Source organism: Mustela putorius, unplaced genomic scaffold, assembly GCF_011764305.1.
Source record: "Mustela putorius furo isolate JIRA1106 unplaced genomic scaffold, ASM1176430v1.1 tig00000867_pilon_pilon_pilon, whole genome shotgun sequence".
Classification (NCBI taxonomy): Eukaryota; Metazoa; Chordata; class Mammalia; order Carnivora; family Mustelidae; genus Mustela; species Mustela putorius.
Window position 1 is genome coordinate 1843139 of NW_025421501.1, and position 141275 is coordinate 1984413.

General features: G+C 42.8%; 1 protein-coding gene and 1 non-coding gene across 3 annotated transcripts; both read right to left on the bottom strand.

Annotated features, from left to right (window-relative positions):
- Positions 1-34753: 34753 nt before the first annotated feature.
- TEKT3 (tektin 3) lies at positions 34754-72728 on the bottom strand. 2 transcript variants are annotated; one of them, XM_045085391.1, is made up of 8 exons: positions 72595-72728; positions 61928-62535; positions 59337-59420; positions 54163-54233; positions 49947-50090; positions 46969-47191; positions 43965-44119; positions 34754-36172 (listed from the first exon to the last, which is right to left on the bottom strand). In XM_045085391.1, exons 2-8 carry the CDS (start codon positions 62504-62506, stop codon positions 35956-35958), a joined length of 1473 nt encoding a protein of 490 aa, XP_044941326.1. In that variant the 5' UTR covers positions 62507-62535; positions 72595-72728; the 3' UTR covers positions 34754-35955. The 2 variants fall into 2 exon arrangements, with proteins under 2 accessions (XP_044941326.1, XP_044941327.1); XM_045085392.1 differs by lacking the exon at positions 72595-72728 and adding an exon at positions 64311-64440.
- On the bottom strand, positions 48022-48127 carry LOC123393476. The gene has a single exon (XR_006608258.1). It is a non-coding gene; the product is annotated as a U6 spliceosomal RNA (small nuclear RNA).
- Positions 72729-141275: the final 68547 nt, after the last annotated feature.

Below are 141275 nucleotides of genomic sequence, written 5' to 3' on the forward strand. Positions count from 1 at the left end.
ATCGGATCAGCCCTCCATCCTCCCAAGAGCTGCTTGTTCCAGGACCAGCTCTGTTGGCCCTCTGTCTTCTCCAATCCCCCTATCGCCTACAACTTAGCCCTGAAAACTTGCTGGCTTTGGCTGAGACCTGTTTGAGGAGTTCCTTGGGGCATCCAGGCACCAGAGCTGGTCCCTGATGTGTTCCGCCTTCGGGCACCAACACACTTGTCCCTACACACCTGGGCCAGGCTCTCTGTCTCCTCCTGGGCCTCTCCCTTCCCTGATCTGGAGGCCCTCCTTGCCCAAAAGAAAGCCCAGTCCTTCTGTGTTGAGCAGTGCATCCTTGGGGCCATGGAGAATATCCCCCAGGGTCACTTGTGATAAAAATGAATAGCATATTGATCAAGTCATATTTTACTTCTATTATTACTTCTGTTCATTTTATAAATAGGGATGATGAGAATCTCGCAGACTGGGAGCCCGATATGGGGCTCGATTCTAGGACCCCGGGATCACGACCTGAGCCAAAGCCAGACACTTAACCAACTGAGCCACTCAGGCATCCCTCTTTATAACAACCTTATGAATAGGCACTCTGATCATCCTTTTTCCATCTGAGGGGAAACTGAGGCACAGAACAAGACACTGAGTGGCTTTCTCAGGACACCCCACCCCACGAGAAAACAGCAAAGGCCAGATGCGAAGTAGGCATCCCGGCTACAGAGCCCATACTCTGTACCCCATGCTATCTTGTACCCTAACTTTGGCCTTCACAGAACATCTGTCCTTTGTCACATCATATAATCATATCATACACATCATACACACCAAATAATCCAATTTCCTTTTTCCACCAAAGTTCCGGGTATAGCCTATCTATTTCTACATCTGCATTTCTTTTTTCCATTAAAAAAAAAAAAAAAAAAACAGGAAAATATTCCAGCACCTCCATGGCTTGCACCAGTCCTATGAGCTCCCCTTGCAGATGTCCTGCCTACTTCTGTGGGCACAGCCTCTGTGTCTCACACACCTGTCGAGTCCCGCATTCTGCTGCTGACAGTTTGATTTGATAGGACCATCGCGGTCATCCTCACCGGAACTGGGACTTAAGCAGGCACTGGAAGTGTGACGCGGCCCCTTTTTCTCTGCATTTCGAGTTGTGGAAATGCTGCCACCCATAGTGGTTTACTCCGTGGGGGGTCGGGGGACAGGTTCTGACCATCTTCTATGTGAAGAAGGCAGGGCTTGGAGAATTTGCCATGTTTCTTCTAGCCACCAGCGAGTACGTGCCAGGGCTGGGCCCCAACGCAGTTCCTCTGATTTCCAAACCTGTGATTTTTCCATCATGTGGACTCCTCAAGGTGGTGGGGGGGGAAGGTGAGTCTTAATTGGGCAGTTGTCCCGTTGATGAAGTTGTCGTCAGAGCCTCGGTGTCTCCAGGCGCTGGGTCAGTATCTGGCGAGGTGTTTACACCATAAATGAAGCCTTTCCTGTCTCACTGCAGTCAGCAGCCTGTGTGGGCGTTCTTGGCGAGGCCTGCACACATCTGGTCTGGAAAGGTCCTCAAAAGTGAGGTTACTGCCTCATCTACACTCCTCTGACTCTTCTGAGCAGCTTAGTTTTAAAAGCTCAAGCACAGGGGGGATAAAAAGGCAGAGGGGAAGGAAAAAAGGAAGGAGGGAGAGAAAATGAGAGGACAAAGGAAAGAGGAGGAGAAGAGAATAGAGAAGGAATGGAAGGGGCCAGTTTGACTTCCCTGAGCAGATCCCTATAAATACACATCAGAACGATGGCAAATCCAAGCCTCCAGAAGATGTTCTCTGTGACCAACAGAAGCAGGTAGAAAACCGCCTGCAGACACACACACTCAAGTTGGCACAGGACCCGTTAACCTCAATTACTGTCTTTAAAATTCACAATTTTTTCTGGGGACAAATTTCATCTTTAAGCTCCTTCACCTGTGGAAGTGAGAGAGCACAGAACGATTATGCTGTGCCCTTGGAACGATACAAAGTACAAAGAATTCTTTGTTCCCGGAAGTTTGTTGCTTAGGAAAGCCAGATTCCATAGATGCAAGCGGGGGGGGAGGGTGAGAAAGTGGGCTTTTCTGACATCCCGTGAGCTAGTGGACGAGGGATCTGGGAGCGATTTAAGTAGAAGAGGGTCCGAAACTGACATGCCCTTGGGATGGAAAACTATGAAACCTTCCTAAGACTCTGAACTCCTCCGGGACATTTTCTGCTTCGGGCCAGGGTCAGGCTCATGGAGGTGAAGAAGGTGGTCAATCTGGCCACACGGATAGGGCTGGGATAGGTGGGAATGAACATATTTTCTGAGCCCCACAGACCAGGCAAAATAGTGCCAAGGAAGGCAGCCCAGGCTGCAAGCTGGAGGTTCTCCTTTCTCAGGGAGGTGGTTAGGAGAGTCCACTATAAGCCAAGGGAATGCTGGATTCGATAGACAAGGCTACACTGAGCTATGGGTGCATTAATCTCCTGCAAGAAAAACGAAGTGTGCACCAGCCATCCCCAAGACAATCTGAGTGAACAAGCCCCAGGATGCATCATTGTCCTTGCAATGCATCATCCAACAAGTGCCTCTGAGTTGGAGGGACAGCAGTAGCACTACAAATGAACTTGAACACAGATGTTTTCTTCATCTCTGAGTCCCTGAACCACTTATCAAGTGTGAAACCTCAGCTCAAGCCAGGGGAGTTCACAGACAAAGGCCAGATCCCTTTGAGAGGTTCAAGACAGAAGTGGGCAAAGCTTCAAACATGTTTACTCCTCCTTGTTAAAGACCGGGGAATATCGATCCAGGGGACTTCAGTGGTAAGCCTGGGTCTCCTGTGACAATTACGTTAGAATTCTGATCCAGAAATTAAAATTCTAAAAGTATATCTCACAGGAGTGATGGATAGGCAATGAGTTGGCCATTAGAACTCTTTTTACCACAAAGGAAAAATGGGAACGTCCTGAATCTCAAATCATGGGGAAATGACTGGGGGAATTTGCTGCAGTTGGAAGATGAGATATCATGTAACCATTAAAAATAACATTGAAGGGCACCTGGGTGGCTCAGTGGGTTAAGCCGCTGCCTTCGGCTCAGGTCATGATCTCAGGGTCCTGGGATCGAGTCCCGCGTCGGGCTCTCTGCTCCACGGGGAGCCTGCTTCCTCCTCTCTCTCTCTCTCTGCCTGCTTCTCTGCCTACTTGTGATCTCTCTCTGTCAAATAAATAAATAAAATCTTAAAAAATAATAATAATATTGAATAAGGCTATTTAATGAAATGAGGGAAGCTCAATGATGCGTACTTAGTGAGTAAAACGTTAGGAAATAATATATCTGTGATTTACGGGGTGCTTACCAGGCAGTCTGCTAGCCCTCCCATTTTACCTACAACAATCCCAGGAGGGCTGAATATCACTGACTTCTAGGACGCTACAAGGTTTAGTAGTGCCAAGGTCACACAGCTGGAAAAGTAGAGCCAAAATACAAATGTTGACAATCCGAAGGCAAGACCCTGCATTCCTAATCCCTAGACTCCAACAAATGGAGACACATCCCAAGTTCCACGGTGACAAAAAAATGAAAGCAAAATCTGAAAGCCCACCAAGTTTGAGAATGCAGAGCAACACTGTGCTTCCAAGTTCAACATCACATGGGAAAAATACATTTGCATGGAACTGAACTGATCCCAGAGCCAATCGTGAGTAATAACCACCCATCTGAGTCTTGTGCCTCCATCAGCTGAATCTGTGGATTTCTGGCTTAAGTGGAGGAAATGGGCACTGGGCCTACCCCAGGGAGGGGTCAGGAGAGGCACAGGCCAGACCTTGCTTCAACTCTTGTGCTGTCTCCAAATGCAGTGACACATCCAGACCCAGAGGTAGTATGACAGTATTGAATTCAACTGTGCATCTTACAATGCTGATGGTATAATGTAAGCATTTCCATGGACCATGAGTTTCATAACCTTATTTTGTACTTATTTAAATACATCAGGAGACTCAAAGAAAACAAAGGAAGTATCCTGAACCCTATGGATCTTGAGGGACCATGAATGAGCCAACAACAGTCCTTTGGTCTAGGTATGTGACTTTGAATCTGATAATCCCTATGACTCATGGCAAAAACATGGTCAGATGTAGTTCAGATGAGTAAAAGTGCACTGACCAGTTATAGTCCATCGACCAAGGGGGAAAGCCCTATGTGGTTGTCAATGCTCTATCTCCAACCACACTCTCTTCCCTCTCTCTCTCTCCTTCTCATGCCTCATCCATCCATTATGGTATGCAACCATAATGCAGTCAAAATATTATTACTACCTGAATTTCACTACCTTGTGACCTCCTCAACCATTGGGAGACCTCAACCATTGGGAGACCTCAACCACTGAGAGACCTTCCAAGTAAAGTATTTATATGAGCCTTCCCAATGGGTGGTCTACTGGATATGGTCTTGTGCCTCATTCCTATACAATCTTGGATCATTGAATATATAACTGAGCCTTGAGAACCCTTAGGCAGGAACTAGATTATGAAGCATTTTTTAAATTTATTGGACCATTGAACTTTTGTTACTAAATTCTCTCCAAGACATAGGTTCCATGGAACTCACCCTTGAGAACACTTTTATTGAAACACTGGACTTCATGACCTCTCCAGCTCTGATGTTCTAGTCTTTCCCAAAGAGAAAAAATGGCATTCCTTCAAACTGACTATGGACATTTCAAGAAATGAAGAGATAGATTTGAAGGCAGGAGGCTTCAGATAGGGACTCTAGGCCAGCTAACATTCCCCAAGCAGGTAAGAGAAAACATCCATGGAGGTCAGTCACCAAATTTGTCCCCATGATCCTGAGTGAGGAATTGAGTGGATGTCTTCTGAGGTCATGCCATGCCATGTCACTTCCAGTGGCCACTCAGCCCCTCCCTTGTCATGTGTTTTTTTTCTCCTTTTGGAGACACCACTGTGTTTCAGCGCAGGGGGTGGCCTCGTTGTGGTCTTTGGAAGAACACCGCAGAAACCAGTTATGGTGTTATATGGACTCATAACCCAAGAGTGGCCTCTGTGTATTGGTCCCTACGTTCGTTTTTCTCACTATAGACTGAGACCCATGAGCTCAAAAGTCTGCTGCTAAGTCAAATTTTTACACATCAAATTGTTTTAAAAATTGCCCAAATAAGCAGACTCCTATCCATTTCAAACCCTGTGAAACCTCACTGCATATCTTTAGGCCATTGATGACATAGAGGCCAAGTTCCACTCCAGAGGCTTCCCAGCACGTTGATGAGCAACATCGCCTACACATGTAAGCCCACTTTTAGAATCCTATATTCTAGGATTTCCTTCTCCCTCTTCCTTTTGGGTGGTAGCCTGTGTGCCCACCCACCAGAGCCTCTGGGTTGTCTCATGCTAGGAGGGATCTCGTCTCTCATGTAACCCTAGCCAAGCACCACCTAATAAAGTGTGTCACCTGTCACTCCCTCTACTGGTCATATCTTTTCCCTCTAGGTCCACCCCAGAGTCCCTCAGATTAACCTCCACATAAACATGGACAGATGTGAGATCCAGAAGAATCCTTGAGCCAGCACACAGAAACCCAGCAATGGCCCTAGGATTCACACACGCACAGAAGGGTAGAAAATCCTCCAGGGAAGCCAAAGCATCCCAGGGATAACATCACACTGGCCACTCCAGCTTCCTCAAATACCCAGCTTTGTGGGTTGGTTGGTTTGTTTCCAGAGAGCTCAGGGTGCAAGGAGTTGACATGGATTGCCAGTGGTGGGCTGCCAACGGGAAGACCCTTCTCAGTCTCAAGCTGGGGGAAAACACTTTCACGAAGCTGAAGGCATGAATTGTTCTGCTATGCAGCTGTGGAAAAAGAATAGACCTGTATGTCATCTGGTGGCAGCCCACGAGAGCCCTGCACCCAGACGGCACACCATTAGGTGGACTCCCACTCAGGTGACTGAGGGACCCATTATTTATCCAGCAATTTAGGCAGCCGGTCCTTTTCTACAAGGCTATGTATGATTACCTGGTAGGGCTGAAAACAGCTGGTGTGGTCTTAACAACCACACAACTAAGACATCAGCTCCCAGTCTACACCAGCAGTTGCTTCTATAAGGGAAACAAAAGCCGTACCTCTCTTCTCACTAAGGTCACTGGACTTTGCTGGCTTCTTCCATGATGAGAGAGTAAACAGATGATGACTCAGTGTTCTTGGCATCCAAGGCCATCCACAGGCAGAACCAGACTCTGGGCGATGTGTATTTTGAACATCCTAACCTCAGCTATGTGAGGGGAAGGGAAATGAAGACTCCTTGCAACTAAATTCATTCAACAGGGATTTACTGAGCAACTGCTTAGACCAGAAGCAAGTAACATTGCTTGGCCCCTTCTTTCTCCATTAGAAGGCAAAAGATTCCCATTCTCCTAGATGTGCTCCTTTGAAAGGAGCTTTTCTATTTTCTCCATCAAAAGGTGCAGCCTGCTCCTCCACTCTTTGCTTCTGAACCTGGCTGGGTGACCTGTTTGGGCCAATGGAACATTCTCAGCAGAAGCAGAAGCTTCAAGGGTGCTTTCTCATTGGGGCTTGCCCTTTTCCTGCTGGGGACATTCCTCCATCATCTGAACAAGCCCAGCCATCTCAGCCATCTCAGCTAAGGCCCTGGAAATGTGAGCCAGCCTGGGGTGGGATGTGGGGGTTTGGAAAGCAGCTGAGTCTGGCTGAGACCATGAGGGATGCCACACAAAACCGAGCCAGCACTCATTGCTGAAAACCAATGATTTGGTGTTTCGAGCCACTAAGTTTTGGGGTGCTTTGTTACACATAAAGAGCTTACTGCTACATTAACAATCCTAGAATTGGGGTTAAATGCCAAATACATGCTTTAGGAACAGGGCTCTGTGCCAGCAGGACAGAGGCAATGGACTTGGACTCCCTTGGGGTGCTCTGGGGCCTGGAAAACTGACCTTCACACTTGGCTCAACAGATTCTCTGAGGGAGGAAAGTGGCACAGTCAGGGAGATCGAACAGATTCCTGGGACTCTGTGGGAGTTGCTTGGCCTCTCTGGAAAGTCTCTGGCATTTTCCGAGGGTCTTCTGATTCTCTGAGGTGCTAAAGGTCTGTAAAGAGCCCTGTGGATTTGTATGGTGCTCCGAGACCCAGAGTCAAGCAGGACTGCTCAAACTAACAGCAGCAAAGCTTGTTTCTCCTTTATTCCTGAGCCATTGCTGTCAGCTGCATGACCCCACCAGATGGACGTGCAAGATGGGTGCACCCACTGGTTGTGTACTTGGATGTCATGCAACATAAAATTGCCACAAAAGTATCTAAATTCTTTTTCTCATTTTCTGTATTGACCTCACCACCATCCTGTAACATCAGTGAGCTGGGTCTGGTCCCATGTATGTACCACGCTTTAGTCGAATTTCCGCAAAGAGGACTGAGGCTGGCCCTACAGTGCACACAGCCCCTGGCCCAGAACCATGAACTTTCATTTGCAGCTGGAGCTTAACTATAAAGTTTTTCTCTGGACATGAAGCCAGGTGTCATTTCTTTAACCCCTGGTGCAAACGCTATTGAAAGTCAAATAACCAGACAAATTTTGTAAAGAACAGAATCTTTACTTGGGAGAGGCTCTGAATAATAAAATAATAACTCTCAACCTTTAACATCTCACTGACCAGAAGATACAGATGTCTTAAGGACATTGTTCTGTGACCATCGGTGAGTCATGGTCTTGACAGTGATGCCAGTCTGCATTGCCAGCCCTACCCTGAATGCCAGTGTGGGGTCTGCTGGGCACGGTCTGCCCCAGGAGCTGCAGGAATGGCACTCCAGCCAATGAGATGATGAACCCCGACTCTGAACAGCCATTCTCCTTGATGGAGCCCCTACTTTCTTCTTCTGCAGATAGGAGAAGCATAAGCAAATCCCAGGAAAAAATCTGGAGTGCTTTAAGGAGTATCCCTTGGAGCATCTTCCTGGGGGATGGTCTTGCAGCATTGGATAGGGGTGCCAGGAGCATGCAGAGGGAAGATTCTGAGGACACTTAGGGAGCACCAAAAGGTACCAGGCCTTAACTGGCTGATATATGATTTCTGTGTTCTTCACAGCACCCATACAGTCCCAAGATAACTGAGACCTGGAGAAATTAAATGAGATGCCCAGAGTCATGCAGTTAGCAACTGTTTGTAAAGAACTGCAATCACTACTTCTACATGAGCCCACAACAAAATAAGTCCTTTCCACTGATTGATGGTGCTGTTTTGGAACTTTTTTCCCCCAGAAATCTTTTTTATGCCTCAAGTGGATAAGGTTGGTGCTCCACCAAAATACTATCAAATTCTGTCTTCTCATTTCTAGGCACCTGCTCCTCAACCTTCCTCCATCATTGTGTTTCCCATGGCCAGTACCTTCAGGCTTTTCTTTGAAGGGCTGCCTTTGGCCTTTTGGAACTCTCGACCTGTAGGCATGGAGAGCTGGAGATGCATGGGAGCTCACGTGCCTGTCTCCCACCCCCATCTTGGCCATTAACAAGACTTCCAGATTAAGGAGAATGAAAGCACAGATCCCTTGCTTTGGGTTGGGGTGACTCTGAGGTTCATCTTACCCTCCAGTATTTATAGGGTAAGGCTAAAGCTGTTCTCCACAGGATGTTGCCCAAGATGGTGGTACCTGTTCTTGGCTTCTCTCAACTGCCCCATCCTTTACCAAGTCTGCTATGGTGGGGGAGGTGGAGATCTACTCAGTAAATCACATGCTCACCAGTCCCCATCCCGATGTCAGCTTCTGGAGAACCCAATCTAAGGCACCTTTTTCTGAAAGGTGGCAGGTAAGGAAAGGGCAGGAAAGACAGGGAGGTGTGGGACGAGAATGAGAAATCCTTTCACTTTGGATTATCCTCCATTGGGTAATCTTGTTCATTTTAGCTTGAAGTTTCTGAGACGTTTACAACCACGCCACTGTGCCACATAATTGTTGTCTGAAATTACAAATATAATAGGACACTAAGTTTGTAAAATACTCACATACACTAGACGAGACCTCTGAGATAGGAAAATAAGCAAATGATAGGCTGACGTCCGCCCAGGGATGTTTGGTCTACGCGCCATAAGGCCATGATGTTCTCAGATTGAACTCACTGCCCGCACTTCCAACCTGGAGTCCCGTGAAAATCTCTATTTCGGGCTGGCCTTGAAAAACTGGGACATTTGGCAACACCAAGCCCACATCACACATCACTGACCAGCAGCAGCCACTCGCAGTGAGTAGCGGCTCAAACGTAAATCGTGTATTAACGAAGATGGAACGGACTTTCATGAGATGGCAAATAAAATCCCAGATCTTAGTGGCTTAACCCAACAACGATCGTTTGTCATTTACTCAGAGTCCAGTCGGAGTCGGTGAGGGCCCTAGTCCCACCGATGACCCAAGGATCCAGGATTTCTGCTTCTTCTTATGAAACATCATGTAACTAAGAAGCACCCAAGATCACTGTGGGAAGGCAGGAGAGCTGAAAAGAGGCACGCTGGCGCAGAACCACCCAGCATCCGCTGGCCAAAACGAATCAATTGAACCCAGCTGCACCGTGAAGGAGACTCAGTGCAACAGAGTACTCAGTGTCTCGTTGGCACACAGGCAGAGCTCTCTGTTTTGCCAAATATTCGTAAACTCTATTACCTCCCGACACTGTCCTTAATCATCCTACACCTGTTGGCTCATCCGATTACCCTGGGTTAAAAGGAAATTTATCAAATTAGAAATCCTCCTCTGGGTCCACAAGGATACCCCAGCTCCTCCTTCAGGACTGTTGCTGCCAGATATAGCCAGGAGCCTTAGACAGGTGTCCCCAGGGTGGAAAATCCCCCAAGCCCTTAGAGAAACCGTCCATCCACTGACCAAGACACACGTGTTGCAGAGACAAAAGTGACGCTCAGCTGTTCCCAGAGGCCAAACCTTTCACCCACACCTCTCTGTTTCTATTTCAACAGACATCTGGCTGCTGGTAAAAGGACTTTTTGAACAAACATAGTGTCTTTTCTCAACCTGTCACCCAGCATCGCTCCCAGGCAACAATGTATACGATGGTGACTGTGTCTCCAAATGAGGCCGCACAACCAACTTAACACAGAATGTGACTGAAACCCCCTCCTGCTTGGGGCTGAGACAGTTGCCTGCGGGTTAGCTGGGAATGAAACTTCCAACCAATGCTATGGGAAAAGGCATTTCAAGGGCAAGCCACCAACTTAGGAATGTTTCTGGCTGTCACAGCTTTATAAACTAGAATTTACCTGTATGGGACAATCTGAAAGTGGTTCATTAAGGGTCCATTTTTCCCCCCTTGTGCTCTGTGTTAAAATGAGACCCTCAGACTAAAAGCCTTCAGGAGCTACTTAGTATCAATCAGAAGATGGAAAAGCCATTCAAGGTCTTCCAGAATTGCAAAAAAAAAAAAAAAAAAAAAATCCTCTAGATCAGTGCTGTCTAGATCAGCACTGCTTATTTCTATCAGTTCCAAATACTTTCTTTGTTAATTTCTTTCTGGGCCTATGGATCGTTTAGAGGTATGTCATTTCCTTCATAAATATGCAAGGACTTTTCCCGGATCTGATGACTGATTTTTTTTTTAATTCTTTTGTAGTAAGAGGACATACTCTGTCTGATTTTAATCATTTTAAATTCACTGAGACTTTTTAATGGTCAGCCTGTGGCTTATTGTGATTGACGTGCCATGTACACTTGAAAAGTTTACATATTTTGCTGCTTCTGGATGGAAAAATGTCAATTATAAATGTTAATTGGATTCTTTCATCGATAGTGTGCTAGTTCAAGTCTTCTGTATGCATCCTTCCTGATTTTCTATTTTTTTAAGATTTTATTTTTTTTAAATTTTTATTTCTTTTCAGCGTAACAGTATTCATTGTTTTTGCACCACACCCAGTGCTCCATGCAATCCGTGCCCTCCCTAATACCCACCACCTGTTTCCCCCAACCTCCCACCCCCCGCCCCTTCAAAACCCTCAGATTGTTTTTCAGAGTTCATAGTCTCTCATGATTCACCTCCCCTTCCAATTTCCCCCAACTCCCTTCTCCTCTCCATCTCCCCTTGTCCTCCATGCTATTCGTTATGCTCCACAAATAAGTGAAACCATATGATAATTGACTCTCTCTGCTTGACTTATTCACTCAAGATAATCTCTTCCAGTTCCATCCATGTTGCTACAAAAACTTGGTATTCATCCTTTCTGATGGAGGCATAATACTCCATACTGTATATGGACCACATCTTCTTTATCCATTCGTCCATTGAAGGGCCTCTTGGTTCTTTCCACAGTTTGGCAACCGTGGCCATTGCTGCTATAAACATTGGGGTACAGATGGCCCTTCTTTTCACTTATTTGAGAGACGGAGCGAGAGAGGGGGAAGCTGGCTCCCCACAATACAGGAAGCCCTATGTAGGGCTCAATTCCAGGACCCTGGGATCATGACCTGAGCCAAAGGCAGACGCTTAACTGACTGTCTATCTTTTTCTCCTGTCAAATTTTGAAAAAAGGTGTTATAACATCTAACTCTAGTGGTGACTGTGGCTATTTCTTTTTGCAGTTTCACAAGTTTTTGCTTAATTTATTTTGGAGTTCTATTATGTGCGTAAGCATTTAGGATTATTATGTCCTCTTAATGGATTGATCATTTTGTGATTATAAATTCTATCTCTTTGCTCTGAAGTCTCATAGGAACCGTCCAATATTAACTGAATCACTTCAGCTTTTTGAAAATTAGTCTTGGTATATCATGTCTTTTCCCTTTCTTTACCTTCTCATTATGTCTCTCTATATACAGGGGGTTTCTAGGATCAATGTTCTTTGCCGCCTGATGTCCAGTGTCCAGTTTCTGTGTATTTTTGTCTTTTTTTTTTTTTTTTGGTTGTTTCTAGTCAGAAGGTAATCCAGTCCCTATCACTCCTTCTTGGCCAGAAATTAAAATTCTTTTATTTGATTTTTTTATCAGTATTTTCTAAACAGGCATGGGTCCTTCTCATCCCTGGTGAGGATGTGACTTATCTACCAGGAATCTCCAAAATCAACTCCTTCATGAAGCTTCTCCTGACTTTTCCCTCTTACTGATGCACTTTTGTAGAGAATAGAACTTTTTAATTTACAAGAATACACTCCAACCTCCTCACAAGTTCTCGAGGTGGGGTTCACCAATGCAGACTACCTGTTTTCCCTGAATGCTTTTTTTCTAGATAAGAACAACTTAGAAATCTGAGAGGTCTACCCAAAGAAACGCTTAGATTAGATGAGAACTGCTTCCTTGGACATCTCTACTTCTTGTTTCCAACCTTGTCATCAACAGCTGGCTTTTGTCTCAAGATTATTTAGTACAACAGAACTGAGATAGGATTTTATTACACTGTGAAGATAATCATACCGGGGCCCTTCCCCCAACTCCCCATAGAGAACGAAACTTTTCTGGAATGTTGTGTGATGGGCGATCAGCTGGTCTCCTCACTAGTCTGGTGACTTGTTCCTGCCCGTACATTTCATGTTGCACCCTCAGCAAAATTAAAATCACTGCATAATCTGTGATACATCTAGACAATGGAATATTATTCAGCACAAGAAGAAATTGAGCTATCGAGCCATGAAATGACATGGATGAAACTTACCTGTATATCATGAAGTGAAAGAAGCCAGTCTGAAAAACTGCATACTGTATCATGCCAACCATAGGATGTTCTGGAAAAAGCAAAAGTAAGGAGATAATAAAAGGATCCATGGTCGCCTAGAGTTTGGGGAGATGTGAGCGATAACAAGGCAGGGAAAAAAATAAAGATTTTTTTAGAGTGGCGAAATTACTCTCTATGATACTAGAATGATGGATCCATGTCACGGTATATCTGTCCAAACCTGTAAAAGGATCAACACTGACTGAATGCTAAGGGCAAACTCCAGGCTTCAGGTGTAATGATATGTCAAGGTAGGTTCATTAATTTTCATAAATGTACCCTTCAGGTGGAAGATATTGGTGATGGGAGAGCTGGTGTATGTGTGCGGAGATTTCTGTACCTTCTCAATTTCTCTATAAACTAGAACTTCTCTAAAAAGAATTGAGTCTTATAAAAATCATTTCACAGGTCTGTGTGACCACCCATAGGGTGTTGACTCCAGGAATACCACATCTAGTTGCTAATATCTAATTACACTTTATGGCATTATTTGTGCATTTATTTCTTCAGTCTATAAGCGTTGAAAGGCTGGGACTTGTCTTACTGTTTTCTGATTCTTATGCCTAATTATAGTCCTGGGCATAAAATGAGCACTTTACTAATATTTGTTGAATGAAAGAATGAGAGTATAGTTAGAAAAGCATATGACTCTCCAGACTTCCATGTATTTCTAGAATGCCTGCCCTGTAGTGACCCCATGTTTATATGCACCACACCCATTGGCTGCTAAACATTGCATTGAGCTTTTACAACTTATTTATTTACATTACTTCAAACGTCTTCAATTTCCAACCTAATGGTTCACCTAGGATCCATCCTGTCATGTGGACTTGAAGACTGGTTTAAAAAAAAAAAAAAACAAGAGCATAGTACAGTAGAATCATAGGAATCTCAAGAATGCCTAGTGCTGGATGTCTGGGTGGCTCAGTTGGTTGAGTGACTGCCTTCAACTCAGGTCATGATCCTGGAGTCCTGGGATCAAGTCTGGCATCAGACTTCCTGCTCAGCATGCGGAATGGGGGGGTCTCCTTCTCCCTCTGGCCCTACCCCTCTTATGCTTGCTCTCTCTCATTCTCTCTCTCTCAAATAAATAAATAAAATCTTTAAAAAAAAATAAAAGAATGCCTAGTGTGGTGATAGACACAATGAAAGGGCCAGGTGATAGACACAATGAAAGAGCCAGTGGGACACTAATCTTCCACCATCTTTTTTTTTCCTACCATCTTCTGGGTTCCTTCCTGCACCCCTGTGATATGCATGAACTCTTTGAGGCTTCCTATGACAAAGTCAAGCCCTTTTTGTGTTTCAATCGGATTAAAAATGCAGGAGCTATGCATATGAAGTCATGCTATTTTTTTTTTATTTCTTCCACTTTATTTCTCTTCTTCTCAAAATTGTTTTAGTTATTCTAACTCATGTGCCTTTCCATATAAATTTTAGAATAGTCATGTTCATAGCCATAAAAAAAAAGAAAAGCTCACCTGGATTTTGGTAGGAATTATGTTAAACATGTATCTAATTTTTCAAATTAAATTCATTTAACCAACATATAGTACATCATTGGTTTTTGATGTAGGGTTCAATGATTCATTTGTCATGTAACACCCAATGCCCATCATATCACGTGCCCTCCTTAAGGCCCATCATCCAGTGACCCCGTCCCCATTCCCCCCTCGACCCAGCAACCCTCAGTTTGTTTCCTCAAAGTCAAGAGTCTCTCATGGTTTGTCTCCCTCTTTGATTTCTTCCCATTTGGTTTTCCCTCCCTTCCCCTCTGATCCTCTGTGCTATTTCCTATATTCCACATATGAGTGAAACCACATGATAATTTTCTTTCTCTGACACTGATTTCACTTAGCATAACACCCTCCAGTTCCATCCACGTCAATGTAAAGGACACACTATTGTTATCATTCCTGTTTTACACACAAGGAATATGAAGTTCAGAGCATAAAGACACTTGCCAAGTCCATTAGCAGAACCGGACCCTCCCGTGTGAGTATGATACCCTTGCCACTAGCTCACTCTAAAGCTTTCGCTTCCTCACCGGTTCGCGTTATCTCAAAAAAAAGATGAACACTTGACAGCACTGGGTCCCCAGAGCAGTGGATCTGATAACACTTGACCAAGCCACGGCTTGGACCAGGATCAGGATTTTATGTGAACTATTTGAAGACCTCTGATGAAAGGCTGTTCAGTGAGAACATTCAGTCATGCTCAAAACATCTGAGGGACTGAACTATGTTTATCCAGACCTGGCAATTCCTGTGTTCAAAACTATTTTCCTGGAGCACTCTACAGGGCTGAGCCTTTGCCAGGGAATGTTCCTATAATGTTTCTCTCGAGTCGGAGGGAATCACCACCCCAGCTCTATACGTGCGGGGACAGCAGCTGCCTGTTCCTCCTCCCTCCCAAGCAGGCTCTCAGCACTGTAGGAACATGCCGTTTTCATCAAAGTTTATAAATACCTCGTTCATGGTGCAGCCCTCCCAGTGGTTGCATGGGGACACCACGGCCATACCGATCCCCGGGATGTCCAGACTGGTTTGTGGACAAATCCGGAGGCTGGGATGCCAGATTCTATTGCTTTTTTCTTGGCCACACAGCCTAGCCACAGGCCACATGTGGTCTGAGGCTTAACCCCTCTTTCAACACATGTAAGCACAGGGCTCCATGACAAAATGATGGAGCTGTATTGTGAAGGCTCACCCTTGAATGCAAGAGGCAGCAATGGGATCCAAAAGCATCCATCCTTGGACGCATCCTTTTATGAATGGGATGGGTTGTTGGTGATATAGAAAGCCAGCCATTTCTCACAAGCTTAACTGCCTAGTTTTATCTTAGTTTGTGGGTTTGGTCCCCTTTGCTGCCTCCCAAACTTTACCAAAACCTACTTTAAATGTCTTCTCTCGGGGTGCCTGGGTGGCTCAGTGGGTTAAAGCTTCTGCTTTGGCTCAGGTCATGGTCCCAGGGTCCTGGGATCAAGCCCCGCATTGGGCTCTCTGCTCTGCCGGGAGCCTGCTTCCTCCTCTCTCTCTGCGGGCCTCTCTGTCTACTTGTGATCTCTATCTGTCAAATGAATAAATAAAATCTTAAAAAAAAATAGATGTCTTCTCTCAGCTGTCCTATAAAACATCAAGGGAAGTCACTTTCCGTATGCATTGGATGAGTTTGCTAGGGATGCCATAACAAAATACCTACAGTTGGTTGGCTTTAACAACAGAAGTTACTTTTCTGATGGTCCTGGAGGCTGGAAATCTGAAATCAAGGTGCCTCTTCTTGGACTTCTTTTTGGCTTGTGGATGACCATCTTCTTCCTCGATGTCAATATGGTCTTCCTTCTGTGCAAGTCTGCCATCTTAACCTCCTTTTATAAGGACACTGGTCATATTGAATGACGGCCCACACTCAAGACCACATCTTTTTTTTTTTTTTTTTTAAGATTTTATTTATTTATTTGACAAACGGAGATCACAAGTAGGCAGAGAGGCAGGCAGAGAGGGGAGGGGGAAGCAGGCTCCCTGCTGAGCAGAGAGCCTGATGTGGGGCTCGATCCCAGGACCCTGGGATCATGACCCAAGCCAAAGGCAGAGGCTTTAACCCACTGAGCTACCCAGGTGCCTCTCAAGGCCGCATTTTAACCTAATTTTCTCTTTTGGGACCCTTTTTCTGAGCACATCACATTCTGAGGTATTGGGGTTTAGGACTTGAACATATGAATTTTAGAAGGACACAGTTCAACCCATAACATATCCTGACACAGAACAGTGTGGTGGGCCCTTGGCAATTAATGAGGGATCTTGAAAGGGGAGAGAAGTTTGAGAGGAGAGAAGAGTGCTTCAAGTCCAGTCAACCCTTCTCCAAAAGAGATTCTCCTTCCAGAGCAATCTTGGAGTTTCTGGGTTTCTTTATTCCTTTCAATGGAAGTACAGAAAATATTTTCTAAAATTGAAAATGTATTTCTTTGCAGCCCATCTCTTAGGCAAACTCACTTTTGGCCAAACCTTATCCCATCCACACTAACTCTACCACTGTGCAAGCCTCCCTTCTTCCACAGACCCCACAACAAGAGCCAATGCATCTTCCCAAAGCATGGCTCAAACCCTAATGTCTCCTCATGGACAGATCATAAAGTTCAAATCAGTCTCCTGAAGGGCCCCAATATATCTTCCCAGGCATGTCCTCTACTACTCCCCTCACAAAACTGGAACTCCTCTCCAGTCAACTAGAAAGCATACCTTCATCCATACTATTCCATTGACACTTTGTCTGTCACAACTCATCCAATTAATCCACTTCCACCTTTAATTCCCACCTCCTGTATTCAGCTTTTTCTGATCCAAAAAGCAAGAGCTCCCCCACTTCCATCCTTACCTCCTAACACAATGTACTTTGTCTCTCTTGAATGGCACTTATCCTATTTCATAGGCTACCTCTGTAGGAAGTACCTCCCATGATCCCTTGAGGATAGGTCAGCCCCATTTCCTCTTCACATTACTATGAAGTGCCCAGGATAGGACCTAGCCCATAAAGATCCAATACAAGTTCAATTGCATAGAGTTGCTGCCCCTTCTACATGAGCCCTACCAACACATTCAAGTTCTTTACCACTACTGCTGTTATCGGAGACGATATCTTATGTAAAATATCACAGACTGGTGGCTAATGAACAACAGAAACTTAATTCTCAAGTTCTAGAGGTTGGAAGTCCAAGACCATGGCGCCAGCAGATTTGGTGTCTGGTAAGAACCTACTTTCTGGTTTGTAGATAGCCATCGTCTTGCTGTGTCTTCACATGCTGGAAGGGACAATGGAGCATTCTAGGGCCACTTTTAAGAAACACATTGATGCCACTTAGGAGAGTTCTACTTCCCAAAGGCCCCACCTCCTAATACCACCACTTGGGACATTAGGTTTCAGCATATGAATTTGGGAGAGAGACAAACATTCAAACCAGAGCAGACAATAAACACTAGTGCCTGACGGAACATTTTTCTCTATTTTTTCTTATTTTGGTTCATAGAAGATGGACCTTTCTTTCTCCTCCCTATGGAAGAATATTGAAAAAGAACACAGCTGACCTTTCTCTAACCCTTCGATGATCCTTAAGGGAAGAATGGTAATCATGGATTCATCGTGATTCATCATGTTATTATTTATAAAGTTAAAGGGGATCAATTAAAAAATTGGAGTGTCTCTTACAATAAAGGCTAAAAATACCCCAAAACCAGTTGGGGGTATTAAAAGGACATTGTTGAATAGAATGGAGAGGGGGAATCATATTCTCTGAGATCACAAGCTTTGAACTTCTCACATTGTTTTCCATTTTCTGAAAATCAAAGAGGTAGGATTTTCTACTTTTATCTGTCTCTGAGGATACACAGTTCTGCTTATATTGTTTTCACAAGTCACCCAAATACAGTCTCTCCAGGGCACATGAGTTACCCCTCATCTAAATACCTTACCCAGAAATACTCTAAACTTAATTTTCTGGAAAATTATCTTCTTGACCCACACACCCGATGGGAAAACATTTCCTGCTGAAGACTGCAAAAAATGAGAATTGTTTTAAAGTCAACTTGTACTAAATATATCCATCCCGTAAAATGAGGTCTACCTAATTCATGTAAGCACTTGATTTTATTTTCTTTGCACATTACCCTTTGGGGCTGTTTTTTTTTTTTTTTTTAAATCTTTTTGTTGTTGTTATTGTCTGCCTTCTGTTTTAAATCCCCAGTTCACAAAAAAGAATCAATGACTTAAAAGTAGCTTGTTAGTAAGAGTGTCATGAAAATAGTAATATAAATACTACAGCTCAAAATAAAATCATAAATATAAACAGGAAAGAGGATTCCAGCCTAACTTAAATATAGACTGTGAAGCTGCATGTGCTAGAACAAGGGATAGGCTAGCAGATCTCTCACAAATAACCCCCAACTAAAGACTTAAAGGGGAAACCTGACAATGAATTTTAAAATCGGATTTCACTGGAGGCGCCTGGCTGACTCAGTCGGTAGAGTATATGACTCTTCATATTCAGGTCATGAGTTTGAGCCTCACATTGGGTGTAGAGATTTCTTAGAAATATAAAACAATAAATTAAAGATTACACTTGACCAAGGAACTTACTTGTTTCTACTCTGCAACGATTTATCTGCTTAGGAATTCTGTTGAACAGGAAACTAAGATTTTGCATCATTTTCCAACAGTGGTCTTTTTCACAAACCTATTGAGAAATTTTTTTTTTCTAGAACAAGTGCAAGATATCACTTTCCAGTTGTAAACTGAATATTTTTTTATCTAAGAACTTAAAACTTCAAAGCTAACATTCAACGCCTTCTCCAAAGCATAAACAGGTTTGAGTCAAAATATTTTCCCGAAGTTTGGGAAACCAGTTTCATAGCTTTTGACACATTTAGGCTTGGCAAGGAAGTCAAATAAGCATGTGGAAGTCATTAGTACCGTTCACTACCTATTTCCAGGTCTTCGTCTTCTGTGTGCATGAAAGCACCACATCTCCCTGCTGCCTTTGAAGAGAGGCATGGCCATGTGACCTGCTTTAGTCAGAGAAACGAGAGTGGAAAAATAACTTTAAAAGCCAGTGTGCGATTTGCCATGTTCTCTCTCCCCCTACCACCATGAGGCATTGTCCATGTTCCAGGAGTGGTTGTCCCACCAGCCTGGATTGCAGAGTGAGGAAGACACGCAACACTGCCTTCAGTGGACACGCACCAGACCTGAACTTTGCTGGGTGAGATTTGGGGCTCATTTGTCCCTGCAGCATAGCTGAGCTCATTTGAAGTGATACATAGTGTTGGAAATCTTTAAGCAGTGGACATAGTTGAGGGAAGTCGAGTATTAACAGCATGTAGTATGGAAGAACAACGTCATGAAGGGTGGTAGGAAGGCCTGTGTTTGTTTTAGTTTGTGGATGGATTAAACCACCGACGTACCAACACTTGAACTCACTCTTGAAATATGAGTGACGTGGTCAGGGAAGCAGAGACTGGTGACGTTTCTCTGTTGGAAACTATGGTACAGGAGAAGAAGTGTTTAGCTGGTGACGTTCTTCTGTTGGAAACTATGGTACAGGGGAAGAGATGTTTATTTTAGTTAACAATTATTTTGTGAGTCATGGTGAGGATTGGAAAATGTGCGTACCAGGTACATGGAACACTGGCTAAGTAGGCATCAAGGAAGGGAGTTGCCACCAAAGTCAAAGAAGTTGTTCCTAAAGGTCAGTCTTCTCGGTATTGTGTTTACTAAACACCATGCAGTAAAACAGGAAATGCACTGTCCAATCACATTGGACACTGAAATTGAGCGGTGCCTATTTCAGCACATGGTCTGAAGGTGTTGGCAGGGAATATAAGATTTTTTTTTTAATTTTCTACACAGATTGTATTGGATTAAAGGGACTCAAATGAGTACTTGAAATGAGAACTAAGTTGTGTGGTTTTGGGTTTTGTTTTGTTTTGTTTTGTTTTTTTAAGCCTTATTTCATGACACTGCTAATGTCAGTTAAGGCCATTTCAGTGACGTCAAGTGATTTGCCTATGTGACATGTGGCATAACTTACCTATATACGCAGCCGTCTCGAGGATTCTTAAAGAGATGGACACTTGGTGCAAATAACTTAATTGGAAAGAATTTCACTTCTTCCTGATATTTGATGATTTTCTCCAATTACCAGAGGAAGAAATACATGATGTTATTGAGTAGATGATATTTTAAAACTGTAACCAAATGATGTCACAGAATTTGAAAAATTCCAATTTGAAAAATCCCAAGTTCACTAAAAAATGCCATAGGGACCACTCACTGCTACCTCCCAGCTTCCGAGTTTAATATACTCTTATACTTCTGGATATTTGAATAGGTTCAGAGAGAACGAAAGAGTTAGCTTTACCTCAGATCCTTTCTATCAGAACCACCTAGAATTTGCTTCTAGTTTCATTGGTCTAATAGCTGTGAGTTAGAATCTTATGCTTTTGATATGCTTAGATTACTATTAAATTTATGTACATTTTCTTTTAGTACTTTCATGATCTTTATTTTTTAAGATTTTATTTTTTAAAGATTTTATTTATTTATTTGAGAGAGAGAGTGCAAGCAGGTGGGTGCAGAAACAGAGGGAGAGGGACAAGCAGACTCTGTGCTGAGCACAGTGCCCAATGCAGGGCTCAATCTCACAACCCTGGGATTATGACCTGAGCAGAAATCAAGAGTCAGACACTTAAGCTGGGCCACCCAGGTTCCCCTGTGTTTTCATAGTTTTTAAAACTCCATAAACAGCTAGAACTTATGTCAGTATATCACATGAAATTACAACCTAAAAATTTTTTTTGCAGATAACCAGTTCTTGAATAATCCATTTTTTCTCCTACTATTACGAAGTATTGATTTTGTTAGATCCATATGTATATATGGCTATTTTGGACTTTCTATTTCATTGATCTGTCTGCTTATCCCACTTCCAATTACTATTGCTTAAAAATATTGCTTCAAGATGGGATACCTGGTGGCTTAGTAGGTTAAACATCTGACTCTTGATTTTGGCTCAGGTCATGATCTCAAGATCATGAGATAGAGCCCCACCATAGGCTCTACACTTAGGGTGGAATTTGCTGGAGATTCTCAAGATTCTCTCCCTTCCCCTGCACTCCACCCCATGCTCACTCACTCTCTCTCTCTTAAAATAAATAATTAAATATTGAAGAAAATACTGCTTCAGGAATAATAAACAAGTAAGAATGGCTGGAAGATTTTTTTTTTTTAAACATGTTGAGAGATCTACGTGCAGTATGACTCTTCCAATATCTTTTAATTTCTCATTCTCTCTGCTGGCTTCTTTCCCTTTGCTCCCAAATGTGAACATGCTTTTTTTCTATCTTGAAAAGACTTGCATTGAATTCCTTGTGTTTTTCCAGTTGTTGTTTTTCTGTCCTTCCTTTCACTGCCGGTCAACCCCTGCTACCCATAGAACATAGTCCTCTTTCCCTTAAATTCCTGTGTTATCTGGTCACACTGTGCTCCCCAAAGAGGACTATTAAAAGTTATCAGCGACCTCCCTCATGTCCTTCAGGTCTATTTCTGATCATCAACCTCTCACAACCCCTTACATAACGTTACACCCAATCAACACACAGCCTGGACTCCTTTCTCCTCTCTTGTCACTGCCACATTCTGGACCTCCTCTGTCTTTTCTGAGGTGACTTCCCTGTCTCTTTGTTCTTCTTGTAGTTCTCCTACACACTTCTCTTCCAAGACTGGCTGGCTGGCCTTGCTCAAGTTACTTAACTTTACTCTCCCTCGATTCCAAAGATCATGCTGCATGCTGTGGTTGGTTCTGTGTTCTTCAGGAACAGCCTGGACCTTTCTGCAGCTCAGTCCATGATCTTTCTGTCAACAATATCTGGACCTAAAAATGAGCTGCTGACCTTCCAGTGGACTTCCAGAACAACTCTGGTCCTTGACGTTCCCATGCTATCACTGTCCTCGGCACCTCTAAAACATCTGGATGTGAGAGATAGCAGCCCCTGAGACACAAAACCTTGACACATGGTTTTTCTTGAAGCCCTCCCATTTTTCCCCTCTAACACTGCTACTGGCTTGTTCTTCTTACTTCCTGCGTCTTCAGTAGCTTCCACTGAGAAGTTCATTAAAAGATTCTCTGGATGACTGCTGCCAATGGATCAAATCCGAATTTCTTAACCTGGCACTCAAGACCATCAGAATCAGTGAACAAACTGTGTTTGCAACATCGGTACCCTCGCTATCCTGACTAATACTGGGGTCAAAGGGATCTAGATTTCAATCCAGACTCAGCCTCTTGGTAGCTGTGTGGGTTTGAGTAAATTACTAAGCCTCACTGTCACCAAACCCAAAGACCTTGGAATGGCTTAGCAGATGAAATTGACCACCGGTATCTTGTGTGTGCCAAGCACTAAAGAACCTTCAGTGATCAAGAAACTTGTGTATCCAGCACAGAGACAGAACTCAACCCATCTTGTGCAATAGTCATGGCAACATCTCTGGACTCCTGAAGATGAACACAGGGCCTCTACCCCTTCTTCTTTGCTCTTAGAGGTCAACAAAGTGATTCTCTCTCCTTATTGCTAACCCCCTTTTGATGAATGGAGCTGTCTTATTTATTTGTGTCTTCCCAATACTTAACACACTCAACAGATGGTCTATAAAACTTTGCAAATAAGTGCTTGTTGAGACCACCCATCGTGGTATATAGAAAAGATATCCAAGAAACAGAAGACCCAGGTTTATATCTGGAGTTGCACTATTAAATAGCATTCCTGAGCTTTGGTGGCCTAAATTTTCATGTAGAACTCTAATCAGTGTTCAATAGCCATATGTGGCTGGTTGCTACCATTTTGGACAGAGAAGATATAGAATATTCACATCATTGTCAAAAATGTTATTGCACAGGGCTGATAGATAAAACATTACAAGAAAGTTGGTGTGGCTGTATTTATGGGAAATTCCTAGAACAGAAGCTTCACTGACAACAGAAACACAGCTGCATTAAGTGGAAGAGATAGCCAAGTGTCTCTGGGATGGACTCCCATGCATCTGAAGAATTAGATTAGTGGAGATTCAGATAAACAACTGAAAAACCTCATCATAATCCTCTGGGAGTTATCTGGACTCACTGGATGATAGGAAGGAAGAAGGGAAAGAAGCCCCACCTTCTATGGGAGTCTTTAGTATTAAGCTGAAGATACAAGACAATTCCAAAAGCTACTGTGAGGCCCCCAATAGGAAATGGTGATTATTCAGATCGTTAAGCTTCTTGACTAAGAAATTGAGCCTCGAGGTGAAGAGCCAAAAAAGTACTGGGTGGTGTTTAGCTCAGAGAAGATTGGGAGGAGCCATGAAGGAGATTATAACTTTTCCCCAAATAGAGACTTTATTAAATGACCTTCCTCCCAAGGAAATGACCTTCCCAGGATCTTCTTCAATATATTTCTATAACATATTACCTTTAATAATAACCCTTGGCCATATTTGGTTTCACCAGCCATACTATAAGTTCCTAGAGGGTGATGATAGTGTCCATTCTTCCATTCTTCATATCATAACCAGAGTGGTCTTTCAAAAATCAAGATGTGTCTCTTCTCACCTAAAACCCTCCATGGCTATATATGACAAGTGAAATCAAGATCAAACTCCCACAGCCAGCTACCTACATACTTTATGGGTCTTGGTGAAAAATGAAAATGCAGGGCTCCCCATTCAAAACTTTTTAAGAATTTCAGAATATTGACAGGAGAGCATAAACCAAGCATGAGTCCTTCCTGAGCCTAGGGCCCCGAGTGGCTGACAGGTATCTCGCCGATGAAGCCAGTCCTATTGGTATCTAACACCTCTATATAACCTCCTCAACTTTCCAGGTTTTTAAAAGGTGAGATGTAGTGAAAAGAAGGGCCATATGTACCCCAGTGTTCATAGCAGCAATGGCCACAATCACCAAACAGTGGAAAGAGCCAAGATGCCCTTCAACAGACAAATGGATAAAGAAGATATGGTCCATATATGCAATGGAGTATTATGCGTCCATCAGAAAGGATGAATACCCGACTTCTGTATCAACATGGACAGGACTGGAGGAGATTAGGCTGAGTGAAATAAGGCAAGCAGAAAGAGTCAATTATCATACGGTTTCACTTACTTGTGGAGCATAAGGAATAACACGGAGAAGGAAAGGAAAAGTGAATTGGGGTAAATCAGAGAGGGAGATGAAGCATGAGAGACTGTGGACTCTGAGAAACAAACTGAGAGTTTTAGTGGGGAGGGGGTGGAGGGATGGGTGGTCCCACTGGGTGTGGTCCATGCAATACGTGCCCTCCCCTTAATACAATGACTCTTGGAACACTGAAAAAAATAAAATTTAATTAAGATGTTAAAAATAAATAAATGGTGATTCTTTCTACCTAGAAAACGCCTGGGGGGGGGGCTCTTTCATCCCCACCACTTTGCATATTGATTTCTTACCTTCCAGATAGTTGGTTAAATGTCACAACTTCAAGAAACCCTACCAAGGTCCAAGTCCTCTCATAAATTCTCATAACTAACTTAGTTCTGGGTATGAGTATCTGATTGTCAGTCTAATCCTAAATTCAATTAATTAATATATAGTGTATTATTAGTTTCAGAGGGAGAATTAATTAGCATATTTCTTAAGGTCCTATGGGGTTTTAAAAAAGAGTCCTAATGTGTTTTAACCTCTGCACCGAAGGAACATAGTAATGGTTTCCAAAGAGCCAAACTACATAGTCTTTACAGTTAAAAACATGACACTATCTTACCAAAGCAATCACAGTATTTTCCTCTAAGGAGAGAGAGGCTGGGGCTAGACGCAGTGGTCAAAGGAGAATTTAGCCTCACTGGTAATGTTTCATTATTTTTAAAGGATAACATATTTCTATGTTATCATATAATTTTGTGAATATTAAAATATAAATCCTGTGCTGCATTGCCATGGCTATACAAAATTTAGAACTTAAATCCTTAAAGATTAGAATGTCCTAGCCAAAAATAAATAAACACATATATATAATAAAAATATATAATATAATTATATCTATAAAACTATATCTGGGGGTGCCTGGGTGGCTCAGTGGGTTAAATCCTCTGCCTTCGGCTCGGGTCATGATCCCAGGGTACTGGGATCAAGCCCCGCATCAGGCTCTCTGCTCTGCGGTGAGCCTGCTTCCCCCCCCTCTCTCTGCCTCTCTGCCTGCTTGTGATGTCTGTCTGTCAAATAAATAAATAAAATCTTAAAAAAAACTATAACTAAATACATATGTAGTTATATAAATATAAATTGCTATATATATATATATAGTTTAAGTGTTAAAAATAAACAGCTGCCTTCATTATATCAGTCATAACTGACTTTACCTAGCTTTTCGTCACTGGATTGATTTCGTTGACTAGTTTAATTCCTAAGGTCATGCAAGAATATTTGCTACCAGATCCTTCAAAATGATCAGGCTGGAACTTGTACAAAGTCCTTCGCTATGTATAGCCCATATGTGCCTCTCTCTCTGGTTGCCCTGTTACCATCTCAAACTTACCACTAGAGAATGTCAAGCTCCTTTTGTTTTTCATAAATGGAATTAAACTATATACCATTATATCGCTTGTGCAGATGTGGAAATATTTGTTTTTGCATATTGCACTCTAAGTTAGGTCCTGTCTCTTGATGTATGATAGCTCGGTACGCTTAAAGTTACTTTCTAGGTCTTGGTTCCCCTAAATGGTCTTCAACACAATCTCCTATTTTTCTACTGGACTGTATACTAGTATGATAAACTAAAACTACTTGAGGTTGTCTGTCTCCACTGGCGCATTCTTGAATTTCAAGGCTTTGGTTCATCTCACTGTGGTCATCAGCACTATAATTTATAGTATGAATAATAAACCTAAGCTCCAGTTCGAAATCAGAGTTCCCACCCCACCCCACAATTTATTGTTAGGCTGTTTTGTAAATAAGTATCGGAAGGTATAGTACTATTGTAGGCTTGCCCTCTCTCATCTCTCCAAAAGAAATACTCCCAACTCTTGCTAGGGTTTGAATTACTGCAACAGAGAGGTGCAGAATCTCCAGCTCCATGAGCCCACCTTCCTGCGTGGCAATAATGACGCAGAACAGGACAGGGGCTCCCTCTTTTAGACTGAGCGTGTACTCTGCAGTTTACTCCAGGCTAACTCTCGAGTTCCAGGCTAGTTCTCTGTTGTTTTCCCAACATGGAAGCTCTATCTTAACCTAATTCTTGCTAGAATACTTTCTTATGGAAACTAATGATTTCTCTGTCTTCAAAACACTCTTCACGTAGGTAGACAATAAAACAAGTCAGATAGCTATTTGACATTAGCTCAGAAGCATGCCCCGGGTGCGTGACTGATCCTCAGTATTTTTTTCTGTAAAGCAGGGACAAAACTCCTACCAGTAATCACTTTATAATGTGAAGAACCTCAAATGAGTGTAATATGCAAGTTTTAAGCAAAAAGCAAATCAAAGGGAACTCTCCTGTATGTCTAGCCATACCTTCAGCAAGTGGCTCCCTTTCTCTTCTTCTTTAACAATTGCATTCATTCAAAACCACTATACATTTGAATGAATTTACGATTATTAATATTTGAATGTGAGCTCTCTTCAAAACCAAGTCCAAACTCCTAATCAGAGTCAGTTGTTACAAGTCAAACAATCTCTTGCCACCCTTGCACAATTTTAGTTTGGATGGTGGGTTTGGCTCCCTCGATACCTACGCAAACCTTCTGAAAATATTCCCTACCATACTGTAGAGGCCAAATTTAATTTAATTACAACAAAAAACTCCATTTCCCAGACCATCTTGCTGCTCAGGCTCTGGATGTGATTGGGGTCATGTTGAATAGGCTGTAGTGTGAGACTGGCCTTTGGAATTCAGCTCCATAGGAAGAGAGGAAGGACTCGAGGCATGAGATTTGTTCCTGTGGATGACAGAGGTCATGTTTTTGGAGTTGGTAGCTGTGTTCACCACTTCCTGATTTAGCAGAGGTGCCTTTCTGATCCCAACAGAAATAGTGCTAGATATAGTAGCAGTTAGTGGTGGCTTCTCAACTCAATGAGAGATTTCCCAACCAATAAAAGGCATCTTCTTTGGTGGCCTAGTTTACTGATGTGGTTTGGGAGTAATTCAGGAAATCAGCCAAGAATCTGTTTCTTTAGCTTTACCAGTGACCCTAGAAAACTTTAAATACCCTATACAGACGGTCTCCTACTTAAGACGGTTTGACTTACAATTTTTCAACTTTATGATGGTGCAATAAGCATTTGGGAGAAATCATATTTCAAATTTTGAATTTGGATCTTTTCCCAAGCTGGTGATATGGGGTACAATCCTCTCTCGTGATGCTGAGCAGTGACAACCTGAAGGTCCCAGTCAGGCAACCATTCTTACAACCATTCTGTACCCATGTATCCATTCTGTGTTTCACTTTCAGTAGAGTATTCAATTAATTACATGGGATATTCAACATTTTATTACAAAATAGGCTTTGCATTAGATGATTCTGCCCAACTGTAAGTTAATGTAAATGTTCTAAACACATTTAAGGTAGGATAGGCTAAGCTATGGTGCATGGTAGGTTAGGTGTATGCCTTTTCTGACAATATTTTCAACTTATAATGGGTTATCAGGATGTAAACCCATCATAAGTTGAGAAGGTTCTGTGTTTCTTTCTGTCTAATGTAGCTGGAGGAGATCATCCTATCATGAAACTATCCAATAGGGATAGTCATTATTTTACCATGATAGGTCTCTCTCATCCCAGAGCCTTTGAGCATTCTCCTCCTCAAGAGATAAACATTATCCTTCTCTTCTTGAAGCATGAACAATAAATACCTCAGAACTTCTACCCTCTATGTTGGTAGTTACTCATCCTGAATACCAATTAACCAGAACAAGGATGATTCTGAAAATATTACTAGGTATCTCTGTGCTTCTAGATTGAGACTTTTCATCAATTACTCTCTCTATGTCATAATTAAACTCCTTTCTACATTACCTAACATTATCACACCACAGTACTTACTACTCATCTTATTAATATGTTCCTGTATCTACTAAGCTCCATATGAGCAAACAAATATGTTGAGAACTATGGTGGGATGAAGAGAGTCCAAACCAACCTAACAACAGAAGAGATCTAGTTCTGAATTCTCTTTTCTCTAGAGAGGAAGTTAGGGAGCTAATTTTGTAGCTATAACTCAATCTCAGATGAAAACATAAAATGCACACATATGGGAAAGAAGTTATTTTAGTTAACTGGCACCAAAAGGCTGGTGTATGTGGTCACTAAACACAATCAATTCCCATCCGGGACTGAACGTTCTTTAAGAAAAATATACTGGCAAGACCCAGCACATAGAAGACAATCCTACAACCCATCAGTGTCTATGGTTATTGCTGACAGATTTCCAAGAGAGGTTGAGTGAAGGAGAACTTGATTTCTAAAACTGAGTACCTTCTATTGAACTGTCAGATATTTTTTTCCTTCTATCTGAAAAAAACAGAGTATACACCCAGTTATCATCCTTAAATTCTACTTAAAGAGAGAATCAAGGAAGTTTAGAGTTAAGACTTTGAAAGACTATGGTAAAATTAATTTATTGTGTTAATGAGACTGCTCAGAATATATCCTCATGAACATCTTTGGGGAAAAAAAGCGCATTGGTTGTAAAATATTTTTTTTAAAAAACCCACAACTTTGAGAATGTCTAATTCATTCTAAAGTGTTTAGAAAGAGGCAATGTAGTAATGTATCAGTGATTTTTTTTTCAATTTTTTATTTAAATTCAATTTAGTTAACATATCTGTATTATTAGTTTCAGGGGTAAAAATTTAGTGATTCTTCAGTTACATATAACACCCAGTGCTCATTACATCAAATGCCCTCCTTAATGCCCGTCACCCAGTTACCCCATCTCCCCACTCAACTCCCTCTAGCCCTCAGTTTCTTTCCAATAGTTAAGAGTCTTTTATGAGTTGTCTCCCTCTCTGTTTTCATCTTATTTTATTTTTCCTTCCCTTAGCCTACGTTCATCTGTTTTGTTTCTTAAATTCCATATATGAGTGAAATAATATTTGTCTTTCTCTGACTGCCTGATTTCACCGAGCCTAATACCCTCTAATTCCATCCATGTCAATTGTGAATGGAAAGATTTAATTCTTTTTGATGGCTGAGTAATATTCCATTTGTTGTATATAATTATTTATATATAATTATGTATTTTATGTCATATATATATATATATACACACACACACATATATATAGCCACATCTATAATATATAGCCACATCTTCTTTATCCATTTATTTGTCAATGCACATCTGAGCTCTTTCCATAGTTTGGCTATTGTGGACATTGCTGCTATAAACATTGGGGTACAGGTGCCCCTTCAAATCACTGTTGGTATCCTTTGGATAATTACCTAATAGTGCAATTGCTGGGTCATAAGGTAGCTCTATTTTTAACTTCTGTTTTCCAGAGTGGCTGCACAAGGCTGCATTCCCACCAACAGTGTAAGAGGGCTCTCCTTTCTCCCCAGTCTCACCAACATCTTTTGTTTCATAAGTTGTTTCTTTTAGCCATTCTGACTGGTGTGAAGTGGTATCTTATTGTGGTTTTGATTTGTATTACCCTGATGCCTAGTGATGTTTGGAAAAGAGCCTATCTGAGTTCAGATCCTGACTCTGGAGCTTGCGAGTGGCTTGACTCTGGATTATTCTACTTGCCTCAGTCTCAATTTTCTCATTTTTTTAATGTGGATAGTTAAATGTGTGCACCTTAGAGAACAGCTGTGATTGTAAAATAATATTTATAAAGTTCTTCTACACAGCATGAGTTGATTATCACCATTATCATTACATGTATCAATATCAAGAGATGATCATCAACCCAGAGGTTGGATGTCACTCATGCTTTACTTTTAAGCAAACTTTCCAAAATTAAAGCTTCTTCAATGCCTCTGTCCTCAATTATAAATCCAACAGTGCCATTATTTTAAACATTTTGTTGTTGTTGTTGTTGTTGCTGAGAAGAACAACCTAGAAACCCTCTAATGGTATAAAATAGTGGCTAAGACCTCATATCCCAGTGTCAGATAAGGGGATTGAACACTCAATCCAGCATTTCTATCTGAGTAACCTCAGACTAGTTGCTTAACAACTGTGGGGTTATGCAACCTCTCTGAGTCTCAGTTTCCCCACCTGCAGGGTGGCAATAATAACTGTCTCATGAGATTGTGGCGATTATGATGAGCAACTCAAGAAACTTGAATCATTAAAATTATCCAAGAACTTAGTAGTTCAATACAACAGTTAATTATTTCTTATGATTCTGTAGGTTGGTTGGGCAGTCCTGCCTCCCATGGGGTCAGCAGAAGCACTGGGAAGGCAGGAAGATTCCAAATGGTCTCATTAATATGACTCACAGCTGATGTGGCCTCCCCAAGAGCCCATCTGCAGCTATTGGCCGAAGTCCTTTTCCACACGAGCCTCCCCATGTGGCTGTTTGGATTCTTTCACAACATGGTGATCTCAGGGCAGTCACACTTCTTACATGGCAACTAGGTCTCAGGAGCATAAAAACAGAAGCTTCCAGGCCTTCTCAAGGCTTTGGCCAAGAATTGGCACAGTTTTACACTGCAGTCTGTTGGGTCAGGTGATCAGAAAGTCAACCCATAGTCAAGGAGATGAGAGGACTTTGTAAAGTCATGACTACTTGGAGGTATGGTTATTTTCTCCCAAGATCCTGAGAAATGTCTACTACATATACCTTTTAGGAAACTGAGAATGTTGGTTGATCCTTCCAGCATTATTTTAAAGTGTCAATGCTTTGGGGCACCTAGGTGGCACAGTCAGTTGAGCATCTGACTCTTGATTTCAGCTCAGGTCATGATCCATGATCTCAGGGTCCTGGGGTTGAGTCCTGAGTCGGGCTCTGCACTCAGAGGGGAGTCTGTTTGAGCATTTCTCTCTCTGTCTCTCCCTCTCCTCATGCACATGTTCTCTCTCTCTCAAATAAACAAATAAATCTTTATAAATAAATAATAAATAAATAAATAAATGTATCAATGCTTTAATCTTTCATTCTGTGATATAGATGGTGCTTTTAAGTCTTGACTGTGGCCCTGGCTTATTATTTTCCCCTCAGGTTGCCTGACCTCATCTCTCTTAAAGAGCCTCCATCTTTGAGACACACATCAAGTGGCCTGGGGTTGAAAGGTGGAATGGATCAGCTTGTTGCAAATAAATTGGATACCCCCTAAAACATATAACAATTTTTGTTATCAGTGAAGGCATAGGTTTCTATAAAGAGCAGGTTCTCAGGCAAGCAGAGGACCGTTTGATGGGGGCCGGGGGAGTTGGAAAAGCATTCTTTATGCGAGTGACTGAAGACCTAAAATACCTGAGACAAGAGCCTTGAAACTTAGTTCAAAGTTATCACTTCCCCTTACAGGGAGGAGGAAAAAATAACTGAGAAAAAGGAGGAATTTTTTGGTTCCCACAGCTTTGTCCGTCCATACACAACGAGATAGCACTCATAGCAGCAGTAAAATGCTCCCTCTTCCCCAACAAGCTCCCTCCTCACTGTGCTATGAAGACACCAGAGTTGCATTTTAGTCCTGGGGAGCTCTTTAGAAGGTCCTTTTTCTAAAAGGAAAAAGGAGGAGAAGAAAGGGACTTCTATTAGCGCCCAGCAAAATTAGCAATAACAGGGTCTGGAGGGAATGAGTCATGGATCACAAAACAGAAACTTCTAGATGTTGACAGAGAAAGATTTGAGCTGAAGAGGATTCAGAACAACTTAGAGAAAAGCTAACTGTATTCGTGCTGCCTCTTCTCTGCCCCGGACCCCTTGCAGACAATATTCTTCTAGCGCAGCTCTAGATTCTTACCTGTCCAAGTTCACTTGGGGCCTCAAATCCTTCTCAACTCAACACTCAATAAATACACAATACCAAGGTCTGGAGCTGGTCTGCAAAGTAAAACAATTGTCCAGCTCTGGTGAAGAAATTAAATATTGTCTCTTTTCCCCATGAATGCATGAATATATAGGGCTCCAAAAATACCATCAGAGCACTCTGTACAGAAGGCTGGTCTTGGCAATCACGCCAAAGGCGAACCCAGCATTGCTGGGAACAGTTGAAGGGTCAGGGCTAGCAGAGTGGATGCTGACAATGACCAGCCACTCCACCCCCTCCTGTGTGCCTTGAGCCAGCCCTGACGTACAAAGGGAAGGACTCCATCCCTGCTTTCGGAGCAAAGCAAAAATTATAACCTAAAACCAGACCCCACCTCAGCTATTTACAGCATGAACTCAAGACTCAAAAGTGCCAGGTGAGGTGTTTATGAAAACACTTCCCCGGAAGCATAAATGGACATTACTAAAATTATAGGTGACTTGGCTATTTGGGGCAGTTACGCACATTTCTAAATCTGAATGATGCTTGGGGAGGTGGAAGCCTTTGACCATCCAACAGCCCTTCTTAAAGCCACATACTATGAGATACTTGAGGATTGAGTATATAAAGCCACATCCCGTGTTGATATTTGCAGTCGTGTGATTCTCAAACAAGATCGCGCTTTGTGTTTCTTAGCTGTTTGTGGATTTCAGCATTAGAATATTTACCCTCGTGAAGCAGCCACAACATTTAAGACGAGCAACCGAATGTTTATTTGTGGAACTTAGTCTTGCCCACAGGTTACCGAAATAACAAGAAAACTGGCTTTTTCTGTGTCTGAACTGCGTTTTCTTCCCATCACATTCTTGCTATGCCGGCAACATATGTTTAAGGGAAAAAACTCCGCAGGCATACAGTCTTTAAAAAAGGTAACAATTCATGGAAAAAGTCGGCAAGATTTTCCCTGAAACATATAACAACTTAGAGACGTGTGGAATTTATGTTTATTCTTACTGTCGTCTAAAAGCGATGACCATCAACACTTAATTGCCCCCATGGCCTAAGGGCTCGAGTGGCCCTTAAAGATCTTTGTTTCCATTAGAAGCGACAGGAGGACCAAAACCTACAATTTGATTTCTAAAATGATATATTGAGACGGCAAAACTATCTCCAGTCCAAGCTCACCATGTTTAAGTCAACTTTTCTAGCATTTTGAGATGTTTCATGAAGTTGACTAATCAAGGTCTGAGAAACTTTTAAGAAACAGAGAGAGAGAGTTAGGGGCGCCTGGGTGGCTCAGTGGGTTAAGCCGCTGCCTTCGGCTCGGGTCATGATCTCAGGGTCCTGGGATCGAGTCCCGCATCGGGCTCTCTGCTCAGCAGGGAGCCTGCTTCCTTTTCTCTCTCTCTCTCTGCCTGCCTCTCAGTGTACTTGTAATTTCTCTCTGTCAAATAAATAAATAAAATCTTAAAAAAAAAAAAAAAGAAACAGAGAAAGAGAGAGAGAGATGGGGTTTGGGGTTAATCAACGGCAGTTAGAGGACAGATAGAGAGATGCTAACTAGCTAATGGGTGAGAGGGGGCTGCACCTAAGTGACAAGTAGGAGACAGGCAGAAAACCTTTCCCTCCAGTAATCCCACCTTCCCATCTCAGGATTTCTGCATCAAAGGATTCAAAGCCAAAATGCTATCAACATCCTATCAGATTGAATTCCAAATGGTTCAGAAAACACTAGAGGAATTAGAAGAAATTACAAGTAAATAATCTCGAGATGAAGGAGAGCTTCCCCGGTGTAACTCCAAAGGCATAAATAAATCATAAGGGAAACATTTGTACACTTCACCTTCCGTACATTAAAAACCATAAACAAAATGTAAAAGCGAGTGCCATATAAAGAACCCATGTTCAGTACCTATGGTGAAAGTGTCCTATGATTGATATATGGAGAACTCTCACAAAAAATGGAAAAAAAAAAAAAAGATTAAAAAAAAAAAGAAAATTCCCCTTCCTGCTTAGGGGAAATAGGAAAATAATAAAAACAAGCAATTAGCAGAAAAAATTCAAGGACTCAGGGAACAGTGCTCTACATCACTGGTGTCCAAAGAACAAGATGTTAAAGCAATGAAGACCATTTTTATATTATTAAATGGTTAAAAAAAAACACAACAAGTTATCAAAAATGCAGAAAGACTCACCCTCTCATAGACTGTTGGCAGGAGTGCAGAGTAACACAACTCTCAGGAGGGCAAAATGACAACACCCCATAAAAGCTTTTTTCCCCCCCCAAAATTGTTATAGAACATTCTAGAACTTCCTTGCAATGGTACATCAAAAAGCCATTAGAATGAAGTTGTGAAAAGATATTTAATGACATCAAAAGTATAAGTAGGATTCAGTGCAGAAGCATAAATGGGCTGAGGTGAATGAGGTACTGAGAACGGTATCAGACACATAGGCGTTTTAAAAGTACTAGCTACTTTATTCGGAATGATTCTGATTTTTGAGAGGAACACCAGTGTATAAGTACAGAAATAAAAATCTATACATATCAAAGTACCTAGTTTAGAAAAATAGAGACATTTATTTTCCTTTTTCTGTGTCTGTATTTTCTCAAGTTCCCACAAGCAAAACATATTGGGTTTTGGAGGTGGAAAGAAAGATTTTCAAAAATGATGTCGTGGATAAACAGCCAATGACATATTTATATATGGAAATAACCATAAACATTACCTATTACCCACATGTGTAGATAAATATTATACGTATACACAGAGAGTCTAAGCAAAGGAATTGAGAGCACAGAAAAGAAAATGTTGACAGACCTCAGTGATCATTTCTGGGTATTGTGATAACATGTGCCTCTTAGGAGTCGGTGTGTGTGTGTGTTTTCATTTCCAAAATATGTCATGCAAATGTTTTTCATTTATAATAAAGAAAAAGTTATTTTAAACAAAAACGCCTGGGATACCACAGGGCTTCCTGGAATTTAAGCAATGTCCCATTTTGCAACTCATCTAGGGTCAACGCCTCTGCCATCCTGGACCCCTTTGCACTCCGTTCCCATGGAAAGAGTTACCAAGCCCTGTTGACTGGTTAGAATGTGTTTTGTATTTCTCCTTTCTTTGTTTCTACTGCTATCACTCTGATATCGGTGCCCGATCACAATTTCATACAGCCATTTCCCTGCTCAGAGAGGTCTGTCAGCTCCCCTCAAGTCCTTGACCTGGAGATAAAGACCTCCCCACATTATACACCTGGAATTATGAATCACAGTCAAACCAGTCTCCTTACTATCGTTCCAAATCCCCTGTGCGTTTTTCCACCCTTGTTTTTGCTCAGACTACCCCAACCACCACATACCCAAGGGCGTTTCTCCTTTCCTCTGGGTTTCCTTCCAGACAGAACTGAAAATCCACCTTATTCGGGATACCTGCCCCCACCACCTACCTAGAGGAAATACATTTCTCCATTCCAGCCCATTCATGTTACACAGGCAACAACAAGAATAATACAAATAATCTTTTTTTTTTTTTAACTTTCTCTATCAGATTGATTATATTTCTTTATATTCTTCCCACAGCTCAGAAGTCTAGTACATAGTAGAAAATGAAGGTTTGGACATAGACAAAAGACTCTCTGAGACAGCACGTTGGTACCTTTCTATCAACACAATCCTTTAATAAGTGACAATATTAGCATTCCGTTTAAATTAGCTGCAGCAGGGCTGTGGTTCCACTTTGCCCGCTCCTGGTGGGGCCCTCTAACAGAAGCCCACCAGCCGGAGGGTGTTGGGGAAGGTCTTGCGCATGCTCATGCATTTTTCCTGGTCAATGTAGAGGGAGTTGGCTTTGACCGCCAGGTCATGCTCCAGGGTGGCCTTGGTGTGGACCAGCGACTGTAGGGTGTCCTCCGCGTCCCTCAGACGCTGCTGCAAGGTCTGGATGGTGTCGTCTACCTCGTACACCTCGTTAACAAGGCTGCGTGAGGAAAGAAGCACCAGGTTAGGTTAGTGGAAATCACACACTCCGGAGGCTGGTTATGGGCTGATTTGAGGGCCTGCAGGGTTACTGAATTCCTGCCGGAAGGTGGCTGCTGGGCTGAGTGCACAGGGAGCCCCCAGCAGCACAGGGGTCATCCCAGTGTCAGAACAAATGAGCAGAGGAAGCAATACTTGGGCTTCCTTGGTGTTCTAGAATCAGGCCAGCGCCACTCCCAATAACAACACCCAGAATCCAAACAGCAAACTAAGCATATTTTAGGGACACCATCAAATTTACCACCAAGTTTTCATACACACACACACACACACACACACATTAATTTTTTTTTTTTTTTTTTAAGGGAAAACCTGGGTGCCTGGGTGGCTCAATGGGTTAAGCCTCTGCCTTCGGCTCAGGTCATGATCTCAGGGTCCTGGGATCGGGCTCTCTGCTCAGAAGGGAGCCTGCTTCCTCCTCTCTCTCTCTCTGCCTGTCTCTCTGCCTACTTGTGATCTCTGTCTGTCAGATAAATAAATAAAATCTTTAAAAAAAAATAAATAAAAAGGAAAAACTTATAAACGTGACTTTTTAAAAAATAGTACAAATCGGAAAAATCAAAGTTTTGCTGGATTTCCTTATATTTTTTAATCATTGAAACCGTTTTCATTGTTAGGAAGAAGGGGACACCCAAGTTTACTCAGGGGCTAGAGTTCAGCACAATGGCAGTGGGAAGGGTTAGCGAATGGGGCATTCCTGAAATTTTAATGCCCCTGTCCCCCAGGAACCTCCTAAGGCAATGCCTCAAGTTCCCAGACTGAATATATTTGTAATTGTCGAAAATGAAATAGACAGGATAAGGCTTGAAATCAGCTCCATGGAAGGTGTAACGGGTTGTAGTTCTAATTACCTTGTGATGATTTTTTTTTAAAGGCACATTTTTTCATGAAGACAAAAGAAAAAATTCATTTCATGAAAAAACATATAGCCTCTCCTCCAATTATATTAGTCAATATGGTTTCAATTTTCCTTTCTCTGATTATTAGCAAACCTTTCCTAAGTGTCTATTGGTCTTGTTGCTTGCGTCGTTTCTTCTGTGAACTGCTTCTCTCCTTTGCTCCCTTTCTACTAATTTATTACTATTTATCTGACTCGCTTGCAAAGAGCGCTTTCCATAATAGGCATATAAAAGACAATAATAATTTAATAGTAATAATAGCAACACACTTATTAGCTACTTTATTATATATATACACATTATACATGTAGTATATATATATAAATATGTATGTATTTACTATCCTCAGTACTTTAAATGATCAGACAATTTAATCCTCATAATAACACCATGAAGTAGATATTATGATTATCCCCATTCTACAGTTGACAAAACTGAGGTATAAGGAATTTAAGCTTTGCATGGAACTGTCCATTGGCTGTTTTTAATTACCATGCTGCTCCCCTACTAACTCCAGCCAACTGAAAACACAACTCCAAATTTATCAAATTGTAATTATCAAATTGACTCAATATTAAGGTTATTTTATTTGGGAATTCATTTATCAACAGACTGGAAGTGCATGGAATTAATTAAAATATACAGTAATACAGGGGCGCCTGGCCAGCTCATTCAGTAGAGCATGAAACTCTGAATCTTAGGGTCATGAGTTCAAGCCCCACATTGGGCATGGAGCCTACTTAAAAAAAATAAAAATTAAAAAAAAAAAATAAAGCATACAGTAATGTAAAGAGAATAGCAACGATGACCACATAAAGATATGTGGGTCCCTAAGGATAGAAAGGGATTTCACCATTATAGAAAAATTTCCAAGTCATGTTAAAATCATTATTATACCCAGGCAACTGTCTGGCTTCACAGAACTCTGCAGCTGGAAAATAAATGTGAGAGGTCATCAAGCCCAGCTTCCTTGTTTCGCAGACAAGGAAACTGAGCCAAGAGACCCATGAACTGCCTGCTGTCTCCACAGGCACGCGGCCCACATGTGTTTATAAGCTTTGCATGGTTATCCAGGAAGCTAAGAAGGAAATAAGGAGTCTCACTCGTCGTAATAAGGAACTGGGTCCCATTTCCTGCCCCCACCGTGTCAGCTCCCTGCAAGCAAAGGGTAGAAGCAGAGACCCCACATGTTGGCGTCAGCCTCCAGGACCCCCTTGGGTAAGACCATTTCTAGATTTTATTTATTTATTATTATATCTTTTTAATTTGACAGAGAGAGGGAGATCACAAGTAGGCAGAGAGGCAGGCAGAGAGAGAGGAGGAAGCAAGTTCCCTGCTGAGCAGAGAGCCCGATGAGGGGCTCGATCCCAGGACTCTAAGATCATGACCTGAGCCAAAGGCAGAGGCTTAACCCACTGAGCCACTCAGGTGCCCTGGTAAGACCATTTCTAATTGTAATCCCCACCGTGTAAGGAAACCAGATTAATATACAGGAAGCCCAGTTAAATTTGAATTTCAGATCCATGTGTAATTGTTTTAGTATAAATATTTTTTAATTGTGATCAAAGACAGACAACAGAGAATTTACTGTCTTAAACATTTCTGGGCGCACAGTTCCAACAGCCTTTCCTCTGTTCCCTCCGTTCACACTGTTGGGCCATCACCACCACCAACCATCCACAATACTGATCTTGCAAAACTGAAACTCAGTCCTCATGAAAAACTAATACCCCATGGCCCCCGGCAATAACCATTCTACTCTCCGTCTCTGGATATTTGGGATCTATCTGTATTGAAAACCATTCACTGTTTACCTGAAACTCAAATTTTACTGGACATCCCGGGTTTCGAGTTGTAAAATCGGGGCAAACCCACCACAAGACCCGTGTAGTGCCCGGCACAAAGTGGGCTCTCACGCAATATTAAAGTGGCACCAAAGAGAAATTTTTCTACCCCAAACCCTCTGTGCTCTCTTCTTCGTAAAGACACAATTTTAAGGAGATGCACCAATTCACAAGCTGCAGTTTCATCTGAGTGGAGGGGAGACTAGGGGGTAGAGAAAGGGGTTCTCACTTTGGACTCCACAGAGAGCTGTATATTCCTTGAATTCATTTTAACATCAGACTCCATCTCGATCTTGTGAAACTGAACAAGACAACTTGCAGGGGAAAATACAGTGGAACGTTTGACATCAAAGAATAAAGGAATAATTTCTTCACCGTGTTACATTGTGTTGAGTCATAGTATGAGAAAACAAGAGGAAACAGCATTCATACCCAATGATAACCTACGCTCTAGCCACATGATGGAAACCAGGCAAGCAACACTTTGGAAAAAAGAGAATTTGTACTTGAGGTGGGGGAAGAAACTCACAATATGATGTTGACTGAAAAAGTCAAGATAGGAGCGCCTGGGTGCCTCAGCCAGCTGAGTGTGTGACTTGTCTCAGCTCCTGATCTCAGGGTCCTGGGAGTGAACCCCAGTAGGGCTTCCTGCTCAGCAGGGATCTGCTTGTCCCACTGCCCCTCCCCTGTCCTCATCTCCACTCCCCTCCCCTGCGCATACACCCATGTTCTCTCACTCTCTCTTTCTCAAATGAATAAGTAATTTTTAAAAAAGAAAGAAAGGGAGAGGGAGAGGAAGGGAGAGAGAGAGAAAGGAAGGAAGGAAGGCAGGAAGGAAAAGTGAGGTTAGAAAATCCCAAAGGCAGTGTGATCACAATTTTGTTAACATGCCTGGGCACGGATTGCATGGAGCACTGGGTGTGGTGAAAAAATAATACTGTTTTTCTGAAAATAAATTAATTTATAAAAAAACAAAACCAAAACAAAAAAAAACCATGCCTGGTGTCAAGTACAACAAAATGCTAACCTCCGTTATCCCTCCATGGCACAACGAATCGAAGATGGGTTTTATTTTTTTTATTTTTCCTGTTTTGTTTTGCTTTGTATTTTTCCTATCATGAACAGATGCTACTTTTAAAATCAGGGAGATAATGAGGTAAATATTTTACAAAAAGGAAACACAGTTTGGAGGGACTTAAGCTCCCTTTGACCTTTAGTGACCAACACCGCAACAGGGCAACAGGGCCAACGTATCTGGCTCGGACAACGCAGCGATCAGACGATGATGGTCTAGAAACGTCCGTGGACTGCTCTGCAGAGCCCACCTCTGGGCGTGCCCTCTTCCGGAGATACACCTGCTGGAGGGGTCCTGGCTCAAGACACATGCACGCAGCCCCCAAGGGGAAAGGCGCTCACAAAAGACTCACAGAAGCAACAACACACAGCGCATCTCCCTTCATCTTGGAACCTGTACTGCGAGGAAAATACAAAGGCTTTCCATGGGGCGGAGGAAGAAACTGAAACCTACTGTGCCCGAAGTTCCCTTTGGTCTCCGATGGGTAAACACAAAATCTGAGAACCGATCTAAAAGCTCCTTTCTGTGGTTGCTTCCTTCAAGTTGGATTAAAAAGAAAAGCCTCTTGGAAAGATCCCAGGGTATAAAATAGTGGGGAGGTTGTGGCAACCCTGCGGGGGGGGGGGGGGGGATGGGGTTGACCAAGGGTGGGGGGAGGGGGTGTCAAATCGCGCCCCGCCCCCCTCTCACTTTGCCCTGCCCTGGTAAGAAGGCTTCAGAAGGAGCCCCAAACCCATAGGCAGGAAATGGAGCACAATATCTAGAAGTCCTTACTCCTAGCTGACAAACACTAGCCTAGTGGAAAATTTATCTGGGAGGGAACTTTTGAAAATACAGATGTGGATAGATCAATGATTATTTTTAATTTTAATTTTTTGGGGGGAGCGGAGAGGGGAACGAAATTCAAGATCCAGAAAATGCAGGCAGCGAGTTCCCTTGCCTCCCGTTGCTTTGTGAATAGGGCTGGGAGGGCCTGGACTTCCCTCCGTGTGTGCCTTTAGAAACACACTCTCACCCATCTTTTAAGGCCCCCCCTCTGCCTCGGCTTCCTTGTTCTTGGCAGATCACAGAGAGCCGTTCTGCTGAAACCGCTCATTTTGGGGGGAAATTACAGAACTGAAAAAACATTTTGCATTCAAATACAAATAAAGCTACCGTCATTTTTTTGTTTTTCTAAATGTACCAAGATTATTGAAGCAAAGCAGAACCTGGTCTGGCCTGCCACCAAGAGCCAAAAATGTTTAGAGTTACTTTTGAAAGAACCCGTTTGGAACACTGTAAATGAAAATAAAAGTCTCAAAATGAAAACTGCCGTTTTTCTCTGTCCTTGCTCCCCTGAGTCTGTGGTCTCTTTGGCAACGATACTTGGATGAGAAATCCTTACGGAAACAAAAGGAAGTTTTTCTACTAAAGTCAGTAAAGGAGCATTGGAAATGGACATAATATGGATTCTATGGGAAGCAAAGGGAACGTAAATTCTGTGTAGCTCTGAAGGGGGGAGAAAAGTAAAAATCATTCCGTTTCTGTGCAGCAACCTTCAATGCCTCATTGTCTGATAACTCCAACGTCAAATTAGACCACTGCTCAAAACCCTTTAAAAAAGCAGCCCTGGGCTTGTCTGATGCCAGGCTGAACAATTGATAGATTTCCGTCTCTACTTCTGGTGATTCCTCAGAAACTTTCAGAGAATGCAACTTTGCTCAGCTACCCCTCGTAAGATTTGCAGAAAGCCACAATTCGTGATCCATTCCTAACCGGCCAGATGGCCGGGTACTCACTGCCACAATCTTCAGAAGCACGTGGACACCGCAGATGGGCCTCTGGAGGGGAGGAGAGGTAATCCTAAATAATGAACAGACTGGGTAGGAAAAGGGGTTCTCTGGAACCCATTTGGGGAAATGTGTGGCCAGCCTGGGTGCACACGCATATGGCTATGGCCCAGACAGCAGATCTACCAGGAAAAAGGCAGCTAATCCACTGGCATATATGCTCAAACATGCTTCTTAGCATGCAACACAGACAACATGCATGGGGACAGGTAGGGGGTTTTGCTGTAAAGGTCGCCTCTGTGACCCTGAGTTTCATCCTCTATGAGAAAGAGATGGGGATACAGTACCTGCTTTGTTGACTCGCTCCTTTAGGGCATTGAGGAAGTGGGATGGGCTCGGCCGCCCGATGGGGGGATGATAAAAGGACCGTATGAGTATAAAGATGGGAGCAGAAACTTCCCACACAGACGTTTTGATTGGTTGAATAGTGAGGCAGGCAAGGGCTCAAACGGTGCCTTTACTTACCACATCATGCAACCCGCGTCTGCCTCCGTTTCCTTATTTGTGAAATGCAGATACTGAATGAGGTAGTGTAAGGGGCTGAGGACAGGGCTCAGCCCAGAATGAGAGCCATGCATAATCACCTACTCTTCTCATGCCATTTCACTGTCTGTCTTGTCTTCATCGTCGTTGGCCTCACAACCATCTCCCTTACCCTCCCAGAAATCCACACTTGCTTCTTTGGCAGGGCTCAAAGCCATTTCATCCCCAGGATCAACCCCTTGTGATGACAAAGGAATCCCATCAAGGAACCAGGCAGGAGACAAGACTAGTGGCATCTCCCCACAGCACCAGAAAAGAATTTGGTGTTCGAGTGTGGCCCCTTTGTCCCTCCAGTTGCTATAAATTTGATTTGATTCTGCAAAGACCATTTCATGACCTTAGAAAAGCCAGGGAGAACTCCACAAAGAAAAGGCAAGCTGGCAGGTATTGGGAAATTGGAAATGAAGCCAGAATGTAGGAGGGGGAAAAGAGCTTTGCCCAGTTCCTGATGAGCCCATCCTAAAAGGAATGCTCAAAGTTTATATCATCATCATAAGAAAAGATGCCTAGTGTTGGGTAGATAAATGGCAGCATGAGAGTTTTGCCAGCCTTGTATATGGGGGATGTGCTTGATGAAGCCCAGGTCTTTTCTACTTATACTGAGAACAGAACAAACTGAAGTGACTAGGAAACCATGAGGGTGGGGAGAGTAGATACTAAATTCCAAAAAAGGCCAGCGAGAACCAATGGGTGAGAACAAATAGAAAGGGGCCTGTGGAACTAGTACCAGGACTTCCTTTCCCGAGACCAAGTCCCAGGCCTTGAAAATCACACAGCAAGCAATGCATGCTGCTGCTTTTAAGAGACATTCTGGAAACTCCAGATCCCAGGGAAGCGCAGATTGTGAGTGGTCCCACTGAATGAAGCTTCACATTCATTATCACTTTTTTTGTATCTAGTATTGATATCATTTCCTTTTTTTTTTTTAATTGTGGTAAAATGTACATAACACAAAAAATTTACCACCTCGACTGTTTTTAAGTGTGCAGTTCGGTGACGTTAAGTACCTTCGAAGTGTGGTGCGCCTATCATCGGCATCCATCTCCAGAACTTAACTGTCCTCCCCAACCGAAAGTCCATGCCCATTATTAATGGGGGCTTCAGTGGGTAGAAGAAGAATCAATGAAACAAGATGGAATTGGGAGGGAGACAAACCATAAGTGACTCTTAATCTCACAAAACAAACTGAGGGTTGCCGGGGGGAGGGGGGCTGGGAGAAGGGGGTGGGGCTATGGACATTGGGGAGGGTATGTGCTTTGGTGAGTGCTGTGAAGTGTGTAAACCTGGCGATTCACAGACCTGTACCCCTGGGGACAAAAATATATGTTTATCAAAAATAAAAAATTAAAAAAATAATAATAATTATTAACGCTTCCGAAGAAGGATCCTACACAATGACTGTTACTGGGTTCTTCCATATGACCGGTGTGAAAGCAGAGAGGAGGACCTTCATAAAGAGCTTGGAGCCACCATGGGGCTGGTGGGTGGCCCCAAGGAGCACCCCGAGCTTGCCCCTCCTGCCCAGGGCCCACTGCCGTCTCACCGTAGCTGAGCCATGTCCCGGCAGAGCTCGATGTTCGGTCTCCTGGTGCGCTCATCCAATCTGGTCTGAGCCACCTTCAGGAAGGCAGACTTGTCCTTGATGGCCTTCTTGATGGATTCTATGGTCATTTCAGTCTGGAAGATCTCCTGCAGGGTCTGTAGGAAGAGAAGCAAATGCTTGAGGCCTCTTGCAATTTGAGGCCTGAGGCCTGCCTTGCCCTCTCCTAGAGGGCGGTGGATTCTCTGAGGGCCTTGCTCCCTCCCAGGCCTGTCCCTGGGAATCTCTGGAGAGCTGAATGTGTGTGTCTCTTCCTAACTCCAGGTGAAATCTGCCAGATGGAGAGTAGTCACACCACAGAAATGAGCAAATTTGACAAATTGGAGCCTTCTTCCCACCCACAACTCCCAGATCGCTATTATTAAATATTTACCAGCACACACATGCGCGTAACTCTGAAAAAGGGGGAGGCCCAGAGATTCGAGTGGCCCTTGCATTCCTCCTCACATCTGTATGTCCTGCCTCTTCATCTTCTTACAAGTGTCACAGAGATGTTTTCCTGCTAGTGGAGGACTTGACTTGAAGCAAATCAAGTTCAAGTTTCTCAGGGTCTCACTTGCAAGGAAGGACCACAGGCAGATTTGGAGTCCTCCTTTTATGTTCTTTTTTCTTAAAGGAGGGTCCCCCAAACTGCATAAACCCGGATCCCTTCCTGGTCTCCTTGCCTATGCTCGGACAACTCTTGTTTCTTCTGCGACCTTGGTGCCCTCCTGCCCCCGGCTCCCAGGCCCAGCTATGTGCATTGCACAGTGGTCCTGCTCACTCCCTGTACTTTGACCAGCTCCCTGGAGGTGACCCCTGTACTCCAAGACCCAGTGGCCCTCGTGAAACTGTACTTTCAAAGTTGACAATGACCCTCCCCAACGACTCCTTCTCCTTGAAACCCTTGCCCTGTTTGTCTTCTCTGGCCAACCGCTGTCCTAATTCCTTGCATCTCCCTATAGCTGCCCCTCACCACTTCCCAGTACAAGGCTCTGTCTTGAGCCACTTCTCTGCTCTGTCCTTTCTCCCCTGCAGAGCTCTCATGAAACCTCACAGATTCGGCACTTGTGCAATCCAGGAGCCCTGAAATCTGTCGCTTAAGCTTTGACCTCCCTCCCAAGCATTCAACGACCTGTTGAAGATCATTGCACTGTTCCTATCACCAAAGCTGCTCTCAGGGTTCCCTGTCCCGTGAAGCCGTCCCTGTCTCTCATCAGTGGACATAACGCTTCCTTCGGCTACATTTAATGTTTTAACTGAGGAGTTCTTTCTGCACCTTTCTGGTCTTTTCTACTTTCATGTCCCGTCTGGCTCTACGATGCAAGATGGCAAGGCCAGTGTGTTGTTCCGTGTGCTTACCCCAAAGCCACCCAGCACCATACTTCGAATGTAGCAGTTCTGGCCTGAATGCTATCTTCTTCTCCACCCCCAAGTAAGTTCCTGTGTTGAAGTCTTAACCCCTGGTATCTTAGGATGGGATTGCATTTGGAGGTGGAGCCTTTGAAAGAGGTAATTATGCTAAAAATGAGGTCATTGGTGTAGGTCCTAGTGCAAAAGGACTGTTGTCCTTATAAGAAGGGGAGATCAGGACAGAGACATGCATGGAGGGAAGAACAAGTGAAGACAATGGGAGAAGATGGCCATCTCAAGTCAAGGAGATAGACCTCAGAAGAGACCAGCCCTGCTGACACCTTGATCTTGGGAATTCTAGGCTCCAGAATTCTGTTTTTTATGAATTGTGTTGTTTATGCCACCCAGTCTGTAGTGCTTTGTTGGGATAGCCCCAGGGAACTAATGCAACATTAAATACAAATTTCTTGAACAAAGGGACTCCATCAGGTTATCCTTCTAGAGGCCTTCAAAATTGCCTTGTACTGCCCAGTGACTACCTTCCCACCAATGTCCTGTACAGTGTGGCTCCAGGCTCCCCTCGCAAGCTTCTCTGCCAGGCCACACGACAGATCCCAACTCAACCTCTGACTGGCTGCCTCCCAAGTCTTCATTCGAGACATCACCCCACCTGAATGTTCCCCTCTTTCTCCAAACCCCAATGACACTTTCTGCATCTGTTATCTGGCAATCGCAATTTGTAATTTTCTATTGTTATTAATTGTTCATGAGCTTTTCCTGTGTATGCGCATCATGAATATAAGCTTCCTGGGACCCAAACTGCATATTATACTTCTCTCTGCCCTTCACAGAAGGTAGCACACTGTCCGGCCCAATAAATATTTGCTGCCCAAAGAAGACACCATGAGAAGGGAACTTAAATTGCTGCAGTCTGAGAAAATAAGGTTTCCCTCAATTGGATAATAATGGTGCCTTCCAGCACACATGGCTGTGTCAGGTTCTTAAAATAAGAAGTGAAAACCTATAGGTAGCATAAATCCACAGAAGTAATAAAAGCTCTAAGACCAATGCTCAATAAAGAAAGAGTTCTCCTTATCGTGAAACACTCAAATCCTGCTTAAATCCTTCATTTTATTGTCATTGTAAAATGTTTATGCTTAGAGGACTTTAAAAAGTTCAATGTCAGAAACACTTTGAACCACCTAATAGTTTCCTGTATTTGGTTTTGTATTCCAGAGAAAGGACCTGAAATAATTTAACAGAAAACATTCCTACCATATGTTCTAATAATAAATTCACTTCCTAGCTACATACAGTGATTCATTAAACTTTAATCATAATATTTTTGTTTCTATTAAATTCTAGGAACCTTTCAGTGCATAGTGCATTCTTTGTATTCCAAAAACCAGTGGATTCCAATTTCATTTTGACACCTGGTTACCTGGCTAAAATAAATGGTGTGCTTTGTACTGTTTTTAATTTTTCTTAGTCTGTATGGTCAGGCGGCCATACATCTTACGGCGTCTCTCCGGGAGTGGTGAGAGATTTGTGGTCCCAGAGCCCCCTGCTCTATCTCTCTGGGTCAGCTAAGGGGTACCACCGGCACTTGATTTACCTTCGCTAAGTGAATCTGAATCTTATTTTTAGCATCTGCGGTCTCAGCAATGCGATTGGTGAAAGACAAGTTCACTTTGTTGAATTGATTCCACATCTCATTGGCAGTCACAACCAAGAGGTTTTGAATGTCGTCTCTTAGCTTGGCAGAGGCTGCTCGTTCACTTTGGGAACGGAGAATATTGTCATCTGTAAATTTGGCCCAGGACTCGGGCACTGAGACCCTGTGGGGAAAAAAAGAAGAAGAAGAAAAAGTAGAACCTTACAATGGTGACAATGATGAATCAGCCTGGACAGTCTCTAGGTGATCATTCATTTTGTGAAAGGGGAAACCCCCTATCACTGAATCCTGGTTTATTGAATAAAATGTAAACATCAGAGGAAAGCTTATTTAAAACTTTTCTTAATTGTTCCTTATATTTCTGCTTAGTTTCTGTAAATCCAGGGCACACACTACGTCCCCTGCCCAATTGGTAGGGAGGGAAGCAAGGGTTGGGGAGAATGGGTGAAGGATATGGGTATTGTGGCTCATAAGAAATGTGTCTCACTGGCCTGAGAAGCATATGAGAAAATATCCAAACTCAGGAGTAATCAAAGGAGCACTGACAAAAACAGCAACATACTAAGGACCCTTCATCAGAATAGCAAAGACTGTCGAGAATGATAATTTTCTGGTGAGCATATTTTTAAAAAGGTTTCTCTCCTGCAGGCAGGAACGTGGGATTGGTAGAACCATGCTGGAGGACAACATACACCAAGACCCTAACACATGTGTATAACCCAGAAATTCCATTTACGGAAATTTTTTACTGAGATATAATTGGCATATAACATTGCATTAATTTCAGGTAGGTGCACAACATAATAATTTGATACATGTCAACATTGCAAATTGATTATCACAATAAATGTCATTAACATCCATCACCATACAGAGTTAGTTATTTTTTCTTCAAATGAAAACTGTTACGGTCTACTCTCTTAATAACTTTCGAATTCACAACATGGTATCATTAACTATTGTCACGAAGCTCTACTTTACATCTCTAGGACTAAAAATAAGGAGTGCTTTGTGAATTTGTGTGACATCCTTGCCCAAGACCCATGCTCATCTTCTCTGCATCATTCCAGTGTTAGCATATGGAGCTGCCAAAGCAAGTAATATAGAAATTTATCATAAAGAATTAATGCAGCCAAAAATAGATACATGAGGATATTAATTTTCAGTAATATTTAGGACTATCATTTAAAACTGAAAACAGTCTAAGTGTCCAGAAGTAAAGAAAAATTTGAGTAGATTATGGTACATTTCACTTGATCTTGGCCAAAAGACCGAGAAGCGATAGATTATGGTACATTTAAATAAGGTAATTCATAGAGCATGCGAACTTGTGTTGTACAGTATTTTCACAGTGCTTTGATATATCAGGAAATGAAAAGCCACACAGACTATACAAACAGTATGTCTGTAATGCCACTCCTTAAAAATACAAATCTCGGGCACCTGGGTGGCTCAGTGGGTTAAAGCCTCTTCTTTCAGCTCAGGTCATGATCCCAGGGTCCTGGGATCAAGCCCCATGTCAGGCTCTCAGCTCAGCAGAGAACTTGCTTCCTCCTCTCTCTCTGCCTGCCTCTCTGCCTACTTGTGATCTCTGTCAAATAAATAAAATCTTTAAAAAATAAAAATAAATAAAAATAAAAATCTCTATGTGTGCAGAACCATATTGGAAGGACTAATAGTTAACATTGGGCATGGTGGGTTTACAGGTGGCATTTCTTTGTTGACATGATGGAATATCAAAGAAGAATCTTACTGTTGACTAAAGGTGTTATCTCAGGCCTCAGTGACAAAAATAACACACTGCATGCTCCATACCTTGGCATTCCATGAGAAATGGCTAAAAATTCATGCTGGAAATAGAGAAGGCCCTTGATGGAAGGCAAGGTGCTCAGAGTGTCTGGTTTGATCTCAGCACATCTCCTTCCCCAGAAGGAGAAGATGATGATGATTCCTGCTCACCTCAACCCAAGTAAGGGGCATTTCAAGCAGACCACTTAGGACATACGGTTTGAATCTGATTCACACTTGAAGAATCTAAAAATCAAAGTTGACACATGCTGCTCCTAGTACAGGAGCAATAAGAGATGGAGCTGCTTTGGGGGTGACCAGCGCCACAATAGGGAATCCATGTGGGGGTCACTTGAAAAGGGTGTCAGCTTGGGAAGGAGAACATGGGAACTCTTTGAGGTGACAAAAGTATTCTTTATCTTGACCCTGGTCTGGTTACATGGGCACAGAAATTTGTCCAAACTCACCAAAATGTACGCTTGGACCAAATGCATTTTAGTGTGTAGGTGAATTTCACCTCAGTCAATCAAGTTGATTTTTTAAGGGAATGGCTGGAAAAAGACCATTAACTCAAGACTGCATCCAGGGGCCTAGCAAAGAAACCACTGGTTTAACAAGCGGTAGTAATAAAACGTGAAGTTGTTTTTCAACTTTTACCCCATGGAATCCAGGGCATCCAGCCCATTGGCAACACCTTCTTTTCTTTACATTTATTTGTGTTTTCTAGGCTTTTCTGTTTCAAGTAGCTGTTATCTTCATAGTTAGAAATACAAAAAACAAATTTTCACCCTTTTTTTTTTGAGCTTTTTAAATATTTATTTTTGAGGTAAGTTTGACTTACAACGTCCTATTACTTTGTACAAAGTGATTCCACAATTCTATACATTACTCAGTGCTCCCCACAATAAGTGTAAACAGCAAATATTCTTCTACAAAATAAAAGAGAAGGCAAGTGCCTGGCTGAGGAATACACATGCTTACTGAAGAATGATCCAAAGTAGGGTATATCTTTCATCTTCCCCACATCTTCCCACATTTTCCGTTTTAACCTGTAAGCTATGTCATTTTGAAGGGAGAGAGAATGAATTAAATGACATTGAAATCATAGAGGTAGTTAGAGCCCAACTTACGTCGCATCAACCCTCTCCACACCGCGAAAATAGCTGACACCATCTGATGTGTTTCGCAGATGGTGGCATTTATCATCGATTCTGAAAGCTGCCTGCTTATCACTCAGGTCCTTCTCCAGCTCGTGCTGGGAAGCTCTGTTAGCTCTGTAACAGAGAGTGAGGAAATGGAGCTTCAGGTTTAGGAAATAATTTGATATGAGGAAGAGTAATTGGCCCTTCTGTGCTGGGACCCACCCACTACTGCTGTCTGGGTCTCTCCTCTTTTCACACAATGTTCAGCTTCCTAATTAAAAGGAGCCTTCCCTGGAGATGTCCATACATGTGATTAATTAGAACCCTGTCCACACTGCCCCTCCCATCGTGTGTGGTGGGATTTGGGGGAGAAGAGGTATAGATAAACAGAGGGCAGGTATCTGGAACCCCAAGGCTGAGACCTGTCTTCCTAACACAAACACTATTCCAGGTTGGACCCTGGTTTAAAGTGATCTGTCCACATCAGTGCCTCTCTTTCCTTCTTCTTTTTCTGCTTCTAAACGCTAATTCCTCCATTCTTTGAGTGCAGTTCCCCCAAGAAGTTCTGAGATATTTATATACAGCCTCCCTCCTTCCACAGCTGACCTCAGTTTGTGGTCAGGTGAGGCCTAAGAAGTTTTCTGGGAGATAGAAACCAAGTGTAAATATTGAGCTCTGGGGCCAGAGACAGAGTGCCTGAAAGGACATGAGGAATTGGGGCCCACAGGCTCATCTCCTCCAGTAGCCTCTCTCCTGGGAAGGAAGGGGTTCTGAGATGCATGGTGTTCCCTCCCCTGCCAAACAGATAGGAGACCTGGAACCTCACTAGCAAAATAATAGGCCCATGGGGTGGGCATGGGTGACAGGTGACCCACATCTTTCCTCATGTGGTGGTTGATTCAACAAATAATTACTGAGTGTCTACTACCTATCAGGCAATGTTCAACCCCAATGCATCAATAGACAAAGCAAGCATCTCTTCTCTAAAGAAGTTTACATTCTAGAGGGAGGAGACAGGCAATACCCCTAACAAATAAACAAATCGTGTCGTTAGCAGAACAATGCAAAAAAACAAAGCAGAAAAGGAAACAAGACTGTGAGTGATGATTTAAATAAGATGGTCAGAATAGGACTCCTTAAGGAGGAAATGTTTGAGCCAAGACTTGCAGGAGGAAGTAGCAGATCATGCTAGGCCTCATTGGAGGACATTGGAAGGAGTCAAGTTTTCCTCCAAGTGAAGTGAGAGACCACTGATTTACAGTTTTCAAAGATCATTTGGTGCTGGGTTTAGAACAGACTGTAGGGGACAGGGAGACCCATTAGCAGATGGGTACAGTTACCCAGGTGAGAGATAATAATGGCTTGGACCAAGAGGATAACAATGAAGGAGGTAGCAAGTGTTCAGATCCAGTAAGTTTTAAGAGAGCCGAGAGACATCTCTAGGAGATTAAACATGAAGGGGTGGAGGAGAGGTGAAGCTGAGTAATTGGAATAACAGAATTCCATCAACAGAGGTAAGCAAGTAGGCTGGGGAGAAGACAGAAGTGCAGCCAAAACACTGAGCTTGAGCATTCATTAAACATCCAAGTGTAGATACCAAGGAGGTTGTTGGAATTTGGGAGACAGGTCTGGGATGGAAATAAAAACTGGGGGATCATTAGCGTACAGATAGTATTTGAAAAATCAGGACAACCAGATGATAATCATTTCAGTGTTTCTGGCACCCAAAATCGTCTTGGCATTGGACCATTTTGGTCCAATGGTCCATTTTGGAGCCACTTGGTAAAGCCTACATTGAATAGAATAGATTAATTCCAGCTGCAGCTGGAATTAAGGTAAGTGCTTGACCTACCAGAGCTCATCTTTTTGTGTGAAATAGAAATGAGGACAGCAGCATGCCAGTAGCCTGTGTTTTGTGAATCCTGAAAAATAACTTTTGTGAATTCTAAAAAACATGCAAGACATGAAAGATGAGAAAGCTGCCTCCTCTTGCCATTCTGTGTTCAGTCTCCCATCTCAGGTTATTGTGTTGAAACTCTGGGATTAAAGGACTTTCTCACTTCTGGGTCTGGGACCAAGATGCCCCCTACCCTTCCTCTCTTGGGCTGATACAAGACCTCCTCTGACCTAACCTCAGAACTTCCTTAAAGAAGGTGCTTGAGGCAGTACCCCACCTGCCTGTCTTAGAGCCCAAAATGGGAAAAATCTTGGCTACCATGTTGGTGCCTAATGACATTCTATTTTCAGCTGAGGTCCAAACTGAGGCCTTCGTTGTGTGTTCCAAAGCAAATAGTATTGAACAACCTCCTCCCATCACCTTCCTTGGACCAAGCCCAATGACCATGCTAAGGGTCCCATAAATTCTGGAGAAACCACCCCAGGAAATGAGGTAGGCATTTTATCCACTGTGTATTAAATGAAAACCCAGGTCTTTAAAGGCTCATCAACAAAGGTTCTACACAAGTGCAAAAGACCTAAATAGGGCTGGAAATGAGGCAGTTTGTAGCAGAGACTGATATGAGGATGTGGCTGTTCCACAGTGGAACAATCTGGGCAAGAAGAGTGAAGAACGTGGAGGATGAGCTGCAGATTTTAAGTTACACAAGAAAATAAGATTGGGAACTGGACCCAAAGAAAACATAATAGACACTATTCTGTGAACCATGCTAAACTGTGGTTCTGTGATTTCTAGGGAGCAGAAGCCAAAAAGTAATACCAAAACAACACTGCCTTGTATTTATAGCTCAGGTAAATGGTAGTTAACCAAACCATGTGTAGTCAGTCATTCTTAACTAATCTTCTACCCAACATTTCTAGAGTAAAGAGCCCTTCCAATCACAGTCAGGGAGAGGTCCCAGCCAGCTAAACCTCACCGAACTGCAGAGCATCAATCCGGTGGGACACAGTGGGCAAGCAAAGCAAGCAGAACTGATACCTCTATAACTCTTATTCCTTTTAGCGTCTCTCTCACATCTTATCCTTGACAGCATCAGTATAAGCAGAAGCATCCTTCCCTTCCGGTGACATTTTGATGCTGCTTCCACGGCCATAACCAGATGAACATTCATCTTTCCAGTCATGTTGGGAAAGAGGCTCGACCAATGTGTTTTCTAAGCTGACAGTTGTTATCTTTGCTTAAGACCTTCCTTTGATTATTACTCTTCCCCGCCCCAATCCCCACCATAAATATTAAGTACCTACTATCTACTATTGCCAGGGAAAGAAGGATTTGTACTCTAGGAGAGTAGGATGGGTGAAGAGTTACAGTACTGCACTGTGTAACAAAAGCACCAGGGAGCAGGTACCAGGGTCCCCTGGAAATCAGAGAAGTCTGAGTCTTTAAGGAGTTATGGAAATAATCATCAAAGTGAGCCACAACTCTTTACTTTTCCAGCTATTGGGCTGAATATACACAAATCAATCTCTCCTCAAAGAATGAAAGTCTTTTGAGTTTAAAAGAAATCTTACCCAGGGCACCTGGGTGGCTCATTCGGTTAAGCAACTGCCTTTGGCTCGGGTCATGATCCCAGGGTCTTGGGATGGAGCCCTGCATTGGGCTTCAGGCTCAGCAGGGGGTATGTTTCTCCCCCATCCGTCTACTCCCCCCGCCACCACGCATGCTCACTCTCTCTCCTCTCACTCTTGCTCTCAGATTAAAATCTTTAAAAAAAAAAAAAAGAAAGAAAGAAAAGAAATTAATCTTAGCCGTACTCCAAGTTAGGGCAGAAATTCTGTAACATCTCAAAATTATTTTTTAAGATTTTATTTACTGATTGATTTGAGAAAGAGTGTGTGCACACGTGTGTGCACACGCAATTCGGGGGCGAGGCAGAAGACAAGGGAATCACAAGCAGACTCCATGCTGAGCACGAAGCCCCCGTTGGGGCTCGATCTTACGACACTGAGATTGCGACCTGAGCTGAAACTAAGAGTCTGATGTTTAACCAGCTGAACACCCAGGCAGCCCTCAAAACTACGTCTCTAGCTAAAAAGTTAAAGCAAGCACTCCAAGAACTCATCTTAACCTCCAAATAAAAATGTGTATGTGCACGTGTGTATGTGTGTGGGGGGGGTGGGGTGAGTGTGTATGTGTATCTATATATAAGAAATCCTTACCTAAGAAGCTAAGAGAAATTTGAGTGGAAGACACAAAAACACAATTTTGAGACAGATTTTAAATGGTATACACATTGAAAAGTCTTACGCAAGTTGAGCAATGGCCTTATCCAAATGCAGCTTCATCCTTTCTTGACAACACAGAATAATATCAACCTCCTACTCGATTGAAAAAAAACACACACATACACATTAATGTTTTCATCATTGGGTATAACATCCAAAGCCAACAATGTAACAAAACATCAGCAAAGGAAAACTGTTCCTGGAAAAAAACGTCAAGTAAGACAATAAAACAATTTTTACACCCACTTACTTACCTCTATGCCCTCATGGTCCTGCAATCTAAACATTAGACTGAGGTTCACCCCTTTCTAGGGCTATAAGAAAATTATATTATGGAACAAGTTGGGACAGGAGTAAAACTGTAGGATTTGTTTTTATCTCTGACCCTTAACAAAAACAGTATAACAATAAGGTAATAAATAAATTCTGGTGATGTGCAAGGCTGAACTTGATGCAAGCTTCTTTTATAGTAGCTATTCTTCCAAAACAAAGTAAACTGGGGACGGAAAGGGACTGCCAAAAAGGGACTTCCCTCTGGCAATGCATATATCAACAGACCCAGCTCTTTGGTCCAAATGGAAACTTGACTTCCACACTGGGAGGCCAGCCCTCTCTCTGTTGCCTGTCCCTGGCAGCTCAGCTCCTACACTCACAAACCCCGCTGTGTACCCCTCTACTCGACCACACACGGGGCATTCTGATGCCTCCAGGATATATACTATTACATAGCATGTGTTGTGTCAGAGACGTTTTAAGTAAACACTCTTCGCTTCCCTCTGATGTTTAGAAAGTGCACATGGTCACTGTTTTCACTTTTCAAACACAGAGCAATCACACTATGCATACTGTTTTGTGGCCTGCCTTTTCATCTTGTTTATTTTTATTTATTTTAAGATTTTATTTATTTATTTTTTTAATTTTATTTTATTTAGAGAGAGCAGTCCCAGCAGGGGCTGAAGGAAAGAGAGAAAGAGAATCTCAAGAGGACTCCCTGCTGAGTGCAAGCCCATCTGGGCTCCATCTCACGACCCTGAGATCATGACCGGAGCTGAGATCATGAGTGGGACGTTTAACCAACTGAGGCGCCCAAGGGCCCCCACCTTTTCATTTTTAAACCTGAACATTTTCCCATGACATTAAAACACACCATGATGAACCACCTCAGTAAATGTTTAGATGCCACCAAAGGCATGGTTTTTTCCAAGGTTTTGACGAATACGGCCAAATGTCCTTCAGAGAAGTTGTACCCATTTACAACAATAAATGAGAGTACACTTCCTCTCCTCACCTACTAAGCGATCACTACCAAATCCTCTCCATTTTTGCCAGTGTGATAGGACCCCTCCCCCAAACAACAAACCTCCTGAAATTGGCAGGTTAATATTTTAACTGTGTATTGGCTCCTCATTTGACTTTCTTCTTTTGTGAATTAACCTGCTTCTTCGCTTTTTCTTTTGTTTTTTTTCTTACTACTTTATAAGGATTCTTATATTTGAAATTCAATCTTTTCCATCATGGATGTCATCAATGTAGATATAAATATATACAATATAAAAATATATGTACATTTTTAACCAGTTTCTACCCTGCCTTTATATTTTTGCATCATGAGTTTGATATTTAGACAGCCAAGATTTCTATGCTGTCAAATTTATTAAGTATCCCCTTTTGGTCTCCACTTTTGCTAATTTGATTATAAAGGTCTTCTCCACTCCAATATCAATTACTGCTCAACTATATAGTCTTCTTATTCTTTTATTGTTTCACATAAAAATATTAAGTATGCCTGGAATTCATTTCAGCGATAACTCTACCGACTCATTCTTTGATCCTCTGAATTAATGAAGTGAAAAACCACATTCCCACCTCGTGTTGTCATCAAGGTTCCACCTGCCCTTACAGGTAGCGAAGCTTTTTTGCACATTTTCATAGTGAGTTGTGCAATCAGTCTTTGTTTTAGTGTTGTTCAGTCTTCGTCTTTCTCTACAGCTTGGTGGGGGGGATGGTGGTGTGTGTACCTAGTTCGCTAAGGTGTTGCCAAAGGATGAGTGGAATACTGCTTGGAAAATACTACTTAATGCCCAAAATCCTAGTGAGCTTTTATACTACATATACACGATGCATGTAGTGGGAATTTCTGGACTTTAATGGGGGAAAAATGCATTTAATGAAACTCTTGCTATAAAAAATATTGATAAATTTGATCAATGATTACTATATTTGAATTTAAATGATGCCATGGAATAAAGGTCAGATGGTTGGGGGCAGAAGGGTTCATGGAAATAGGGAATGCCTACAACCAAAGACCTTTGGAATTGTCTCCAGCAATAATTTATCTATTAATTTGTATACAAGATTCATTTGGCTTTAAAAAGTTCAAGGAGTTAGCCTGGTCTAGGAGGACCAAAAAAGAGGGTACCCTGATCAATTCCCCAAGAGAAGCCATTCTGTGAGAATTTGGTGGAATATCACTGATTGAATGTGAAAGCCAAGAGAATTCATGAGAAAATATTTCAATGCGACCATCTTCTTCAACAATAGGCCTTTTAAAGCTACTTCTTTTTTTGCCAATGTTTATTGAGTTATTCCAAAAAATTAGACCAGTGTTGTTTAAATGAAAAGATATGCTAACATCACTACTTTGAGTAAGCTAAGGATACACTCATTACTTGAATTAATTGGCAATGATCAAGCATCTTTCAGTTGACAAACCATTACTTTAACTGTAGATTTAGTTATTTTTAGATAAAGTAACTTCTGCTACTGGTCTAGAAAAATATCAAACCTCTAAAGCAGTGGTGGTGGTAGTGGTTGTTTAAAAAATACATTTATTGATATAATTCATATATGATAGAGCTCATATATTTGTACAACTCAATAGTTTTTTAGTATATAAAACCATCACCAGAACCAATGGTAGAACATCCTCATTACACCCCAAAGAAACAACATACCCCTACACTGTTACCCAGTTTCCAATCTCCAGAGCCTGTTTCTCCTAGGCTACCACTAATTTTTCAGTCTCTATAGACTTCCTAAATCCAGACATTTCATGGAAATGGAATCCTGCAATGTGCAGTCCTTTGTGGCTGACTTCTTCACTTAGCATAAATTTTCAAGGGTCATCCATGTAGTAGAATGTTTTAGGATCTTTTTATGGTTAAATAACATTCTATTGTATGGCTATACCACATTTTATGTATCACTCAGAAGCTGACAGACATTTGTGTTGTTTCTAAATAGCTGTTATGGATAATGCTATGGACATTCATGTATAAGTTCTTGTGTAGGCATGTCCTTTTTTTTTTCCTCTTGGGCAGATACATAGGAGTAGAACTACTGAATCATATGGCCACTCTATCTTTAACGATTTTCCAAAACAGGTATATCATTTTACCTCTCCACCAGCATATCCTCACCAACACCTCTTATTATTTGTGATTCTGAGTATAGACATCCTGGGGTGGGGGTGAGGTAGTATTCCATTGTGGTTTTATTTGCATCTCCCTGGTGAACTAATAATGAGCATTTTTTACTGTGTTTATTGGCCATGTGCATAATCACTTTGGAGAACTCTGTTCAGATCCTTTGCCTAGTTTTTGTTGGGTTATTTGGGGTTTTTTATCTTTAATTTTTAGAGTTATTTATATATTATAGATAACCTTATCAGATATACAATTTGAGAAGATTTTTCTTCTATTCTATGGACTGTCTTTTCACTTTGTTGATGACGCTCTTTAAAGCATCAAAGTTTGCCGTTTTGATGATGATCATTTGATCTCTTTTTTCTTACATTGTCTGTATTTGTGTTTTTGGTGTCAGATTTATGAAATGATTGCTGACCTCAGTGTCACCAATATTTATGCCTATGTTTTCTTCTAAGAGTTTTACAATTGTAGCTCTTACACTTAAGTCTTTGATCCACTTATATTCAATTTTTTATATTCAGTGTGACGTAGGAGTCCAACTTCAGTCTCTTGCACACAGACATCCAACTGTCCCATCACTGTTTGTTCATGAAAGCATTTCTTTCCCATTGACTCATGTTAGCACCCTTGTTGAAGATGAATTGATTGTAAAAGGGAGGGTTTATTTCTGGATTCTCAAATTCTATTCCATTGGTCTGCATGCCTATCTTTATTGCCAGTACTACTGTCTCACGTGTTATAGCTTTGTAGTAAGTTTTTAAAATTAAGAAGTGTAGGTCCTCTGAATTTCTTCTTTTTCAATATTAGTTTGGCTATTCTGAATCCCTTGAATTTCCACGTGAATTTCAGGATCAGCTTGCCAATTTTTACAAAGCAGTCAGCTGAGAGTTTGACAAGGATTCTGTTGAATCTGTGGTCCATGTTGAGAAGTACTGCTACCATAACACTATTTAAGCCTTCGAATACACACACATGATTTGTCCATTCATTTACATCTTTATTAATTCCTACCAACAATATTTCATAGTGCTTCTGAACTCCAGTTGTTCATTAAAATTATCTGGGGAATATTTTTAATACCAATAACTAATCCCCACTCCAGATTTGATGACAGTGATGTATCAAGATAGGTTCATCAATGGTGGGGGCTGTTGGTAATGGGGGAGGTTATATATTCCCTTATAGTAGGAGCTATAAGGGAAATCTCTATGCCTTACTCTCAATTTTGTTGTAGTTCTAAAACTGCTCTAAAAAAACTAACTCTTTAAAAAGAATGGGGCTGCCTTCCCTACAACTGTATTTAAGAATAAACCTCATTGAGCATTTATCCATCAAAAAAAGCACCACACAAATTATGTATACAGTATAATTCTAATCTTGAAGACATATTTGTGTGTCTTTAAGCTGGGTGGTGTCTAAGTATGATTAATAAAAAGAAATTCTCTGAAATTCTCTGAATAAACTGAAATTCTCCAAAGTTAACAGTGATTTCTGTCTAACCGAAATTCAGGTGATTTTTATCTTTCTTTATCCTAGTCTGTATCTTTTGAATTCTCTCAATGAACATCTATTACTTTTATAACCCCCCAAAATCTTTTTTAAATTCTCTAAACATTTGATACTATATTGTATCTCAATATAAACATATTGATACTACAATGCAACTTCTTACTTATAAATGGCTTCATCTAACACAAATTTCGTTTGTTTGTTTCTACACATTAAGCACATGTTTGCAACTACATTTCTTGTTGTTGACCATACTCACCGTCAACAATTCAGTTTCCACTTCATCATGAACCAGATCGATCCCCATTCTCTTCTCTCGATGAAATAGACATTCTCGGGCTACCTACAGATACACAAATAATGGAAAACACTAATACAAAGTAACTAAAATCAGTGATGAGAAGTTCAGAGGATCTGTTCCTAAAACAAGTCAATAGATAGTCCCAATACCAACTTACCAACTTTTCAAGGCATTTTTTCCAAAATCCAGCATGAGACCCACCATAACAACTAAGTAAATCCTAATTGCTAGTTAAGAGGTAGAGTTCACCCTTCAAAGTGGTTTGGGAAAAATTTTTAATTTGGAAAGGTGACAAAATCAGGCATTTGGCATTGACTTAGTTCCTACAAATTAACTTCTGAGAAAATTACTTAGCATTAATTTCTGCTACAGAAATAATATCCTGAAACACAGCCTAGATATTATTTTCAAATATTTTCTACTGAGAAGAGTGAGAAAGAAACAAATTATTATCCTTGAAGAAGCCAAAATATTAGTGTAGCCAAAAATCCAAGTGATTACTTTTAAGTACCATTTATTATTTTCCTAATTACAAAAAGAATGTGCTTTATCCATTAAAAAGAAAAAACAGAGAAAAGTAGAAAATGATTTAGCCATATTCCTATCACTGTTTTGTTTGTTGTTTATAACAAAACAGAGGTTATAATGTCCTTTATAATTTTATATTGTGCTTTTTTAGGACTGACATTAAATGGTAGGCTCCAGTCATAAAATAGTCCCTGAGACAAAGTATGCTAATGACTCAAGTGGAAAACAGCTTGGATCGCTAACAATCAATTATGAAAGAACATTATACAAAAGTTACAAATCTTTTTTCAAAGACTATTTCATGACTTGGAATGACCATATAATGTTAATGTTTTCAGCATAAAATGTAATAGTATGTACACTGTAATCTGGACATCATATTATTGAACAAAATCTTTGAATGAATGTATATTTTTAATAGTAAAAATTCACATTTACAAGAAAATGAATTAATAGGTTGACGGGGAACTCTGATTATTTTCATGTATATTGCTAAACTGCTTTTTGTAAATTCCTACTAACCCTAGGTCTAGTAGGATTCTACTCATCTTACCAGCAACTTCTTACCAGCAACTTACCAGCATCTTCTTCACTTTGGCCACTCTAGATGTCATCAGTTTCCACCATTGCAAATATGATAGGCCAAAGATGGATATTTCATTGATTTCTCATTTTTATTATGGAATTTTAACACTTTTTTCTTATATTAGTTGATCACCTGGATTTTCCCTCTTGAGATGTATCTGTTTATCTGACTAATTCTAATTTTAATGAGGACCTTCCTACACTGTGCTGATAGTAAATATTTGAACACAGAAGAATATTTGGACAAGAATTGCAGAAAAAAATACAAATTAGATCCATCTCACTGAAAGGAGTAATAAAAGGAAGAAACAGGATGTCCCCCTGAAATTCGGAGAGTAAGTGGCTATCATTTTAAGGATACTCTAAAGTGGGGCAGGTAAGATGGGGTGCAGATCAGCCCAGGATTCCTCAAAATAAGCCAGAGCATGAAGAAAGTATGGAAGGGTTTCTGATCCTGGAAAACATCTCATGGTGAGTTAATATAAAAGGACATCATTTGAGAAGTCCTTTCTTGGAATTTCTGGTGGTTGTGTGTACTTACACGTGCTTGTGTTTTGTCAGGGGAAGGGGTGGGGTTGCATAATAAGAAGGAACAATGCACAGGGGTCTTCAACAAACTCTTCAACCCACTAGACTTCTAGTTGCTTAATTCTCTAAACTCTTCTGCTACAGATGTCATAATGAAGACCACTGCAAATGCTTATCACATGGGAAATATCATACAAACATGAAGAAAAATGGTGTTTGCCTCATCAATATATAGATACCTTCTGAAATAATTTCTGTAATTTGTTCATCTTCAACTATAGAATGTCTTCTTTCAATGGTCGTGGGTAGAGTGGGGTTGGAGCTCCCCCCACACATCACATACTCAGTGGGGTGAGAGGTGGCCAGAGGCCAGCAACAAACTAACATGCTACCTCCATGACTGCAACACCTGGCTTAACCTCATGCCCATTACTCTATTCAATCAAACTCACCCCACCTCCTAAGGTGGTCTCCTTGATCATTTCACTGCGCTCTAAAAAGATATCATAACATATACACAGGAGGCATTTCATGACACAGATTAAAAGATTAAAAGACTAGTACTTTTTCCCCTCAAATATTATATACAATAATCCAGGGACAGCGATGCCCAAGAGCCTTTTAAAGAAATGGAAAGATGCCATTCTCACTATAAGGGTGTCTCTCTGTTTAACCTTTTTTGCTTTGCACTCAGAATTCATTCTACCTAAATGGTTGTTCTGTAGGATGTATAAAGCTGGTCATGGTTTTTCCAACTCCTGGAAGTAGTTACAGATGTACTGATAGGAGGTTGGCTTCTATAGGTGAAGTGAAACATAATTCAACAGATAATAACCACAGTAATTCAACCAGTGGATTATAATCATATAAATATCCAGTATCTTTTAATCATAAGGTCTTATATTTACCTGAAGAGGGGCTTCTGTCTCCATCAAAGCCCTCTCCAATTTTTTCTTAACATCAGTGAGTTCATTTGTCTCTCCAATCATTGCATCCAACTCATGAGTGATTTCAGATTTCCAAAATCCTATGTCATTGACTCGTTCTCCCAAATTTTGGGTGGAGTCTGCTTGAGTTTTTCTTGTTTGCTGATATTTGTCTTGAATCAGGCGAGATGTATCTACCCTTAGTCTCTCTGAATTATGTCGGGAAGTGTTGGATTCTAGATAATTGGTCAAATTGGACCTATACCAATCATCAGGAGTATACCTTGTGAAGAGAGTGGTTCTATTGGAAACAAAGGGAAGCATGGTACTCTCGCACACCTTCTGAGATCTGGTGCAGTACGGACCCAAGGTCGGCAAGTTGGAGGCTACTTTGTAGTATGTGCTTGGTCTCCAAGGAAGGCTCAAGGTGTGGGTTAAATTGTAGTGGGGGAAGCGGTCTCTATAGCTTGATGCCATAGTACTGATGGCTGGTAGAAAGTTGGTTGGTGTTGGTCTAGGGTGGGCATAAGTTGCCGTTAATGTAGAACCTAAAGGCTCCATGATGCTCAAACACTATTTGTAAATCTCTCCTGTTGGGGGGGAGGGGTGTATAAAAACAAACAGTCACATAAATTAATCTTTGGTAAAAATTTACAAATGAAAGCCACATTTGACTTTTAGTAGCAGTACTCCCTAACATATTAGGTATTTGTTCTAATTTGATATCCACCTTTACCAGTGATAATATGTTCCAAAAATATTTTTTCCCATCTCTGTTTCCAGAATATACTAAAAATTACATTTTTTTAGATTGGCCACTTGAATTTCTGAATTTTTAAAAAATCATTATTTAAATTTATGTAATTATCTTGTAACAAATCTAAGAACCTAAAGTACGCATTTTAACAGGGATGCATATCTTGCCTCTGTTATTTACTAGCTGTGAGGCATTGGGCAAATTACTTAACCTATTTGTGCCTCAATTTTCTCATCTCTAAATTGGGAATAATATAGTAGTACTTACTTCTCTGATTATGAGAGGTAGTAATAGCAAGGTGTTACTTGGCAGCATTTCCCCTACCCAGTCATCCCAAAAGAGCACAAAACTGGTATAACAATAGTGTGCTTGGTATGCAAACATACCTCAAGGCAAATACTTGGCTCCCTTCTCTTGGCAACTTGCCACCTCGAGGCACCTCCAGTATAGACACTCTAGGGCAGTTAGGAGGGCTAAGTAAGACAATGCTATGTTTTTGGAATGCTTATCATAGTTCTGGGCTCAAAATAAATGTTCAATAAATGTGAGCTTTTTAAACTACTAGGCCAGAGGCCCCTGGGTGGCTCAGTGGGTTAAGCCTCTGCCTTCGGCTCAAGTCATGATCCCACGGTTCTGGGATGGAGCCCCACATCAGGCTCTCTGCTCAGTGGGGAGCCTGCTTCCCCCTCTCTTTCTTCCTTCTCTCTCTCTGCCTGATCTCTCTCTCTGTCAAATAAATAAAATCTTTAAAAAATAATGATAAATAAACTACTAGGCCAAAAGTATATACAAAATAAAAGATAAATATTCATCCCCCCCAAAGGTGAACCCTTTGAACACTGAACAACTATTCATTAGTAGTTGTTTCTGTCTAGATATTTCCTATTATATACCAATATATGTATCATTTTTAAGGCTATCTTAAAAATGCTACTTATATACCATTTATACGTATGAACAGAGCTTTTTAAATACAAATATTGAATTACCTTAATATTATATGTATTATTTAGAACATGCATTTTTAAAATATATATTTATGATCTCTCCCCCTGTTAGAACATACAGATCCACTTCATCTTTTTTACCAGTTGAAAGTATTCTATTGTCTGGAACTTTTGGTTATTATTAGCTCAGAAAGTCAAGATGTCACAGCCTATGACATACTTTTCAGTATGTAAACATCATTCTGTTTAGTTGCTAATGTCTATGGATCCATTTATTGAAAAGGAAAAATAAATCAGATCCAATTCTATAACCACTTCAGAAAAAAAAAAAAATCATTTGATGATTATTTAAATAGCTATGTCTTGAGGCCTTTGGTCCCCAAGCCACAAAATAATCTATTTGTAGAACTGTGGTTAGATTGAAACACATTCATTCCACATGCGGTGGGACAGCTGCCCACGCCATGGTGGTGGCCCACACAACCCTAGCTCCCCACCTCTTCCTAATTCTTCCCTCCCTCAGTCCCCAGATACCTTGTACTGGCCAAGCTTAGGAGTATGGTGGTAAAAAAGAAACCTTAATAATCACTTGCAGTTCTTCCCCTCAGTTTGAAAGTTAAACACTGTTTTTCAAAAAAGTAAATTCAAAGCAACTTGATACCTTAGGGTCTTCATGGCTACTTTCAGTTCTAACCTCTTCTCCAGTCAAATCTGGAAATAATCTTGTCAGTTTTCTTTCAGCAAGAAACTTCAAGTGGGCTTTGGGCCACTCTTACTTGGATTTTCTTAATTCTTGACAGTAAAAGCTAGCGAATCATTTGGTCCTTCAATCAAGGAATTCTAAGTGTAGAGTTACCACATATGTTTACCCAACACCTATTATGTTGAAGCATCTAAACCCATGTTTATCAAATCATGAGTCATCTACTATGAGTGGTGATTTATGAAACGCAGAAGTTCATAAACCAGAGGAGACAGATTGAGAAATTCAATATAGCTTACAAAAGTTTCCAGTGATATATCTTTTAATTAGGGATGGGATATAATTTAAAATCTGGAATCTGAAGCATAAAACTCCAGATACATCTCTCAGATGTAGAGCTCCTGGTGTGTGGCCATAAGTTTCACATGGAGACAATATTCTACATAAGACACAGTGTTCTATATAGTTGCACAATGGAAGTTCTAGCTGCAGCCAGCCATCTTATAAGTCGTTCAGGAAGGCTGATTAGAAGACAAAAGCACAGCAACATCTTATATTTTGGGTCATTATTGGTCAAGGAAACCGAGGGTATCATGGCCTAAGAAATACTTAAAAAATCAAAATAGACTTCTGACTCCAACCATGATAGAGTAATAAAAACTAGACTTAGCCTCTTACATCTAAAACACTGGACAAAATATATGAAACACCTGTCTTGGACAATAAGCAGGATCTGATCTCTGAGAAAAGAGAAACAAATAAGGCAAGCCGTCTGATTGTCCTGGCATTCTGGCTGGAGGCAATTTCCAGATTACGGGAAAAACAGGTGAAAACTGAATGGATTCTGGCAACTTTGTGAGTTGAGGAGAAGATCAGAATTTTAGGAAGCTGGGACAGTTGGAAGTTGTGAAGCAGGATTCCAGAATAAAGCAGACTATGTAGAAAAATAGCTCCCTAAATCTATATAGGGGTCCACTTGCATCTTTGCTGTGCAATAGGCTGCACGTAGATCAAGGGACACTACATGAACTTTGGCAAAGAATGATGGCAGGGTTCTATTTCTAGAGTGGATGGAGAGACATTTTGAACTCAGACCAGTCAGAGTGGAGTGATGGCAGGGTTCAATATCTAGAGTCGATGGAGAGACATTTTGAACTCAGTCCAGTCAGAGTGGAAAGTTGTTGGTGATTACCTAGAGCATCCCATGGAGACCCCAGAGGAGTCACACATTAGAGATAAGGCTGACCTATCTCCAGAGTGAAAGTACTAAAGATTCATCCCATCAAAGCTTAAAAAGAGGCCTCAAAGAGATCAAATTAATCCACAAGTAATTTAATTGCCTGACAACATCAGGACATTCAAATATGTAATATCACAATGTCCAGCATTCAATCAATATTACCAGACATTCCAAGTAGCAGAAAAAATTCTGACACATAATTAGGAAAAATTGTTGACTGCAACAGGAATGATTTGATAGAACAAAGATTTGATAGAACAAGCAAACAATGTACAAGTATTTAAAGGAAAACAGGAACATAATGAAGGTAAAACAAGAACAAGATCTTTAAAAAAGAATCAATGTAACTTTAGGAATAAAACATACAACATATACTTATACGGTATATACTATATAGTATATACTATATATACTACTTATACAGTATATACTTATAAGTATATACTGTATATACTTATACAGTATATACTATAACAATTTTACTAGATGCAGGGTAGACACTGGGGGAATAAAGATTAGTGAGTTTAAATCTAACTAAACCAAAGCACAGACTTTCTCTAACTGAAAAAAAAAGAGAGAGAGAGAGAAAATCCTCAGTAATATAGGCACAATATCAAATAAACTAACATCACATATTTGGGGTGTCAGTCACATAGAAAGGGGAGGGAGACAAAAATATTTGAAGAAATAATGGCTGCATATTTTCCAAATTTGATGAAAATTATAAATCCCTAGGTCTAAGAAGCTCCAAACACTCCAAGAAGATAAACACACACCCAACATACATGTGTGCTCACACTACTACCACTATCATCACCATCACCATCATCACCTCAAGGATCATCATAATCAAATTGCTGAAAACCAGCAATAAGGAGAAAAACTTAAAATCAGAGCAAAAATACACATTACATAGAAAGGAACAAAGGTAAGAATTAGTGCAGAATTCTTGTCAAAAACTGTGCAAGCCAGGGGCGCCTGCATGGTTCAGTGTATTTAGGCTCTACCTTTGCCTCAGGTTATGGTCTCAGGGTCCTGGGATCGAACCCCACATCGGGCTCTCTGTTCAGCAGGAAGCCTGCTTCCCCCTCCCCCCTCTGCCTGCCTCTCTGCCTGTGATCTCTCTTTCTCTCTCTGTCAAATAAATAAATAAAGTCTTAAAAAAAAAAGTTGTGCAAGCCAAAAGACAATCAAACACCATCTTTAAACAGCTGAGGAAAAATGTAACCTAGAATTGTATATCCAGTGAAAGTATTTTTCAAAGATGAAGGTGGAATAAAATTTTTTCATAAAAATAAAAGCCAAGATTATTCATCAGCAACAGAACAGCACTAAAGGAATTGTTCAAAGAAATTCTTTAGGCAAAAAGAAATTATACCAGATGGAGACTTGGATCTACACAAAGAAACAAAGTGCTAGAAATGGTATGTGTGCTAATATAAAAAATATTCTTTTCTAACTTATAAATTTCTTTAAAAGATGGTTGTGTAAGTGAAATAATAAAAAATTATTGTGGAGTTTATAGTAAAAATAGAAGTAAATTTTATGATCATAATAGCACAAATGATGGAGAGATGAAAAGGCAATGTATTATTCTAGGATCACAACTAAAATGGAATAATATTGTTTAAACATATACTGCAACAAGTTTAAAAATGCATATTGTAAACTGTAGAACATTAGTTCTTCAAGATATGACCCAGAACCCATGAACCCAGAAGTCTAAACCTTCTCAGGAGTGACAAGGTCAAAATTATTTTGATAGAAATGCTCATATGCTGTTTTCCTTTTTCACTCTGATTCTCTCACAAATTTACAAGGGAGTTTTCCAGAGGTGACATGATATTTGATATCACAATAGACTAAATACAGTAGATTAGATAACTCAGCTGCTAATCAAAGAACCTTACCACATATATAAAATGATGCTACTCTTCTCACTAGATATTCTTTGTTTCAAAAACATAGCTTTTTAATAAAATATTTAGGTTACTATATAATGGGTTGTAATGCTTATTTTTAAAAGAATTGATATTCTAACTGATTTTAATTTCTAATATAATAAATATCAGGGGATGCAATCCACATAAAATTCTTTGAGATACTCAACATGAGGTTGTTTGAGTACAAAGGGGTCCTGAGACCAAACAGATTCAAAACAGAATTAAAGCTAATCAGCTAAGAGGGGAAGGGGAAAATAGAAGACCGACAAAGACACATAATCCAAGAGAAAAGAGACAAAAGTAAGACAAAATCAAGCAGCAAGGTGGTAGACACAAACTAAATCACACTGATAATTATATTTACAATAAATGGTTTAAACAGTCAAAGGAACAGATTTTTTTTTTTAAGATTTTATTTATTTGACAGAGAGAGAGAGACCACAAGTAGGCAGAGAGGCAGGCAGAGAGAGAAGAGGAAGCAGGCTCCCTGCGGAGCCAGAGAGCCCAATGTGGGGCTCGATCCCAGGACCCTGGGATCATGACCTGAGCTGAAGGCAGAGGCTTAACCCACTGAGCCACCCAGGCGCCTCCAAGGCACAGATTTTTAAGCTGGTTCTTAAAAAGCAATATTGAACGATATGCCATCTCAAAAAATCCATTTTGAATGTAAAACATAGATAAGTTAAAACTAAAAGAATGGAAAAGGCACACCATGTAAATACAAATCAAAAGAATATTGAAGTGGCTATATTAATAACAAACCAAACAGATTTCAGGACAATAAATACCATCACAAATAAAGAGGGAAATAGGGATAAAAGGATTAATCAAGGAGCTTTAATGATATTCAATGTCTAGGTAACCACCAATAGAATATTAAACACATAAAGCAAAAACTGGCAGAACTAAAATGAGAAACAGACCCACAGCTATAGCAGATATTTCAACACACCTCTGTCAGTAATTGTTAGAACAAATACAAAATTGGTAATAAATAGGCTATTTGAATAACATGACTAACTGGACCTAATCTATATCTACACACCACTCAAAACAGCAGATTCTTTTGTATCTATATGAGATGACAGATGTTAACTAAACTTATTGCGGTAGCCATTTCACAATATATGTAAGATATTATGCTGTACATCTTAAACTCATACACGTTACATGTTAATTTATCTCAATAAAACTGAAAGAAAAATATTTTTAAACAGCAATTACATACAATTTCCAACTACACAGAGAATGTTTAACAAGGTAAACCATATACTGACCCTTAAACAAGTTCTCAATAAACATAAAATACTGAAATGATACAGAATATGTTCACTGACTATATCAAACTAAATTAGAAATCAAAAATAGAAAGATATTTGGAAAATTCTCAAATAGCAAGAAATTAAACAGCACACTTTTTTCTAAGTAGCTCCACACCCAGCATGGAGCCCAATGTGGGGCTTGAACCCATTATCCTGAGATCAAAATCTGAGCCAACATCAGGAGTAGAATGCTAGGGGTGCCTGGGTGGCTCAGTGGTTAAGCATCTGCCTTCAGCTCAGGTCATGATCTCAGGGTCCTGGGATGGAGCCCCACATCGGGCTCCCTGCTCAATGGGAAGCCTGTTTCTCCCTCTCTCACTCTACCAGTTTGTGTTCTCTCTCTCTCGCTGTCAAATAAATAAGTAAAATCTTAAAAGAAAAAAAAAGGAGCAGAATGCTCAACTGACTGAGCCACCCATGCACCTCTAAACAACATACTTCTAAATATCCTCTAAGTCAATGAAGAAAAATTAGAAAACATTTGGAACCGAATGAGAATAAAAACAGAGCATATCAAAATTGTAAGATGCAGCTAAAATAGTGTTTAGGCAGAAGTGTATAGCTTTCGATGCTTACACTAGAAAATTAGCTAAAATCAATGATCTTGGGACACCTGGGATGCTCAGTTGGTTAAGCATCTGCCTTCAGCTAAGGTCATCACCCCAGGATCCTGGGATCAAGTCCCACATCCTTGCTCAGCAAGGAGCCTGATTTTCCATCTCTCTCTGCCCTTCCAACCCTGCTCATTCTCTCTGTGTCATTCTGCTCTCTCTCTCTCTCAAATAAATAAATAAAATATTTTAAAATTTTTTTTAATAAAATAAAATCAATGATCTCCACTTTATTCTTGATGGCAAGGTGTGGGGCATTGGGGGTGGGGGGAGAGCAAAGTAAGGGCAAAGTAGAAGGAAATAAATAATAAAAAGAGAAAAGTCAATGAAATAGAAAATGGACAAATGGGGGGGGGAGCAGCGAGACTCTAACAATAAAACTGATAGACCTCTCACCAGACTGATCAAGATAAAAAGAGAGGAGATATCTTACTAATATCAGGAAAGAAAAAGAGATATTGACACAGACCCCCCGGCAAACATTAAACAGCTAATAAAAACAATGTTACTAACAACTTTACACCAAGAAATTTGACAACAGAGATGAAATATACAAAATTCTTTAAAAAGACAAACACCCAAAATTTACTAAAGAAGAAACTGATGACTTGAGTAGCCCTGTAGTACTTAAAGGAGCTAAGTCTCTAGTTTAAAATCTTCCCTCAAAGAAAACTTCAGGCCTAAATGGGTCTGTTCACGAATTCTACCAAAGTTTTGAGGAGTTTTTTTAAAAACCTATGGCTTACTTTGATGATGTGACTTTTACAACATTTAAATCATTCTCTAAATTCTAACTCAGTCACATCTTAACAGGGCTCAGGAAGCACATACTAAGATCATTAACTGATGCTATAAATGTCTCCTATTTGCAAGCAAACTGAACAAATTCTTTGGAAAAATGACTGAAAATAGCTGTGGAAAAATTCATACCCTAAATTATGCAATTGTTTTTCTATTATACTTTCGGCATGAACCAAAAAACATTTTAAGAAATGAAGTCAAATACAGTGTATTTATTTAATGTGGAGTCAATAGTTACTTACCTACTGGGAAAAAAATGCTATAATTGTCTTCTATAAATATTAACATGCTAAAAATATAATCAATAACACAAAGACTGTAGGTACTGGGAAGCCTTACTTATAAACCAGAAGATGACCTCAAGTAGGATAAACATATTTTATTAGCATATTTAGGCAAGGCTTTAAAATCATAAATATTTTAAGGTATAAAAACCTGTGGATCATTTTGTGCAGAAGACATGACAGGAACAAATTTCCATTAATTTCTCCACATTCTGCCTCAGATAAGTGACCAGGATAGGCTTAAATGATCACATACAAACCCCCTTAGCTCTTCTGGTTATATCCACCAAATTACTCACAGTTCCAAACTGGGGCAAAAATAAAACACTGCCCCCAGTACATTAACAAGCAGATGATTTTTTTAAAATTATATCAGATTTTAACATTTAAGCAATTTATCTTTATGCATATATTAAATATGAATAAATAAGTAAATAAATAAATAAGAAGCTCCAGCCAGCCATCTTAGAAGTCATTCAGAAAGACTGATTAGAAGACAATAGCATGGCAACATCTTATATTTTGGGTTATTAAGTTAATTCCTTCTTTCCAAAAAAAATGTATAATATAGAACCCTCTTCACTGAGACTGGAAATATAAATTAACATATATTGAAGATCTATGTGGCAGCATCTAACAAAAAAAGCTGAAAAAGCACATTCCCTATGTCTCAGCAATGCAACCTTTTGATATAGCTAGAGAAACTCAAGTATGTACCAAAGAATGGAGAAGAATGTACAAGAATGTTTCTAACGGTTTTTAAAAGGAAACAGTCTAAAAGTCTATCAAGAGGAGTAGGCATACATCATTTGTGTTAAGTTCATACAATCATTATCACACAGCAGTTAAAATGAATGACCTAGAGCACGACCCCATTATATAAACTTTGAAAACAACACTGTATATTCGTTTTTGAACAAATACGTAAGTAGAAACGGTCTACGAATATACAGAATGTAAGTAAACAGCCAGTTCTGGTAGGTGGGTATTGCTGGGAAAGAAGGGGAATGGGATTCCCAAGGGATGCATAGGAGGGAGGTCTCATCCACGACTGTAAAGTTGTTAGCTTGTTTATTTAAGTGAAGCATGGATGCTTGAACACTCTTACTTATTGCGGAAAATATTTCACTTTAAAAAGAAAAGAGTGGGGCGGGGGGCCTGGGTGGCTCAGTGGGTTAAGCCTCTCTGCCTTGGCTCAGGTCATGATCTCAGAGTCCTGGGATCGAGCCCCACATCAGGCTCTCTGCTAAACGGGGAGCCTGCTTCCCTCTCTCTCTCTCTGCCTGCCTCTCTGCCTACTTGTAATCTCTGTCAAATAAGAAAATAAAATCTTAATTAAAAAAAAAAGTAGAATATTTTATCAGAACCCTCGGAACACTTTGTCTATTAGTGCAACAATTTGCTCGCTTGTTTTCACGGTGGCCAAACAAGTAATATTATGCGTTTCTGAAATATTTATCTACACCATCATAAGCATCCAGGGAGGAAACATAAAGGGGTTTGGTCTAAAAGGTCCAAACACAAGTTAAGAGCTTCAGGGTCAGAGCAGAAGAGAACTGGCCTCAGGCCAAGAGGGAGCACCTGCCCTGATCAGAATCTCAGGAATCCCCCGGAACAGCCAGGCGGTGGGACGGCCCTCCCCTGGGCGGCCCTTGAAAACCTAGCGGAGGAGGCCGGACCAGCGCTGCGCCGGCAAAGCACAGCACCGCTCACAGATATGAGAAATTGCACGAGTGAGCACAGGGTCGGGGGTCGGACGTCCCTTTGCTGGTTCCGCGTTTGGAAATAACTTCTCAGTCCTTGACCACAAGCATCAGGCATGGGGCGGGGGGGAGGGGGACGGTGGGTAGCAGGTGCCCGTGGGTCTGTGCGGTCCCTATTTTGAAGGGTGGGGGCAGGGAAGTGCAGACTGGGGAGAGGAATTCCAGGGTTACCACGACTTCACCCCGAATTCTGAGGTCAGACGTTGGGGCTTCACTGGGGAAGGGGACGCTGCCAGGGGTCGTCTCAGCGGCAGGCAGGAGCCGACCAGACCACTCACCTGTCAGCGGCTGCGGGCGAGGGGCGGGGAAGGGGCGGTGAGCGGGAAGAGTGGCAGTCCCCCACCTACCGCCCTCGGTGGCTGGGACCCCGACCCTCCGGTCCTGGCCCCGCCTTCCCCACCTGTGACGTCAGCGCCCGTGGACCACTCAACGCCCCCCCCTGCCGGCTCGCCGGGAGCCCATTGGCCGGTGGGAGGCGGGAGGCGGGAGTGGGAGGAACGGAGGGAAACCCCGCGGCAGGCGGTTGCCATGGACGCTCTCGCGTCTAGTAACCACGGCTGCGGGGGAGACCTGCTTGATCGCGGAGGGGGGGCTGGGTCGGAGGGGGGGTGGGGCGGGGGGGGAGTGCAACCCAAGGGAGGGGCCACGGTGATACCCCGCCTCTCCTGCGGCACCTGAATGGGAACTTCAGTGGCAGAGGGCTTGGTGGCCCATTCTAGGTGCAGGACAGCAGGCAAGCCTCCACATCTACACCTGTCTTCTGCCCAGCTGGACTTCTCCCATGGTGGCATTGTCTAGTGACCCTCCCCTCCTTCCTCACTCTAAAGAAAAGATTTGGGGTTTCCCTCACTCTCTCTCTTTGGCAAATATTTCCGTAAACAGAGGCCTCCACTAGTTCATCCGGGGACTGGGTCACCTGTCTCCCACACATCACTGTTCACCCTTGCAATTTCCTCACAACCGTGTGGTAGGAATTTATGATTTACACGGGAAAAAATGCAAGTTTGGAGAAGTTAACTGGCATAGGCAAGGTCACCCAAACAGAAAGTGGCAGAACCACTACTAAAATTTAGATCTGTCTGGCTTCAAGGTACTCTTTCCACAAGACAACAGTCTTAATGGGTGAACAGGGAGACCATGGAGTTACTCTTAGCGCTAAAGAAAATACAGCCCTCAGTTGATCAGTCTTGGGTGGTCTGGGAACCCCTGTGTGACACTCCACCAAAGGGTGATAGCAGGATAAAGCACCATCAGATTGGCCCCTAGTAGACCTTTGTGATGTGACTAAAGGTTAGGAACCTCAGCTTTGTCAATGCAGAAAAGTGTTTCCGTCTCCTTTCCAAGTTTATTAGAGGCTAACTCACATTAACTTAACTCATAGGAACCTGAACTAGAAAAGCAGGGATGGGGTGCCACCACAAGAGTTTATTTTAAGCAACATGGCACCTCAGCAATGGAGACAAGCCCAGAATATTTTCCCCACGCTGGAAAACCGCAGACAATATCCGATGATCAGAAGCTGCTCTTTAGCCTGGCCACAGGACTAAACAGGCCAAGTTTAGGCTCACAGATCCCACCAGGGCACCAGGGCTCCCCAACCCAGTCCTTCTGTTCTCCTATGCTCCTTACCAGCAACTCTCTATTTCTGGCCTCGCAAACATTTTACCTTCAGATACCTTTTTTAAAATTCCTTCTTCTCAAGCACAGTGTATATTTTGTATTAATTCTCAGAATTCTGGATGGGGTAGTAGGCTGTAGACTTGGTAAATGCTACCATGGGTCTAAAATGGTACTGGTTCATTTGTTTTGGTTTTTAGATTTCACATGTAAGTGAAATCATATGGCATTTGTCTTTCTCCGTCTGACTTATTTCCAAACCAACAAAACCAGAAACAGACTCATAAATGCAGAGAACAGACTGGTGGTTACCAGAAGAGAGGGGGTAGGGAAATGGGTAAAATATGTGAAGGGGATTCAGAGGTACAATCTTCCAGATCCAAAATAAATGAGTCACAGGAGTGTAAAGTACAGCATAGACAATATATATGCTTTGTATAGTAGTAACTTGGTAGAGATGACAGATGGTATCTATGCTTCACATGGTGAGCATTGCATAATATATAGAATTGTCCATTTGCCATGTTATACACCTAAAACTAACATAACACTGTATGTCAGCTATGCTTTGACTGGGGTGGCAGGGAGCCCTACCTGAAAATGCTACCAGCCAAAAGGTCTTCAACAGTCCTAGAACAAATTTAACTGCCTGTTAGAGATGACATACTTGTGTGTCTTTGTGCTTGGCACATGTCAAAATGCCCAATATCACTGCTTACTGAATATCAAATTCATTCAATGTCCTATCTACAAATAAATAGATGAAATTATAGCACAATTTGGTCCTTCGAATGACCCATAGAGCCAGTGAAATTTTAAAACTTTCTGATCAAAATTTCTGGTTACATTGGTCAGCTCTGGGTCTCCACAGAAAGAATTTCATGATTTAAAAAAATAATCCAGATGCCCTCCCCTTAAATTTTTTACATGATCATCAAGTCTTTGACAGAATGAAGAGGTTAGTTGTCCCCCACCCCCGTCAGCTTTATTTTACATTGGAGAGCTCCTATGATGCTTATTTGTCCCTCTTTATAAAGAGAATATAGCAAAGCAGTGTGCACTCTGCTAATCAACCTCACAGTTGTCAGTAGCTTCATGAGTTCAGGGACGAGTCTGTTTCTCTCCATCTCTGTATCTGCTGCAAGTCAGGGGCATGATCTATATTTGTTAAATAAAGGAGCAAATCTGTGATGACTGATGGGATAGAAGATCATCAAGTGTTTGGAAGTAAAGAAGCCACAAAACAGAGTTTGCCTCTCTTATTATAATTTGTATGTGCTATATTTTCATTGCCCTGCCCTATTTCACCAAACCTCCGGCTCCAATCTCTGTGGGGCTTCCATCAGTCCTTATTCAGGATGCTGTCAGCCCCTTCCCACTTTGTCTTCCTCATGAGAAACCAGCGTAGCCCTATCGTCTTTGGCCCCCACCCCCCTCCCTCCAGCTCCATTCGCAGGGTGGACTCATGCACACAGCCTGCTTCCTCCATGCCTCCTCCCAGACTAGAAGTGTGCTGCTCACAACACAGCAATGCCATTCACATTCTAAGCCTAACCTTTCAGCATCCAAGTCTAAGCTTTGATGATACTCCCCAGAAATCTCCTTGCTGAGCTCTAGCATCTTCTAAGTTCACAAAGGACCAACCCTTCTAAGACTCCCATTTCAACCCTAAATGCCCAAGACTCATGGTGAGTGGAACACTTAGCCTCCAGCTATATGAAGACCAAGTCATCATCCTCTGTAGCTGACTACCTTGTTTCCCCCTTCATACCTGACCATCCCATCCCCCCTCCACACCTGACCACCCCTTCTCCCCCTCCACGCCTCACTATCCTGTCTCTCCTCCACACCTAACTACCTCCCATCTCTTCTCTCACTTATGTCTTCATCCTTAGACAAAGGGGATTTTCCCATTAATGCTCACTCAGAACCACATTGCATCCCGCCATTCAGATAACTCAAATATTTCCTTTAACTCTCCAGCATCTTTCACTTCTCTTACTCCCTAGAGAACTTCCCCTCCATCTCCCCACATACTCCAACCATTGTTGTTACTGAATTAAGGCATGAAGCTTTCCTGCATCATCAAGTCATTGACCTCTACCTCTCTTCCTTACGCTGTCAAGTCCCTAATAACTGGGATATGATCATGACCTCTGCATAGATTTTTCTTGTGCAGAGTCCAAGGAGTCAAATTCTGTACCTGTGTTGTTAGCTCCCATGTCTACATCTCTGACCCAGTGTCCCAGCCTGGTTTGACATGCTCTGTGCAGGACAGCCTGTTGCTACCACCTTCCAGGGTGACATTCTTGGAATTGACAAACACCTTGCCTGTCCAAATTATGTTCCATAATCTTCAGCAAAATCTCTTTATGTGAAACAGGGACCCAATGTTTAAAGTAAAACATTGATGCCTCTTTGTCCCTCTCCTGTGATAAAAGCAGAGGCTAGAAATCTCTCCTTCATTCATTCAACCATTACTTAGTAAGTGCCTGCTACCATGTGCCAGGCACTGAATAGCAGGGAACAAATAACACAAGGTTCCTGCCCTAAAACAGCACCAAGTTGGGAAAGAAGGAATATGGGGGAGCTCTCCAACCCTCCCTCTCCCCTCCACGACCCCAAACATAGGTGAGCACACCTCTGCCCCAGCTTCCCCTTCTCCAAGTGGGCCTCCAAGAACACCCCGTAATTTTTCTGCATTGATGATGTGCTCAGACTGTCCCCTCAATCCAGAGCTCCCTTCTTCCCATCTTTGCCTATATACGTGCTACTCATTGTTTGATGCTAAGGAGAAATGCTACCTCCAAAACATTACATATTTTGCTCATCAGAACTAATCTTTTCTTCTCTACCTTGTTAGTTTGTGTGGCAAGTATGGTAGAATCCACTTGATGCTATATTCATTTACTAATGTTTTGGCCTCACTCCCTAGACAGTGTGCCTTGTACACACACACACATACACCCCACTACTGGGCTGCAGTAATAATCATAGTTAATATTTAATGACTTCTCACTCTGTGCCATATACCTTATCTTATGCTAGGTAGGGCTTTACATTCATAAACTCATTCATTTCTCTTACTAGCAGTAAGGCATAGATTATTTTTATTTCTGTTTTCTAGATGAAGCAACGTAGGTTTGGAGATGTTGGGTGGCTTGCCCAAGGCCACACAGACAACAAGAAGGAGAGCCATACTCTGAATCCGTGTCTGTCTGGCTTTAATTTCTATGCTCTTTGCCTCTATATGATAAAGAAATAAGCTTAAAGTAAGTCATGTATCAGAAACACAAGACCAACCACAAAGAAGTAGCTTTGAAGGATTACCCGGGGCACAGGTTCCCTGCTGGGAGGCATTAAAGTCAGCTTTTCTAGGATCACACCTTTAATAAGGCTGGCAAAATAATTTTGATACCACCTAGAAGGGAGAATCTAAGTATCCTTAGAAGCTCCTTAGAAGCTCACCATCTAAGTATCCTGCTAGGAGTGTGGGGAATGGGAAAGAGGAGTCAAAGGGTAGCTCTCGAAAACTGATGAAAGAAAGACAGAACAGGAGAGGTAAAATAGGGATATGGGAGTATGAGTGTAGGGGGAGTAGAGGGAAAAGGTTTAGGAAAATAAAATAGAAAACATTGCCTTTATAGTCAGCTCTCTCTAATCTGCCCACTCTTTCTAAGGCCTTTTTATTCCATAATTCTGTTTTATGACAATTTATATGGGGAAACTGGAAATATTGCATTGTAAAAATGTGAGACTCTAAATTATAGAATAATGTAAGCTCTAAATTGCAGTCTAAAATTCGAGAATAACGTAAATTCTTAAAATGTATTCTTTTTTTTAAAAGATTTTTATTTATTTATTTATTTGACAGAGAGAGAGATCACAAGTAGGCAGAGAGGCAAGCAGAGAGAGAGAGGAGGAAGCAGGCTCCCTGCTGAGCAGAGAGCCCGATGTGGGACTCGATCCCAGGACCCTGAGATCATGACCTGAGCCGAAGGCAGCGGCTTAACCCACTGAGCCACCCAGGCACCCCTTAAAATGTATTCTTTATCATTGGTTCTCAGAAATTACTCAGAAACAGATGCGCATCATTTCATTCAAATTTGTGACATCCATGTCAATGGCTGTATTTTCCTTGAGTGCCGTGCTGATTATCAGTACTTTTGGAAACAGCAATGTTAACCTATAACTGGGAATAGGATCCATGTTGACTTAATGTACAGAATACAACACTCATTTACAGAAGAGTGCTTCACAGAGGACTGATTGGGAAACTTGATTGAGCGTATGATGCATCCGTTGAGAATTTTATCGTTTACAATCCTAGTAAGGTGATATCAGCTGTCACTGTTATGTTTTGCTTTTGTTACTAAGCTATTTGTAGGGTGTGTATCACCATCAGCTTTTTTAACTGAATAGACTTTCTCATAGCATAATATTGCAGGGCACGTCTTGTTGGGAGTACATCCAGAGATCCAAAGGTACATAGACTCAGCCAAGTTTAAATACCATCTTCTAGCTCCCTTGTTTAGCAGGTGAAGAACTGTGATCCTAGAGGTTAAATGACATGCCCAGCATTACATTTTCGCTGTGCCCTCCTGATCAAGTGGGAAGCGATAGGCTCCCATGGGGCTCCCTTTCCTTCTGTTTCCATCAGAGTCACTATCCCATTGTCATAGGTCTTTATATATCTTCTCTCCCATGAGACTATGAGTCCTATGAGGACAGAAATAATGTGTCTCCAACCTTAGTCACAAGAATCATTTTGGAAGTCATTCATGCTGTTGAGTGAAGTTCCAACACACATCTTCATTTTTGTCTTACCTGTTAACATAAAAGGATGTATCAGAAAGCATTCAGGCTGGAACTCCCCTTGTTCATCAACTGCGACTAAAGGTTGGCCAGAGATAGAAGAGTTTAGCAAAAATCAATAAAAGCACTCTGTGAAAATCAATTGGCTATGTGGAACTTACAACACAGAATATTGTATGGCTTATTATTATTTACAAATTGTGTGCTATCCTTTATATCATTAAAACATATAATAAAGTTGTGTGTGTATATATGAATACCTTTTTCCTAGAGAGCAAGTGGTTTAATGTTTGTATGGCTGTAAGTGGGTCCCTGTTCCCATCTTTAAAGAAATTACTGTCTAGGACATGGGAAAGCCCCATGGGGCAGGATCCAGTGTGGTGAGAGTCCCCAAAAGAGGACTTCCAGCCAGAGATTCCTAAAAGGTTAGTGTATAGGTAACATGGAATATCATGTAGCTCTTTAAACTGAGGAGAGGTTGTGGAAATAAAAACGGAGCTGGCTATAGCAGATGCTATTAGTGCTACAGTCCACATTCCCTCACATGCTTTGACCATTTTTTTTTTTTTTTTTAGATTTTATTTCTTTATTTGAGAAAGAGAGCACATGAAAGAAAGCATGAGCAGTGGGGAGGGGCAGAGGGAGAAGCAGACTCCCCCCCTGAGCAGAGAGCCCAATGTGAGACTCGATCCCAGGACCCTGAGATCATGACCTGAGTGGGAAGTGGATGCTTAACCAACTGAGTCACCCAGGCACTCCTGCTTTGACCATTTCTTAAGCACAGCCTGTTAGTGTGCTTTCCCCTGTAACAGTGGACTCTACGTCTCCTTGAAGAAGGACTGCCTTTGGCTAACAGCATCTACTTTGCCAACTTAAGAAAAGCTGGAAATGTCTAGGAATTTGTGCCTTGAGCCAACCCTTGCCCAAAGATAAATGAGTTCAGGGTTATAAATACCCCAGTTACCTTGCCCTCATTGGGACAACTCTGAGAAGTGACCCACCCTGTCTCCAGAGCTCCCCCTCTGGGGTTAAACCAAACCTACCCTCCTGGGATTTGGCTTGATACCAATACTTGATACTCCTGCTTCCCCTGACTTCCCATCTAGATATCCAGATCCCACTTCCTCATTTCCCTACTAGTTTTTCCAGGAGAACACTTTCTGATCAATGATTTTCACACTAATCCTCAGGGTTGGTTTCTTGGAAACCCATCCTATAATGGTGGCCACGCTTCCTGTGATATCCTATTCACCCCCATCCAGCACTCCCCAGCTATAGCTGATTAGACCACAGGTGGGCACTTAGCTCAAAGGTAGCCGATCTGTAGTCTGGCCAGCAGACTGAGGTGACCTAGCACAAAGGCCAACTTAACTAGATCCTCTTTCTTGGAATGTTTGATTTTGTGTCAAATAGAGAGTAGCTGAGTCAGCATATTTGATGGTGCAAAATTCTAGAATCATAGATTTGGACTGCCAGGGAGCAATAAGACCTTGTCCTATTGCATCCTCAGTGCCTCTCCAGTTTGAAAATATTTTCCCATTTCCATGAGATTTCTTATTTATACATTCTCCTTCCCATAGCCCTCATTATTCAAGTTAATTGGGTATCTCTGTTTTCCAAAGAGCCTAAAACACAGGCTAGGAATCATCTCATGGATGGCCCCAATGTTCTGGCCACTCACTGCCAAATTCTTCAGGGAAAATTTCCTGAGAATTATCTAGAAGGCCATGATGATTTGAATAGAAACAAGCCAAATTAGTATGCAAATAAGTTGAATAACAAAGATGGAAGGAAATCTGTTTGAGATATTGAAAAGCCGAAAGGAGGCAGACCAGCACTCATGCTTGAGGTAGAAAAGCATTTTGTACCCCTTTCAGACATGCATAACTCTTTCTGTCCCTTGCAGCAGCCAAGATGAAGTTCCCAAGCTCGGGAGGAGACAGAGAGGGGAAAGAAAGAGTCAAAAGTCTACCAACCAGGAGTGTGGAGGGAACCATATAAACCATGAATGTGGAGCTTTGGTTTAGAGGCGGCTCTTGAGCCTTTGGATGCCTTTAGTTCAGTGATGAAGGGATCAGACTAAAATGGAAACTGAGGTGTGTTCTCTGGGACATGGAGGCCAGGTAGGACATGGAGTTGAGTGGTACTTACACTACAGCCTTTCATGTCAGAATGTTAGGCCAGAATTTCACAGATGCAACCAAATGCAAACCAACAGAATTCAAGCTTGCCTGGAATCAACATCATCTCTCCTCCCCCACTCCACACTTCTCTAGAGTGCTCATAAAAATACCAATGCTCTTCATAAGCCGATAATTAGCTCATCTGAGTCACAATGCACAGACATCTTTCCTTGGCTAGAACATTCCCAAGTACTGAGCATGACACATCAGAATTGCCCAGAGAGCTTTTAAAATGCAGATTTCAGGGTCTCATCCCAAGAGGATCTGATTCAGTAAATCTAGGGTGGAGTCTGAGAATCCATACAAACTTTATTGCAAAGGAGTTTGCCTGGATTTGAGCAATAAGAAAATTTTGTTTAAATGACCCTTATTTTAATCTTTGATCTTTTTAAATTGAAGTACAACTAACATATAGTGTTTTATTAGTTTCAGGTGTACAGTATAATCGGGGGATTTTTAAAGGCAAAGAACGCATTCTGTCTTTTGATTTCCTTTGTTTGACAGAGGTATTTCTAAACCTACATGGTAAATAAGTTATTGTTTTTCCTGCTTGTGAATGGGATTTTTAAAAATATTTACTTATATTTCTAATTCAAAGTAAGTTTGATTTTTTCTTAAGTATCCAAGAGGAATTTTTTTATTATTTTTATTAACATGTAATGTATTATTCGCCCCAGGGTACAGATCTATGAATCGTCAGGCTTGTGCATTTCACAGCACTCACCAGAGCACATACCCTCCCCAATGTCCATAACCCAACCATCCTCTTCATACACCCTCCCCCAGCAACTTTCAGTTTGTTTTGTGAGATTAAGAGTCTCTTATGGCTTGTCTCCTTCCTGACCCCATCTTGTTTCATTTCTTCCTTCCCTACCTCCTAAGTCCCCCACCTTGCCTCTCAAATTCCTCATATCAGGGAAATCATATGATAATTGTCTTTCTCTGATTGACTTACTTTGCTCAACATAATACCCTCTAGTTCCATCCATGTCATTGCAAATGGCAAGATTTCATTTCTTTTGATAGCTGCATAGTATTCCATTGTGTATATATACCACATCTTATTTATCTACTCATTTGTTGATGGATATCTGGCTTCTTTCCATAGTTTGGCTATTGTGGACATTGCTGCTATAAACATTTGGGTGCATGTGCCCCTTCAGATGACTACATTTTTATCTTTAGGGTAAATATCCAGTAGTGCGACTGCTGGGTCGTAGGGTAGCTCTATTTTCAACTTTTTGAGGAAACTCCATGCTGTTTTCCAGAGTGACTGCACTAGCTTGCATTCCCACCACAGGAGGAATTTTTATGTCTCTTCTGTTCCCCGCCCCCCCCCCGGCCCCGCTGCCAGATTTGGGAGACCCATCACCAATGTCTTTGGATGTCTTTCCTACGCCCAAGAGGCCTGGTGTGAGCATTCTTCCTGGAGTTTTATTTCTAGTCTTCTGCAAGTAGTTCATCCAGGCAAACTGAGCAGGGATGGACATATTATCTCTGAACAAAGCCTACCTAGGTAGTTCCATCTTCCCTCTGCTTGATCAGACCCTGGCTACAAAGGATCCATCCCTCACTGCTTTAAGGTTTCCCTACAAAAGAATTTTCAAGATAATAGTTAGAACCAAAAACAAATTTCATCATGCCTCAAGATACTCTGATGTATTCTCATTTGCATAAATACCTGGAGCCTGCTTACACACATCTGCTGAGAATATACACCTGTATATTCTCTCTTATCTCTCTATCTCTGTCTCTCTATCGTATGTGTGTGTGCGCATATACCTACACATATACATACATATACCTATGTATTCTCTACTCCCTTAGGAATCATTTGAGTCTAAAGTGAGAATCATCAACTCCACACTGTATTATTTCTTCTCACTTTATTCAAAACAGCACTCTCCTTTTCTTTCAATTGATTGAATTGCCAATCAGTTAAAAGGAAAGGAGAAAGACAGTGAGCAACTCTATGATCTGTGAGTGGTCTTGGGCCACCTGTCCTCCCCCAGGGACAAGAGGTATTACAGTGGCCCAAGAAACATGTGTCCTCCTGTTTTCTTCCACCCTACCATTCAAAATCGCCAGTGCTCTGAGAACACAAGGCTGTGACCATGAATTCAAAAAGGGATCATCTATTGCTTATCCTATGAAGGAATGCAGCTCCACAGAGACCCCACTGCCAAGGTGGCTGGTCCTCAAGGACAGCGTCTGAGTTGCACTTGTGCACTGTGGGTCGGACAGCCGTGCTCTAGATGGGTCAGAAATGTGCTGCCTTCAGCAGCTGGGAGGATGTTTGGCCTTTTGCCTCTAGCTTGGAATGCTTCTGTGTAACCCAAATGCCTGCTTTCCTCTTCTCTACAGGCTGTGGTGCAGAAATGGTTGGGAAACACTGCTCTAGACACACATCTGCTAGGCATTTCTGAAGACCACAGTCATCTACCATGATGGATTCCCACACCCCCATCCAGGGCAGTGACCACAGCTAGGGAGATGTTTTTTACCTAAGGTGCCCCCATCCCTCTTAGTAAGAGCATAGCCCCAGTAATAAGACAGACCCAACCAGCAGTCTTGGTTTTGCCCCTCCACTAGTGAATGACAATGACCAAGTCATAACCTCTCTGAGACCTGGTTTCCTTATCTATTAAGTGGGGAGCGTAACATCACCTTCACAGATGGTTATGCAAATTAAATGGGAACACAGGTGAAATAAGAGCTCCCCTTTTCCTCAGAGGAGTACATCACTGTTCCTGCAGACAAGGGAAGTGTAACAGTGGAAGGTTCCTGAACCTCCACAGCCACACGTGGTGGCTATTTTCTCCTGGCCTCCCCCTCCCACAGCAGCTTAGCAGGAAAAGAAGCATCGCATTATCTTGCAGCAGAAACATGGCAAGACAGAATTTAATTACATGTGGCTGCAAGTTAGCCACAAGATTGGATGAAGTCATCAGTTCTTACAGAAAATGACCAAGGCTTCTTGAAAGGTGACAACTATTTTTAAATAACTAGACTTTCTTAAAAAAATGTTTTCTCTGTCCTCTCAGCTTAAGGCAGATTGGCCCAAGGCCTAATTTAGATCAGGGTTTCTTATGAGTGCTAGAGCTGATCTTTCTTCCCCTGGTTCTCTATCCCTAGAGTTCTTGTGCACTTCCAAGCACACAACTTAGAAATAACAATGGAACTATATAACTGAAGCACACTTCCAGGAAGTTTAAATAACTCATTGGGTGCTGCACTCTTTTGGGGAGGTTATCTAAGAGAGCCAAGAAGAGACTGCAGAGGACGGGGTCACAGTGAGTGTGAGGGTCATTCTCAGAAAACGCAGAGAATTGAGAAGGACAGGAGTGTCTGCTGGGTCTGGGTCACCAGCTGAGGTGCAACACAGCAGCTTTCTCCAGCCCAGTGGAGACTTCCAGACTAGTAAACAAGCCTACTGGAGACATTGGTATACTTTCCAAGGGGGCATGTCAGCACTAAGCATCAATTTCCAGTCTTCGGCTTCCTACAACTAATTCCTACAACTGATTGCCTTGAGGGGAGCAGGGTCAAGGGGTCCTCCTCATTCCCTCACCCTTTCACTAAGACCCTTCCTATTTTCAATAGTGTATTGGCCTCAGGTGTGAAACAATCCAGGGTACCAAATGAAGGTAAATCCCAAAGACTTGGCAGTGGTTCAGAAAAGATATCACTGTAATAATTAGATAATGAATAATTTTGCCAATCTAGTGATTTTTAGTTCATTTCCTACAAAATTGAAGGAAGAACTAAACAGTTGTCTATCCATCAAATAATTTTTGATGATTGATGACCTTGTTAATTGGGACATATCACTCAGAAAGAGTTATATTTTAAATTGAGTAACATTGATATAAGCATTGTCCTTATAGCCCCATCTAATTTGTGTGAACAAAATTTCTCAATATCAGTCAGCATCCATTAAAAATGAGACATTAGCACAGAAATAACAGTGAAATTCAGCTCAGTTTAGCTGTGCTATGTGTGCTAATAGTAAAATAAGTAAATCATGTCCCATCCATCTCATGTAAGTGTGCATTTCCAGTAAAATGTTGCTTTGAGAGTCTCATAATGGGATAAATTTCTGGTTTTTAGGTGAATAGTAAACCAGTAATTAAAAGTTTGATATTTTTCTATTTGGAGCCTTATTTAATGGAGTTATAAATATTTTTAAATCATTAAATTTCACTTATATACATATTTCTATTTTGTTTATATTTTTTGTTTCATTTATAAACAAATTTTGGGAGAGAAACACAAGAGGGCGGTCAATGGGAGATTTTCCAAGCCTAAATACACATTACATTAAAATGCATTTTTGTGGAGGAAGTGGAATAGGAAAGTGAGCTCAAAGAATTGATGTAAAATTTCTAACCATTAAGAAAAGCTTGTTCTCAAATTAAATCTTTAAAAAGAAAAAATAATCTTTTTTGTTTATTTTTAAATGGGTGATGGGGTGGATATCATTCATTATGTATTTAACTGGATATATTAAAAACAATGATATAACAACTTTATCAATACTGACAGTACATAAAAATTATTTCTTTGCAACTACTTAAACTTATAGGGGTTTTTTTGCACATCAAGTTTAAAAAGTTCAAGAGAGTACAAAATTTTTCCAAAAAATGTTTAAGTTTACATGAGCTCCATATTTTGAAGACTGTGGCTCTAATGTGCCCAGATGGTGTTGATTTGTCTTCTCCTATACCTTCCTCCCAAGGAATTCCTGCCCACATTTTAGCATTCAAACCCAAAGTTGCTCATCACTGTCCTGTCACCCAGGGATAGGCTTGTAATGATCTGTTCAAGAGGAAAACACATTCTGGCATTCTACTTTTTAGTCGATATTTTTCTACAAAACATAGAAATAATATGAAAGGTTGTGGTACCCTTTTCAGGACATAACCTTGGGATAAAGGAAGTGACAGAAGTGTTATCCAAAACTAGTTACAGTAAGTGAAGCTCCTGATAAACACAAACTACAACTGGGATGGAAGAAAAGATTACTCTGGAAGAGGAGGGAGGCATGGTGGCCCCCACCTGTGCTTGGGCAGGAACTAGAAGGGAGAGAACAGAGAAAGGATGTGAAGGGAAACATGCCAGGACAGCTGCTAAGCACAAATCCCTCCCCTACTCATGCTCAGGGTTCTCAGGACTTGCATATGAGCCTGCCCCTTACCAGTGTCACCATGAGTCAACCTGATTAGCTCCTACCAAAAAGTGGACATTGGAGTGAATGCAACTGACTTGTAACAGATTCAACCCAATGTTGAGACATGAGCAGGAAGTAGCAGCAGGAAGCATTGAGCCCCATGAGATCAGGGAGGGGCCTTGATTTTCCAAAATAGACCACCAGAAGCAGAAGCTAGACATGCTGTAGGAAAGCTTCGTCAGCTGCACAGTGCTGCTATGGCCTGATCGTGTTTGCTGTCAATGGGATAGAAGAAACAAATTGTACTGCACAGACCAATGGCTTAGTTCATGTGAATATCACAAGTATACCACATTACAAAATCCTTGCTCTTCTTACACAGGCATAGTCCTGGAGCACCCTCTGAAGAATTTTTGCTTTAGCATGGCTACCTTCATGATGGGAGGATTTTGTTTACAGGTAATTAGTAATCAAAGCAAGCATGAGTTCACCCCCACCTAACCCATGGCTGCAGACTTACTGCTCCAAGTGTGGTCTGTAGACCACCAGCCACAGTATCCCCTGAGAGGTTATAAGAAATGCAGAGCCTAAGAGTATGCCTTTATGACAAATGGACAGAATCCTAAGTTTTATGGCACATCTAGGTGAGCTGTATGTGCACTAAAGTTTGAGAAGCACTTGACAACATGGTACAACTCTTCTGAACATAACTCAATAGATGAGAGGAGGGTTGAATGCTTGATGTTCATTGCACAAACCAGTATCTTTCTTGAGAATCATCACTGAGAAACAACAGTGATCAAGAAACCAGATCTTGGTTGTCATCCTTCCTGGGGTTTTGCATAATAATATACCAATTGGACAAAAATTTTGTTTCTAGTGTCTGAAGCAGCTTGGATTTTTGGTAAACTGTAAGAGTATGCTGCATGGGCACAACACAAGAAAAGGAAGCCACACACCAATATCCCTTATGAATATAGATGCAAAATTCCTCAACAAAATGCTAGCAATCCAAATGTGACAAAAATACTATACAGCATGATCAAGAAATTCATCCCTGAAATTCAAGTGTGATTCAATATTTAAGAAGCAACTGATGTAAATCACTACATTAATAGAACAAAGGGGGGGGAACACATGATCATCTCCATTGATGCATAAAAATATTTGACAAAATCTAACACCCTGCCCTGGTTAAAAAAAAAAAAAAATCCCACTGAGAAAACTGGTAGTGGAAAGTAACTTTCTCAACAGGATAAAGAGCATTTACTGTAACTAACATCACACTCAATAGTGAAAGACTGCATGTTTTCCTCTTAATATAGAGTACAAGACAAGGATGCCCACTTTCACTCCTGCTACACAACATTGTACTAGAAGTTCTAATCAGAGCAGGTCGGCAATAAAAAGAGATAAAATGTGTCCAGATAGGAGAGGAAGAAGTAAAACTACTTCTATTCACAAGTGACATGACCCTATATTCAGAAAATCCCAAAGAACTCAAAGAAAAACTTCTAGAGCAACAAATGAAGTCAGCAAAGTTGTAGGACACAAGATCAACACCCAAAAATCGTTTGTGATTTCATATACCAACAACGAACAACCTGAAAAGATAATGAATAAAACAATTCCATTTACAACAGCACCCAAAAATATAAAATACGTAGGCATAATTTAACGAAGGAGGTGGAAGAGCTGTGAGTTGAAAGCCGCTAAGTATTACTGAAAGAAATGAAACAAGACCTAAATGAATAGAAAGCAAACACATTTCTGGACTGGTTATTGTTAAGATGGCAGACTATCCAAAGTGATTTACAGAGTCAATGCAATCCCTTTCAAAATTCCAATGGCCTTTTTTGCAGAAATGCAAAAGCCGGTCCTCAAATTTATGTGGAATCCCCAGGAGCCCAAATAGCCAAAAAAAAAAAAAAAAAAAAAGTAAAAATGCAGAACTTTAGAAGACTCACACTCCTCGATTTCAAAACCTACTGCATAGCAACAGTAATCAAGATAGTGTCATACAGGCATAAGGAAAAATACACTCTATGAAATAGAACTGGGAGTCCAGAAATAATCTCAGATATCTATGGGCAGTGGATTTTCAACAGGTGTGCCAAGATCATTTGATAGGAAAGAAAACAGTCTCTTCCACAAACTGTCCTGGATCCACTGGGTATCCACAGGCAAAAGAATGAAGTTGGACACCTACCTCATTTTGTATACAAAAATTAACCAAAATGGTCCAACGACCTAAATACAAAAGCAAAACCATAAACCTCTTAGAAGAAAGCATAGTAGTAAATTTTTACAACCTTGGATTTGGCAATGGATGAGAGAATTACTTTGTTTGCACACTGACTGCAAAATTTTCCATCTATAAAATTTTACTGAGTCCCTTAAGAAACTTGAATTTGCTTAAGACAAAATTACTACAAAATAGCAAGTATATGTTGAGTGGTCCTATGTCCCACACAGGACGGTGTACTTCACCTCTATTATGTCATTGAAATTCAAAAACCCTGTACAAAGGGGGCAGTATTATTAACCCCATTTTAAAGGGGAGAAAAAAACCCCAAGATTTTAGAGCTAAATTAGTCTGTACAGAGTTAAGCATTTACTATATGATGGTGCTAGAATTTGATTCAACCCTTCTCGGATACTTACCAGTTTGCTTCTTCATAAGAAACCTGGTTTTTACTTAGTGTTAGCTGTCTGGGGATGCTTGGCTCTTAAGTCTTGGTGAGATCCATCAGGCATGACATCGGGTGTGGCAAGAGAAAGCACGCCATCATCCTCTGCCTGGAAACCAGAACAGCCAATATGGATTATTGTGGACTCTTTACATGGGACTTCAAGTGATGACATCAGTCAAGAGGGACTAGGGTATGTTATGAAATATCACACAACCCAGAGCTTGAGGCTACTGGGTCAAAGGGGAGGCTTTACCTGTTTTCCACTCAGATATTTGTTTAATTAAAAATAACTGTGAGATTTAAGAATGTGTTCTTGGGTTTAAATATAAACTAAAATATAAGCTAATATTTAATGAGTGGTATGTTTGTTAGAGATACCCCAGGCTCTCCTAGGTCCACCAGAAGGGGCTCAGGCCAACACAAGACCTCAAGAAAGGAGACAATTAGTGCATTTTTACTTGGCTTACTTCAGTTTCACAGTAGCCACACATATAGACCACCCCAAATTTAACTTTGACGGTTACACAAATAAAGAAATAGTAGAATTGAGGACTAGAAGAAATGTCAAGTGGCTCTATTTTTCTTTCTATCTTATTCTGGAACCAACATTTTGTTCCACAGGAAGTGAAAAGTATATATACTTGTACTTTTCTTCTGGAAAAAGTTCATCACTGACCTCCTCTTCTTGCTCTGCAAAGAATATTAGAAATCTAAGGAAACTCAAAAATTATACAGTTCGGTCTCATTTCTTCACAAAAAAGGAAACCAAAATGAAGCCCAGGGAGTTTCAGTGAGTTGGCCAAAGTCATACTGCTGGAAGAACCTGGACCGGAACTAAGGTGCTCTGACCCCAGGAAACATTGCCCAACCCCGCTGAATATGTTTTTATCATATTTTTAAAATTTAATTATTTTTTTTATTTTTTTAAGATTTTATTTATTTTATTTCAGGGAGTAAGAGCACGTGCATGAGAGGGAGGAAAGGAGAAGGAGGGAGAGAATTTCAAGCATGCTCTGTGCTGACTACAGAGCCTGATACAAGGCTCAATTTCACCACCCTGAGAAGAAGACCTGAGCTGAAACCAGGAGTCAGATGCTTAACCAACTGAGCCACCCTGGTGTCCCCCAGATTCTTTTAAATCAGGAAAATTTCTTGGTTCAACCGTTTGAATCATGGATCTATTTTTCACATGTTTATTCTATGTATAAAAGTTTTAAAAATCATCTTTCAAATTTATAGAATTTCTACTTGGGTCTTTTTTTATTTCAGCTATTCTTCTACTGACCATCCAATTAACCCATCATCAGACATTGATTAATCAATTAATCTTTATCTTCAAGTATTTTTTTCTGTTTTCACAATTTCCTTGGAGAATGATTTCCCCCCACATACACCCTGTCATGCTCAGTGGTTCTCCTTCTGAAGTTCGTCTGCCTGGAATGGTCGTTCTTACGCTTCTTTTCATACTGAGGATTCCCTCCATGTCTGTCTGTGGATGAGGCTTACTTTCACTGCACTTCGCTCTTGGTGATTATAAGGTAGGGTTTTCTGCTGTGGGCAGGTCTCCATTCTTTTTCAGTTTCTTTTTTTTTTTTTAATTTAAGATTTTATTTATTTATTTGACAGAGATCACAAGCAGGCAGAGAGGCAAGCAGAGAGAGGAAGGGAAGCAGGTTCCCCGCTGAGCAGAGAGCCCCATGCAGCAGATCCCAGGACCCTGGGATCATAACCTAAGCCAAAGGCAGAGGCTTTAACCCACTGAGCCACCCAGGTGCCCCTCTTTTTCAGGTTCAATAGCCTCTGGGGGCACCTCCTTCTCTCTTAGCACCCAGTGCTCACTCTCACTATCTGAGTCAGGATGCCAGAGTCATTGCTTCTGGAAGTAGGAGTTGGGGGAAGGGGCTGCCTTGCCTTCCAAAGGCAGCTCTCAAGCTATGTCCCCAAAGAGAGCCCAGGAGTCCTATCTGTGCCTGAGTTTTTATAGAAGACTGGCACAGGACTCCCACCCTTCGGTACATCTGCGGCCTTTCACCAGAATATCCTCTGGGTGGCTTTTCTGCTGTTTCGTCTTGCCCTCCATCTTCAAGAACAGCCCTCCATCCTTACTGACTAATGGAACGCCATCTTCTTTTTTGTGTGCTGTTACGGATTTACAGTTTCAAGAAACTTTCACGAAGGAGTTCAGTCTACCCCGTTTCCATGCCCTTCATTTGTTCTTCTTTTTAAAAGCCTCTCTGGGGAGGCCCATGTTTCTTTCATAGGTCCACATCCATCTGGCAGATTTGATATGTTTGAGTGGTTTTAATACGTTTGAATAGTACGTTTGACTGGTTTTCCACACCAGGGTTGGGCCGCAGAGTCTGTCACAGCTACCCATGCCCATAGAGACAAAAGAGACCCTTGTGACCAGCCAAAGGTGTTTTCCTCCACGGGCTGGTAGGTAAACGGAGCCTGTCGTTTCTTGCCGACAACAGCCTCACACTCACTTCCCTGGGAGCGCAGGATACCAAGGTGCTGTGTTCTGCCGATGCGAAAAGCCCTCGGAGTGGAAACACTGGCTGTTTTGATACCAACACCATAAAGAATCAATGCACTGCCACGGAGTAGAGAGGGACACAGGCGTCCTTTTGTTCAGCAGCAATTAGTACATTCCGGGAGAGCCAGTTCTGGGCAGGGGTCAGAGGGAGTCGCCACAAAATGGCCTTTGTCCCAACTCCCCATAAAAAATTCCAGCCAGTGGGAGGGGACGCAGGCACAGTCCAGAGAGTCGATTGTAGATGTCCCAGATCTTGGCTTTTCTAGTGAAACTATTCAGGGAATTCATGGAGCGTGGTCTATCCGAGGAGGAGGAAAGCAAACACCCTCTCAAGAAAAGGTGCCACTTTCAGAAGAGTTGACTTTATGATCAAGGACTTACGAGCACTCCATCTCTAGAAAGCTGGGAGGGTTATTTCATTAAGAGCATATACATGCAGCCACCCACAGACATCTTCTCCGCCCCATGGCCACCTCCAGTTCCCTCATGCACACATAGAAATAAATGTTGGACCATTTTGATTCACCACTAGGTAATCCTAAAACTGTGTTACACACGGTTCTAATAACAGACATACCTGGCACAGCTTGCTCTCGGGGTAGGTATTATTATCCCCAAGAGAATCCTGAAGATCCAAGAGGTTAAGTAGCTAGATGAGGTTTAACTACAAGGCCAGATTCATCTACTTACATTCCTGGATACCAGATCTAGAACACCATGCTGCTGACAGGAAATACTGGCACAGCTGCGTATCACCTGTCTCCAAATTTGCCCTCTTTAATTACCCATCAGCTACAAGATGAACACATCCCTGTGCTTTACTTTCCTCAACTGTACGGCGGGCTGCTAATCGTGTTGCAATCATAGAACTTCTGTAGCACTAAATGATGGGAAATGTGGCATACATAGCATGGTACCTGGTACGTAGTAATCAGTAAATGGACGTATTTCAATTACGTCAAGGGCCACAGAGTAAGAACCTATCCCGGATCAGGGAGATATGCTTTGAAAGATTCTTCCAGCTTGGAAGGATTTGCACTGAGGCATACATTTTTAGTCTCATTTGGTACTTATCTCAAGCATTCAGAAGGTGGCTGGCTAGATTAATGGTGCATTGTTTGGCCACTCAGGCATTCACCAAGCTCAGATGTCTTAAATGCTGACCACCTCTGGAGAGAGTAGAGAAGATGAATGGGGGACAGCCTACTGTTTTCACATCTACCCTAGCTAGGACACCCTAGCTTTCTTTTTTCCCAAGAAGGTAGGATTTGTTCCATCAGCTCTAGGGAGACAGTAGGCTAATGAGAATCCTGAATGGAAGTCATGGGATCTAGACCTGAGATTTCCTCGTGCACCTGCTGGTGGGGCCCAGTGGGTGACAGGGCCTTAATTTCTTCATCTTCACAAAGAAGAAAAAACTAATTCATGTCTGAGTTTTATTTATCACTGTAAAAATACATAATTCTGCAGGTTTATTTCTTTGTGAAAATTAACCCTGGTTGGTCTCAAGGTCAGACTCTAGCCAACCACCACAAAGATGAGAAAGTCTAAATCTTTGAATGATACACAGTAATTTCAATGGTAGTGAACCAACTCTGAGCGGTCAAACTTGAAACAGCAGGAGCAAACCTTTTGCAAAATAAAATCACAAGACATACTTGGGCCCTAACTAGGTGGTGAATTCACCTTCCTGCCTTGTACAGGACATTTTTTGAATGTTCCTCCTCTAATGATTCATTTCCACTGGACTTTGGCATATAATTTAATTTTTATGAAGTCTGGATTTTTATTGTTGGAAGGGTGGGAACGGCATGTGGGTTTAATGCCTGCACTAGAAATCACTTCGCTGGCCTGTCCCAGCCTACCTGAAATGATTCAAAATGTTGTCATCTTCATAATAGCTGTCTTTCACTGGTCATTGTGTCCCAAGGGTTTATGATAGCCTCCCATGATACCCAACTCTGCAAGGGAGACAATTTCAATTTAAGAATTGTTTTCCCACCCTCCTGGAGAGCTTTCACCACAATGAAACATATTAATATTGTTGAAGTTTAATTGAGTTTGATAGATACATGGACAATCAATATAAATACAGTTGGTTCTCATTATTCACAGTAGTTGTCATCTATAAAGTCACTGAGAACCCTGAATCAGTAAATACTGAACCATTGCTCCTTGGGGAAATACAAGACTGGGTTCTTGCGAGTCTCTGATCATAACATTTTCATCAGATGATCAAGACATAGCCCTGTTTTATGTGTGTTCCCGTTTAAAGCCAGTTTATTTAATATATATTGTTGAGGGCGCCTGGGCGCAGTGGGTTAAAGCCTCTGCCTTCGGCTCAGGTCATGATCCCAGGGTCCTGGTATCGAGCCCCACATCGGGCTCTCTGCTCAGCAGGGAGCCTGCTTCCTCTCTCTCTCTGACTGCCTCTCTGCCTGCTTGTGATCTCTGTCTGTCAAATAAATAAAATCTTTTTAAAAAATTATAGATAGACTTTGGTGAGTGCTGTGAAGTGTGTAAACCTGGTGATTCACAGACCTGTACCCCTGGGGATAAAAATATATGTTTATAAAAAATAAATAAATAAATAATAAATAAATAATAAATAAAAAAATTATAGATAGATAGATAGATAGATAGTCAGACAGACAGACATAGATATAGTTGATTTGCTCATGTTGAATTCTCGGCCAGCAATGCTGTAACCTATGCCCCCACAGAGCTCACCCACACACCTACGTCCTCCAGAAGATACATTATAGCTTTCTTGCACTCGGGAACACCAAACAGCATTTTAGTGTTGCTCCTAGAAGCCACCTCAAACAGCAAAATCATCACCAACAGCAGCAACAACAAAAATGCGGAAAATGCAGCACTAACTATACCCCGGGGAGGACACCAGCTTGCACTACAGAGATCCACAGAGAGAAGGCGGATGTGACCTTGGCTCCCTTTAGACACCGCAGGTGTTTTTGCCACTTTGTGCAACTGCATGTCTGAGAAGGACTGGGACAGCGATGAGTATTGATGGAAGTGTTATAAATATATTTGAGGGTGGCTCAGTGGGTTAAGCCTCTGCCCTCAGCTCAGGTCATCATCTTGGGGTCCTGGGATCAAGCCCCGCATCAGGCTTTCTGCTTGGCAGGTAGCCTGCTTCCGCCTCTCTCTGCCTGCCTCTCTGCCTACTTGTGATCTCTCTCTCTGTCAAATAAATAAATAAAATCTTTAAATACATACATACATACATACATACATACATTTGAGCTGGCAGACATCCGTTCACAAATGGGGGGTCCACAAGTAATGAGGAGAAATTGCAGTTTAGAGTAGTAGGGTTGCAAATGAGGAACAGAATAATGTGCAGGTTTGAGAGTCTGATCACATATGTTTAAATCCTGGTTCCGCCATGATGTGGGCAAATTCTCCTTCATGTCTTAGCTTTGTCATCTGTGACATCCGACTAATAAAAACGCTGACTACCAATGAGTTAAAACATATTAAAGTTCTCAGATTCAGAACCAGTGCCTAGCATGTAAGAAGTGGTTGATAACTGCTGGCTAATCCTTCTCACCCTTTGCCCCACTGTCCCACCTTCATGGAGGGAAGTGGAAAAAAGGAGATTCACCCCCAAACTGAGAGGACCCTATTCTGGGGTAGAAGCAATTCCACCAATTTTCCATCTGAGAAGAAAAAAAAATTGGATGAAACCTTGAAAACACTGCTAGTATTCATTAGGATAATAAATCCAGATATCTGAGAGTTTCTAGATGTTTCCGAGCATATTGCCTTTTCGCTTTTGCAATAATTTATTTCTACTGGATTTTAACATTGTTTTCTTGTTATGAAGCTTAACAGTTTTCCCCTAGGAGACTGGAATAAGGCTAATGTTTACATAGCATGTGGCAACACCCGTGTGACCCAGAGCCAGAAGATATGATTCACTGTGTCTTACATGGCTGCTTAATCTTTAGATAAATCCTAAATAACACTCCTGCCCTACAGTCTGGATTGTGGAGTCAGAGAGCTGCTGTCAGGTGGCAGCTCAACCACATCACAATTCTATCTTGTTAGAGAGGAATAAACTTGTTTTAAGGTTGAATGTGCAAACTAAAATGTATGCAGGAAAAAACTGTCCCTGTGTGGGGTACATGGGGACTATGGTTAATAATGCTGTATCTCGTCACAAGAAAAAGTCTGTCACTCCAAAATGTAAGACAAGATAATACTTGAGGAAGATAAAATAAGAAAAATGATAAATAACATAATTAATAGACACTTTCAAGCACTAACGACTAAGTGTACCTAACTCCAGCAAAGGGGGTTATTGAAATTACCAAAATATTGAAGATGGTCATTATCATTATCCTTATTAACATCTGAGCTGTCCCTGAAGAAAGGAAAGGGCAAGCCTGCTTGAAGGATCACACAAGGGTGATGGTAGTGGTCAGCTCCATCACAGGAAAGCAAAAGAAGGACCACATACAACCAGAGTTTGCATTTTCATTGTTTGAAATGTTGTCATCATGACATCTGGGAAAAGAGAGCATGGAGATAGCAAATCGGGGAACCTGACATTTCAGTGCTGGTTTATTGGGGTGGTCCCTTGGACCCTTGCTGGGAAGGATTCTGCTACAGAGCTCAGTGGGTAACAGTGCCAAAATATACAGTACACAAATATTATTCCATCTGAGTAATGCACTTGCTCATGGATTCCTCACAATGGGCACCTTTAATGTCGCCATTTTATTGACAAAGAAACTTACTCATGATCTCATCGACTCAGGAGGCTGGTCGCTGAAAAGTGTCCTTGGGTATTGCCAAGGTGTCTCATTGGTCCGAATTCTCTAGCTGGGAGACAGTATATTTGAATATTGTAGCTCCTGGTCATAGCGCTTAGTGGCCACGAAACTTTGGGCATTTTTTTAAACCTATGTTAAAACACTGAGTTAAACACATTTTAGCCTATGGTAAGATAATCCATGGTTCTATGTCCTAAGCCATGTAATAATGATAAAAAAAGAGCTTCATAATACAGGCTTGTTGCGATTGGACAGTTCATGGGAAGTGCTTAGCACCATGCCTGTAAACAGTCAGGGCTTAATAAATGTTGGTTACTGTTTTTACCATTGGTGATGTCCCAAAGGGAACTATAGGTCATGACTCCAACCCTGCATTCCTAGACACACCCAAGGAGTCAGTATACAAAATCCCTTGATGGGACTATAATGCAAGCTCATCCAAAAGGGACAGAGCTCACTCTTTTCTGATAAACCTTTTTTTTAAAGATTGTATTTATTTATTTGACAGAGATCACAAGTAGGCAGAGAGGCAGGCAGAGAGAGAGGAGGGGATGCAGGCTCCCTGCCAAGCAGAGAGCCTGATGCAGGGCTCGATCCCAAGACCCTGAGATCATGACTTCAGCCTAAGGCAGAGACTTAACCCACTGAACCACTCAGGCACCCATATTTTCTGATAAATCTTGATTAGACTAATTAAATCTGCCCATCAGGTCATCTCTCTTTTTGAAAAATCATCAAACTAATAATTCCACATGGAGGGAGCTCTGCTAGAGTAGTACATCTGTCTTCCTTCCCTAATATTTATGGTTCCCAGAAAAGAAAGAATCTGATTGCCAATGGCATGAGTTCTCTATGCTTCTCACTGATGGAATTAATTTATTAAAAATCTGAAAATTTAAAAAAAAAGGAAAGATCATCAAACTGTACCAAACAGTACAAAAATCCTTTCCCAAATACTCTAGATATTACACCATACACATACCCATAATCTGAATGTGTTTTTACTGCAGGAATGATCCTATTACACAGTAGTGAACAGAAAATGCACACGAACAAAAAGAAATCAAAACCCATCCACAACACCCTCGCTGAGATAACCGCCATCAACATGTCTGCATATATCTTTCCAAAACTTTTCCATACATTCTACGTATAGGTGTATTTTTCACAACAATGTAATCATATGGGTTTTTTGGCTTGCATTATTTTACTTCATGCATTTTTTTGTGTCAATTGCTCATTCTTGCCATTTTGGGGCCCTGGTGGCCTACCAGCAACTGTCCTATTTGTCAATTTTTCTCTGGCCCAAGGAGATCAGCACCATTATAATTACTTTACAAATGGAAAAATTAATGTTTTGAGAACTTTGAGTAAACTTGCCAAAGTCCACATACCCAGCAAGCGTCTGGCCAGTCTTCAATTCATCACAGACATCAAGGCCTATTCTCTAAACCAAATGTTCTTCCAGCATGTGCTGTAGCTACACGTATCCACTGAGGGTGAACCATACTTTGATTGCACAATCCCCCATTAGTGTGCATTCAGAATGTTGTCAGTTTTTTCACTATTATAAACACTATGGTATCAAATGTCCTTATATATTCTTTGCCTGGTTCCTTTCTTTTCTTTTTAATTTGGATTTACTTCTTTATTTGGGGGGGGGCGGCAAAGAGAGGGAGAGAATCCCAAGCAGACTCCATCCTGAGCAGGGTCTCCATTCCATAACCCTAAGATCATGATCTGAAACCAAGAGTTGGACGCTCAACCAACTGAGCCACCCAGGTGCCCCCTTGTTATTTTCTTAGGGGGAAAAAAATCTTAAAACTAGAATTGCCAGCTTAAAAGACTTGCAAATTTTAAAGCTCTTGAAAAATAGTGCTAGGTTGGCCTCCAAAAGTGTTGTAGTATTTAAAACCAAAACCCCACAAACAATACACAGGAGTGTTCCTTTCTCTCTCCCACATTGCATATTCCTTTAATCAACAAATACTTCTGTAGCACTTCCTAGATGCAAGGCTTTGATTAAGCATTGCATATTTATACTCACTGGATTATATTATTATAATGAGTAAAAGTATATATTTGTTTAGTGTTGATGGTCACAACAGTCCAGGAGAAAGGCAGATAGATTCTGCAGAGGAGGAGACAGACACTCAGTGAGTTTCAGGAGCCCATCCAAAGTCATGCAGCTGGTGAGGGACAGATCTAGGATCAGAGCCAAGCCCATCAGACTCTAAAAGCCATGTTCTTGCCTTTCTGCCACTCTGCCAACCCGAGACACCCAGGATCATCTGAGGGTTTGTGCAATTTCCTGTCCCTTCCCCACAAGCTGCATATTTTGAGCCAAGGCCATTAAAGGGAAATGAGCAGAAAAGCTGACTAGAGAGAAAGTTGCAAATGGCATGATAGTTCCTGAGCTTTGAGGCTGACCCACATGTTGTGGATATGCTGATTCTGTCTGAGGAAACCCAGCAGCAGATTCATGTCAATGTGATGGCAGTACATCCCAGTTGCAGAGAATATTGAAACTGGAATAAACATTAGAAATCCTCTGGACTAAATCTGACTCTGAGGCAATGGTTGCCTTGTCCAATGTTAGGTTGCTGGGTGTTAGCAGCATGAGGATTAGAACCCAGGGCTCTGTAACCAGCAAGTCTGCTTTCTTTCCATAAATCTGTTCCGAACAAGTCCAGATGGTTCTCAATCCTTTCCCCTGGTATCCAGAGCCTCATCTCATCCCAGCCAGCCACCAATACCAAAGGAAAGGTGCTGTTCCTGTGAAGCATCTGGACTTTTACCTCCATTTCTCACCTTTACAATCCTGCTTATAAAATGTTTAATTTGGGGTGCCTGGGTGGCTCAGTGGGTTAAAGCCTCTGCCTTCGGCCCAGGTCATGATCACAGGGTCCTGCGGTAGAGCCCCCCCATCTGGATCTCTGCTCAGCAGGAAGCCTGCTTCCTTTTCCCTCTGTCTCTCTCTCTGCCTGCCTCTCTGCCTACCTGTGATCTCTGTCTGTCAAATAAATAAATAAAATCTTTAAAAAAAAGTTCAATTTTCCTACATGAAAAACCACACACAAAAAAAACACAAAACATCAAACTGACACCCAAAAAATATTCACAAGTCTTATGGAAACATATATACAAATATTAATAAACAGGTCTTATTAATCAGCATCCACAATGGCAAAAGACAAACAAATCCCACAGAAAAAATGTGAATGAGATGAATAGGCATTTTGGACCAAAAAAAAAAAAAACCTCACAAATAACCAATTCACCAAAAAAAAAGAAAATCATTCATAATTTGTTTTGAATATTTTATTTCTCTATTATTTGAGAGCGAGAGAGAGAGCACAAGAGGAGAGAGGTCAATGGGAGAAGCCTCCCTGTCAAGCAAGGAGCCCAATGTGGGACTTGATCCTGGGACTCCAGGATCATGACTTGAGCGGAAAGCGGTTGCTTTACCAACTGAGCCACTCAGGCACTCCAGATCTCACTCATAATTAAAGCTAAATCAGAGTAACAACAATTATTCAATAACAAAATGCAAAAAACATAAAAAATAACAAATTAGCTAAATACTAAACAACTAATTAACTAAAATTAGGGACTATTTCAAAAACATTCATCCATCTTTGGCTTGTCCTTGCTTCCTTTCCCCGTCATTCCAGTAACATGGAATGAAATACCTTCCACTATTTGCCTTATTAATAGGACATTTTAATCTCCCCTGTCTTAATTCCAGTCAAATGAATATAATATTTCATTTTTCTCTTGAGATATAAGATGAAATCCAGTTTTTATAGGGAAAAAATTTCTTAGACACAGCCTGCCTAGTCACAGACTAGGAGATGGTATGTGTAAAATATATCCAACAAATGATTCATACCAAGATATATAAAGGACTCTCACAACAAACAACCCAATAAAAATGGGCAAAATACCCAGGCAAACACTTACCCAAAGAAGATGCATGGTGAATAAATGCATGAGAAGACGTTGGACATCATTAGCCATGAGGGAAAACTATGCTGCGATGTCACTACCTGTTCAATACAATACCTGCAATTCAAAAGACTGACTATACCAAGTGTTGGTGAGGATATAGAGGAACTGGACCTCTCATACATTGTCAGTAGGAATGCTAAATTGTCCCACTACTTTGGAAAATAGTTTGGCTATTTCTTTTTTCTTTTCTTTTTTTTTCAGTGTTCCAAGATTCTAAGATTCATTATTTATGCACCACACCCAGTTTGGCTGTTTCTTACAAAATTAAATACTTATTAAGAGGATAAAAAGACAAGCTAGAGGGATGCCTGGGTGGCTCAGTCAGTTAAGTGTCTGCCTTCTGCTCAAGTCATGATCCCAGAGTCCTGGGATCAATTCCCATATCAGGCTCCCTGCTCCCTCTCCCTCTGCTGCTTGCTCTCTCTCTCTCTCTCTCTCTCCGTCAAATAAATAAATAAAATTTTTAAAGAAAAAAAAAAAAGACAAGCTAGGGGCACCTGGGTGGATCTATCTTCATCCAGGGTCATGGTCTCGGGGTCCTGAGATCAAGCCCTGCATCAGGCTCTCTGCTCAGCAGGGAACCTGCTTCCCCCTCTCCCTCTGCCTTCCTCTCTGCCTACTTGTGATCTCTCTCTCTGTATCAGATAGATAAATAAATAAATAAATCTTTAAAAAGACAAGCTAGAGACTGGGAAAAATTTCACAAACCAAGCATCTGACAAAGGACTGCTATCAAGAATATATGATTTTTAAAAATCTTTCAAAATTCAAAATTAAGAAGACAATCCATTTAGAAAATGGGAAAAAGACATGAACAGACTTTTTTTCACTGAAGGGGACACACAAATAGCAAATAGCAAAAGAAAGATGCTCAAAAGCAGCAACCATCAGAAAAATGCAAATTAAAACAATGAAATACTACCAAACATGGATCAGAAGAGCAAAAATAAAAAATAATTCCCCCAAAGCTGGTAATAATGTGGAGAAAATGGGTTACTTACACATTGCTAGGAGGATAGAAAATGGTACAGCTCTTCTTGGAAACAATGTGGCACTTTCTTATAAAACTAGACATACAACTGCAGGACAACCCAATCATTGCCCTCTTGGGTATATACAAAAGTCTTTATCAAAATGTTTGTAATAGCTTAATTCATATCGGGCTAAAACTGGAAACAACAAAAATGTCCCTCAAAATATGAACAGTTTAATAAACAGCATATATCCATACCACGGAATACTATGCAGCAATAAAAAGTAATGCACATCTTGGGTGAATCTCAAGGAAATTGTACTGATCGAAAAAAGTCAATCTTAAAATCTACATACTGTATAATTCCAGTTATACAACATCCTTGGAGTAACAAAATTACAGCGATAGAGAACAGATTAGTGGTTGCCAGGAAATGAGGACAGGGATGGGGTGGAAAAGAAAGGAGGTAGGTAGAAATAAATGGGACCACAGGGATCTTTGTTGGGGTGGAACTAGTTTGTATCCTGACTGAGGTGGTGGATGCATGAACACACACATGGGGTAAGGTTGCACAGAACTATATGCACACATACGCAAATGAACACAAACACAACTGAACAAGATCAGTGAATTACAGCAGGTGAATATCCTAGTTGTGATATGTGCTAGAATTTTGTTATGGTGGTGGTGGTGGTGGTCGTTTGGTTTTGTTTTGTTTTGTTTCACTTTTTTTGTGCTACAGTTTTGCAAAATGTCACCATTGAAGGAAATTGAGTAAAGATATTACTTCTTCTTTTTTTAAGATTTTATTTATTTATTTGACACAGAGAGAGATCACAAGGAGGCAGAGAGGAAGGCAGAGAGAGAGGAAGGGAAGCAGGCTCCCCTCTGAGCAGAGAGCCGGATGCGGGGCTCGATCCCAGGCCTCTGAGATCATGACCTGAGCCGAAGACAGAGGCTTAACCCACTGAGCCACCCAGGCGCCCCAAGACATTACTTCTTACAACTGCATTTGAATCTACAGTTTTCTCAAAATTAAAAGGTTAACTTGCTTAACAAATTTAAATATATACTTAACCATATGATCCAACCATTCTATTTCTAGGTATTTATCTTGGAGCGATGGAAGCATATGTCTACATAAAAACCTGTACTTAAATTTTTATAACAGCTTTATTTCTAAAAACCCCAAATGGAAAACGACCCAGATGTTCATCAACAAGTGAATGGATAAAAAAATCATAATATATCAATGCAATGGGATACTATTCAGCAATAAAAAGGAATAAACCATTGCCACATGAAACAACACGGATGAATCTGAAAGTAATTATGCCAGACAGAAACAAGACTACAGACTATACTGTATAGTTCCCTCGGCTTTAAAAAAAAAAAAAAAAAAAAATCCAGTGGTGCCTGGGTGGCTCAGTGGGTTAAGCCTCTGCCTTCGGCTCAGGTCATGATCTCAGGGTCCTGGGATCGAGCCCCGCATCAGGCTCTCTGCTCAGCAGGGAGCCTGCTTCCCTTCCTCTCTCTCTGCCTGCCTCTCTGCCTCCTTGTGATCTCTGTCTGTCAGATAAAGAAATAAAATCTTTTTTAAAAATTCCAGCATACACAAATAAACGTATAATAACAAAAAACGGGAGCGAGGGTAGGGGCACGGGGAAGCGAAAAGGAAGGATGACAAAAAAGGAACAAGGAAACTTTGGTAAGTAATGAGTACATTCATTATCTCGATTGTAGTGCTTATCTCATGGATACAAGTGTGTATTTGTTTATATATGTAAAAAGTCAAATTGTTCATTCCGTGTCCATTATGCCTCCCTAAAGCTGGTAACACCACAATCCACCTCACGTTACCTTATTCTTTCTAGAATCTCCTGCCCTAATTCTTGGGGAGTGCACATTTTTGCAGCTGTTTGTGTTTATTTGTTCAATAGTCAACACGTGAATTTTCTTCATATTCCTATATCTTCCTGTCGGATTCTCTTTCTTGGAAATTTGAACAACAATTAAAAAAATAAGAAATAATAGTGAGATCATCCTAACAAACTCAAGGTAGGGAGAGCAGAAGCTACGACCATCCATCAAGTAGTAGGGAACTCAAGTTCAGGGCAGTCTAATCATCTGCACAAGATGTGGCTATTTCTACCACACCTCATGCCATCTACCCTCTTACTCAGATGCTAGGAACAGGGGAAACTATTTCCCCTTTGTCCCCACACTTCACCTTAGCCCAAGATCAATGAACTATTGAAACCTCCAGCCTAGAATTAGATTATCCCCATGAGAGGAGGGATTGACATTCTGATCGGTCAGAGTCTGAGAGAGTCACCGGGTCAGGTTTGACGAGGGAATAGGATCACTTCATAAAGGGTGGGGGGAATTCATTGCCAGACTCTCACCTTTCCTAATCCTCTGCATCCCAGGCTGGATGAGTCAGTGCAGTCTTATCGGCTCTGCACTCACCACCCTAGAATCCAGAGGGCAAGAGTCAAAGAGCACTCCTGGCCAAGAATACACTCATCCATCCAGTTTTCCTAGGGAGTTCTGCCTTGGGAGTGGGGGTATCTGGAATGTTCTTGCGTGTTTCTCTCCATCTCAGAGGGGACAAGGATATGCATCAGAATTCAAGCACCAAAGCCAGTCTGCAAATTCCTAACTGTACATCTCCATCCCCTACCATAGCCCTTGTCCCCAAGTCTTGATACCTTACAGCTCATGTACTCCTTCCCTTATAGGAGAGGTGTGTAGAATCGTAAGTAACATTAATTTTATGACAAAAATAGACTCCAGAGTACCTCAAATGGGGTTAGTTTGTCAAAAATTGCTGGTTGACCACATAAACATCCGTTTTCCATTCCCTCCTTCATAATAGAAGGCCAACTTTTAGTTGGGAACATTGCTGACTGTCCCCCTAAAAAAAGACTATTTCTAGCGACCTATAAAGGTGGTAGGTGTGGCCAAGAGACTAATACTTGAGCAGGAATGCTGTCCTGGCAAGAAGGCTGCTCAAAGAGCTGCCTGAGATGAGAGGGGCTTATCTTTCCTCCCTTCCGTCACCTGGAATGCAGGTGTCTTGGCTGAAACTCTCTTCGTCATCAAGGACAAGATAACAAGGAAGCCACAGCCAAGGATGGTGGAGCAGAAGACAAAAGTCTGGGCTCCTCGTGTGGGTGAGCCATCCTACAAGCCCAGGATTGCCCACTTCTGGACATTTTTTATGTGTAAGAGAAATAAACTATCTTATGTGAACCACTAATATTTTGAGGTTTATGTCGTCTTAACTAATGCAATTACTTCTTGCTCTGTTTCCCTAACGCTTTGGGAGTTGTCTCTCTAGGTTCACATTTCTCCACTAGACTGTGAATTTTCATAGTCTTTAGATGCCTAGTACCTTCCTGTCTAGCACACGGCAGGTACCTGTTGAATATTTTTCAATATTTGAAAGCACAAATTTCCAAGGTAAATTTCAAAAAACTGTTTGCAGTTGGAATGCCCTATCCTATTCACCCCCGGGGTAACTCTTCCTCCTCTACAGATGACTCATGATGTCCGGCCCCAGGGCTTCCCTTGCTGGCAAACCAAACCAGCCCGGGGCCAGAAATATGGTGTAAAAAAGCCATTGTTGGCCCTCCTCCCCCGCACCCGGGATCTTCCCCCTCACTCACAGACGACAAACTGAGGCTTTGTTTAGGAAAAGTGCAGTGTTACATTTCTGACCTCGCAGACCCCAAAACTCCAGGAATGGAGGCAAAAAAAAGAAAAAGTCCTCATTTTACCATTACTCCTTGCATATCCAAGCGAACCTTTATTTAAAACATCCAAACATTACTGTTTTAGTATGTTTTTCTCTCTCTCTCTCAGATTTCTACCCAAGTCATTGAACCTTCCATCTACCCTTTGACCAGAGGCACGGCCAACCTCGCCACCTCTTTATTTACTACTCACCTTTTTTTTCCGTACATCGATTAATTTTATATAAGATTTTATGGACACCCAATGAAGATAAAAGATAAAAATGTGATTACAGGTTGGGTTTCTCCATTAGGTGTAAACAAATGAAATGTAGTTTGGCAGCTGTTCTGGTGGAGATATGTGCCGAAGACAGTGGTGGCCTTGATCAAGGACCACCTAAGTTTCTCTAAGACAATTGGGAGAGGCGTCATGAGACAGTAGTGACTGGGCAGACCCTTGAAGGACAAACAGTACTCATGCACAAGAAGAGGAGAGAGGGCAAATATTTTTGTGCAAATATGAGTCAAGTGAGAAATATCCTAGGAAGACTGGAGCCCGTGATAAATGAGGTAGATCGTACCATGGCAGGTGATTAGACAAAAGCCTGCACTGATGGGTAAGGGCAGGCTAAGCAGGACCCTGAAAGCACTGTCTCCCAGTTTGTACCACCACCTGTAGACAGTGGAAATAAATGGAAGGGATTTGTGCAGTAAAGTCATGCCCATAATCAGCCTTACTTTAGACAGGTCAGTCTGGAAGGGGTGCAGAGGAGGAACAGGGATATGGCCAGAGTAGGCTGCCACGGCGATACTTCAAATGAGAGAGGGGAGTGGGTGGGCTTTGGGAGAAAGGTAGATTTGATAAATGTTAAGGTCTTGGAGACAATGGGACTTGGCGCCCACTAAGTGTGGGGTGTGAAAGTTCTGACTTTGTGACAGCATGCATGGCTGATAAATTGGAGATGGGAAACACCCCATTATTTCCCCTTCTCTTTGATATTTCTTCATCTAAGAGAAGAGGTGATGGGTAGAGGTAGGGTGCTCCCCAGGCACAGGCACCACTGAGCAGAGGTTGAACACAGGGCAGATGCAGGTGTTTTATCTACACAGACCCTCCCAATTTTGCCCTAACCCACATGGATCTCCACCTGCTTTGACTTTAGTCTTATTGCCCAGGCCCTCCTAATCCTTCATTTCTAGTAGCTCTCATTTTCAGAGAACACATAGTAGATGATGCCCTGGCTCCATCACCTAAGCACCTGGGAAGCAGGAGGACTGCCTCTTCACTTCTTTACTGGCAGATGGCCTGGCACATGGCGGCCAGCACTCTTTGAATACCAGAGAAGGCCATAGCTGGCTTGAAAACCTGCACAAGAGAAAAAGATGTGAGATATGTATCACACTGAGGAGCTGGAGGAAGGCCAGCAGGGTTGGCCAGAGACAAACTGGGGGTGGGGGAATATGTACCATATGGGCAACCATGGGCCTTAGGAATTATGGATTGGGGAATGGGCCACAAAAGAGTTACCTGAGCCAGACCCATGCTTCAGTTAGACCAGTCTCTTCACAGTCTTCTCTCACAGGTCCTCCTACTGAGAGGACATTGTTGTACTCCCTGGGGAAGAAAAGAGAATGTGGGGACATGATGAGTCCCTCTTGGGCATCAAAAACAGAAAGGACACATTTTCATACTAATACAACTTGGACATTACATGATGACATGATAGGGGGTCCAGGCATACAACATTTTAGGCATCTTTCAGCCTCTTCTATCCATCCATCTCTGGAAAGTTCCAGTTCAAGCATAATAACCGTAAAGAAGCCTGATCAGGAACCAATGGGACTCTCCAAATTCAGCAGACTGGTCTGATTACCCAGAGAGAAGCACTGGGTTATGGGTAAAACACTGTCATGATTCCAAGAAAACTGTCATAGCAACAGTTGCCAAGGGTATCCTTTGGCTGCAGTGTCCTGGAGCTCCAACAAGAAGGAGTGACTTAACTCTGTGACTCCAGTTCCTGACTCAGTCTTTGATTTCCCTTGGGCCCTCCCTTGGATTTAGGACTGGGCATCATACTCTTTACCCTGATGCTCCCAGGGTAGTAAGATGTGTTCACAGCATTCTGGAGTGTTGGGGCTGGAACTGACTTCATCATGATGTGATCAGTCCTTCTATTTTATGGAGGAGGAATCTATAGCCCAGAGAAGTGATGTGACTCATCCTATGAACTAAGAACTATGCCTTGGCCAAGTAACGTTGCCATCAAAAATGGGAGGTCTGAACAGTCTAGAAAGTGTGTCTGTGTTTCTCCATCCCTGTACTGTGGCAGGAGGCAGGGAGGAAATGCACACGAAAAATGTCCTAAAGTCCAAGCATCCAAGCCCTATACCAATGTAGACTGCGGAATAGCATAGCCCGCAGTCTATGCTGGGCACTCTCTAAAACTAATTCTCATTGCTCTGAGTTCATGTTCCCAAAACACTCTTTTCCAATAGATCCCAAGCTTCCTTGAGATTAGAACAGAAGTTCCTTGGAAGAAAATATGAATACCCAGAGGAAGGTCTCCCATTATAACCTCATATTTGTTGGCACATCAGACACTTGTCAGTTGGATAAACATCACTTTTCCCAAGGTGGGATGACCCCTGTTTTCATCCTTCTGTAGGAAGGATCTACCAGGAGAAGATTGGCTCTACCAATTTTATCTTCTCACTCTGCTACTTCTTGACAACAAGCAGCAGATAACTTCCCTCCCCTAGTGAAGGTTAGGTGATTATGGTTAGCGCTATCTCCAATTTTTTGAAGTAGGGAGTATGTATTTATGTCTCATGGACCTTAAATGCAAAGGCTGATCATACATAAGTCATCTCATAATCACATCCTGTTGTTTATACAGTAGGTGAATACAGTAGTTAATCTTCAGATGTCCCCAATGCCCCATTCTGTGCCCTAGCTTCTCCCAAGTGACATCCCCTTCACTTCTTCCTGTGCTCAAGGTTCCATATGTTTTCTTAGTCTCCCCAAATAAAACCCCTCTCAGAAAGAATCTCCTGGAGAACATTTGGGGAACAACATCCAAGGATCCTACCTCTCCTTTCTATTCCCTCTGTCCTTGCCATTATTAAGACCCATTCTTTCTCCCAGATATTACAATAGTCCTACAGTTGGTGTCACTGCCTTCACTGCTCTCTGATTCATTTTCCCAAAGCTCTATTCCTATCAGGACACTTCTTCACCCAAAAATATTCAGCGGCTCAGAATAAAGTCCAGACTCCTTCATTCATCGTTCAAAGTCTTGTATTACCCAGACCCAGTGATGTTTTTTTAACCTTACTTCCTTTTCCTCCCCTTCACTGCCCTTAACTGCCCAGGAGATCCTCGTGGTTCTTCCCATTCTTCCTCACATGCCCCTCATATTGTCTTTTTGCCATCACTCTGCCTGGAATATTCATTCCCTGAATCCCACTTCCATGTGCCTAAATCTTGCCCATCTGTATCTGTTAGGATTGTTGTTAAGAACAACAGAGACCAAAAATAAGAGGCTTAAACAAGATCCAATTTTTTCCCTCCTTCATATAGAAGTTTAGAGACCCAGGCTCTTTCCTGCTCATTGCTCTGTCATCCACATAGTCCGATGTAGGACCCAGAGTTTCTTCATCATATCCATATTCTATGAATCAGGGCACAGGAAGGAGCAAAGAAAAAGAGGGTAAAGGATGTATATCAGCTATCTTTTAGGAACTATTCCTGGAAACTGCCACATAACAGTTCACTGGCATTCTTTGAACTCAGTCATGTGGTTCACATCTAGCTGCAAGGTCATCTGGGAAATGTCTTTATTTGTGAGTGGCCATAGTCCCAATTAAAAATTGGGAGTTGTGTTACTGTGGAAGATGAGGAGAACTACTAGAGGACAGATACAACTGTCAGCTACCCCATTGTTCAGGGCTACTTCTCTACCCAACTTTTGCTCCCACCCACACCTCCTCTATCAGTCATCTTTCTATTTCCTGAATGGCTAGAGTACTTTTTCTGGTCCTTCCTCCTAGCACATGACACTTCCTACCCTCTTATGACCACTTATGTTGTGAGGTTTCTTTCTTAAATCCCCTGCTGAATTTTGGTCTTTCATTAGGCACTATTCTGTGTTGAATTCTCTTGAATGTCTCCTATCCTCACTACCAGTGGGTACAGATGGGGCAACATTTACCACAATAACCTGCATGCAGTCCCCTGGCTCTTGGCAAACCTCCTCATTCTGACCCATGAGCTGCCTATGAGCATTCGGAGTAACACAGTTCCATTTTTACTTTCAAATCCTCTTTTCTTGAATCCAGATGTATGTCTATATGCTGAATTGTGGATGGTTTTGAGCGACACCCACACAGAATCACTCTTCCCCTGCCATGATTGGAAAGAGGTTTATCATACCTGGCTCTTCGCAGCTTAGGGTGGGCACCTCCCACGATGCCCTCAGCCTCTTGTGGAAATACACCCGCCAGAGTCCAACCCTTCCCTCTTCCACAGACATGTCTGGATTCCATCTCAGGCTCATAAGCCATTACATAATCATAAGCTGTTAGATAAATAATCACAGACTGTTATATAAACAATGCCCAAAGCCTCTAGCTCTTCTGTGCAAATACACAGTGTTATAAACATTGGATGGGTGAATGATTATTGCCTTCAATTTGCCAACTCTCTGGATCATTTTCATCAGGCATAAGTGCAAACTTGTGGTTTGCACAGATGTGAATAGATACTATTGACTCTTCGATTGAATATACATCTATTGACAATGAAGGGGATCCGTTATAGATGGATAGAAACTTTGTCACATGAAGAAAAGTGAGGGGTGCCAGTGATGTGCAGACAGAGAAGTCTTTTCTGTCTTTAAACAAAAATGATTTCCAGAGTCTCTTGAGTTTCACAGATGATGTGGGGTGTTTGTTATGCATTATTTCTCAGCTTCATTGCAACTTGAGCATAGGATCTCCACTTTACAGAAGAGGAAACAGAGGCTCAAAGAACAGATCTGCCCTGGGGCACATCGATAGATTTTTGGATTTGAACTCAGATCTGTTTAATTACAGCCAGTTGGGTTTCTGCTACAGCATGACCTTTTGGATATTTGACGAACTTTCCTGCAGCACAGGTAAGAGCCTTCTGGAATGTGCTCCAGCAGGCTGAGCAGGATCCAGTGGGCAAGAGTATAGAAGCCAGTGGGCTTGGTGGCATAGTGTGTCCCATGAGGGAAATGATCTAGCTCACTGAGTGGTGCTTGGGGACAGGCCTGAGCAGAAGTCAGGAGCTTACAGAGAGGATTGCATCCAGTTGGAGGTTAGAACAACACCATCTCTAAGGCCCTACTGATTCCAAGACTGCAATCAGGACGAGAGGGGGAGGAGACAGCAGTCTTTTCCTGAAGAATGCAGGTGGCAGATCATGCTTAGTGTTCCAAGAGAAGCAGGTTGCACAACAATGTGAATGCAGTTAATGGCAATGAATTGTACACTTAAAAATGGCTAAAATGGTAAATTTTTTCTTGTGTATATTTTGCACACACACACACACACACACACACACACAGAGTCAGTAGAAGAAGAAGAAAATAAAAAGATAGATCTATGGTTAATCAAACAACACACCCAAACACAGGAAACATCCAATGTTATCAGACTGAAGGACATTTGGGTTCACTCCTTAGACTCCAGGCCAAAAAAAAAGAAGCATATTTGCTACATGACTGTACATGCCTTGGGATCTGACTAGAGAAGGACCCAAAAGGAGTCAATAGCATTATTTGCTCACACACTGTGGTGATGGTACCAGCTCTGCGATGGTAGGCCACTCGGAGTCCCTCTTCCTCTGTAGGTCAAGATTGACCCATCGACCCACTGAGGTTTAGTCGTAATTATTAAAATCAACAGGTTCCTATCTTTAAGGTGTTTCATCCTTACCTTGCATGGGCTGCAAGAGTTCAGGTGATTTGGACCCTGCACGTAGGGTGGGAAACGGAAGGTAGTAGAGAGACCCTAGGGAGGAAAGGGGAGGCTTCAGGAGTGACAGCTAGTGGGCATGATTTCACCCCCTTTCCTGCATGGTGTCTAAGAGAACACATCCAGGGCCCTGTGGGTGATGAATGGTCGATCGTAGACCAAGAAATCTCTTCAGAGAATGTTTTTTTTTTTTTTTCTATATAAAGTCAAGTTCATTTTTCTGGCTTGGATTCCTTCAGACGAGTCCAAGAACTGGGACTTTGTTCTCATAAATCTAGTGTTCTTACCTGCCAAAAACTGTATTTAGGAAGAGGGGCAGGGACCCAGAGAGGCAGAGGAACAATTGCAGGAACAGACAGCATTTGTCTTGACCGGGGGAAGAGTCTGCGTTTTCCTCCCACCCCTGTCCCACTCTGTCCTATCCCCATTCCTGCCTACCCCTTGGTTATCGTCAAAAGCTTTTTCCTGGACTCCCTGGACCGGGTTCTCCAGACTTCAAGCTAGACATTCATTTGCAGCAAAGTCCTCCTGAAATCCCTTTTCCAACATTTTACATTCTAGTTGACGACCCTTTCTTCCCGAATGTGAGCCTCCAGGTTGGCATCATCGCGTCCCTCAGAGCTCACCACACCTCCTTTCCCAGCCCTGTCCACTCTGTACCAGCCCCCGTGGGCTTCCGCCAAACCCATCTCCTTAACAACCAACCCTTTCTGGCCTCTGTGCTTTGTCATTAGTCATCCCTCCCATCGTAAAACTGCCTCCCGCCTCATTAATTCAGGGCCACCACCTCCTGCCGTGCCCAGCTCACTGCCTTTAGGACACGTTCCAAAACAGCCATTTGAGTATTGGTTCACTGTGCCCTGTGTCCCCCGGTCCAGAGACCTTCCGTTTAACCATCTCCCTGGTTTTCTATCAGCATGCGGTGCAAGGTGAAAGCAGGAAATTATGGGGGTGGGGACAGGCCAGGGAGAAGGGAGGGGCCGGGGAGGAGGGGGAGACCTAACTTCTTTGACAGCTCTTCCAACGATGATCTCTCTGACCTCCACTTTTAAAGGCACACGGTGCTGCCATTCCTGAGCCTTTGGAAGCTTCTGGGCTGCTTCTCATCTTTCCTGGCACAGGGTTAGCAATGAGCTTCCCATAGCTGCTCAGTCAGTTCCTACTTGTCCATGTGCCATCTTCCAATGTACAGCTACGACTGACTCCTTCCTCCTTTTCTCTACCCTGATGGTCTTCTGCTTTTCTTTCCCAAGCCCTCTCCTGTAACACTGATGGAGTTTCATGAACATGGGTGCAAACAGCCTTCTTTAACCAGATGTCTTGTGTGACTATTTACATTTTGTTGCTAACTTCTTTCTGGCTGAGTGTTCTCTCCTGGTACATGACAGACCTCTGGTCACTGTCGTTGCCTACCTAGCAACGTGATTCTCCGGGAAGACACAGAAATGGTGTTTAGCTGATGACCTGAGCAGGCTTTGTTGACTTTGGAGGATGGGACTGATTACACGTGAGCTGACCCTGTGCCCTGTGAATCACTGAGCTTCCTAGAGCATCTTATTCTGGGTGGTCATGCCAGCTGAAGCCCTGGGAAGGACACAAGGCTCCTTCATCATTGGCCTGTTGGGCAAGCTACAGGTTCGTTTGAGCTACGTCCTCTGTCATGTGTCATAGGTGTCCCAAGGGGATCTGAAGAACTCTGCTTAGAGCCCTCAGTCTGCTTCTTCTCATTTCCCAGAGGGAAAATAGAAGATGCCCCAGGCACAATAAAAAAAGAATCCCCCACACCTCTGGATCACCCTGACAGATGACACCCCAGTACAGGAGTTATTTCTGAACAACAGAGGAGCTGCCAAGCTCCACCCTTGCTCTGGGCTCCCTCCATCCCACACGCTCATGTCCTACACAGGTTTCTAACCGGTCAGGGGCCCCAGAGAGAGATAAGGAAGAGCCAACCCAAGTTGGCAGGTTATTTCTTCCTTCCTACCTGTGTTGGTGGAGTTACATATATGGGTGGAGAGTTTAGGCCTTAATTCAAATAACCAGAACTGAACACTCTAACTTTAATGAGGTCCTAGAAGCTTGGACTTATTTAAGCAGAATAAAAGGTAACTGTGGTTACAGCAAGGAATGTACTACCTGTTCACCCAAATAATACGTTATGGATTGAGTCCCTTCTCTATGCAAACCCTGTGTTGGGACCTGGGGGTACAAGGTTGGCAAGTAGATATTGCCCTGTGCTGAGAGAGCTTAGAACCCATGGAAGACACAACAGGCATGTGTGGTGCCTTCCTCGTGGCGAGTGTTCCACCAGGAGTGGGAAGAGAGTCATGCGGGATCCCAGACTAGGCATCAAGGATGGTTTCCATGCAAGGTGGCATCTGAGCCAAATAACAAGTTAGGTGCAGGAAGCAGGAAGGGGTCGAGCTGAGCTCAGAGCTCTCACTACATCCCATGTGGCCAACAGCTGGCGGGTTTGGGTACAGGTCAGAGGGATCAGGACCTTACACGGGGCAACACTTAACCCAAAGCACAACCAAGAGCCACGAGCAAGTTCCAAGCTGGGGCAGTGACTCACATTTTGGAAAGATGTCTCTGATGGCCAAGGGCAAAACAAATTGGGGTCCATGGTGGGGTGAGGGCAGGGGTCTACACAGTGTGGCAAGAAGCCCAGAGCCCAGTAGGGTCTTGGCAACAGAGTGGTGTCCTCCACGAGGTAGTGCAGAGGAACAAGGCTCCTGAGGTCCTCAGGAGGTGGAATCACTGGGATTTAGAGATGGGGGTAAGGCTGATGGAGACTCAGGGGGTGAGGCTGATGGAGACGTCTGGGTGATGGTCATGTTTCCAGACTGGGCATCTATCTGCATGGTAACTTTTACCAAGATAGGGACACCTGGGGGCAGTCAACAGAATTGGCTGTATCTTTCTTACTTAAAAAAGCAACAATAAGGGGCACCTGGGTGGCTCAGTGGGTTAAAGCCTCTGCCTTCAGCTCAGGTCATGATCCCAGGGTCCTGGGATCAAGCCCGGTATCGGGCTCTCTGCTCAGTGGAGAGCCTGCTTGCTCCTCTCTCTCTTTCTGCCTGCCTCTCCACCTACTTGTGATCTCTCTCTCTGTGTCAAATAAATAAATAAACTCTTTAAAAAAAAAAAAAAAAAAACAATAAGAACAGAAGATGCCCCTTCCTGGAAATACCATGAACCTGAGGAAGGGGTCAGGCATAGACATTTTGCTGCCCAGCTCTTCATCTTAACCCTGTAATTGGACTTCATGTACAATAAAGCACCAAGAAAACCCAGCTCCTCAGGCTGATGTCGTGGCATCCCAAAGCTAGATGTGATGACTTCAGATGTCGCTCCTCAGCCCCACATACTGCCCTGTATGTGTGCATAAGCATATCCCAGGCATCATGGCCCCTTGGCTTCTGAGACCTGGTACATGATGTCACCCGCCACCTGGAGCTCAGCCCCCAGCCCTCTCCCTGATGCCAGACCTCACTCAAAGCCCCCAACTCCTCAGGCCTCCTGAGATCTTTCTTTGTCTGAGGCAGAGCCAGAGACTGTGCTCTTCCATTTCATGACACAAAAAGGAAATATCAGGGTGAGCAAAAAGATGGCACGCGTTCTCCGGCACAAGGATGACCACTTGGTTACCTTGGCTTTAAGGTCTGGACTTGCCCAGAAATGGGAACATTCCTCTAAAAGTGCTGAGCTAGGTTTAGCATGGAGAAGGACACAGGGCTGACAAGGACACAGTCTCTGTTAGCCAGGAGGGACAACGGGCACTCACCTACGTTACTACAGTATCAAGCTGACCGTGATCGGTGCTGCTATGGGCTGAATTGTGTCTCACGGAATTCACATATTGAAGTCCTAACCCCCCAGCACCTAAAAAGGTGAGTCCATTTCAGGATAAGGTTTTTTAAAAGTAATTAAGTCAATAAGATCACGAGGGCAGGCCACGAGTATGACTGGTTACTGACACACACAGAGGGCACAGAAGGAAGACCCCAGGAGGACACAGGGTGAAGACCACCATCTACAATTCAAGGAGAGAGGCCTTGGGAGAAACCAACCCCTTCTGGGACATGCAGCCTCCAGAAATGGGAGACAATAAATCTCTGTTCTTCTAGCCCCCAACTCGGTGGTACTTTCTTAAGGTCACCTGAGCAAACTCCCAGAAGTGCCATAATAGAGGAAAACCAAAAGTGCTACCAGCATGCAAAGGAGACAGAAATCGAGGCTTACAAAGAAGGAAGTCAGTGGAGGAGTTATTTGTGGGGGTTCCAGGATAGACTGGCTGGACTAAGGCACCCCTGACCTGCCAGTCGCCTCAGCGACTGTCCCCACCAGGTGTGGTCACAGAGAGGATCAACTGAGATGAACGGGTCTGTAGAGTAAGCCCACAGGAAAGAGTAGGTATTGCTTTATTAATTATTGTAGAGGAATCGTTCCTCACATAAGCAGAGAACACAAGAAGAGAGCACCCAGGAAGCCAGGGCTTGAGCAGGGGAAAGGGGAGTCACCTGCGAGAGCCAGGAGAAGAAAGATAGGACAGTGGAATGCAGGGCAGGCAGGAAAGCCAGGGAATGCTGGATTCCCCTGCTGGACTTTTTCTCCCTTAGAGAAAAAAGAACTGTTCAGGTTTCCTAAAGCAAGTCGGAAGCAGGGCAGGGAATGCTGACCAGCTAGTGGAAGAGGAATCTGAGAGAAAGGCAAAAACCCAGGCAGACCAGATGCAGGTTTCTCTGATGCAAAGAGGAGCCCAGGGAGTAACTGAGGCCCTTCTATTCATTGGCCTTAAATATTTATTTTAATGTTTGCATGCATAAACAATGCAAAGAGCCCAGATGCAGTCACTCCCTCCAGCTCTTAAAAGATTTCTGCAAAAGTGTTCCTGGAAGAGACAGTTAATGCCTTTGCTCCTTTGCCCTGAAATTGATTTCTGAGCAGCGGGGCCCTGCACTTGCGAGCTGGCTGTAAGTGGGGTTCCTTGAGCCCCTCACACCTTCTGGGTGGGGATGTGATGAAACTTTGGGAGCTCGGGTTTCCAGAGAGAGAACAGTCCCTAGAGAATTCGGCGGGGAGGTGCCTGATGAATAAAGAAGTGGGTGCTCCCAGGGTCCCGTCCATTCACCAATACTCTGCCCTTTAACCCTATATCAGAATGATTCAAGCACGAGCCCTGCCACCTCTTGGCATGAATGGAGCCTGCCTGTGCCCACCATTCCTCCTTTCCTGTCTACCTTGTGTTATTTGGGTAGCAGAGAGGTTGAAAGTTGTAGGTGGCTAGAGTATGATCTAGTTCAATGCTCCCATTTTGCAGATGAAGAAACCGAGGCCCAGAGAAGGGATCTGCTCAGTCTTTCAGTCCATCATTGCCCGCAGATGACACGGGAAATCAGACACCATGACTCCCAGCCCAGGGGGTTGTCCTGTCTGGCGCCCACCTGAGAAGCGTTGACCCACAGAAACATAACGCAAGCCAGAGACATTGTTTCAGCCTTTCAAGTCGCCACATTTTAGATGAAATTCACCTCCGTCGTGTAACAGCCGATGTGTGCAAAATGCACAAACTCCCTCAGTCCACACCTCTCATGCCACAATCTCGAAGCACGCTGTGTGTCTGCTTGGGCTTGGCAGGGAGGAGGGCAGGGAAGGGGGGAGATCAGACTCTGAATAGCAGCCTTTCCAAGAAAAGCAATCAATGTGCAAGCCCACTACGCCATACATTTTGCAGAAAGTCTGCACTTCTCTCGGGAGCATTAAACATATAGAGAAATATCCTCATAATGAATGTGTAGGCCGTGGTCGACATTGTCCCAGCCTACAACACACAGAGGACTTTTCATCCAGGCACCCATTTCCAGTGTGCTTTTAGCTGACAAAGGACTCCTGTGGGCTGCTGGCATTCCAGTTATCTCCTGAGGTGGCTGGAAGTGGGTGGCAATGCCAACTTCTGGGAAGAATGTTGGAACAGAAGGGCCTGGGGAGAGAAAGGGACTGCCTCTCATACTAGAGCCCATGTTAGGTCAGCCCAGATGACTAACGTGGCATTCCCTCACTTTTTGGGTGCAGGGAACTATACCAACTCGCAAAGCTTCCAGAGTTCTATCTGAAACTGTAGCCAATGTCAGAGCTCCACTCATTTCCAACAGTCTGGAATTCCATTTCAATTCCTTTAAAAAGCAGTGGCCAACTGGCTTGGCCTTCACCTTGTCCAAAGGCGTCAATATGCATCTCAGGACTAAGAGCTTCCCTGCCCCTCTAGATGAGTTCTCTTGTTAGGGCCACTGAACAGATAGACCAACCAGGGCTGATGATAAATAACAGATTCCCAAAGGAACAGAACTCTCAGAGCAAGCCTGGTATACTCTCCACGACCAGCTGGCCCAAAGCATGGCTTACCTGACAGCCATCAAGGCCAATGCTCAGGTCAATGGAATTCACAAGCTCCTCTGACAATTGGTGGTCTCAGAGTGTGGTTGCAGAGTTTGCTTCTAGAGTTATTACTTGTCTCAGAGGGTAGTTGCAGAATTTGCTTCTAGAGTTAATACACACACATGGCCAGTGAGTCCTTGAAATGTGGCTGGTCCAAACTGAGAAGCCCTCTAAGTGCAAAATACATACCAGATAGCAAGGGCTTCAGATGAAAAAAAAAAAAAAAAAGATGTCAAATATCTCATCAAAAATGTTTATATTGATTCCATGTTGCAATTATTCCATCTTGCATATATTAGATATGTATTATTAAAAATAATTTTTTTAAATGAGACATGTGGCTCACATTGTATTCCTACTGGACAGCAATGTTCTAGTAGAAGCATTTGCTCTGAAAAGCCACTTCCTGGGATTTAATTCCAGTGACACTGTATGGGATTTGACTAGCAGTGTGGGGATTGATGGCGTAAGCTTGGTGGCTGGTGACCAGGACAAGGATGTGAAATGGAAGGGCTGGTTGAAAGCACTAGAGCAACTGGGGCCCCCCTCTGCACACCCTCCCCTGATTCATGGCCCTGGAGGCCATGGCTTAAATTCAAGTGAGGCACCATCACCTGGAGGCAGGTCTCTCTGTTGGAAACCTGCAGCAGGACATCTCCAGATGAGACCTGAGTTACGTGATTGCTTCTCACCCTTTGGAATTGGAACATGAACTCTAGAGCTGAACCTTGTTGACACAAAGCATCCTTATAATGATGCAACTGATCTGTATCTTGCTTTTGGTGGTAAATGCACAAAGCTATTCAAGGATGGAAAGAGTTCCGTGGACGTGTGGTGATGAGGACAGCACAACCATGGGAGTGTACTAAATGTTGCTGCATGGTATACTTAAAAGTGGTGAAGATGGTAAATTTAGTTAAGTGTATTTTCCCACAATTTTTTAAAAGTCAGGGACTTTGGCCTAAAGATCTAAAGATCAATGACTTTCCTTCCTGATTTACTCTGTTCAAGAAGGTAGAACCAATAAGCCGTAGAGCTTGTTAGCAAGACCCGGGGTCCCAGCTTCCCGGTGACTGACCTTAAGAGAAGCAGAAGAAGGGTGTGTCCCTGACACACCTGTTGGGAGAAGGCATGGACCGCCCTGTTGTTCCAGTGCCCAGGTCTCCCCTCAAACATGCTCCATACCCAGATGAGTCCTTTATGCCACCCACAGGTGGACCCCCAACCTATTAGTACGGAGGTAGTCTTGATCAAAAATGCTCATCATTGTGGGTGTCAGAGAGCCAAACGTCTAGGTGGAAGTATCAGTGCCTAGAGCTCCAAAGGCACTGGGAAGTCAAAGATTATTCCTGGTAGAGTAAATCGAATCTACTTTACCATGTGAGAAGGGATTGGCAGTTTGGGGAGGTATTTCTCAATATCACCTCACTCAAGTTGCAAGGTTTTTCTTAAATAAACTCAGGAGGCTTGACTTCATGGGGCCCACCCAACAGTTATAGTCAAAGCAGCCCCGAGTTTCCTCGTTCACAGGAAATATGTAAAAGAGCCCACTGAGGGGCACCTGGGGGGCTCAGTCAGGTAAGAGTCTGCCTTCGGCTCAGGTCATGATCCCGGGGTCCTAGAATTGAGCCCCAAGTGGGCACCTTGCACAGCAGAGAGACTGCTTCTCCCTCTGTCCCTTCCCCACCTCACGTTCTCTCTCTCTCTCTCTCAAATAAATAATTAAATAAAATCTTTAACAACAACAACAACAACAACGAAAAGAGAAGGGCAGGGAGTCTATCTGTACCCCAAGAAATAGACCACCCAGAGATCTGCTGCTGAGTCACCAGGAGACACCAGTCAGCAGGGAGGAGGGAGCTGCCAGGCTGGGAGTGTCTCTCTTATCCCATCATAAGAGAGCACAAGATAACAAGGGTCCAATTTTGGTAATGGGGTCAATCCAGAAAATAATGACTTCTTTCCCCTTAAATTCACATTAGGCTGGCCAGAGCCCCTAGACTGCCCAGACTGTGTATTAAGAATGCCAGACAGCTCGGCCATAAATTTCAGCCACAAGCGCATGTATTTAGACCCAAAGTTCTTCATCCCCTCTGGTCTTGACCTCCACCATGGCCGTCACCCAGAACCTGTGCCAAAAAGCAGTATCAGTGGTTCTGCATCTGACCTGGACAAAAAAATGTGGACATCTATAAGATTCTGCTCCGTTTACGATGTCTCCTTGGCCACTTTACCATGAGCCAAGAGATTCAACTGTTTATGAAAAACAGTATTGTATTCCCTCTTGGTCATCTAAGTCATGGGAAATTTTTGTGCGGTGATGCATAAATCCCAGAAAGTTTGGTTTAAAAAGTCCTCTAAAGTGTGGGTGGTTCCTCAAGTTTGTCCAGATTTACTGAATATCCTGTGTCCATAAAACAGGCCTGAAGGCTTCACCCGAACATCCACCCCCAAGAGGCCCTTTGGAATCATGGGCTCCCCCATTACGGAGTTTGGACAGCTGACTGTTACATGGAGTACTTTCAAAGTGAGCCTACAAAGCCCAAGTCAGCAGAATGGCTGGAGAATATGATGTTTTGATTCCGTTAAGGACGACCCTCCCATGATCCAAAATCCCTCTAATAAAGTCATTGTAGTAAGTCCCACAATGAGTTAACTGTTCTCTTTGAGAAATCCGTCTTTGGGTTTTTTGTTCAGTCTGTCCTCGGTGTCTTATTCAATCCATCAACAAGTATTTCATGAGCACCTGTGTATCGAAGTGTGACAAGGCCCCTGACTTCTCGTCCCTTCTTCCAACCCTCCTCCCCCTCCTCAGGGAGTTTCTCCCCTGGTCTTCTTCCATGACCAAGTGACCGTTGAAGAGCATTCAAATAAAAGCTCCCAAGTACTGAGATGGAAAGAGGGAGAGCTGTACTCAGCAAAATTGGTCTTAATCGGTTTCTGTAAATACACAAACAGTGTGTGTTTAACCCCACCTTTGTAAGTATATATTTAGAGATGGATAAATAGGTAGATAGACAGATATTCATGTATATATTTCAACACAATAAATCTGAAAGCAGGTATACAAAACTGGCCACCGCATTACCCGACAGCATTTATTTTCTTTTCTTGTAGCTTCTTCTCGTATTTTTTCTAGAGTAAACACATATTGCATGTGAAATGAAAAAATACAAGTGGGTTTCCAAGGAAACACTAGCATGAGAGGAGATGGTAAGTCGGTGTGATAACCACTGAAAGAGGTTTATGTGTGTGTATAGTTTGGAGGGGTGTTCTGAGTTCTGGCTGAGATCATAGACACTCCGCACATTTTAGGGAAAAGTAAATTTTGTTGTTTTTCCTGTGTGACTGGGATTAAAATTATATATGTGTACCTGTACATTATATCACTATATTTAGTTATCAAAGAGCCTTGACAACCATTAGCATCATCAATGCCTAGACCAATCTTACCCACTACACTAACTGATCTTGACAATAGGAACTCTATTACCCACACCAGACCCACTAATCAACAAATTTCTGTGTGTTATTTCTATTCACCACGTGAAGCTTAGGTGTTTCTATTCCCTGATCAGGATGGGCTTCCAACGCAAAATGAGTCTTGGCTGGTGCCCTTATGAAGTCTTTTCAGCAATTAGTCTTTTATCAATCCTTTTAATAATCCACATAGCAAATGATATCCTTGCAATTATATGGTATCTTTGCAACTTCCTTGGAAAATGAGGAAAGAGTCTTTCTGGCCCTGCCTTTGTTGTTCTGCTTGGGCGGGAGCCCAGAGGAGACTTAGGAATTGAAATTGATCTACATAAGAAAGCACAACAGGAAGGAAAGGGTGGAAAGGCCCAGAATGAGGAAGGAAGTGGAAGAGTTTGAAGAGGGGAGGGAGAGGAAAGCCGGGAAGATCCAGTGCAGCTGGAATTCTTCTAAAAAAAAAAAAAAAAAAAAAGTGGGAGGAGGGAGAAGAGAGGCCAAGAGGGTAGACAGCGTGAGTTATAAGAACGCCACAATGTGACACACATTTGGCTTCCCTCCTCCCACCCAAGAAAACCTTCAGCAAATTTGCATTACTCCTCAAAGTTTGTGTCTCTTTGGCATCTATTAGTTGTCAGATCAGGAATCATTTTGTTTTGCTAGATGGGGAAGCGAGTGGGTAAAGAAGGTCGGGGGAGATCCCCTGGGAAGCATCAGGAACAGCCAGGTTCTGCCTTTGCTGAGTGGCCCTGCCCCCATGGTGCCACCACCCCCGGCATGAGCCATGGCATCACCCTTTCCAAGTGGCTGCATGGAGGCCAGCTGGAACCAAGTCCCACAGACTGGGGGGCTCCAACAACAGAGATCTTCTGTCTCACAGTTTGGGAGGCTAGAAGTCCAAGGTCAAAGTGTCACGGCAGTTGGTTTCTGCAGAGAGCTATGAGGCTAGGAGCGGCTCATGCCCCTCTCCTTAGCCTGGAGATGGCCCCAAGGAAGAAACCATGGGGAGGCCATGGTTTCTTCCTCAGTGAGTGTCTCTGTGTCCAAATTTCCCCCTTTTTATAAAGACATAGGTCACACTGGATTAGGCCCCACCCTAGGGACCTGATTTTAACTTGCTTACCTCTTCAATGACTCTATTTCCAAATAAGGTCACATTCTGAGGTACCAGGGCTTAGGACTTCAATGCATAAATTTAGGGGTGGGAGAGACACAATTCAACCTCCAACACCCACTGGCAAACCCTTGACCTCTTGCTGCAGCTTCTACCTTGGAGGTCACACAGGGGAGTCCCTCCCCTTTTCCTTCACAGGTGCTCATCCCCAAGTCCAGGCCTCCCTGTCCTCATGAGGTATTGCACAAATTCCTCTGAATTCTGGCTTGGTGACTTAGCCCTTCCCCATTTTCAGCCAGGACATGGGGTTTTATCAGATGCTTCCATTTCTCTGGGAAATTCTGTAGGGATTGAGAAGAGAGGAGACTCTCCCAGGTGGGCTCAGATCCCGCTAAAGCTGAAGCTATTCTTTGTTTTGATGCCCCTGACTCCAGCTTCATCCCTGGGGGGTTGGGAGGGCTCCAGTGGAATGGACAGGAGGCTCCCTACTCCTATCCCCTTCGCTGCTCTGGGGTAGACCTGGGCCTTGGCCTCATCTCTCAGGGAACTCCCTGGTCCTTGTGGGGATGAGTTCACTCCCCACAGCCCGGCATCTTCACCCTAGATGCCTGGGAGGATCTGCAACTGGAGAGACGGGTGAGCGGAGTGTACATCCAGGTGGGGCAGAGTCCCTGGAGTAAAGGCCAGGATGAGGATGGACAACCTGACAACTGATGGAAGTTGGAGGAGGGGCCAGCTGGTCACCAGGTGTAGCAAAAGGTTTGCATCAAAACCCAAATTTCCTGCATGCAGTACCGGGGAGAACACAGCTCACAAGAGTAAGAATTTACATTTGAAAATGTCTTCAATTGTGTCTTAGGGGATTCGTAATCGTAGGGCTTCTTGAGACAAGTGTTTTTCCCATGGGGGTCCCAGGGTGTGCTAAGGCTTCCTGTGCAGTCCTGTGGCCTTCTCCAGGGACCAGGGAGAGAGATAGACAAAGGGGTTCCAGTGCCCCTCCCCTGCTGCACCCCAGCCTCCCCCCTGGCTCCTAGCAGATGCCCCACCCTCACCTGCCTGATACACCCTGCTCCCCCACAGCATATCATAGCAAAAAAAAAAAAAGTAAAAACCATATATTATATGCAATATAAATAGATATTATTATATTTTAGATAATATATATTAATTATATGTTATGCCTTTATATATAAAATATACATTGTTCTACATATATATATAAATATACATATATATGCATCAGTTATTTACCTAATGAGATCTCCATGCATATAAAATCATTCAATATATAACTATTTGGCTTACTTGTGATTTCATCTCAGGATCGCATCTGCTACATGACGTCAGCGTGGAGGGCTGTAATTCATTCCTGATGAGAAAGATCCTCTTCCACATCACAGGGAGCGGACTAATTTGAAAGGACCGCTGTCTCCAGGGGAGATGCTCCAGCCGTCAAAAACAAGAAATATTCGGAGGCAGATCAACCTTGGCCTCGGATGCTTCTTGTGGTTCCTACTGCACCAAATCAGCTTTTCAAAACTAAGCGCACTGATCTGGCTGCCGCCAAGGGACACCCCCTTCCGGGAAAAGAAGATCCGACGTGGCAGGGCTGCTCACCTTCTGCGAAGTTGCAAGCTCCTGCTTCAAAGGCTATGCCTCCTAAGGAAGGAAGAGCATGGCGGTGGCGGGGGTGGGGGGCATTTTCCTGACACCCTGGTCCTGGATCACTATCTGGGGATAGGGCGCTCTAAGCAGAGTGGCTCGAAGGAGAGACCCCAGGACCTGGCCTGCTCTACAGCCCATGTTAATTCTGTTCCCCAGCCTTTCGCGGGGTGCCTCCTGTACTCAGCAATGTGCAAAGTATTGAGGTTGAAAGGGGAGAAAGGGGCAGTCCTTGCCCTTAGGGGGCTTCCGGTGTCGTTGGAGGGATGGAGCTTTATGCACAGACGATAAAATCCCGCGCAAGGTACTAGCTGGAAGGTGCGCTCTTCTAGCCCAGGGAGCACCAAGGTGAGGCAGGGCCCAGTCTGGAAGCCCTGGGAGGCTTTCTGGAGCAAGTTCGTGTGCATTGCCTTGCAGGACTTGCTTTATTGAGCCTTGGTTTATAAATATCTCCGCCCAACACAAATGCACTTCCACAAAAGGATAGAATTTCAGCATTAGAAGAAACCTTCATGTTCATTAACCCCACGGCTGGTCTGATGCTCGAAGCCCTTCTAGGATACATGCACGGAATCGTGGGTTGTTCTTTTGTGTGTGTGTGTGTGTGTGTGTGTGTGTGTGTGTTTACTCTCAAGACAGCATGCTTACTACCACCTGCGGAGGGGTTTGAACCACCCTAGGGCACTCATGCAGAGGCCCCAGTTTGCAGAGCCTGCTTCCAGCTTCGGGGAGTATGAAGGCTGAGGAATGTCCCCCATGTGTCTGGCTTGTTCTGCCTGCCCGGGGCCCCAAGCTCAGGGATTCCGGGCTCTCAGGTTGCATCTCGGGTGTTGGAATGGAGCGGCCAGCTGCCCGCGGTCACTCTGAATGCACGCAGCAACTCAGGGCATGGCATGTGCCCTTCAGGACAAGCAGCACAGCCTGGCACCCGGGGGCCCTCCCCAGGCTGTGCCCCTCCTCTGCCCTGGGGCCCATGGTAACTGCAGCCGTGGAGGGGCCTCGCCTGGTAGCTCGGCTCACCCCAATTAGACCTGCTGTTCACCCTGCTTGCAGCATTCTCATCTCACATCGTTTTATGTCTGCCGTGGCCCCAGAATCCCCGGTCACTCTTCCGAGTGCATCGAATACTCCTGGTCATGAGAGCACAGGGGCTGGGTCCCTACTGAGCTGCTCCCGGTAAAGCCAAATTATCCTCATTAATCCCACCTCCGGTCCCCAGTCAGACCCTCTGTGTCTTTCAGTGCCCTGCCCTCTCTTCCGACCCCTTCCTCTCTTGGCATCCCTCCCTGCCGTCCTCCCCGCACGGACCCCCAGCAGAGAAGAATTTTGTTCCATTGTCTCCGATAACCTATGAAGCACATAGTAGGTTTCAGCACGCGTTTGTCAAATGAAGACGTGAATACAATGTGAACCCGGCCCTCCCCACTAAATCTCACAATTACCCAGGGACCGGGAAATGACAACGCATCGTTGCAAACGAGCAGGAGGAGTATTTGCAAGGGTTGGAGGCTCAGAGCCCATAACCATGAGTCCTCCCGAAACATTTGATTGCTTGATAAACAAGATGTAAACACAAGATGCGTTTCTTCTTCCTCTGTTCCTTAGCCCTGCCATTAAACATGGAGTCAGCTGCCTTTCTTAGAACACGTCTTGGGGGCGCCTGGTTGGCTCAGTGGGTTAAAGCCTCTGCCTTCAGCTCAGGTCATGATCCCAGGGTCCTAGGATCAAACCCAGAGTCGGGCTCTCTGCTCAGCAGGGAGCCCACTTCCCCCTCTCTCTCTGTCTGCCTCTCAGCCTACTTGTAATCTCGGCCTGTCAAATAAATAAATAAATAAATCTTTAAAAAAAAAAAAGAATACACGTCTTGGTTTGTCTGGGCTTAAATCAGTAGAAATGAAAACCGTGACCATTGCATTTGTGCAGCGATGTATAATCTTCAGGGAATTCTGTGAACAAGGCCATTGTGTGTGCCAGTGATAGACTAGATGGCTTCTGGAGCTTTTTCTAGATCAATCCCCTTGTTTTATGGAAAAGAGCAGAGATTCCAAGTGACTTCCCCAAGTTCCTGCAGAGAGATGGACACAGGGCTGGAGCTGCAGGTTACCCCATTATCCCATGTTCAACCTGCTCTGCCCAGCCAGCTGCCTCTCCTCCAGCCTCTCCAGGAAAGACTCCCTCTTTCTACAGCTCCCCTCCAGGGATCTTCTAGACAACATCTTTTCTTTCCGGGGCTTATTCAGAAAAGATACGTGACGATGACAAACCATCTGTGGCTTTCCAACCTGTACCTGGAGTTTCTCCAAACCATTTGCTCCTGATCATAGGCGCCTGGTAGAGCTTTCTCCTGCTCCCATGGTGGAAGCCCGCAGAAGTGGAGCTCTTCCCTGGTGGGATTGTCTGATGAAGATCTAGCCTCCATTTAAGAAATTTGGGAGGGTCGGGGTACCTGGGTGGCTCAGTGGGTTAAAGCCTCTGCCTTCAGCTTGGGTCATGATCTCAGGGTCCTGAGATCAAGCCCTGAATCGGGCTCTCTGCTCAGCGGGGAGCCTGCTTCCTCCTCTCTCTCTCTCTCCCTGCCTCTTTGCCTACTTGTAGATCTCTGTCTGTCAAATAAATAAATAAAATCTTTAAAAAAAGAAAGAAAGAAATGTGGGAGGGTGCCTTCTTGGAGCATATTAATTTTAGTAAGAACCAATTCTAACATGATTTCTATGCAAATAGAAATATAGTATTAGTGGCCATGGAGGTAAAGTGGGTTTCTTTTTTTTTTTTTTTAAGATTTTATTTATTTATTAGTCAGAAAGAGAGAGAGAGAAAGCACACAAGCAGGCAGAGAGGCAGGATCCCCACTGAGCAAGGAGACTTGATGCAGGGCTCAATCCCAGGACCCTGAGATCCTGACCTGAGCCAAAGGCAGCGGCTTAACCCACTGAGCCACCCAGGCATCCCGTCAAGTGGGTTTCTTAATGAAAAAAAAGGAAGAAAAAAAAACCACCCTGATTTATAGTGTTTGCTTATTTCTGGGTCTTATCTCTGCTTGCTCTAGCCACCACGTTTCCTGAGATTTTTTTTTTTTTCTATGAGCCAGTGCCTTTTTAAGCTCACCTCACTGTAATCTATCTCTTAAAAACACTGGAGTAAGGAAAAGACCTTCCTGACGGGTTTTGGGAGGACTGAATGAATACACACAAAGTTGACTCACAGCAGTACCTGGCCCACAGGAAGCACTCGAGAGACAAACACAACCATAATGACCACCATTGCAGCACACGTGATCTCCTGTAATCTCTTCAACAGCACAGGAAGCAGATGCCCATCAGACAGCTGGCAGGAGCCTCTCCTTGGTGAGCAGGTGTGTAGGTAGAGCTAAGAATATTGGGTAGTGTCTACTGCTCCCCTGGGGAAAGCAAGGCGACACAGTCATCTCTTGACACCAGCAACCCAACTTCCCAGACCTCCTGAGGATGGGTGTGATGGTTCCTCTCTTGTGTCAATTTCACTAGGCAAAAGGATGCCTGAATAGCTTACAACATGTGATTTCTGAGTGTGTCAGAATGGGTGGACGGAGGGAAGGTCCATCTTCACCAATGCAGGTGGACCTCCTCAATGTACTGGGGGCCTGAAGAGAACACAACAGTGAAGGGAGGGGGAGTTCTCACCCTCTGCTTGAGCTGAGACCGATTGGCGCCCTTGGTTCTCTGGCTTTCAGACTCAGACCAGGACTTACATCATCGATCTCCCCAAGAGAATTAATCAGTGTTCTTGAGAGGAGCAGAACCAGTAGGATATATAGAGAGATGTACAAGAGGACATTTATTATAGGGACTGGCTTATGTGCTTATGAAGCCTGAGAAATCCCATCATCTTCCCCCTGCAAGCTGAAAAATCAGGTATAATTCAGCCTGAGAAGTGAAGGTTCGAGAATGGGGAGACCCCCGAGAATCAAGTAGGTGGTCAGTTGGAGCCCTGGGGCATTTCAGCATCAGCACCCAGGAGGAGGTCCCACAGGCCTGCCCACTTACAGGTGCATCGGACCCCTCTTGCCACTCCCCCAACCCAACACCTATTGGTTGAGCTTGACACTGAGTTGCTGGGGAGGGCTCTGAGGTTTCCCTGGGCTGAACACAGGCAACTTCCTTATCCTGCCCACCCCCAGCAGTATTCACAGCCCAATCACTCCTCACCTGCCTTTGTCCATTTCAAACACATCTCAACGTGGTCTTTGAAAAAGAGAGGTAAGAGTGCCCGGGGCTGAATAGTGTTCACTGGCATGTGTGTGTAAATGAGGTGGGCTCATCTTGACTTATTAGTGTCAGCTCTGGGCACCTTTATTCCCTGATCATGAGGTTTGGATGGTTCTGTGGCACTAGATGCTTGGGGGAGAGGGGCAGAAGGCAGCCAGCTGCTGACTCGTGACTGCTCAGAGTGGGGCTGGGTGAGGGTGAGTCTGAGGATGTCTTGTGGCTGCTTCTCCGAGGAGCTGAGTTCTGCTCCCCAAGGTCCTCACACACTCTCAAAGACGGTCTCTCCTGAAGGCTGCAGACAGCACCTTTGCCAAGTTGCCCAGGGCAGGGGTGCACAATGGAGGCCTGTTCCTGTGGAAGCCAGGAATATTCTATGAGAAGAAAGCAAAAGGAAAAAAATGTCTAAATATCTGTTTGTGCGTCCTACACCTCACCCACTCCAAACATTAACTTCATACCAAGCTCCCACTGAATCGGTGTCCAGGGACTTCAGGCAGCCCTCGGGCAGGTCAGGAAGGAGCCGAGGAAAGTCAGCCATTTCTATACTAGTTCTGGTGAATGTCAGCCCCACAGCAGCCCATGCTTCATGCTTCAGGGTTTTTTTGGGGGGGGGGGCAGTGGGGGGCTTGTGGGGGAGGTTCCTTTCTCTGTTTTGTTTTTTGTTTTTTTGTCTTAGTTTTTGATGAAATTATTTGCCACCGCTATATTCCAAGGGTAACAAGGGTGGAATTATTTTTTTTTTCTGATTTGCATTCTTCTCCTATTTTTGATATTATTTTTTTTTCCTAGGTGAAAAGGGCATAACTTCAGCCAGCTCCATGAACTGGTAAATTTACATTTTGACCCTCCCTATCACACCTGTTAAGGATCACCTAAGCCATGGCCTGACTTCAACAAGTTTGGTTGCAAGCAGGGTTATGGCTTCAAGGGAGGTGAAGGAATACAGCTTTTATCTTACAATCACCTTGTTATGAGATTTAACCTTTGAGAAGGAAGATAGGCTGTCAGCTGACAGGATCAAGAAGCCCACATTCCACGCACCATTCTGGTCACCCAAGAGAAAAGAGGGCAGTTTCACAATCTAAAAATCACTTTCAGACTTACCCAAAGGCTCAGTGACCATCGGGAAAAAATTACAGAAAGGTCCTCAGAGCTTACTCTTATCAGAAGGAAAGACGGATTTTAAAGCTGCATTAGTGAAAATAATTTGATTCTGGTGCATAGACAGGCAGACAGATCAATGAGCCAAAATGAAGAGTCCCAAAAGATACTGGAAAACAGGTTAATTTAATGTGTAAAAAAAGGGCAAACATCCAATCATTGAGGGGAAAATGGATTATTCCACAAATGGTCTTCTTTCATGTCCTTAAAAAAAATGTCCTCATACTGTGTGCTTAAAAAAGAGCAAAGTCACGAAAATACCAGAAAAGAACACAAGATCATTTTTTATGTCATCTTGGAAGAGGAGACAGTCTTTATCTTAAGACAAACTCAGAAGCCGTAAGTACAAATATCGATGAGGTAGATTGTATACATATTTAAAGTTTCGTTCATACCAAAAACACTAAAATGACGTCAAAATACAAATGAAAAGATGAAAGAAATATTTGGAAGATAGCTCATGGTTAAAGGACAGATATATCAAGAGCTTAATATGAAAACAGGACTCCTGAACCAAGCCAAAGGCCAACAACTCAAGTTTTTGTTTTTTTTTGTTTTTTTTTTAATGTATTTATTTGACAGAGAGAAATCACAAGTAGATGGAGAGGCAGGCAGAGAGAGAGAGGGAAGCAGGCTCCCTGCCGAGCAGAGAGCCGGATGCGGGACTCAATCCCAGGACCCTGAGATCATGACCTGAGCCGAAGGCAGCGGCTTAACCCACTGAGCCACCCAGGCGCCCCAACAACTCGTTTTTTAATAAGCAAAATATATAAACAAGAACTTCACACACAGAGGGAAAGAGAAATCGCATATTTAAAAAGGCAGATTATAATCTATAAAATTTGTTACTACACTGTCAAAAACTTTTTTTTTGTTACTAATTAGGGTGACAAAGATCAGAACTTTGATAATACGCAGTGTTGCCTACGATGTGCGGAAACCAGTATTCTCCTGGACTGTGGAGGGAAACATAGACAGGTGCGACCTTTTCCGAATATCTGTCCAAGTAAAAATGCACACACCCAGCATCCGACTTGCAGGAACTCATCCTGGAGGTCTTTGCCTACACTCCTCACCTTTGTGAGAGCCAGAGAACTGAGCCCACCTAGACATTCACCGAGATATTAAATTGGTTAAATGTTGGTTGCATGCACTATGAACATTCACACAACAGTAAACTCTGCAGCCGTGTAAATGAAGGTGGTGGCTCTGTGTGTTAGAAGAGAAACAAGCTCCAAGGTTGCCACGTGAAAACCAGGGAGCGGAACATGTGTGCCTGCGCATGCGCGTTTGGGTACGCGGTTGCGCATTTGCGCAACAAAGCTTTACTGAGCCTCCTCCACATGCAAGAAGCTTTTCTACACAGTGAACAAAATAGAGGAAATCCTCTTTTCACATATATAACGTTTGTGGAATTCACAGCCTTACTATATTATGTTTTAGCTTTTTAAATCAACGGGGAGAAGAAAAGGTGGACAGGGTGGAAAGTCATGTAGACAATCAAGAGATGAGGGGTCCAGGGACAGAGATGTCACCGTAAGTCAGGTTCTCAGAGGAAAGCTGAGAAAAGCCAAGGTTTGGGGATGGTGAGGGAGAGGCTTCACACCTGGATGAGGAAGAGCTGTCCTCCCAGAAGAGACAGCGAGTGCAAAGGCCCCAGAAGCAAGCCTGGTGGTAGGATAGAGGAAGAGCCAGGAGCCAGGGAGGCTGAAGCAGTGGGTGCCAAAGAGAGCAGGAGGGAGGCATTCCAGAAGAGAGAGGGCATTGAAGAGCATCGGATATTTGAGGGACTCTGGCTTAACACCCAGAGATGTGACATGATCTGACCCCGGGCTTTAAGAAAATACAGAGAAAATTTCCAAACAGATGCACACCAACCCGTAATGGTGGTGGCTTCCAGGAAGGGGAAGAAGAGTATGGGGCAGGCAGGGAAGTGTGTGAGAGAATTAGTTTGCCTTATATTCTGCGACCTGTTTCGTTTCTTAGTTTTACTACACACAAACTGCTTTTTCCAGTAAGAGCTCCTTTGCCCTGTGTAAAATGCAAAATAGAAGAACATCCCTCAGAAAGGGGCCCCTTTATTCCTGGATGGCTCAATAATCTAGAGGTTGCCTGGGTGATAGCTCAGGTTAGGTTCCACTCCCTCACATGGGGAAAAAGCTTCAAGAGTTGCAGGTGCCTGGGGTGGGATGCCAGGAATTGGAGGAGATATGAGTTGTCCTTCAAAGCACTGTGCACAAAAATAGAATAAATAGATGGGAACAGGTTGGGCTAAGAGATGAGCTCAGGAAGTTGCACAAAACCCAAGTCTGACCTCTCTTGGTGTCCACACAAAACCAAGAACATCCTGGCAGGAGGACATAGATGCAAACACCGTCTACCTAGTGTGTTCTGTGGGGAGGAGGGAAAAATTTTATTTTTAATTAAAAAAAAATTTTTTTTAGGAAAATCTATGGCTCACCAATTTGTTTCTTGTTTTTTGTTTAGGAAAGAAATTGTAAAGGGGCACCTGAGTGGTTCAGTTCATTAAGCATCCAACTCTTGATTTTGGCTCAGGTCATGATCTTGAGATTGTGAGATCAAGCCCTGAGTTGGGGGCGGGGGTGTGTCCCTGCTCAGCAGAGGGTCTGCTTGAGATTCTCTCTCTCCCTCTCCCCCTGCTTATGCTCACTCTAAAATAAGTAAACAAATCAAAGAAAAGAAAGAAAGAGAGAGAGAGAGAGAGAGAGAGAGAAGGAAGGAAAAAAGGAAAGGAGTTGTAAACAGCAATCCACTTTTGAATATACCTGGGATGCCCCCACCTTGTCCTCCACACCCATTCATATCATTCTCTCTCTTTAAGCCTGGCTCTAAAATCTTCACCTCTTCCAGAAAGCTCTCTCCAAGGAATTCCACCTACCTCATCCAGTCTACCAGGAGCTCTTCAGCACTCAAGCCACCAGGCCCCCACTTACCTGGTCCATGGCAAATGTCAGCAGCAGACCTGGAAGACTTGAATGTACTGAAGTCAGATACTTGACCAAATCAATGGGCCTCTCTGACCCTCTGTCTCATCTTCAGAATAATCGCATGAGATTAAAGGATCTCTATAAAATGATCTCGAACAAATCTACTCAATCATTCATTCTATGGTTCTAAAGCAACTGTTTGTTGGGATAGCCCATGACCCAACTCAGAGAATGAGTTGCTGAAAATGGAGCTCAAAGTCTCTGAGCAAGCCCAGCTTTCTTGTTAATAAGGACACAGCCTTTCACATCAATGACTTCGAAGGTGACAGTTCTGATTTGGTATGAAAGTTCTCATATGTACTTTTTAAAATTATTTATGAGTTCCTCAAAGGCAAGCCTCATATCCTACTTTCCCTCATCTGCTCCATCTTCAAGGTTCAGCACTGAGTTATTGATGAGCCAGGTCAGTGAGAGAGGAAAGCCAAACTGGTTTTGGCCTCTGCTTATAGATTGAGCTGTTGCTTTGCCTCAAACCCTGCTATGGCTGTCCATTGCTCTTAGGGAACAGGTTTGTCTTCTGGTTCTCATTTTTCAAGGTGACCCACCTTCACCCTCTACCTATGCCCCAGCCTCAATATGGGTCACTCAGTCACCACCCTTCCCAACTGGAACACCTCAAAGTGATCAGGAAGGGCTGATAGATGCCTATGTGGAGTGGCCATGCTGTCTGGTGAGGAAAACAGTTCTGGGAGTCAGATATAATTTCTCTGCTTGTGTGAGCCTAGGACCTTCTCTTAACCTGGGTCTTCCCCATCTTAGGGTGGTTGAAGCATTAAGTAAGGTGCAAGAACACCCTGAAAATCTGTCTGTTTCATACAAACATAAGGCATTACTCCACCAAGCCAAATCTGAGGGCAGACTGGGGAGAAAGGAACCCTAGAGCTCTAAGATTTTGTGGAAATCAAACAAGCAAATCAAATCAGGAGGCACTGATTACAACGAAGTGTCATTCAGCTATTGAGAACAGTGAGTTAAATCTCTACCTGTTGACTTCAAGGACATCCATGAGGTATTGTTAAGTGAGAAAAGCTGAAGAAATGCTTTCGCAGGACACATGGCTGGCTTGGTTGGTAGAGCATGGACTCGATCTCAGGGTTATAAATTCAAACCCCACCTTGGGTGTAGAGATTACTTAAAAATAACATCTTGGGGGAAAAAAGAAATGTATTTTGTAAAATCCCATCTTTGTAAAAACAGCGATTTTTTTTTTAAAGAAACATTAATTTAGCCATTTCTACCAATAAGGCCAGCATTGTCATGTTATGCTACTCAGGGAGTTTCATTCTCATGAGAGTCTATGTGAAAATGTGTCCCTACCCCCATCATTTGTGCCATTCTCAGCCTATGCAACTGTGCAAGGAATCCTGAATGAGACACTATGCAGGGACCTAGAGGACATTAAAAGAAGGATAAAGTGGTCACTACCCCTGCTCTGCTTCACAGTTATCCTGCTTTGAGATCACTTGAACACCAGGATCTCTGATCATCCTGTTCGAGCATTTCAGAGGCCAGAACTCTTCCGCCCATAGGCAAGTAAGTATCTTGAAAGCCTACTGGAAAAGAAGTTCAAATATGGGGCTCCCATACATGATAGCCCACTCACCCCAATTTCCTCAGGAACAGGTCCTCAAAAGTGACTGATACACTCAAGGACATAGACATGAGAAGATGAGGGGAGGGGGTTCCCTCAGGAAAGACATCAAGACCAACTGCACCAATACTAGGTTTCCGGAATAGTGGAAAACCTGGAATCAACCTTCGTATCCATCAGGAATGGATAAAGAACGCTGGCACCTCAAAGTGATCCAAAAGGATGGGGGCAATTTATGCACCACAACAAGGAGAGATGTCAAGTGAAAAAAGCAGGATATGTATAGTGATTGCATTAAAAATAGCTTATGAATTATGATACGCATATATTATGTATATGCATATACTAATTGTATCTGCTTTGAAAAAGAGTCTTCATGGTTATATGCCAGCTGTAAATAATGGTTACTTGCTGGAGTAGACAAGGAGGGAGACAGACTTCTACTATTTACATTAGATGCTCAATAAAAGCAAACTCTGAACTTATGTCAGGGGTTCTTAACATCTTTTAAATAAAATGTATAGGATGAAAAAAGGAAAATAATTATTTTAAAACTAAATAAAGTATTTTTAAAAAACAGATCTTTTGGGGCCTCCTGGGTGGCTCAGTGGGTTAAGCCTCTGCCTTCTGCTCAGGTCATAATCTCAGGGTCCTGGGATCGAGCCTTGCATCAGGCTCTCTGTTCAGCAGAGAGCATTCTTCCCCCTCCCTCTTTCTCTCTGCCTGTCTCTCTGCCTACTTGTGATCTCTGTCAAATAAATAAAATCTTTAAAAAACATATCTTTTTTAATTAGACTGTGGATTTTATTAATGCACTACATAATGTAATGTAATGCATTAATTGATGTAGCAGCAAGATGTAGCAGCAAGTCTAATGCCTACTACCATTTCAAAAAGGCAAGGACCATACATAATACCTCAAGATGTCTATGACCATCATGTGGCATGAAAATGTCTGTGCTTCCTACTGGTGACAAAGTCACAGGTACTATGAACCCCAATGTGCCAAAACTCACTGAGAGGTCAGTGAAAATAAAAATATAATTTTTTTGCTGTTCAAGTTCATGGACTCCTGAATTCTATTTGCGAACCTCAACTGAAGAACTCTGATTGTTTCTGCCATCTAGAACATCAGCACTTCTATCTTGGTCAATTCTTCCTTCTCTTCTCAAGGGACCACCTTGGAGAATTTGATCCATGCAGATATAGGGGATGTTCTTGAGGTGTCCAGTGTCAGTGAAATAACTCAAATTCAGATACTTCTCATGGTCTTCCCCTCCCCCCCACTTTCTTGAGATATAATTGATATTTAAGGTACACAGTGTATTGATTTGATACATTTATGTATTGCAAAATTATTACTACCATAGCATTAGTTAACACCTCCCTCTGTCACGTAATTACTTTTTTATTGTATTGAGAAAATTTTAAATCTTCTTAGTAACTTTAAATAATAATACAATACCATTAGTTATAATCACCATGCTGTACATTAGATCCCTAGAACTCATTACCTTATAACTGGCAATTTGTACCCTTTGATCAACATCTCTCCACTTCCCACCCCTGGACCCCTGGTGACCACCCTACTTCTATTTCTCAGAGTTCAGCTTTTTTAGATTCCATATAAGTGATATCCTACACTATTTGTCTCTCTCTGATTTATAAAATAGGTCTTTGAGACTGTGCCTTCCCTGGTTAGTGATGGTGGTGGGGATGATGGTGTAGGTGGTAACTGTGGTGATGGTGGTAAAGGTGATGGTCATGGTGGTGATAGTATTAGTGATGGTAATGGTCATAGTGGTGATAGTGGTGCTGTTGATGACAATAGTGGTGGTGGTGAAGGTGATGGTCATTGTGGTGATGGTGGTGATAGTAATGGTCATGATGGTGATGGTAATAATGATAATGGTCATGATGGTGATGGTTGTGGTGATGGCAAAGGTGATGGTCATGATGGTGGTGGTGATGATGGGATGGTGGTGGTGGTGAAGGTGATGGTCATGGTGGTGATGATTGTGATGGTAATGGTCAAGGTGGTGGTGGTAGTGGTAGTGGTAGTGATGGTGATGGTTGCGGTGGTGATGCTGGTAGTGGTAGTAATGGTGGTGAAGGTGATGGTCATGGGAGTGGAGTGGCTGCTATTGTATGTGTTCTGTCCAAGAGCTATTCACTCATGGACATCAAAATGTATAATTTCCCCACACTCTGGAAGCAGGAACATAAAGAGGGTGAGATAAAAGCCTTCTGTTCTGCTGAAGAGTTCTGAAGCTCCAAATGCACTATGTTCTGTTGAATATTGTGATTGTCTTTTCCAGGCCAGGGAAACTAAACTGAATCTTATGAATGAGGCAGTTGGTATTCCCCGTGACAATTTTGTTTGCTATCAAAAACAGGGATGTTATCGACAGGAGGGATGTAGGGTAGAGGTGGCTCTTATATCTCCAGGGATAAGGTGGAATTGACCTGGATTGTGAGTTAATGAAGATGCACTGAAATCCATATTGGAGGCCAAACTGGCCCTCACCAGGGAACAGAAATCAGACTGAGACTGGTAGGCCTTCCAAAATAGATGCTTCTGGTAGCAATTGCTATTTACTCTGTCATGCTTCTACGATCCCGAGTCTTCAGAGAAGATTTGTTGACTGTTACCATCTGGGCAGAGCTGTGCTTCAGCCGGCTTCAGGGACCCCCCCACCCCAAGGCTAGGTTGGGAAGAAGCCAGATGGTACTGACCTAGAACCTTGAGGCAATGCTTCAGGGTGAGATGGGTGGCCAGACTGACAGGTGGCCATGGTGCATGGAATATCCAAGCACTCATCAGAGCCCCCCACAAAGTACCTGGACACTTCCTGTTGTCCTCAGGTTGGAGGCTCAGACTTCCAGTATCTGAACATTAGGGGTCATGCTTCTCCCAAAGTTTGTGAATTCAAGGTCATCTTAGTCACTTATGCTTTGTGGAGACTGAGTCACTTAAAACAAGTATCATTTAACTTCAAAATGACTAAATAGGGGCGCCTGGGTGGCTCAGAGGACTAAGCCTCTGCCTTCAGCTCAGGTCCTGGGATTGAGCCCTGCATCAGGCTCTCTGCTCAGCAGGGAGCCTGCTTCCCCATCTCTCTCTGACTGCCTCTCTGCCTACTTGTGATCTCTGTGTGTGTGTTAAATAAATAAAAATCTTTTAAAAAATAAAAAATTTTTTTTAATTTTTTAGGACTAAATAAATAAATATGAAGATGACATGGAAGGGAAGAAAGGGGTTGAGGAAGAGATGGGAGCAGGACAGGAGCTCCATTGGTACAACCAGAGAGAGGAAGGAGTTGGAACAAGAGCAAAGACAAGCAGGGGGAGCCATGAAACAGCACATTGCTTTCTCCCTGGGTCAAAACACACCCCTTGTCCCAAGTCCACAGAGGGGCCTACAAAAACCTGGAAAAGCTGGTAGGAAGCAGGGTGGTCTGTCTTAGAGAAGAGGAAAGGTCGACTTGATCCTTTAGCTGTGGAGACCTGGGGAAGTTGCATTCAAGCCCAGTAGGCTAAGGGTCAATGCTGGAGGCCTGGGCTTGGCCCCTGGCCCGGGGTCTTATGGGGACAGTAAGGGAGCCCTGAGGTCTCCTTCGAAGCTGCCCAGCCCAGTCCTCTAGGACAGAAAGGCAGGCAGGAAGTGAGTGTGTTGGGACAAGCGGTGTGCAAATGTGTGTTTGCAGTGTGCACTGCCTCTGGGCTGCTGCAAGGGCTCCAAAGGGAGACACCTGACCCCGAAACACACGTGAGCTGGAAAAAAGAGTTCCACAGTGCGACAGAAACAAACATGAAAGTTAGGGGCCAAGCAATCAGCTGGAGGCAGCTTTGCATAGTTTGAAAAACTCACCAGGCCACTAAAAAACAATCCAACTTGGCCAAAATTTTGCCATGACTTTTTTTTTTTTTTTAATGAGCAGCTGTCCTGATACTAATCCTGCCTCTTTCCTTAATCTCTTTTTCATGAGACTGGAGGGAACCAGTCAGGAGCCTAAAGCAAATATACTGTCACTGAAGCCCAGGCTTCTATCGTGATTGTCCTCTGTCTCCACGGCCAGATGTAAGCCTGAGTGTGCCATGTTCACAACTGGGCCCCCAGCACGGCACCTGGCACAAGCAAGCCCTTGGTGCCCATCAGCGTGGCTGCAAGCCTGAGAATGGGAAGGGGGGAGTAGATCTGTGAAATTGCGTCCCTTCTAACAAAGGTTAGAGAAAAAATATGGCCAACTTAGAATTCCATCTTATAGACATGGGCTAGTCATTAAACAGAACCACCAGACATTCAGTTTTAAGAAATTGCCTCTTGACCCTCCAGTATCCTATCAGGAAGGGCACATGAGAGGTACGTGCTGCATTCTTTTCCTGAATCGTAGAACCAAGACTAGAAGGAACTTTAGAGCAAAGCTGCCTACTCAATGCAAGCTTTGTACAAAACCAGGTCAAGTAGTTTTTCCAGCCTCTGGACATTATGAAACAAACCACTTCTTCTCAGGGCCTTTTTGTTCCGGGTGTTCGGATTTGCTGTTATAAATCATCTGCTCAAGAGATAGTTGAGCACCTACTACGTGCCAGGCTCCAGGAGTACGGCAGTGGGACTGACCTTGTCCAGATCTCATGGCACTCTCAGACTCTCCACCCAGGCTCTGCTGCTCCAGCAGCACACAGTGAATGGGCTCTGAAGAAGTATGCCCCATGTGGAGGCGATTCCAGTAAAGACTGCTTCACAGGAGAGGGTGACATAGCTGAATCTGTGGGTCAGCAACCAACAGCCAAACACATCTGCCCAGCTTGAGGGTACAGCAGCAGGACAGCCTCAAGGAAATCTGGGTGGGGGGGGGATGTGAGGACAGGGGAGCAACCCCGACTTGGAGTTGGGAGCCCAGGTTCCCATCCCAAAGGATTTCACTTACCCGAGGGTACGCTAGCTAGCTAGGCAAGCAAGGATGTAATCCTATGGAGAATAAAATGGACAAGGACAAGCTGTAGCACCCAAAAGTGTGAGCACACTCAGGGCACACTCGGGGCCAACTTCTTTCCAGCTGTCTGTCTGGTACTATGTTCACCCTCCACAAGAGTCCTCCCAGCCGACAGGCACACAGAAATTATTCCACCGAGGTGGGTTGCCTGAAATGTATCTTCTCACAACTCTTGTCTACCCCAAATAATGCAACATTCTGGGTGGCTGAACAACTGAATCTAGACAGGAAGCAAGTTGATTCCTGGAGTCTTGAAGGCCCCCAGATACACTTCCTAGAAGGGCTTCTGGTGGGGAGGGAATTTTTATTGGCCCTGGAACAGAAAGCCTAGGAGAAGAGATGGGGGTCTCGACCTGAAGTCCAGTATCTTTTTCATGGCACTGTTTATTCTACCCCGTCCCATATGGAAATCGGGTCTTGGTTGGGTCATGCCATATGGGGGTGGCAGTGGATTCCACTTAAAACTGAGGTGTTCCTGCATTCCTGCTGGCTTTGACGGCACCCCACCCCCAAAGCCCCAGAGAAATTACACATGCCTGCTCACTCCGGCAACATGCCCAGCCCAGCAATGCCTGACAGTTTGGGGACACAGTAAGGAGCTGGCTGAGGCTCTAGGTCCCAAGTAAAAGATTGGGATGGGGGAGGGGCTGGTGAGGGAGGAAGAGGAAGGATTTCTGGATTACTTGACAAGCATAAACCCAGGCCTGAGCTTCCGTCCCTGTTCTGAGGATGCAGGATCACAGCAGATCTCAGGTGCCTGTTTACTCCCACCATCTCCCCCATGCCTCTCTCTGCCCTCTCTTATCTGGCACCGATAAAGTGCGGGCTCTAAAAATGTGTGGTCAGTTGTGAAGGCTGGGGCTACTAAAAAGCTTCTAGGAATGAATGACTCAGCCAAGGCTGAAAAGAGCCACATTGTCTAGATGCGTCCCTTTGCTCACACACATCTCACAAAGAAAGCACTTTTATGACCATTTTACCACCTCTGTTGACCCATGGAGCGAGGCTGCAGTCTTGGGATTCCTGCTGCTTCTGGTTTTCTGTCTCCACACACACGCTGTCCATCCCTGGTTGAGATTCCTCTGCTGTATCTCCTCCTCCATGAGACTTCTCGGCTATCTCCGAGGACCCTCATCAAAGCCCAAGGGTCAAAATCCCTACCTCAGGGTCCCTGTGTTTTGTTCTCCATGTCCTGACGAAATGACTTAAGGGGGACCAACGTGAGGTCTTTGTGGGTCCTACACGAGGACCTTGGGTCAGGAAGCTTCTCATGCTGTGCTGGTCACATGGGCTGTTAATAAAGTCCACCACTCGAAGCCCCCTCCATCTTGGTCCCACCAGGCATCGCATTCCAGTCAGAGAGCTCCCAGGCCACCCTCAAATATCTGGCTCGGACACACCTGGGCTGGCAGGTTTATGTAGTTAAGCTCCTGGAGAGCTTTCCGGAGGCATCCTATTTGCCAAGCAGCCTAATCTTCAAGACGTGCTCCTGGGCCACAGCTGAGACATTGCAGCATGTGAGACTATCTGATGTCCTTACAGACCCACCAGAGTGAAAACGGCCAGCGGCCGAGGTCAAGCATTACTGTTTAAACACCAACGGTGGAATTTGCAAATGGGTAAATACCATTTTGTGCGCAGGAGCCAAAGAATTTGTTCAAAAACAGCTCCTCAGTATGTGTCAGGAGGCGGCCTTGGTTACAGAGCAACGGAGAAAGGGCAACAAAATACGGATTCCGGTGTTTCGTAAACCGACCATGGCAGGGAGACTAAGTGAAACGGCTCTCCTGCCAAATAGAATAATTCCAGATGCCAAGGGGATAAATTAGAGGCTGCAGTCTGTGGAACATCAGAGAGAGCTAGCCTCTAGTCTCTAGCTCTCTCGTCCCCTCTTAGAGATGGAAGTTTAATATGTTCAGAGAAACTGGAGATGGCCCAGACCCCTCCAGCTTGGACAGGCCCATGAGCTTCCGTGAGGAAGAATCCCCATTCCGTTCCATGCCCCACCTGCTCTGGTCAGATTTCAGCCCCCGGAAGGGCTGCACGCCTGTTCTGGGAGCACCGGGAATCTATCTCAGGTTCTCATGAACAAAGCTGGTGCCGCCGAGCATCCACTGGCCTCTGGCAGGCCCAGGGCAGTGGGATCCTGCGTGCTGGGGTGTTGTGAAATCAAGAAACTCTCCCCCCCACCCTTTCTGTGCATACTCAGGGCTTTCTAGGGTTTTAGCAAAAGAGCCTTTTAGGAGGATTTTGACTCACTGCTCCCCACCTCCATCACACTCAGGGAGGTCTGGAGCAGAAGACAATCTAAGCAACAGGGATTACTGAGGATAACCCTCCCTCCCCCAATGTGGAGGCTTCATGACTGGGTCCAGCTGGTCTTGTTGAACTGGGTCTTTCCTGCAGTGCTCATGCAAATATAGTCACAGCTGGTCAAATCCCCGTGTGGTGGCTGGGCCTGTGAACCCCAGCTTGGGCTCGAACAGAGTCCCCCATTTCAAAAGGAATTAGGCTTTTTCTTTCTTAAAACTAACTTAGGAGGCAGTGTGTCTGGACTAGAGTCCCAGATACAAGCAATTTCATCACAACGTAAGGTGTTAATAATGTCCTTCCACTCGTGTTTCTGTTGTTATAATAGGTTGGGAATTAATTCAATCTAAACAGTTACCTGTAAAACCATCATTTTAATTTAGAGAATATACAGATACTTCTGTAAAAACTATTAAACACCTA

Coding starts and splice junctions, on each gene's coding strand:
- TEKT3 (XM_045085391.1), bottom strand. CDS start 62,506: ATGGAGCCTTTAGGTTCTACATTAACGGCAACTTATGCCCACCCTAGA. Junction 54,234..59,336: donor TGGAAACTGAATTGTTGACG/GTGAGTATGGTC, acceptor TCAATCGAGTAG/GAGGTTGATATTATTCTGTG. Junction 44,120..46,968: donor TTCAGATTCACTTAGCGAAG/GTAAATCAAGTG, acceptor CTCTTCCTACAG/ACCCTGCAGGAGATCTTCCA.